We start from the raw sequence: 144,179 nt of genomic DNA, 5'->3' as shown, positions 1-144,179 counted from the left end.
TTGTTTTCTGCATCACTTGTTATTTGTTCTATGCACAGGTCTGTACTCAAAAGGATCCAATTTTAATTGGATTAAACTATTCAGTCATTAATATATTCAAGAATAACTGTTAGATAGTTGGCAAATAGTATAGGTTACAGGAATTGAAACAAATTCCATCTATTTTCAAATGTATTTATTTATTAATAAATGTATATATAAACACATCAGACAAAACTAAATGGATACACAGATATATAAAAAGGCTTTAAAATTTTGTTTGATAAAATATGAGCATCTCATTAAAAAAGAAGATTCTTGCACCATTTTCAAAAAACAGTAAACTTTTGAAGGTCACTGAGTTTCATATAACAGAGCATACTGTGTAGAGTAGGTTGACTTTTAATTCTGTTAACACAATTCAGACATACATAAGAAATCACAAATACTGCTGGAATTATATCAGAAAAGATCAACATCTAATCTCTCATTTAAAAGCAGTAAAAATTATTATTTAGGACTTGCTACATTTTAAAAGCTACTTTATATAAAACTGTTATATAACAGCTCTTTGGAGCTGAACAAGAATAACTTTTTTTTTGCTATCTCAACAAAATATAACAAAAAACAGAAAAGGTTGCTTTTTAAAAAGCCCTCTGCTACTCTCAGATGACAAAAAATGGATTACAGAAGTTGTCCCCATAGCAGAAACGGAAGTACTGGAGGCATTGAAGTTTTCTTTCATGTAAAGTTACAGATGAAAGTAGTTTTCCCCCATTGTGTCTTACAAAATTGTTAAAGCTCAATTGAATCCCATTCTTAAAAAAAAATTAGACACTGTGAAATGATGAACTGGTTTTTTTTTTTAAGGTTTCCTCAGACACTGCGTTGTAAAATGCTTTTAAACAGAAAGATCTTTCAGAGGGCATCAGATAGAGTCAGAATATAAACGGTCTGAATTTCTTCATAGATTACAAACTGCAAATACTAACAAAATTGCTCTCCACAGCAGGACTGCTGTTACAAAGGGTACTTTCAAACCCTGAAGTTATGAGAGAAAATATCTTGTATGTAGGATAGGTCCAATTGACTATGTAGGATGGTCCAATTTTGTTCAGCAGGACTCTGTGTCCACACTAATACAGTGTTTTATTTTTGTGGGTAGTACCATAAACACGTTTCTAGTGATGAAGGCCCAAGTGTGTGCACTGGAAAGATGGTGTAGGGTGGATCTGTTTAGTTAAAGTGCTAAAGGCTTTTTCTTGCGTGTTATGAACAAAATTCAAGCAATTCATGTCGCTGCAGTAACTTGGTGGCCTCAGAAATATTCCTTTGGTCTATGAAACACATCCACCCTCGGTATCCTTCTTCCACTCCCTCCCTAATCAGCAGTTTTATTTGAGAAGACTGGCTGCATAGTCAGGGTTGTGTGGCACAGACCTTTCTTTGGTATTAGATAGTTTTAAAGGAACTAACAGATGTCTAATGGGGTTTTGCATTAAGCACTGTAAGCTTCTGTTTAGGTGGTCAAAACCATCTTCCCTCTGTCAGTATGGGAAACAGGTTCACAAATTTTTGTCTTCTGAGCTGCAGCTGCATCCTTGCCCTAAAATAGGCTATATTAGGTGCCTACACACATCCCTACAAACTGGCAAGATAAACAACAGGGGTCAAACGAGACCTTAAAGCTGTCAGAGCTGTACATGTAGCAGCCAAGAACATTACTACTGCATTTAGAAATATGTAGACACTCAGGTTAGTTTAAAAATGCAAATTGAGTGCTGGTTTCTTCTAAGTCCAGCAAAAGGTTCAAGTTTCATTGGTCTTCATCAAAGAAGTTAAGAAATTATGCTTTATTCATTTTTTCAGGGGGGATTTGTTACATTGAGGAAAAAGAACATTCAAAGTAATATTTTTTGCCAGATTGAGGAGACGTATTTCTCTCCTTTTAGATGATGCCACATTCAACACTGATGAGATGTAAGGTCCAATGTTCTTGTCTCAAAACGAGCTGAGAGAGAAGGAACTGTGTCACACAGTGGTGATGTGAGATGAGAAGACATAGCAGATGTTGTACATCTATTACTCTCACACTCATACATTCCCTGTTCCACTATCCTAAAGTGTCTTTTTTTTTGTTTTTTTTTCACTTTCTCTCTTCAAAATGCTGCATAAGCTTTCAAAGACAATAGAATTAGAGTGATTCTGTCAGGGAATGTAAGGTAATATGTCTTCAAGATAAACATTTGAACAAATATCATAGATGAATGCATATGTCTCATTCAGAACATGGGGAAGGAATAATTTCAAGTGTTTTTTGGAATGTTACATTGCCTGTAAAATCCTCATTTCTTTTAACAGTAATGTTCTCCCTAGGTATTTTATACAAAAGCTATACCCACTACAATGATCCAAACTGCAGGCCAATTTTGCAGTAATCTGTATAGATTGAACACATCAGATACAGTTTTGGAAAGTAAGTTTTTCAGACTTCCTGTGGAATTTTACTGAAGACTTTAAATTGCACTGATTACCCATGGAACTTTGATTTCAGGTTGTTCAGTTATTTACAAGAGAAATCTATTTCTCCTTCATACTTGTCTTGTGTGTCTTCTTGACCTAAATTAAAATACTCTCCATTAAACAGGATAAACACAAATGTCTGGACTTTGATTAAGTAAACATCTGAAATGAAAAGGGTATGACATATGTTGTTCTGATGTCTTGCTGTGATTTGGCTGTGTATTCTCAACCACCTCTAGGAAACTGTAGTGTAATCTCACTGATATAGAGTCTAAAATGAAGGACAAGAGTCAAGGAATTGTGAGTATTCTTGGCAGTTCTTGGTTTTGCTTGTAAACATTACTGAAAATGTTTCAAAATATTCGAGTTGTGATGTTTCTTTTTCTTTTTTTCACATTGTCTTCAGTTGAAATACCTGGTATTCCTGGACAGAGAATTCCTAAGATTTGTGAGGTGAAATGAACCTTAATTAAAAATTTTTTTAGAGAATAAGCTCGGTAGCCTGTGTCTCTCCTATAGTAATAGGGTTGACCTATGGATGTATTCTGATTTTTCTGTGTTGTGCAAACCATCTCTACAAACATTATTTTCTCTTGTTCTGTGGGTTGCTCATAATTTTTGGTACACTTTTGGGTGCAGCTTTTGGACAAAAGATGATGTCACAGGTGCAGGACAGAGCGAAATACTCTGAAGCAGTCTTTTCTTCTACTGTGCTTATATGTTTGTTTAGAACTGATCATATCAGTTCTTTATTCTGGAATTCTTATTCAGGATGCTTTGGTTAAGGTCCTTCTATTCAGTTAAAAAAAAAAAAGAAATTGTGAAGGTCTTAAACTGTAAACAAAAATAAGTTGCAGTCCAGTGTTTTGACAATGGAAGATACACTTGTGTTTTTAGTGCTGGCAAAATGTGGTTTCAAATATATTTAGTAAAAACAAAAACAAACACCCCAACAGCTAATATAGAAAAATGAAAACAAAGTGAGGTATGTATCTGACTTAGGAGTTTCAGCAATGACAGATCATCACATGGTGTTCATTTGAATTGAAAAATGTGCCTGTTGTGCCTCTAGAATATGATGAGACAGCAGTGGGAACAGTAATATCTTTGTGACTGTTGGCTAATTATATGGAAGTTCTACAAAAAAGGTTATACATAGCCTAAAGTACTAAAGACTTAATGAAACTGTCATCACTGTAGTGATAAATATCTCCATTCCAGAATGTCTTCTTGGGCAGCACTATAAGCATATCAGAATAAATAATTGACCATAATTCTGTAATACTACGGTATTTTGTGAAAAAATATAGGCCTTTAAGCAGGCTATATGTAAAAATTAGGGTTTAGTAGTAAAAATTAGTAGTTTAGTAGCAAAAGTAGTTGGAACTAGTTTGAATAAGTAATAATGACATCGTGGAACTCTGCAGTTCAGAGCACTGGTGCTTTTGCTCAGTTACCCCATGGAAGAGGTCACAACTCCCTGGAAAGCCACCAAGTCCAATTCCACCATTGTGCAAAGGATGGCTTAAGCTGATCTTAAAAACGGGCACGTGCAGAAACACAGCTTGTGTTTGTGTGCCATTCAGCAGGTCTGCAAAACACATCCAGCAGGGGCAGGCAACAGGAAGGAGTAACATAAATCAGGAGCTTCCCTGCTTTAATGTATCCTTCTGCCGTTCCTAATGGCCTGACAGAATATCAAATCAGTGGAAGTTGCTACATACTCAATTTAAAGTGCCTGCCATGTGCCGAATCAGAGTAATTTAGTGTACACTCGTTACACCACTTTGGTTTTCCCTTAAATACGTTACATATTTAGCATGCAAAGAATAAGAACTAATTTCGGTAATGTATGTTGATTAGGCTCTTGTTAGGCATAAATAAGGGTTATCTTGTGCTATACAGTACATTATGTTGCCTATTTAATACACTCATAGCTCTCTCTGTCTTCTTCCATTTCCACCCACAGACATTTAGACAAAGAGCAGAAGATGAAGTAAGAATCTGTTAGCAAAGCCTGATACAAGAAGCAGCAATGTACTTCTCTATTGCTTGCATTTTTTTGATACTGTAGAAACAGAAGGAAACAAGGGTACAGAGTTCTAGAAACTAGAGTTAAAAACACCTCTTAACTGCAAGTACCTGGGTTTTTCACTAAAACATGAACAGTATATGTAAAGATGTATAGTCAGTAGCTTAAAAGTATGGAAGAAGGTAACTCATCCTGACTTATCAAAATTTTGTTCCTGGAAAGCAGGAAAGAACATATTGATTTAGAGTGTTATGCTTGTTGCTTTAGTAAAACTAGAAAGTAAGAGAAAAAAGAAAAGCAATATTAGCAGTTAGATGAGCAACAAAATAGTGAGTAGGACTTCTGATGCTGATACAGTTTGCAAAGTGAATGACATCATATGTAAAAAAGAATGGATGAGAGCAGTTAGGGGGAAGAAGGAGAAGAAATTTAATCATCTAAAAGAACACCCGGGAAGGTGTTCAAGGAAGATAAAAAGTTGGAGAATGAAATTTTCCACTCTGTAAAATTCACTAGATAAAATGAGAGGGTAGGAACAGAGGAGTAAAATTGGGAGTTCAGGAATTAATGTGTGCATAGGTACTCGTGCAAATAAAAAAGCTGCTCAAGTACAGAGGAAAGAGAAATTGGAAGGCATCTGGCAAAGGAGCAGTGGCTGGAAAAATACTTTTTTTCTGGGATCAGTGAAAATTGGATATTTCAAAGAAACAGGGTGAATGCAGTCATACTTTAAATTCAAGAAAATCAAATCCTTTAATCAAGACCTCTAATCTGAGGAACAATTATTAACTTACCACTGTTGTTACTGAAGAATTAAAATTTGGCTGGTTAACTCAATAAACATATCTATCTCTGCTCTTTAAGATTATCTTCATGTCTCAAAGACACTGTAAACATGTCTGGAAATGACACACTCCCACAGTTTCTATACAGCAGAGTATGATGAAACCAGCCACCAAAAAATATTACATTTTCCACTTGTGTTCATATCAGCTAACAGAATAATATCCATGTGATTTAGAATTAGGCATATCAAAAGTCTTTAAAGGACTTGAAAAACAAGTTATAAACTATGGTGCTTCCTAAAGTTCTCTGATAAACACGTGAATTCTGTGTGATGTGCAAAGGAGAGGAAAGAAATGTGGTGGTCTAGAATATTATGGTCTCCTGTTTTTCATTGTTTTTCATGCATATTTTGTGCACTGTTTACAAGGACTGCATCAGTTAAGAAACAGTAATTCTTGTATGAAGTATGAATACTCAAAGTCAGCAAAGAGATTGCTGAGGTGTGATAAATTTTTCTTCAGCAAACCGTAGTTGTCTAACTCAGTTCTGTCACTGGAGTGTTACCATTTTGAGCAGTGTCTGTGGCATCAGTAGTATTTATTTCCATGTTTGAGTTGTTATTATTTTTATTGTAGTAGCACTTGTGAGAAATTGTAAGTTGTCCTTTACACAGATCTCTCAATAGTGCTGACTGCTATGCAATTATTGATGTAGTAGTTTTTTGTGAGGCTTGGTTCAAGTGGTACTGATACTTTCAGTGCTGTTGTCTTCCACTGGAAGCAAATAAGCAACCAAATGGAAATAAGATGATCTCATACTGTTTTTTTTTAAGAGGAGTGATTTACTTTTTTTTCAAAAATACACCACAAAATGATGAATGATAATTTGAGTTTGTTCTGCTGATGGCTCTCACAGGTAGGAAAGGTTGGATTCCAGTAGACCCACACCATTATGATTTTATACTTCCTGCACCTAATTTCAAAGGTAAGAGATCCAAGTCTGTGGTCATGTCTGACATCTAGGGAAAATCGTTACATTAAAACTATTTACATCAACATTTCTAAAGTGCAAACAGTTTGTGTTGTGCTGGAGGTACCTGTCAACTCCAACACTGCTTATAAAGCTGACATCTCTAAACAACTCTGGAACCAGAAAAAAAATCCATCAAGTTTAGTAAACAGTAAACACCTTGTTCATGACTGAAAGAGAATTGAAAGGCTAAAAAATTAAAGAATATTGATAAAGAAAACAAACATTTAAGAGGTGTGAAATTGAACTTAAGTAAAGCACAGAACAAATTACCCAAGAAATTATCAGGGGCATCTTAAGGCAAGATAGTCAAAGCCTTACAGACACATACATTATATATTTAGTACTGTACATGCAGTGTCAGTGTAAAGCCAGAAATAGCCAGCTGCTTTGAATATATGCCTTGTGAGGACTCATCCAGAAAATCCCACAAAAGCTTTCTGCCTCTTGTTTTCAGTTAATACTGAGAAAAATACTCTTAGCAAGCCTCCAAACCACTCAGACCCTAGTTCAGTAAACAATTCACTGCAGTAGAATTGAACCAAAAATCATTCATTTGAAGTAGCAATGAACACCTCTCTCTGTCTCTTCTTTAAATGAGCACGAATATCACAAATGAACACAAATATCTAAAGTTCATGGTGGTGTAGGTAATTATGAAACCTCTAAGGATGTATTAATGAGGAACATCTGACATGAACTTTAACTACAGAACTATACACAATAACAGGGAAATAAGGAGTAGGGAATTCCTATACTCTAGATTACTTCATAAATATAGATATAAGTAATTATTTAAGTAGAGATAACATTAGAGGAGATTTTTCCAAGCAATCAAGGTGTGCTGAGAATACAGATTCCATTGATTTTTCTCTCTTTCTCAGGGGCATTTGAAATCTCTTCCATTATTATTACACAAAAATCACTTCTTCTCAAGTGCAAAATAGGTCTGAATGACCTTTTTATTGGCTAAAAAATACTTGGTAAGTCAAGTGCAGTAAACACTGGTTGTGTTTGCACACCAGGATTCTGGGCTGAGGACGTGCCACTGAGGAAAACACCGATCACACTGCAACTTTTGATGGAATCATGGAAGTTTGCAGCAGTGTGCATAGAGTTATGTTTTCTAGCTAGTTAGCCTGGAGACAGACTTTGGTTTATTTTTTGCCTCAGACAAAAATTTAATCGATAGCAATGACACTAATAGCAGAGAATGCATTTCCTTGAGAAAATAGAAGCTCTGAAAGCCATGTAAGTACATGAACATAACAGTGCAAACTTCGTGTGTTTCTGTGCTTTAATATGTGCAATTAAGTCCAAATGTAATTCTCATTTTTCTTTAGGTAAGAATTATTTTAATTGCAAAGCTGCATGGAGATCTGTGAGGGACAACTCAATATTTGATTTAAAAAAAAATTTTAAAAAGCCAGCATTGTTTTTTAACCAAACCACACTTTCTCAACATTAATTTGCACGAACCCTTATGGACTCATCAGTTCCCACCATTTTAACTGGTTTTCTACCTCTGTAGGTAAATTAAATATTAAAAATTTTATTTCTTTTAAAGTTGTTGTCCTAACAGAAAAACTGAGTTTTATCAGAAGTTATTAAGACTTGGCTTCCTAAATAAGAAAGCTTTTAGTAGGTAACAACTAGAGACATGAAGCTAGTTCTTGCTTGACCATTTCAGCATATGATGTTTTTTCTCAAATCAGAGAGATAGTACTCAGTGGCCTTTTATATCTGCTGACAATTTTTTGATATTTTGCTTATCTAGTGGAACAACATGCCCTGTACAGAAAAGTCAACTTAAGTTGAGAAGTTAAAGGAAAACTTTCTTGTTCATGCAAGGTGTTGCCCTTTTGAATCCAATTTCAGCACCTGCAAATGCTTTGCTGGTGATTTTCAATGTGTTTCCAGTAGGGAAATAAGTTCAGCTCTGGGTGAAACTAATGTGAGTTCAAAATGACAACTGTGGCTACAGTAAAATCATTGTCCTTTTTTTTTTTTTTCACCTTTACTGGAGCAGGATTCTCCTCCAAAGCTGAAGATTCCTTATAACAAAAAGTAGCATATAGTCAGAAGTTGTGCTATTAATTTTGTAGTAACCAAGACATCTATTTTATTTGCCATTTTAAGGCATGTAACTTCAATAAGTTACGTTTCAACTGGATTAATTTTTAACAGTTTGCTAAAACCAGGTATTTGAAAGGTTCTTGTATTACTGAGTTACTCATTCACTGTATCTGTTACTGATATTTGATGAGTTCTTTGTAGGATGTTTTAGAGCAACTTTTATTTTCATGTTTAATAGCACTTCAGAGTTCCTTTGACCTGAACCACATAGAAATGAAAACCTATTAGGTCTTAATTCTGTCTTTCAGTTACTTTACATTTTAGTTTCACAATTATCATTAACACTTGTTGTCCCTTGACAGGTAGTAGAACAGTCTTATCTGTTTTATGAAGTTTTCTTGAACAGTATTTTTATTAGAGTGAAGGTCATATTAGTTTGATCATTTAATTTCTATCCCTGGCAAAAAAAAATGTCGAAACATATATTTTCAGTTTGTTTTAATAATGCCTGTATATATTTCCTTTGAGTATTTAGGGTTTTTCATCAGAAAATTGCTTTTTGGTAGGAACAATATTAAAGTACTCTGAGGCATGGAAATTAGTCTGGAAACTAATTTGAAATTATTTTGTTGCATTCCACTCATTTCATTGTGGGTACACTCCTTTGTTTGTTTTATTAAACTAATGTGTCTGAAGTTGTCTGGAAGATATTTTTTACTTGCTTTTGACGTATGAAAACTTATTGGCAGATTAGAATACAAGTCCAGGGTGAGGATTTTTGTCTATTTAATAGTTTTGATAAGCTATCTTCTAGATCCTGCCATATACTGAAGTATACTTTCTGTGCTAAAAGTTCAATTGTACTGTATTGATTCCACCATCACAAAATATTCTTTTTCTTTTTTTCCTTTTTCTTTCTTTTTTTTTTTTTTTTTTTTGGTCCTACAATCTCTACAGTTAAGAGAAACCTTGAACATAATGCATAAAAATGTGCTCCAAGATGACACTTCACTATACTGCTGTTTACTTTATCTTGGTAAGGCAATTAGTGCCTGTGGAACAATTCACTTTGGCCTTCAACTTGTGCTACCTTGACATATGACGTTATCTAAAATAACTTCAAATTTCACGTGGTGAAGACAAAGTGAAAACCTTGCATGCTTGTCAGTGGAAGTATAGCTTTAAATTTCATTTCAGAAAAGCTGAACAGTTATGTCAGTTGTGAAATGAAAACTTGATTTACTACCAAGCAGCAATAACCATTTAGGAGTGTACAGCTTGTGTTAATGTTGATAAGCCAATTTAAGTGTATAAGGGAGAAATTTTCTTTGCAAGCCTTAAAGAATGATAACTGAATTATGCTCAGGAACGTGAATAAGAGTTTATTTAGAAACTCATAATTTTATTTTTCTTCCCAGAAGAAAAAAAGAGCCTTATTGTGGTAGAGAAAAGACTGGAAATGCAAGGTTGTCTGCTCAAACAACAAGTGTTAGATAAACAAATTGTTCTATGACTAACCAATGCATCAGATAATCCCTGCTCTTTTAGGCCTGTCAGTACTAGGAAGTAAATCCTAACAAAACTGTCATCTTCATATGAAAATAAGAGGCAAAGTTAGCCTGAAGAGGGTGGAAGAAGTATGATGGTTAAAATGAACAGGATAGGATTGTAAGAAATGATAGGTTGTAAAGGAAGAGTCACCTCTAAGATAAACCTCCCTTCTGGCTGCAAATCCTTAACCTGTGCTTCCAAACAGGAGGACCTGGTGTCCTTGCTAACCTACACATTGTGTTGAAAAAAAGTGGTCATAACTGTTGCAGACTTTTTTTTTAATCTATATATTTGGAGGCCTGAAGTGGCAGTCCGAAAAATAAAACTGAACACAATTCCAGAATGGGGAAAACTGGAATGCTATATTGAATGCGAGAACACAATTTTAAAGGCATTGAGGCTGGATGCGTTAATGAAGGGGACAGCCTATGTTAATTAGGGAGTTACACAAGTTTTTACTGCAATTTCCAAATAGTTAATTTTTCTTCAAGCAGGATTACATGGGGGATAGAGGGATTACAGGGGTTTAGACATGGTTTTAACAATCATCTCAAAAAGTCCTTTCTTAATTCTGCTTGGAGCCAGGTTTATATCTCAGGATTGCACACCAACAGGTCTCAGGACAAGGGTCCAAATTTCTTCAGATCATGAGACGTTTGTCAGCTCTTGCTTTCCAAGGTTTATGATTCAAATTTACCAAGCTTTCTTTTGCTGAGAGCTGAGTTTGGGCTCCTACAGCCTGATTCACAGGATGTGTTCAGTTATCAAGGCAAATGATATTGAAAGTGGCTGACAGACCTCAAGTGATCAATTCGCTCAGCTGATGTTCTAAATGTCTTGAACCAGGCAACTACAGCAGGCACAGGTGACCTAGCTAGAAGAGGAAGTCAGTGTACAGTGCAGGGTCATGGCTAAGTTATTTATTCATCCCAGGGAAGGTGATCTGTGTCAGATTTAAATATATATATGTGTGTGTGTGTGTGTGTATTCCAAACAGAACTTTTTGTGAAAATCAGACAGGTGAATATTTGTGATGCCAAGAACAGCAAAGTTCAACAACAAATCAGATAAACCCACAGCCTTTAAGTGACAAAAGGATGCCCATTGGCAACAATTTTCTATTGACAGTTGCTGTTTTTTCTAAACTTACAGTTACCAACTGGTCATTTTTTTTCTGACTAGTCAGGAATTCTGTTCTCACTATGATTTTGTGGGTTTGTCACATCTGTTCCTGAAGCCACTGCTCATGCAGTGTGTGTGTAGTAGGTGTGAATGTGCATGTGCATCCAAGCTGTGGATACCCAGCTGGTCTAATCCAGGATTTTGCTGCTCTGTCTGAACATCCCTGTCAGATGTTACAGATGTGCTTGGCAACTCTGGTGTGTTTGGGGCGTGTGCATTAATTTGGCATCCGGTGGCTCAGACAGGACTAGACCTTGTCAGAGTTACTGGATATAAGCCACAAGAAGTTTCCTTAATGATAGATCTGTCCAAGAGAGGGACTTAACAGTGAAATCAATATTACCATTAATATTAATGTAATAAATGCACCTGCAACTGTGCAGAGCATATAATAAATGGGTTTAGGTATAAGTGGAATTTAGTGCTTTAATTCAGGGAATGTGCTGTTAGGAGAAATATCTGTAGTTGTCCTAATGCCTCATATGAACATGTACAATGTTTTTCTCCTTCTGAGCACTTGAACTCTTTGTTATATGAGCCACTGAAGTTTTGAATACTTTCCCAGCTGAGGAATTGGAAATGTATTTTTAAGAGCAGACAAAGCTTAATGTACTGATAATTCTAGTAGCAATGTTGAGAAAAGGTCTTCTGACAGGGGAAGAGGGAGAAAAAGCATTTTAGGAGAAGAGGCCTTAGGAAACATATGTATAACCTCTTTATGGCAGCGACCCCGATGAGATCAATGTGTTGTGCTGTATTTATATTACTTCCAGTACAACACTGATATTCTGGTAAAAGATTGTAGGGAAAAGCAGAGCAAATAGCTTTTTAGTGATTATTCTATATCCTGAGTATGCAGGGTCATATGTTGTATCCAAATGCAATTTATCTGCATTAGGAACATATAATTTTTTACCTCCCTGAAATCAAGTAGTACCAGTAGCAGGATTACATTTATTAAGCTGCAGTTAATGAGATTTGGAAGTGCTTAATGTAAAAATGTGGCATCATATGTATTTCACTTAATTTGAAAAATAAGTGAGAAAAAGGGTTGAGACTTTTTACTGATGAAAACCAAGACCATCCCCTTTACCACCAGAAAGAGGACAACAACCTAGAGAGAAGAGCAATGTAGTCACCTATTGTGAAAAAACACCCCTGTAAATTGCCCTGACAAAACCTAAACCACAGAAAACTTGAGACTTCTTGAAACCCAGAGCAAATACTGAAGAGCACCCAAACCTCTTGGGTTTACAGGAGTGTCAAAGAGATGCATGTCTGTGCCCTTCCCTTCAAGCTCTGCAGGGTGAGTAGCATTTTGATTCTTCAGTCCTCATCAGTTATAACTGTGCTTACATAGTAGAAATATTTGGGCTTTTCTAGCTGGGAGAAAAGGAGGCTGAGGGGTGACCCTGTTGCTCTCTACACCTGTCTGAGGAGGGGGGAGTGGAGAGAGAGGTGCAGAGCTCTTCTCCCTGGAATCCAGTGACAGGAAACATGGAAATAGTTCAAAGCTATGCCAGGAGAGGTTCAGATTGGGCGTTAGGAAACATTTCTTAACTGAGAGGGTGGTCGAACTCTGGAAATTCCTGGAGAGATGGCTGATGTCACATCCCTGTCAGTATTGAAGAGGCATTTGCATAGTGCCTTCAGTAACAGTGCTTTAGCTTTGGCCACCCTGAAGTGGTCAGGCAGTTGGACCAGAAGATCATTACAGGTCTCTTCCAACTAAAAATATTCTGTTCTGTCCTATTCCAAACGCATTGCCAAGTAGTACATGTTAATAGGATGTGATCTTTAGAAACAGTTTGTCAGTTATTCTGGGGACCCAGCAGCCACACCAACCATTTTTATTTTTATATATTTGCTTGCTTATTTTAGTTTCTTATGAGCCCTGTTAAGGTTTCATGGACTGAAGTAAGTATGTGCTTCCACAGTGCACCTTCCAGCTTTTTTCTTTTAATCGGGAAAGTTTCCAAATCATGTGCTTTGAAATAATTTCACAGAGAAAACCAAAGTACAGAAAATGGAAATGATCATGCCATTTTCTTCAAGAACACCCTTGAACCAAGCTAGAGAAACTATTGGTACACCCCATAGGATTTGACTTCTTTTTACAACTAATACAGTGGTTTTATTTTTACTGTTTTTCTGCCCCCCCTTAATAGATTTGAGACCTCTGATTAAAATTAATAAAGAAATTAATTCCCTATTAGCCCCCAAAATTGTGACAAAACACTTGTTTGTTTCTTTGAGACAGGGAAATAGAACATATGGGTTTAATATATGCTAATTTTCTATTCCACTCTTCTTGTTATCCATAATGAGGTCAAGGTGAAGCAAAAATTATTGCGCTTTTCAGTAGGTATGCAGTTTTCCCTAGTTTTATCTTTTCTTGAATTTTTCTCCTCTTTTGCTCTTTTCTTTCTGGTGCCCTTATAGGAAACCAGTATAATTTTACTAACATGATTTTCCGAAGAGATGTGCAATTTTGTATGCACGCAAACCCCTAGATCTTCTTTTTTAATCCCCTTATTTTGTTGCAAGTCTACCTTATTTAGCTGAAGTCGATAATGTTTCTAAGGGAGGTGTGCACGCTGGAATATTACCTTTACATGCTAATTAATTGAATATGATAATGAGGGCATGATGACAAAGTCAAAGCAGAAGCTGAAAACAAGTAATCAGTCTAGTTCTTAACAAGTAAACTAACTTAATAGAGGCTGTGGGGAGTGTCTCTGCAAATTTAGTTTGCAGAGTGAGTTGAGTTTTAGAGTGCAAGTCCCATGTGCCAAATCCTAGGAGACAACGCTATCTTTAGGCCTACTTTTCTGTAATAAAACTGGTACACTTGGCTATAGAAAGAATACTTCTTATGGAGGGGTATCCAGGATCTCACAATTCTGGGATGGACTCTGTTGTGTAGGCCTTGATTCTGTGAGCTATAAACCGAGATCTCACCTCGTGAAGAGTTAGAGAGCATGCGCCACCTAACCTGAACTACTGAGAAGAAGGTCTGCTAGACCTCATATTTCTGTTTTACCTTATACTTACAAGCAAAAAGAACTGGTTGGGATGTGAAGGTTGAGGATATCCTTTGTTGCAGTGACCATGACATGGTGGTGTTCAGGTACTTTGCAGGAGGGAAAAGGTCAAAAGACGGTATCGCAATCCTTGGCATCTGGAAAACAGACTGGTCTGTTAAATATTGGTTAGCTGCTTTATTAGTGACCTGGATGACAGGGACAAAATGCACCATCCTGTATGAACAGGGGCTTGGACCTGTCCAGTGAGATGAGAAGGCTTGAGGGGTTTTATCCGTGTGTATAAATACCTGATAGAAAGGACTAAAGAAGACAGCCTGAAGAGTCAGGTTGCTCAGTGGATGGACAAAAGGCTATGGGCACAAACTGAAATACAGTAAATTCTGTTTCAATGCAGAAAAAACTTTTTTAGGGTGAGGATGATAGAATACTGGAACAGGTTTTTTAAGTACCTTGTAGAGTCTCCATCCTGGGAGACAATCAAAACCTGATTGAACAACCAAGCAATTCCTCTGGCAGATCCTTCTCTGAGTAGGGTATTGTTCTAGGTGATCTCCAGGTATGCCTTCCCACATTGACTGTTCTGTGGATATTCTTGACCGTGCTGTGGTATGGAGCTGAACATTCAAAAGTATCCCAGCACTGCCAGTGATATCTGCTTCAATCACTTCTGTTTTCTGCCTCCCAAATATAGCAATTTAGATTACTGTTGAACTTCAAACAAAGGGCAGTCTAGTTATCTGTCATATAACCTAGCCCAGGGAAGGAAGCAGTCTTGAAATGCTCATGAGATATATGCAAGATTTGCAGGAGCAGTAGCTGGAAAATTCCTCGTACAGTCATTTTATTCAAGTATATCCCTTTGTATTTTGTACCACTGAGGCACTGCTACTCTCCTGAACTCTTCTATATCTTGGGAACTTTGGAACTGGAAATTCTTCCCTGACAGGGAAGCTCTACAAACAGAAGAGCACAAATACAAATTATATTTCACCTTCTTACTTCCACACTCCCTTTACATCTTACACTGTGCTAGCCCTGTTCTCCTGGCTGCTTACCAGCATGTTTAGGATGGTAAACTGCATGTCCTGCTTTCTGATTCAGTTTTCTCCTCCACTCACTCTTGTGCACTACTTTTCTTCTGTTTTTTCTTCCAACATGTGGTCCAGAATTATTTCCTTAACACTGCTATCTCATCATCATTGAAACACTTTGGGATGAAAGTTGCCACCATCACATATTTGCAAAGCACATTCTTGTGCCTTTAGATTGCATGTACTGCCTGGAACAGGCACACAGAACCGCCAATGCCTTTACTCTCATTTCTTTTTGCACTTCAATTTTTCAGTAGAAATATGAACTGTATATTTTAGACAGTCTCAGTTGTACAATTTCATAAAGAAAAGGCTTGGTGTTGAAGCTTTAAATGTAACAAAGCCCTTAATCAGGCTACATATCTGTCATTTCATTCCCTTTTCCTATAGGCTACGTAAAAAAAGAAGTTCTTATTTTAGTCTATACCTCACACTGTTCTTTGGTAAATGTGAGCTCTGTAGAACCTTCTTTATGCATATATTTATAAATACTCTTTATACCTCAAGCTGCCCACTGTGAGGGAAATGTCAGTCTCACCCCTACAGAATTTGGATGGGATGAAAGAAGTAATACTGTTAGGATGTCAGCTTTTCCTTGGCAAATCACCTCAATGGGATTTATTGGTTACCAATGACCCTTAAAATTTGAGATTTTTGAAATGAGAAAGTTACCACATAGCAAAGGGTGACATGACACAGGTAGCTTGATGTTGTCTGTCAAAATCTACTACCAGCAGAAAGAGCTGAGAGAACTGGAGAGGATGAAAGGGGAAAAAAAAACACTTGCTTGATTTTATTCCCCTCATAATTCTATGTCAGTAAGCAATTAAGAAAATGAAAGGCCTTGTATGCTGACTTACTTTTAAAATTTAAGCATTTTTTAAACTCTCATGTGAACACTTCTAATTTCATTGAAGATAGCCAAGTTATGGTCATGTAAATTGAGAATACTCTTGCCTTGCATTATAGAAATTATTTTGGTAAATAAGGCATGAGACTGCGTGCAGTCAGAAATAGAGCATGTAAAAATTTTTCCAGTTAGGAATTTATTTTCAGCAAAGAATATTTGGCAGGAGTTATCTCTTAAACCATTTCTAGTGAAGAATTCTTGATGTTATTCCTGGCTTTTACACAGTTTCTCAAAAATATCTGCAAGCTGTTCCATCTCTTTTTTCTTCCTTCCCCCCCCCTTTTTTTTTTTTCGTTTTGGTGATCAGTGGAGACAAATTGACAATATACACCTATAAGTCATGGATACTGAGTTATATTCCTTAATACTTCATCTGAAAACCAAACTATCCAGCATGCATTAGACCTAAGCTTAAGGTATGACATGTTTGGACTCCTAGAATGGAGATCCGAGAGTTTTTGTAGAGTGGACAGAAACAGAAAGGAGAAAGTATGTGTCTATGACTGCATGGATGGATTAGATTAACACCTTGAGAAATGAATGTGAAAAGCAGGCAATGAGGGAGAAAGAATGACAACATTTGAGGAGCAAGGAGCTGAAGAATGGAATGGATAATGAGCAAGCAGAAAGCAGATAAAATGAGCATTGCTCTATGGAAACCACTTTTTATGTGTGGAGTTTACTTCCCTGAGAAGCTTGTGTAGAATACTTTAGATCCCCATAACTGTAAGTATCATTACAATTAATTTTGTTATTAAAATAATATAGTACCCACTTGTAGCACTTCTCAGAGCTGAGCAGTATCAGTGAAGTGGACTGTCTTTAGAATTATGGTATTAAGCATTTGCAAACACCTATCTGGTGAGCAAGATTAAAGAAATAAATATATAAACACCCCCCCAAGCTTAGGAAGAATTTAATTAAAACTTCTTCAGAAGTTTCTTTACAGCTGAAAAGGACTCTAGAGTATTCTCCTGGGGCTGGATTCATTCCCTTTCCTCGTGTTTGAGGAGCCAACCACCACAAATCAAAAAGTCTACAACCACCCCCACAAAATCAATGCTATTCCTAACATTGCTGGGCAGATGAAGAATGTTTCACTGGGAGCAGAATCTCACGTTAAATAGAACAGTTTTTTTCCAACTCTTTCTTCCTCACCGGCCTCTGTGTACAACACCCCATACAGTAATAAAAAAAGGCTTTAAAGGGAGTTGTGTGTGCAGGCCAAAACAAAAATGATGGTCTGGATGAGGTTCAGATACTAACACACCTCTGTGGCTTCCAAAACAGGATTTCAGTAAGACTATTATAATTCCTAAATATGCTGTGGAGTAGCAGCATTGTATGAATTGCTTTAAAAAGGTCAATAGGACTTGGTAAAGGTAAGATTGTAAACTGTTCTTTCCCCTTCAACAGTCTGGGAATGACTTTTCTGCTTTGCAAATGTGAAGTGTGTTCAGAATAAATAGATGCGGAAGTAAACAGGAACATCTAACTTCAAGAAAAAAGAAAATAAGCAGCTCAGTCCAAGCTATTTGATCCCTGATGGTTTGCAATGGGTACCACAGCCTTGTGTCTTTCAGCAAAGGGCCTGTTTAATCTGCCTAAAAATATATGTGATGTCTGTAACAGCCTGCACAAGACACTAAAGTCCAGTGTTTTATGGCAGTTGTGTATTGTCTGAGGTCAAAAGAAGCTATACTTTTTTGAATAAAATAAAATATTTTTAATATTTCTCCAATCTCTGTAACCTATTGGGAGGCAGGGCTGCTGTACACCTTCTTACCCATAAAGTATGTATATTTATAGATATATATATATATATATAACATATTTTTGTGTTACAGCTTCCTGGATTCCGATTGTCTGAAAAAGGTCATTGGTAGTGTTGAGACTTGATGCCCATATCTTTTAAGTCACACTGCAGAAATCTGTGTATTAATTAATAATGGGCTTTCATCAGTGTGCAGGGATTTGTTGATAACCACATATCAATTACACATCTTCCTTTTTTTCCCTCTGAGTGGCAGCTGCCTCCGGGACAGGTCTGTATCTGAATTCTCCATCTAACACCATTACCTCTGCTTCTGAGCCCTGATCTCATTTGATCACTATACCCAAGTCCAAAGATTAAATATGATTTAATTCTGGAAAGAATGGTAGTTCTTTGAAGGAGGGAAGTGTGACTAAACCTTTGCTATCTCATCTTCTCTCGTTATGCGCGCACCGCTGGTATCTGAGATATCTTCTCAGGAGGCCGCAGGGAAGACAGACATGGCCCAGATACTCAGGACAAAGGGATAGACAGGGTTAAGTGCATCACAGGGGCAGTCACAACCTGAAATGGTGTATTTTACAAGTGTAGGTGGATAGGAGTTTCTGAGGTCAACAGCAAAAAGTAAAATTGACTGTTGTGCAAACAGCTCACACTGGTCTGTTCTCTACTTCCCCATTAAGTCGAGCTGTAAGTGGGGCACAGTCACGAGACTCTAAAAAGCTGACTGTCACTTGAAACTCTTTGAACTCTGAATTTCGCGATGCTTGAGACTCTGTAAGTGTATGGCAGAAACTCTGGCACCGTGTTTTATCGTGTTTTGTATTTTGCAGGCACTATTGCATTTTTCTGCGCTCTCATAAACAGTTCTCTTAAAATAAGAGGATTTTTATATTTCATAGAAAGAAAGAATGTATTTATAAATAAAAAGGAAGCAAATAATTTGTAAGACATTTGTCAAAAGATAGAGGTATGTGTTTCATTTAGCCTTTTTTTTTTTTTTTTGAGTAATCTAAGCTTCTACAATTGTTATGTGTTTAAAAAAAAATTAGCTGTAGGGTAAAACTGAACAATCTTGCAACCATAGTTTGGTTGTCAACTGAAGTCTTATTGTCAAATGTTGCTGTCCAAAGAACTTATTTCAAAACAGCAAAATAAAATAGATTACTTTGGGTTGGCCCTTGTAGTACTATTGAGCTTTATAGCCAATGGAGCTCTATAGCCAAATGTAAAAACAAAGGGGAAAAAAAGAAGCAAAGCATTTGGAAGCTGCATAAGTCTGTCTGTTTTGGCATGTAATGCTGTCCCTGGGTTGTGTTACCTTCTTTCTTTATTTTTCAAGGTGTGTTCTTGCTTTTCTGGACAAAATTTTAGATTCTCTGTTTCATTTCACAACTGAATTCCATCTTTCCTCACTGAGTTAATTTTGACTGTTCTCATGATCACTTTTGCTTTTTCTAGACTTTGTCAGCTTCCTCTTACCTTTCAACGTCCTATAGTTTGTTCATGAGTTGTGTGGTTTAATAATCAAAAAAGTAAAAGCATCTCTGCTAGTATATGGGAAAGGAGGAGGAAGGCACTGCAATTAGAGTAATATCTTTTTCTAGTTGATAAAAGTAAGGGGATAAGAGTGAGGAAGAAAGAATTCTTCTCTGGGAAGGCACTTCCACTTGCTCACCCACATAATCAGTAAGGAATTACACATGTCAGCAGTAGCTCCAGGGGGATCTTCCTGAAATTTTAAACTTTATAGCATATACAGAAGATACTGATCTGGTTTTATACATGCAGTAGAATAGATGCTGTGTGTGCAGTTGTTGGGAAGCAACAGAAATGCTGTAAAAACCAACATGTGGCAGAAGTAGCCTGGGAGGAGAGATGACAACTTTATGTTCAGCAGCTTTTCTCTCGCTTCTCAGTCCCACGTGCCAGGCACAGCTGACATCCAGGGTAGAAAATTCCATTTGAACAGGTGCCAAGGAATGTGTACCCCTCTCCCATTGCCCCATTGTGTCTCCCACTGTTACAGGTGTGTTGCCCATCATGTGGCTTTGCTGGAGGGAATGATTCCATAGCAGAGTGGCTCAGCAGTTGGACAACACCATCGCTGTCTGGTGTATCCATCCCTGCTGCAACATATGTTGTAGAGCTTGAGGGGGGAAAAACACACACATACACACAAAAAAACCCCAAAACACAGCAACCCCACACGCACATAAAAAGAAAAGCTGATGCCAGGTAATTCAAATAAATTATCAAAGTCATATTTTTCAGACTATAGGAGGTATATTTGTTGGCACTCCAGCAGTTTATTCATAGAAAACTTGGGATTTTCAGCATTAGCACTTAGCATTAGTGAAGGTAATTAAAGGTATAATATTTACTTGTTTGAGTGATCTAGCTCCTTCATTTAAATGTGGTATTTCTGCAGCTGTGTCACATGGGTGGATGCAGAATGTGAAAACGTGACTAAAACTACACTTCTATGAAGTAACACAAGCTAAAATAAGACCAAATCCTGATCAAAGCTGTCTTTTCAGTGTAGCTCTGAATGCAGACACTGTCATTGAAAATGATCCTGCTCCCACCAATATAAAGCAGCACCTTTTTACAGGGAAGTCACTTCACAAAGGATAATGGTGCTTAAAATTGCAAATCTGGTGGCTGTTTAGATGCCCAAGGATATCCCACATCTCCACCTGCTGCTGCTGCAGAAGAGCAGGAAATCAGGCTCTGTGTTGGAATGTCTTGTATACTCTTGGGCATTTAAAATGGCACTTGATGCTTGTGTTTAAGTACATGAATCACTCCCTTGGTATAAGGCTCAGTGTTGTTTCTAGTTCCAAATCAATAATACAGAAGTTTATTTACAATGTATTGCCCTCGGCTCCCTTTTCAGCTGGGTAATCTTTTATATTTTATCATTATCTTTACAAATTGTACATAATAATTGTAAAAAGAAGGAGAAGGAGGTGTAGTTCCCTGTTTATGTTTTTACTTTTGTGGGGAAAAAAGGTAAATTCAGTGATACATCTGATGGGAAGAACAGGCAGTTGGACAATGTTATACATTGAACAGACCTGACTCTCTGTTAAATTTCCAAGGCAGATGTTCAATGAATCTCTTTCGTTGTGTTTATGCATCTGATGCTGAACATCTACATATAAATGAATCTCCAACATAATTAAAATGAAATTTATTGTTGGTAGCAGCATGGCATAGTAGATTTTGGTAGATGATCAAAATTAAGAGGGCTAAGTTAAATAGCAAACTGCAAAGTTAAATGAATTTTTAAAACCTCTTTCCCAGTGACTCGTGCCCTTTCTAACACTTTTTTTTTAATTTATTTTGTAATGAACCTATTGTTCATCACCCTGCATTTTTCCTTTTGCTTCTTCCACATGTGTGCCCTTTCTCTGGTACTCCTATCCTGAAACAATTCAGTTTCTGTGATGATTTGTCTCTGCACAGGTGCTCTAATAATGATGGGAGGATCATGAACTCTATTTCCTATGGCTGGTGTTACCTGTGTTTCTTATAAATACATTGTGTAACCTGTATCTTTTAGATAGCCCTCTATAATATATCTTATTGAGATTTTTATAGTGGAATCATTAATTACCAGAGAAAATCAGTGAGATTGTTGGAAGGAAAATGTTACTTCTTTTGCCTACAAAGAGCACAATAGGTTTTACAGCCCGGTGACCACTTTGAACATGTGAGGTCTACAACAAAATTTTTTCCCCTCATCTCTCTCTCTCTCTCTCTCAACTGGATGTAGCCTTTCTTTAAACACATCCTGCAGAACGTTTATCACAGGCTTTGAAAATCCCCATAAATTTCTATTTTGAACAGAGTGTTTAGATTTCTTCTAGTCTTCTGCTGGTTAAGTACGTTAAGACTCTACCGGCTGAATTCTGGATGCAGGATTAGTAAGCAATGGCAGCTGAGTTCCTCTTAGGTCCTGCATCCAGAATATTTAGTGTGCCAAAATGCCTTAAACATATTCATTAATATTTAAAGAAAAGAAAATTTCAAATCTTCACAGGGCAGGGTTTCCCTCCTTCTCTTCAAAAAAAGAAAAGAAGATGGTGATGGTGGGAACCTCTCGTGGTCCAGCAAATGAACGTGCAACTAAACACTAATTTTATTGGAGATTTTTTGAATCACAGATGCAAGAAGGGTACTTTAATGGCATACATGGACTAGCACTATGGAAAAATGAGATCTTACTAAGCATACTACAACCTTGTCACCACCATCATATTCAATTTTCTTGAACATTCTTTAATATCTTTAAATGTATGTTATACTTACATGTTTGTTTAATTTTTGACAGTCATAGAGAAAGTATGTTAATAACTTGTCTTCTATGGAATAAGTAACATATTTTTGGCAATCCTGAATATTCCTTGTTGTAATTTCTTACTATTTTAATCTTTACACTTCATGTTTCTTTGGCTTACTTGCACATATCTTGGACAAAGGCAGTGAGTTCAATGTGAGCCTTCAGTTTGGCTTCACAGTTTTTACTTTTGGAAAAAATTTCTTTCACTTGTCTTGACAAATATTTGCTAATAGTGCAACAGTGACCATACAGCTTACAATTTGTTTCTGTCATCTGGCAAGGGAACTGTTTGAGGAAAAGCAATTAAAATATCACTGCCCTCGAAGTGCTTATAAATGTCAACAGTGGCACTGTGGAATATTTCTATCTCTATTAAGTACCAACTTTAAATTATTACTAGTATGGCCAGAATATCACTAGATGTTTACTTGACACATAAAAAGATGGGCTGCACCTTTGTTATACTGCACAAGACCCAATTAGAATTATTTAGATGTCTACAAGTCATTTATAAGACTTCTGCAGACTGAAAGAGAAAAGAAAATGTCTATGGATTGAGTAACTGATTTTCAGGAAGTGTTACTGGGATATGTAGTGAGTGCAGTTTTATGATCCCCTTGTCTGCCCCCCTCTCCTGATTTACTCTATTTTATAGTCTTGTAATTCATACTTCAGTAAAAAGGACAGGTTTTAATTAAAACTCTTTTTTTTAAACACCAAGAAAAAAAGTGTTTTAAGATATTTGTGCAGAAGGCATTCATGAGAGACAAGGGAAAGGGAGGAGTAGAAATTGGCTTAAAATTTCTAGGGTAGGTTTTCTTTTTACAGAATTTAATTAGTGATTGTTAGTAATGCTAGTATTTATTACTGATATAGGGGCCTTTGCTTTGGGATATGTATTTTATAAATACCAAAAGCAGAAAAATATTTTATAGTATGGAGAAGACAAAAAGAGAGTAGGAGAGAAAACTGAGGTAGATAGAGGCAAGATAACCCAACAGAAAATCAGGATTTAAAATGTAAAGCCAGAATTAGAGTCAGATCACAGAATCACAGAACGGGTAAGGAAGAGACCACAGAGGGTCATCTGGTCCAACCTCCCTGCTCAAGAAGGGCCATCCTAGAGCACATTGCACAGGACTGTGCCCAGACAGTTCTTCAGTATCTCCAATGAGAGAGACTCCACAGCCTCTCTAGGCGGTGGGTTCCAGTGCGTGGTCACTTGCACAGTAAAGTTTTTTCTCATGCTCAGGTGGAACTTCCTGGGCATCAATTTGTGTCCACTGCCTTGTGTCCTATTGCTTGGCACCACTGAGAAGAGCCTGGTCCATCCTCTTGGCGCCCTCCCTTCAGATACTGATGAGGTCCCCTCTCAGTCACCTCTTCTCGAGGCTGAACTGGCCCAGGTCCCTCAGCCTTTCCTCATAGGAGAGATGCTCCAGTCCCTTGATCATCTGTTGCTCTCTGCTAGTCCTGCTCCAGGAGCTCCATGTCTCTCTTGTTCTGAGGAGCTCAAAACTGGGCACAGAACTCCAGATGTGGCCTCACTAGAGCTGAGTAATGGGGCAGGATCACCTCCTTTGACCTGCTGGCAATGATCTTCCCAGTGCACCCCAGGATACCACTGGCCTTGTCCCCCAGGACACACTGCTGGCTCATGAACAACTTGCTGTGCACCAGGACCCCCAGGTCTTTCTCCCCAGAGCTGCTCTCCAGCAGGTCAGTCCCCAGACTGTGCTGGTTCCTGGGGTTGTTCTTCCCCAGCTGCAGGACCCTGCACTCGTCTTTGCTAAATTTCAGAGGGTTCTTCTCTGCCCATCTCTCCAACCTGTTGAGGTCCTTCTGAGGGGCTGCTCAGCACCCTGGGGTATCAGCCACCCTTCCCAGCTTTGTGTTTTCCAGCTCCTGGTACCTTCTATCATAGCTGCTGAAATCCCTATTTTAAGTCCTGATGAGTTATCAGTATTCAGAAGGAAAAGAATTTTTTTAGTGGGAAGGAAGCCCATTAATTACAAATGAGGAGCTGAGATCAGCTATTTTCTTACAAAATTGCTGAATTACCAAATTTGTTTTAAACTTGATCATGTAACTAGATACGTGAAAAAAAAAAAGTTGTGAGCAAAGTATAAATAACTAAATTGAGAGTATCTCTGTTGGAAAAATAAAATAAATCAACAGTCTGAAAATTGTTTATGTACAATATATGGATCTAGCACTTTGTGCATAAATAGACAGCAGTGATACAGAAAATGCACCTAATGAAACAATAGGAACTAACTGTTAAAAAAAAGAGAAATTAATATCAGACTTTCAGGACTTCCACTCCCCAAGAGACACATGTTGGCAACTTAAGGAAATTCTCATTCACCACTTCCTATGCTTAATCTCTGTGGAAATAGAGAGACAATAATCCTGCAATAACTAGAAGAAGGATAAAAAGTATCTTAAGTAATACAGTAAGTTAGCAGTTATGAAAAAGAAAACAGGCAAAATATGGTCTATATCAATACAGAAAAACCTAATTAAAATACCCTTAAAACTGTTTACTGGAGAACTTACTAATACTTGCCCTTTCCTTGCTGTTAGGCCAGAGTGTTTCCCCTCTGGTTTGGTGCAGTGTGGGAGTGGGTCTCAGTTCCTGGAAAGCAGGTTATTGATGGCTGACAGAGGTGTTTTGTCTGTAAAGCTTTGCACCTGAAGTTTCAAAGCGTGGAAGATGTGGCTTATTGTCGTCTTGAAAAATCAGTAATATTGAGGCAAAAGTAATAAGAGCTTTTCACTGCTGCATTTGATGAAATAGGTTTTGGCATAGAACGTTACTTTAGCTTTTATTACTTGTGTGATTTTTATCACACAAATTTATTTGCAGTATGGTTAATCTTTAGCAGATTCAGTGCTGCCTGGGAAGCGTTGGAACTGTTATGTAAAAAGAAGAAAATTATGTTGCTGTTGTTACTTCCCTTAACAGTGACGTATCCATAGAATAGCATTTAACTATTCTAGTGAAAGATATACACTTCAGGGAATATGTTAAGATCAAGATGAGAGTGATTGCTCCTGTTGTCACTCTGGTGCCCTGGACATGCAGTCAGACCTGATTGTGCATGAATTAAAATCTCTGGGTGTCATTTCTTTGCCTCCTCCAGCAGACCAAATTACTACAGATCTTACAGACCAAAGGCACTGTTGTACTCCTTTGCAGATCACATGCAGGGATTTCTTCCATGTTGTTGCTCTGTAAATGATCCCAGAGGAGAAAGAGAGAGATGGTTCCATCCATAACTTTTCCACCTGTCTGCTGACAGTTTTGGGAAGGGGAGGCTGTGCTGAAAATGCTTAGTCTTTCTGCATTTGGTAGTGCACTTCTGAAAACAGGGACTCAAAATTTTTAAGCGTGTGCCACAGTAAAAAGTACCTATGACTGTTGTTTTAAAAAACTTGACCTTATTTCTGCACTCTCTGCTTATATAGGTAGAATTTATTTGGATTAAACAGTGTTGTCTCCTGCCTTTGGCCACAAAGAAATCAGCTAGTTTCTTCTCTTACTTCAAGCATAACAGGTTTGGCAAATTTACCTTTAGCAAAAGAACTGCCTTGAAAATGTGAAGGGGATTGTTATGTCTGCTCTGTGCTCCAGGAAGGTTTTTCTATGACTGTGCAAGAGGGAGGGGCAGGTTATGTTCATAGAATGATTGAGGATGATGGGTTTGAAGGGACCTAAAAGGTCAAATAGTTCCAAACCCCTGCCATGGGCAGGGGACATTCCACTAGAACATGTTACTCAAAGCCCCATCCAGCCTGGCCTTGAACACTTCCAGGGATGGGGCATCCACAGCATCTCTGGGCAACCTGTGCCATTGCCTCACCATGCTCACAGGGAAGAATTTCTTGCTATAGCTGCCCTCTTTCAGTTTGAAACCATTCCCTTTTGTCCTATCACTAGGACAAAAAGTCCCTTGCAAAAAGTCCCTCTCTATTTCTGGTACTGGAAGGTTACCCTGGTGCTTTCTCCAGGCTGAACAACCCCAAATCTCTCAGCCTGTCTCCGTAGGAGAGGTGCTCTAGCCCTCTGATCATCTCTGTGGTCCTCCTCTGGACTCACTCCAGCAGGTCCACACCCTTTCTTGTGCTGAGGGCCCCAGAGCTTAACACAGTCCTCTAAAACCTTAATTTGCATCTGTTTTGTAATGTATTTTGGCACTAAATATTTTGACTGCTGGCAAGAGTTGAAACTAACTGTTGAAAGTTCATTACCTAAGTGTGTACTTAGAAGAAAGTGTTTTATTTCTCTACTTGAAAAATATCAATGATTTTGCTAAGTAACAATTGCTAGCCTAACTTTTGCAGATAGCTGTGTAAGATTTCCTCTTGATAAAGCCCATTTTTACGTGACCATTAAGTGCAACGACGGTAATGGAGGATTTGCCAGGAGCAGTTGATTTCACTAAGGCCAGACTTCCACATATTTGCCTCAGCTGCATAATTTTAACCATTAAGCTAACAATACCAGCTTTACTAAGCCTGTCCTCAAATAATCAGCAAGTTTGCTTGAATAATTTTGTTTGCTTTTTTCTTTTTTTTTTTTTTTTTTGAACAACTGAAAACTTAATGCTGAAACCTAATCTACTGGATGTCCTGAGGCTGTGCACAGCAGTCTTTGTCTAGAATTGGAATCATAGTCTCAAAATGCAGGCTGATTTTCTTATTTTAATGTTATGTTTTGCACTATACTTTAAGCTCCGGGAAGAAGGATTGATTGTAACTTGTTCTCAATACCAGTATTGTGAGACTGAACTGCGTGAAGGGGGGGGGGGGAAAAACCCCAACAAACAAACAAAAACATTTTCATACCTTAGATTGTTATTTTTAAATAAGAAATAATCAAAATATCTGAATTCTAATTAAACCATAAACAGGTTTTCTTTTTTTGGAAGTAATAGATAATATAAAAGAAGGAGAAAGATTAGCTACCTGGCCTACTGATGTTTTTTTTCTTCCTTTAGGGCTGAGGGATACTGGTTTGAATGTCCATAAGAGCTGAAGTATAACTTACATAGTTTGTGTGTCAGCTTTGTTCTGCATTTTTCATAAAGATTAATACTTTTGTACTCTGGACTTGGAACGAGGGAGAAGGAAAGAGGAATGATTGAAGATGATTATGAACAGAAAACTATCATTTAGAGAGCCATTTTTCTAAGGCTTAGCCCTCGAGTGCCTCGCTGAAAAGCACAACTTATATAAAATTTGTCTGAATGACTTGGCGATTCCTGTGACCTGTTCTAACAGCACCAAGTAAACATTCATATATCTGGAGTATTGCTTTTTTGTTGTTTTGTTTTAAATCTGCTGCTTGTTAGATTAAATGTTGTACTGCTACTAAGAAAAAGATTTCCTAGCTGAGAAAAGTATGTAAGAACTAGACAGTCAGATATGGGACTTCTTCCTGTATTTTTTTATCCAAGTTTTTTTTCTTTTTTTCTGTCAGAAAAGAGTTTCTAAGCCATATAGGGTTCTGTGTATTTAACAAATCTCAGTGGCTTTTTCTTCCAAGACCTTCCTCATCCCTTGAACCTATAAAAACTTGAGTAGCCACAATATCAACCGAGGGAGGAAAAAAAAGTTTTGCAGCTCTGGAAAACTTTAAACAAGGTAAAAACCCCCAAACCAACCAAACAAAACCAAAAGCAAAACAAAACCCCAAACAAACAGAAAAACCCCAAAACCACTCAGAACATCCTAACCCAGAATTTACTTACTGATCTTTGAATTTTAATGTGGCTTCTACTAGCTTCTTTTGACTTTTATCTTTTCTTCCTTTGACTCTTCCCACTGGATACACAGTGAACAGTTAATCCTTAGCCAGCCTGTGCTGTTCTTAAAAGTGTTTTGCAGCAGCCTGATTTGATACCTCCAACATTTGTTTCTGCATGGTGAACTGACCTTATTATTCAAAAATCAGTTTGTGCTTGAAGTCACCTAGTACTTTTGCTTAAGTGATTGGTGGATTTTATCCAGAAATGCAAACCTCAGAAATTTTGGAGCTCCTGAAATCAGTGGGTAAATATTCACTCATTAGAGCCAGGATTCCTTGGAGAGTTATGTCTGATCAGAATGAAATCAGAGATCAGAATGAAAGTGAAAGGGATCTTCCCTCAACACTACCAGAGCTCTTTTAGCAGTTAGAAGGTACCAAATTCTACCTCTGCCTTCCTTTTTCGTGGCCATATTAACATAATGTAGGTGAATTAGCTAAACTGCTTGATCTAATGGAGTGCTATACAATACATCCAGGAACTCAGTATACTCTGTTTGCCTAATGAGGTGTCAATACGTCTCAAATGGTCCCACAAATGATTTAAAGAAATTGTCAGATTTAGTCAAAGAAACCTCCAATGATTTACACTGTTGTCTAAAGTTCTCAGTCATTGAACTATAGGAGTGCTTCAAGTCTCTCATCATTTTTTTCAGCTGTTTATCCTGATGCATATACTAATGTCTAATTTGCTAATTAGAAGAAGATTACTGTGCTTTGACAGGCAAGGCCAAAAATGGATTCTATCCATGAAAGAAGTCACAAAGGTAACAAAAACAATTTGCAAAGGAGGAAATAAAGCATAAATAAGGCCATCAGTTGCAAGACAGGAAATTTACAGTTAGGCATAATTCATTATAGAAGATTAAAATGAATGCAGAATCATGGCAAATGCATACAAATATAGAGGAAAATCCTAATAAGTTTCAAAAAAAACTTCATAGAAACTCCTTTCCACAGCAGTTTTAATAGGTTCCCATGTTAAACAATCTGCTTCAAAATGTTGTCCTCATTATATAATCTGCCTTAAGAGGAAATACTAGGAATTCCTTACTCGTTACTTCAGAGTGATGTTAAAATGAAGGACAACACATCATGAAAGACTACCAGAAGAACTGTTAATAAAGCAGGGATATAAAAAAAGAGAGGCAAGTGATGGAACATCTTAAAAGCCTCACAGGTTTTGTAAGGATCTGACAAAGCAGAGAAACTACTCATTAAATGGAGAACATGTGATTATGTTAATTTTACAAGAGCCCACAGACTCTGACAGACACCGTTTTATAATTGCAGAAGCAACCAAAGCTTTGCATGTCTAATTTTCTTTGTCACATGTTATATGATCAAAAATAAACTTCATGGTGTTAACAGTCCAGATAGTGATTATGGCTAAATTGCAGAGGAATGATGTGAAAATCAGAAAGTAAAATTTGGCATAGTAACACTGGTATTTATTCTGTGAGATTAGCTTCAAAATAAGTTCAAACATCATCATGTAATAAAACCTAAATTGCAATGAATTACAATATAGATAGTATATCACATTAATTTTAATACGTTGAAATTTTAGACAGAAATAATTGGACCTTCAATAGAGAAGTAAATGAAGTTGCTGAACCAAAAGGAAATTAACACTGATTGCAAGTGGAATAAACTGTGCAGATTTGGACCGTCCTGATTTATTGAGGTGGGAACTGCTCCAAAAACCATTAACATAAAGATTTAATTAATGTGTCATGATTTTTACCAGATAGTGCAAAGAGTTAAAAAACATTAAAAAAATAGCATTTTGTTTTGGTAGTGAAAATCAATATGAAAATTGCAAGAGAAGCGATCTCACATTACCAGACTGGACATTAATAGACTTAACTATTGATAACGATCAAGAAACAACAAAAGTTGCTAATATGCATCACAATTGTGGTTATTTCAAGCGTGAAAACCTGTTGTCTTTCAAATGATGGGATCTTTGTCTCTCAGAGAAGGTAACATTTCCAGGAAATATTTTTCTTACCTTTTTCTTTCTGTGCTTTTCAGTGTACAGTGCATCATACTCTTGAATACCTGTCCTTTGAACAGTAACCAAAAGACTCTAGCACTGCTACTTCCATGTTTCATCTTCTTTCTGTACTCTGCACAGTTTATAACATGACTCAGAGAGCATTTAAGAAATTTAATAGATCTCTGCATAATGTGATACTGTCTTAAAAGCAACCCACTGCTTTTATAAAAATGATCACAGACAGATGATGTGTTGGGATCATGTGTTACATTACCACATCAGTACAGATTAATGGACAAGGATGGGAAAAGTGACTTCTTGGATAAGAGCTCTTATATTTAAGTTAATTCCTGGTTTAAAAAAAACATTCCATTTCAGACTCTGTAAAAGTTGAATGCTTCCTATGCTGCTCCAAATCCTTGTAACTCTCACACTGTTTCTGAGGACCCTGTAAAGCAACAAGATAAATAGGGAGAGAGAGATTGATTTTTATCTATTAATATTCTGTAGGCACAAACATAAAAAAACCTTACCCTCTCTCCTTTTCCATTAACTTCCGAATACCAGAGAGTTTGTAAACTACACTCTTGCTTGCTTGGAGTGGAGAACTTTGAGTTACAACCCTCCCGCCCACCAGTGAATTTTCGTTGTTCCCTTTATCACACGTGGACGCTGCAGAAGACAAACCAACCCTTTATGTTCTAGAACTTAACCTTTACTACAGTAAGTTATGTGTTTTAATTCACTCAGTATCCAAAGGAAGTGTGCAAGAAATGAAGCTGAAGGCTTTTGAGTCTCAGTTTGTAAGTGAGATGTGAAGGGCCGCCTCCTTACTCGTGGTGCCTGTGTCCTGAGCACACTTGCAGTAGAGCAGTGCAGCCTCTTTTCTTTCACCACTAGGAAAGGGAAAGAGAGTAGCACTTTCCTGTGGGGCTGCCTGGCTAAGACATCAGAAATCAGAGTAGTCTGTCACGTTGTCCACTGGATTCCCCAGATACCTAAGGAAGACGTACTTGGAAACAAAAAGAAATCTCCTCTTGAAGTGCGGCTGCTCTTGATGGGAACTGTGAACTTCTAGGAGTTATCACTTTGCAAGGTTCATTGTCAGCCTATTGCTGTTCAACAGGCAATTTGGGACAGCAAAACAGAAAGCTAAGGCTTCATAAGAGTAGGCAAGTCACTGTATTGTGCACAGATCCTCTTTTCTGTGTATAACATTATCAGAACTGTAGGAAAAAGCTGCTAACTATACCAATGTCATTGCAAGTGCTGAAGTCTTTCAAGTATATTTTATCAGATGCTCTCTTGGGGTACAAAGAGCACATGCTAGGATTACTGAAGATATTTCTTTTCATCAAAACAGTAAACAGAAAAACCTCCCAAACAAATAAATCAACCAAGTGAATAAAACATACCCCTAACTTGCCAGCCAGAAAAAAGCATTTTAGTATCCTTTTTCCTCCATTCAGTTTTTCTGTATGTCTATGTTTATCACAAATGCAGTGCTTAAACTACATAAACCTGGATATCTCCTGTTTTCCCTCTCTCTATTATCGTAGCTAAAAGTAATTTATATGGAAACAAGTTGTTCAAATATAAACCATGACACTGAAACTCAAAAAAAAAAATCTTCTGAGATGCAGGATTTTTTTATTTCCAAGTTTCATCATCTCTTTACTTTCTGCATTGTAAGGCTGTGGTTGTACTCTTTTAACATGAAATTCATGGTGAAATGGAAGCGTAGTGGATTATGACATAATAACTTGAAACTGGTATAATTTCTTAAATTAATAATTTGTCTTTAATAATTGGATTCTAAAACTGTTCTATTGAGTCTTAAGAAAAAAAAGTACTTTCTATTATTAGGGTCCAATACAAAGGTTCAAGATATTAGCAACTCACTACTGAGGCTCTTTAAGAATGATATTAACATGTACACCTTATAAATATATCTTGCCTTGTCAGAGTGTGTGAAGGGTTCTGAGGTGACCAGAAAAATGGTTGAATAGCTTGACCTGACCTTTGCACAAGTGGAGTTCTGAGTCCCAGGATGTGTCTGGTGTTATAGAATTGCAACTGTATGAGGTCTCCCCTTACTGACTGCTTTTACAGTGGACCTGAATGGGTTATGTGGGACACTTCAGGTCAAATTCATGGCTTTACCCCAGGGTACAGCTGAGGTGGAGACACCAATATCTGAAGGTAATTGCTCAGCTACAGCAGCCAAATGCCACCGACATACAAAATTGTTGATTTATGTCACACAAAGGCAGCATGGAAAGAAAGCACCTGGGTCAAGTCCGCTCTTTCAGGTTTTTTTCCTTTACTTTCTTCCTGGGCTCAGCCACAAGAAATGATACAGAGCCAGCCTGAAGAGTGGAACTGAATGTTTGTGGGAAGACTGTCAATTTTAAAGCAGACTCAGGTGTAGATATAATGGCCATATCAGAAAAGACTTTCGCTCATCTCACAGCTGAACCGACTGTGGCTACTCCAAATAATCCTAGAGGCAGTATAAACACAAAGTGGAAAAGATGTCTTTAATACTTTGGCTTAGGAGACCTCAGACTGAAATTTTTCTTCACCAGAACGCTTACTACTTTCTTGATTAAAAGAATGAAGGAAAATTTTGGAGAGGGTACATTGGGCTCATCTGTTATGTACGCAATGCCCCTGTTCATAACGTTGAAACTATAAACTTCACAATATTTCCTTTCTCACACTTTTCAAATAGTTTCCAGTGTAAAACAGTGTTGGATCAGATTCGTTTAGTGTCTCGTATGATCAGACCCTGACATGTCAGGAAACTTAAAAGGTGTAACAGAGTTGGTTTGTGTTAGAAGCGAGGTATCATCTGCTGTCAGATTGGGAAGAAGAATGTGAAAACCCAGACACGCAAGAATCTCAAAAAATTCTAACTGAAAATGTGGAAAAAACCAATTTATACCTTTCTAACTGTGGAATAAAAGATAGTCACTTGAAGCAGAGCTAAGGATACCCCAGCTACCTAACAAAGAAATCAGCACCCTTGTCATCCTCTGATAAGGCTGAGATATGGCCAGTGAGATATTGGGTTCTTCAGTCTGTCCCAGGGAATGAATTAAAGAGGTAATGTGACTTCATATTAGGCTGTTCTGCTCATCACTGTCAGGAAAAGTTTTGAAAAGTAAGGGTAGATGAAATTCTCAGTGTTTGCCTCTTGTGACTAATTCATTCTTTCGCCAAAACTGGTATTTTAAAGTTGACCTAAATGTCTTCCATTTTTGTAAAATTTAACTACCTACATGTTAAAATACTAGAAGCTGTGAAGCCACAGTAGGTGCTTTGTATTTATCTTATGGATAAATTAAATTGTTTGCTATGTGGAGAACGTTAAGTTACATGTGTTAACGTAACTGTGAAGTATTTTCCTACCATTCCCAAAGGACAGAGTAAGGATTGATTAATGGCTGTAACATTACACATCATGAATGTCTGTTCCAAGCCCTCAGAGAGTGTTGATTATTTCTTCCCTTTCATATATAGAATATTAAACATTCTACTTTTTCCTAGTATTCCTTCAAGTATTAACAATGCTACTTTTAATTAAAACAACACATTTTGGATAAAACTGAGGGTGTAGAGATCAGATATGAGTTCCCTTCTCTAGTTATCTTCCAGGGAGTATTAAGACTTTTTGAGGGAAGAATTAAGTAGAAAGTAGGCTTTAGTTCTATTATAAATGTGAATCACATCATTAGGAGATAATACTATATTATTTTTCTGAATTGAAAATGAACACGATCACCTTAGCAGGCTCCTTTTGATGCAGTATTTAAAATGATAAGTGAAGTATGTGTTAGGAATAAAATAGAACCACAGGTGGTGTTTTGGTTTCCCTGTCCTGCACTTCAAATACCAAGAGTAAATTAGCAGATAAAAAAATCTACCTGAACTTTGGAAAAGACTGTATGAATTGCTAAAATATTTAGTTTCCTCATTTGACTCTGAATTGGAAACTTCAACTCATGAATCAAGTATCCCAAAACATCAAGGTTTTAAGTTAAATGTTAACAATGGTTTGAAATGTGTCATCGTGGCTTTGCTTCTAATTAGTGGTGAAACCAAGACAGGCTATGAAGTCTATATAAAATTCCAGCATAAATTAATAAGTTTAATGAACCCTTTCCACTGGTTTATTGAGGATTTTGTTTTCATTCTCAGGTTCAGGGTGCACTTTATTGTTAACATTTACATGGGCACGTGTGGGTGGGCTCCCCTGAGCTTGCCAAGGCAGGTGGAACTCGTGCAGCTGCAGCCCCGGAGCTGTGGGGAAGGTCTCAGCACCAGCGGGGTTCTGCTTGTTCACAAAGCAACTCTGTGAGCTTCTCCAGGAAAGACTGAAACTAATTTTAAAAGTCAGGCAGATGACAAGCAGGGGAGCATCCTGTCCTCCCCACTGTGCCACTGTGGCACTGATGGGCAGGGGAGAACAGATGACTTAGCAGAGTCGGGAAAGAAAATACATGGCAAAGCAGATTACTGGTGTGAGCGTAGTGTAGGTCCAGGGAAGTGATTCTTCCCCTGTACTCAGTGCTGGTGAGGCCACCCCTGGAGTGCTGTGTCCAGTTCTGGGCCCCTCAGCTCAGGAAGGACATTGAGGGGCTGGAGCAGGTCCAGAGAAGAGCAACAAGGCTGGTGAAGGGACTGGAGCACAAGTCCTATGAGGAGAGGCTGAGGGAGCTGGGGCTGTTCAGCCTGGAGAAGAGGAGGCTCAGGGGAGACCTCCTCACTCTCTACAACTCCCTGACAGGAGGGGGGAGCCAGGTGGGGTTTGGTCTCTTCTCCCAGGCAACTATCATCAAGACAAAAGGACTTGGTCTTAAGCTGGACCAGGGAACGTTGGATATTAGGAAGAAATTTTTTACAGAGAGGGTGCTCAGCCATTGGAATGGGCTGCCCAGGGAAGTGGTGGATTCTCCATCCCTGGAGGTTTTTGAGATGAGACTGGATGTGGCATCAGTGCCATGGTCTGGTAACCACAGCGGTGTTAGATCAAGGGTTGGACTTGATGATCTCAGAGGTCCCTTTCAACCCAGCTGGTTCTGTGATTCTATGATCAACAGCAAAAGCATCTGTGCTCTATGTTCTGTGGCCTTCCCCTTTGACTGGAAAGTGTCTGCCCCTCTCTTGTTAAGGCTGGAAGACTGGGATTCTTGCCTTCTGCAGGAATTAGTGTCAGCTGGGCTCCAAGCAGTGGCTGGCGTTACCGTCCGTGCGAACTGTCAGTGCGTTCACTGGATGTCCAACTGATCACCTCCTTGAAAACACATGGTGATCAAAAGCCTGTATAACCAAAGCCCTGATTCAGAATTTCCTATCTGGTAAGTAAAGAGCTGACATTATGTCAGTGGCTCGACTAGACCAGGTCTCATTAAAGTGATTATTGTCGTGTAATGATTAGGGTCAATTATATTTGCAGGCACTGTGAGATGTCTGGGTGCTGCTTGGAGATAGGAAAAAAGCTGTATGAAGTTAAGCCTTGCCTAATGAAAAAGCAGAGTTTTGAAATAGTGTATAGAGGAGTAAAAAGGGCATTTATGCAAAAGGCAATGAATTGAATGTGTGTAGAGCTGAAAAAGATATGAAGGCAGATGAAAATAAGTATGTGAATTTCTTCTGAAAAAAACATTAAAGGATGGTAGCATCTATATCAGTAATAACAACATGATTTATGTTTTAAGAATTCCATTCATATTTATTGTCATCTAGTTGTATGTCTTTTTCTAGTATGAGATATTGCATTTTTTTTCCTCAATTGTTCCCTGTAATAAAGCATTTGCCATGGTATTACAAGATAATAATAGCTGTCTCTGACAATGCATCTCTCTCACTCTACATGTTTTCTGGGTGTTTTATTTGCCCTTTAATATCTTTGACAGGTGGGTCGAGATCAGAATAGAAAATCTGCATAATTCAAATGAGAAGGTCATGTAGAGAGGGATTGCCTTGTTTGAACCACACACAGGTTTGAGAGATGTTTTTCTAACTTTTGAAAACATTTTGATCTCTTAATGGTGCATCCTGATTCACTTCAAGTGAATCCTGAATCCCTTCAAGTCTGAAAAACAGTCCCATCAAGTTACTGGAAGGACTAGAGGATTTTAACAACACACAGTCACTTCTTTTTCACCTGTCTTGTAAGAAAAACTTTAAAACATACAATAGAATAATGGCATGTTACTCTTTGCATTATGCATTTGTGTATAGGTGGCAAATTAACAGGGAAGGAAGAAAGCCAAAACTTTGATCCTAAAGAAATAGGAAGAATGTTGAAACTAAATGTTCCTGACTATTAAAATACGTGTTATTATCAGGGGAAAAAGTAAAAATAAATTTCATTAATTTTGTGAAGGAGGAGGAAATGATGACAGGCTGAGGAGTCGTCCCAGCCAAACAGACCAATTGCAGCAGCAGTATCTGGCAGACAGACCATCTACACTGAATGTTGAACTCCAGTTTATTCCTCAGCTTCCTTATAGCTCACACTATTTATCTCCTACATTTGGGTTAAGCCAGCTGTTTCCAGGTTCTGGTTGTCCACCATAGCTTCTGCTGGGTGGAAAAAAACAAACATATATTGTGGAAGGATTAAAAGAGCAGGTGCTACCGTTTCCTTAAACCCAGTAGATATTTCTGTCAGCTGTATGAATGCTTCTTTTTTGGGTTCCAAGTCAAGCAGGGATTTCCACAATTATTCAAGTAACTTGAGATAATTCTAAAGTATTTCAAATCAGTGTTTTGAAAGCACTGGTGGGTGTACTGTTCCATTATTTTAATAGGTAGATTCATTTCATACTCTGTTACTTGCAGAGAGTTGAGTTGTGCCAGTGATGGTGAGATATCAATGACTTCTGACTTCAGGCAAAAAAGTGTGTTGAGATGCTTGGTTTAGTTAAAAGTCTATTTTTCACTGTATTTAGGGCTATGCATGCTTTTTGCTTCCTTTATAGTTTTTTGGAATATGTGTATCAGTAATTAAATAGCAGAAGTTGACAAAAAAGTAAGTGCAAATGATGGATTTTGATGTAACCCATAGAGTATAATCTTGAATCTATTGAAACAAATGACAGAAGTCTGATAATCTCCAACACAAACAGTTTTATAAAAATATTTCATTATATTAACTAGACATTAAACTAACATTGACTTAAACCTTCCCTCGCTGAGTTGAATTGGAATTAATGGGAATGGGAATAGAAACAATCTACTTTTGAGAAAAAAGATTCCTTCAGGTGCAATTACTGATGTGGTCTGGTGCATTTTATGGGTTATGTTTACATAACATGTTACTACCAGTAGAAAGAGAGGTGGTGGAATGACCACCAAAGTTATTAGGGCGTTGCTTGTTTTATTCCTCTAAGTAGTTTGGTTGATTTCAGAATAACCAAAGTTAATGGAGCTGCCAGTGTAAGTACAGAGAGCATGATTTAGTCCTTGACACATACATATTTATGTATTGTTGTGTTGGGGAGCACTAGTTCAAGCCATGATTATTCTATTAAGCCCTTGCATTCATTCAAATTTTTCACATGCTGCTTCTATTTACAAAATGTTATCCAGGCCTCGCAAGATCTAATGAATTTTTAATTGTGAGCCAGTGATACAAGTTTCTGGAAACACTTTAAAGTTATCCATCATCAAATGCATTTTACAAAACAATTTCCTTTTGCTTACTTGGATCTCACCTCCCTCTTGCCATCCTATCACTTGACTTCATTGAAATATAAGACGTAAGTTGCTCAGCTTTTGAATGCTCTCTGTATTATCAAAATTCTGAGAGTGAATGCTCATCTACACACAGTCAAATCTCAAGTTATTTGCTGTCTCATTTGTCCAGAAAAACTTTAGTACATGTGAAATTTACTATTTTGACTTTCTTTTTGTATCATTGACTTGGAAAATGCACATAGATTCTGTGTGAATAAAAAATGGACTCATTTCTTTGCATTGCCTAATTTCTAATGATAATCCAATCATCGATGCTGTCTTCACCATTCTAGTAAAAATAATTGGATTTTTTTTTGTTTGTTTATCTGAAATATCTTTGTATGAAAAAATATTTTTGGTGAATACAGCGGTGTGAGAGAAACCACACTTGCAGTTTTCTCTATTAATGTCCTTCTTTTGCTGTCACTCAGAGTATATTTGTATTTCATTTTATACCTCAGGTGCTGGGCAGCTTATGTGAACATCAGAAAACCTTCTTGTACCTTGAAAGAACAGTTGAGCTGGCCAAATTTGGACTGCAAGACCAATATGTACGTTCATGGTTAGGATTATAAAGGTAATTTATGAGAAATGAGACGCTACTTCTGAAATTTTGCAAAATGTAACTGCAGTCTCTTGGGTAGATTTTTCAACAGTAAACCTGGAATTTTCAAAAGCCTTCAAATTCTTGAGAGAGAGCAATAAATTACCAGTGTGTCTCAATAATCAACACTAAGTTTCCTAGAGAAATCAAGAAACGATTAATCCCTGTCTCTGGTGAAGAATTGTACATTTAAAATTGACAAAAACAGTAGTACTGATGACAAACTATGTTTCACAACCCTGAATTTAGTAGATTGCTAGTTCAGAAATAAAATTTTTGTGGTTTGTTTTTTTTTGTTTTGTATTCAACGTGAAATCATATTTATTTTTCTGTAATTCTAAACTTGTATTAGAAATTTGCATTAAAAGCTATAATTTTTCCAGGAGAAATGGGGATGATGCTGCTCTTTGTCCCCAGAATGCTCTGGTAGGAGTTTTTGTCTTCAGTTCATATGTAGCTACTTGTAAGTGGCAATCTTACAGAGAAAAACAAGGAGTAAATTAAAGAAAAGAAAAAGGAGTGATTTTTATTTTTTTTTTAATACTGGGATACATAATATAGTGAAAAGTGATAGTGTTAACATGTAAGATGGCTTTACCAGTGGAAAATTATAGGCTTTCTGTAAATTTAGTTGGTTTTGAAATTTTTCTATAAAACCCCTGCTGCAATGCCTGTTACATTCCCCAGACCTTTTTCAAATAGGCAAGTGTGAGAACACAACTTAACTATGTTAATCAGCTTTTCCAAATGAAAATATTAGCCTGTGAGTTCTTGGCATTGGCAGAAAACAAAGCATAGTAATTTTGTTCTTTCAAGATTATCAGAAACTTTCATAACTAAAGAAGGGATAGAATTAGAAACTATTTTTTTTAGAAAAACTGCTTAGAGGGGTAAATTGGTATATACCAACTATTCATTAATGAAACCTGTAATTCATAGATTCTCAAAACAAAATAAGGGTAAAGGACTGAAGTCACTTATTTCATCTACATTTTTATGTAAGTCATGATGTTAATCTCTCTGATTCATTGGAATGATGGTAAAAAATCCTCTTTGCAGCTCAAAGTGCATGACCTAATGCTCATAATATTGAGTAACATTTCAGAGACTGAGGTGCCTATAAAGCACTTCAGTAGCTTTGCTTTCCTTAATTTTTATAAACATGTGATATAAACACTCCATTGGTATTTTGGGGGCTAAGTTCTAGAGGAACCTGATAGGATATAGGAACTTCTGGGCAAAGGCTTTTTTTGGTAGCCCACAGGCTCCTTTCAGGTATGACTGATGCCTGAGTGCAGCAAGCAGATGCAATCAGTCCTATGGCATAATAGTGGGGATATAAAATTTAAAAATCCTGCTTTGGGATACACTTGAGAAAGCAATAACAAAATTTGGCAGAGGACCACAATGCCTGAAGGGACCTTTCCTCTGGGTACCCAGGCAGAAGGATGACTGTACTCCAAGGCTTTGTCTTTGTCTCTTTGGTCAGTCTTTCAAGGGAGAAACCTTGCAGATGTTCTCAGTTGGGTGATACCATTGACAGAAAAGGAAGGGATAATATGGAATCAGACATAAAAAATTGTTTGTTTATTAAATACCAGGGAATGACTTCAGATATGAATTATGACTGCCGACTTAGACATTCTCTTTCTTTACTTTATCTAACTGAAAGATCTTCCTAATATCAATCTAAACCCAGGATACAGTTGGGTTTGTTTTTCAAGCTCTAGAGGTTCACTGAGTTTTGTCTCCTCTTTGCTGACAGTAGCTGCATCCTCTGCACTCTAAAAATCTTGCCATATATCATGGGACAGATTCAGCAAGGTTAAATGTCTGTCTTTCTTCTGTGTTCATGACACCACAGAGAAGATTTTCATGTACTGCTCAGAACAGTTGAAATGGAAGACCTCTCCAACTTTACAGTGCTGGCTGAACCTGTTTTATTTTTGAACTGCCCTCTAAACTTGAGCACTGAATTACAGAAGATGAGAGGCAGGGATTTCAAAATGGAAATTTCCAGCCCTTTCCTGCATTGCCATGCAGTACAAGGTTTGTACTGTTGCTTTTGTTTAAGTCAGTGACCACATCTGTTGAGTAACTTTTTCTGGTGTTAACTCTTAACTTTAGTAGAATTAAACTGCTGCTAGAAGTAATGCTGTGGAGTAGAGTGTGGAAGTGCACAGAGTATGGCAAGAAAAAAATAAATGTGGTGGTTTTCTTCCTCTTGTTCTTCTTTCGCTCACCTGTCCTTCCATTTTCTGTGCCAGCCCCCAGAAATTTTAAGAGCTATATTTGTTGAGGATGATTTCAACTGAGGGGTGTCTGAGCCTCTGAAAACATCACACTTGAATAAGAAGATACCAATTTTGTGACAACAAAGAATCCACAAAAGCCAACCAACCAACGAAAACCCAAATGACAAAGAATTAACCCTCAAAACCCAACTAAGCAATGAAAACCCTAAAGATTTTTGTGAGCAAATGGGATTGTCCATTGGTTTCATGCCCTTTGTTTCTCACTGGAGATTACTTTTCATAGCGTGTGCCAAAAGATATTTTGGTGGAAATCCATTGAAGCAAATAGGTTTTTGACACAGGAAATATCCATTGTGCACCGAGAAATTTCACTGTAGAAATGGCCGGTGGGCTCCTGTTTCATTTAGGTAATTCAACAAGATGCATAAAGGCAGCAACAGGATTAATTTATAAAATCTATTAACTATCATTTTCCTCTTGTGCAGGTAGATTGGATTGGACAGTGCCCTTGCAAGTGTACAGTAGGGAGTAGTACAGTGTTGCATTGAGAAGACCCTCTATTACATTATGTAACTTTTAAAGCCAATTTTAATAGATATAAAGGTGCAGCTGGGGATCAGTTAAGGTTGAAATCCACTGTGTATAACCAGTGACAAAAATCCTTCACCATCAGGGAAATGTTCTGGTATGGAGGGACTCTCTAAAGGACTAAATTGTGCCAATAAATATCAATGTCAGTGATTCTGTCAATTAATAGGATTACTTCATTAATTTAGCAACTTGCATAAATGTCCTTCTGTGGAAAGTTCTTGAAAAATGGCAACAACAAGAGTGAAATGTAACGAACAAGAAGTGTAGCACAAATGACCTGTGATAGGATCCAGTGTAAAACTCAAAGGAGCAGAACCATTTTATTGCAGAAAAGTCATTGTTGCAAATTCTAATACCAAGAGAAATTAAGCTGTAGTGGACACGTGGAGATTTAGCAGGTGGAAACCATAATATGCCGAGGGATATTTTTCTTGGTTTTGGAACTCACACACTCCTAGTGACTGATATTAACGTTGCTTTTCTGTATGCAGAAAAAAATTGTCTTCAGAAGGATTTCTCTGGAAATTTATGTAGACTTTGTGTCTTTTCTGATAGTACTTGCATGCTACATTTCTAAAACAAATAGTCTGTGTGACAGAACCTGAATTTTTCAATGTAGTAATAATATGTAGCAATGTCACAATGAAAGTAATGGTTTGATGTGTCCATGTTATTAAACTTCAATTTAGTCCTTCAAAGTTATAAAATACTAAAATTCTCCAGATATTTAAAGCTTCAAAGCTTAAAAAATACCTTATTGATGAAGAGTGTTGGCGTATTAGAGCTTTTAATCCAGTTTAATGGAATACGGAGTAATTAATTTTCTTGCATTTTAAATTACTCATATAATTTGTTATTTTTAATATTTTGTGGATTTGGCAATTAATTTTTATAATACAGCAATATTAATACATTTCCTAACCTAGACCAAGTGAACATTTTTGCTTAATAGTCTGTACGATTTAGCAAAATTCTGTATTGCCTCAGAACCTTTCGCTTTTGGTAATCTGAAATATTTGTGTAATTTACTCTAGCTTGGATTTATATAATTTAGTGAACACCCACTTTCCTTGACAGGTTTACAGCTTTTTTCGATTGCATTCCTGCCATGCAGGTCCTCTTGAGCTTCAATTTGTGTCGTGTAGAGAGAACTATGGAGGTGCTGTTTGGGGATAAATTCCTAGATCCACCTTTTCCTTTGCTGTTCCTCCAGGTGTACAGAGCCAGTCCTGTGAAATGCTGTGTGTTTCTGAATTTCAGTGGGAATTGATGGTGCACCGTGGAGTGCTGACAGACTCAGAAGTACCTCCTAAGACTATGGATGGGGAAGAAAACATGAGACTAACCCAGAGCTCCTGTGACTTCTGTGTGTGAGTCAAGTGTTTTAAAAATAAAACCAGAAAAAGACACAACTTTACAGGTAGCACTAGGCTTTTCCCTGTGGCCTAAGTTGTGAGAGTTCCTTTTGTTCAACTGTATTGTTTCTAATTACCTTAGTATGTTTGTACAGATAAACCATGCTTTTCCTTTTTTTATGGCAGTAATTATATTTTCCTAGTATTCCCTTAAAATATTTAAAGTGGGCTACACCTTATCAATAAAAAGAAATAAAATAATGGTGAATACTTAATTTTATATTAATTTTTATTCATATTAAATTAAAACAAAGTAAACATCTGGTAAAAAAAGAAAGCCAACAAACCAGCAATAACTTAAAAAACTAAAGATTTACTTTAGTGACCAGGCACAAGGACCTTCATGAACCTGCTTAGCTTTCTGAGAGAGGTTTGCCTTGTAGTTTTCCTGTAGGGGTTTCATTTAAAAGGTGTGTGTTGTGTGCCAGAAGTGGAGAATAGCTATTATTTCTTACAGTTAATTTTAAACCCCTGAGAGGATATTTGTTGTTGTTTTATTTTCCAGATGCCTGAAAAACTTTCTGTGGTCAGACAGGGTACAGTCATGGGACTGAAAATGAGTTTTGATTATGTACTCAAAATATTGTCGTGTTACAGGGAAGGTGATTGTTTAGTATTTGTTATAGAATAAGAAAGGATCAACCTCATCAGTCAACTGAGGAACAGGATAATTCAAAGAAAGAACTGACATCACTTGAGGCCAAAATGCTGAAATATTCTTCAATAGAACTATAAGCACATGGGAGAGTTTTGGAGAATGAATAAAGGTCAGTTGGTCCATCAAGACATATTCTTTTTAGTAGATTGTTTCCCCAAGGATAATATCTAATTGTTTCTTGAATGACACTGGTGCTTTTTGCCTCGACAACTTGCCTGCAGGCTATTCTAAGTATTTATTATTCTCTCCATGAAAAGGTGCTTTCTAATATATGCACTGAATTTATTTTTTAATTTCCTGTTAAGTTCTCTTGTCCTATAATCTACGTTGAGATGGAAATGATAATTTGAGTTGACATTATCTGTGGCTGTTAAGACTTTCTTTGCTTCAAAAAAGACAGTTCTACCCTGTCCTTACAATTAGATGCTCAGATTTATAATCTAAGTAACCACAACTGCATATCAAATGGTGGCGGGTTCTCCCTTAGAAAATTTCACATCAAAATCAGTGTTACTTTCCTGAATGTGTTTTGCTGATGTTGTTGATGCTCTGTCCCCCATTGACCAAAAACCTGTCCAATACAGAATGTCTGGTGACACTTGATGTCTCTTTTAACATCAGTCGAAGGGAAGACAAATGCAAGATGTACTTTAAACTTACTTTGACAGGCAGAAAAATGAGAGGCAATAGCTAGGGACGTATCAGTAGAAGTTCACTAACTCCTCCTTTGTACTTCTTTTAAATAATTCAGTCTTACTTTAGTTCTGGAGGATTTAAAAGATAAATCAGATAGTCTACGCTGCCTAACTTTTAACAACATCAAACCTGGATTACTGGCCTTAAAGGAGGGGTTCCTAATATTCCTGAGACTTCACGGTTTTTGCCCAACACTGGCCAGACAACACAAGTAGCTGATTGGAAAATTCAGTCACAGCCCTGTTCATGTGGGTTTTTTTACCATGTCAAGCTCTAGAAAACCATCTAAGACAGTGTTTAGTTGTGTGTAACATAAATTACTGTGGCAGCACCAGCATAGCCTCCATGCCACGTTTCTTGTTTGTCAGGAGACAGAGAAATCAAAGGTTCTTCCTCCCTCACCGTTCCCCATCCAATGACCCTGCCCTAGTTCCATCCATATCTATCCTTTAGCAGCAGAATCCACACCTGGCTTCAGATTTATAAATCAATTCTTACTTTACAGCTTGTGTAAAGGGGGCAAACAGGTGTCAAAATAGCAACAAAACATACGTTTATTTAGAGGCTTATAAAATACCAGTCTTTAAGGAGGACTTTGATATTTCCAGAAATTATTCTTCAGAACAGAATCAACATTATATCCCCTACTTTTCTGCTAGAAAAACAGCACTCGAATTGAGGTCTTTAATATGAAAAAAACCCAAAAATGAACAAGCAAGAAAAAGTCATGACCAATTTCCAGTCCTGAAGGGGAATTTCTTCCCTGCCTATGAATGTTTGCACTAACTAGTTTTCCAATGTGCTTTCAAGATAAGAATCTCAGGCTGTCCTGAAGTGATTTTAGACATAAGCAGGCTCTACTGAGAATCTCTTATCCCTCATTAAACAATAAGAGCAGTCACGATAATTATTTCAAATCACTGTTACATGGGAAGAACAGAGATCCATGAACTAGGCAGAATTTTTGTTATCTTCGGTACTTAAATCATCCATTTAACCTAAAATGCTCTGCAGTATATCCTTGTAATATTCTGGTCACAAAATACTTGCCTTAAGAGTTTGAGTTTTACGTACCAGTGCCTGTTTCTGGTCATGGCAATCTTCATTTTCAGTAATGAATGTGAACATGGGTTATAGTTTGCGAGTGCATACACCATCTCATATGAACAATTTATTTATATTGCCTAATGTACAATTACCATTTAACAATATCAACTCTGATTTATGTGGACTGAACTGTAGACAACCAGATTTCCCTGTGCAGGTTCTGGTCCTAGGTGGCCAGTTCCCCCCCCTTTTTTTTTTTTTTTATTGGAAAATAATGTGAAATAAAAAGATTTGTGGGGGGGGGTTTCCAGTTCTCTCCTACCAGCTAGTAAAAATCAGTAAAATTAAATTTGCAAAAATTTCTTTACCATTGCAAGGAAGGAAAAAAAAAAAAGAAAATTATATGAATTATGAAAAATATAGAATGGATAAAACTGTGTAGTGAATTCCAGCAGGGATTAAATACTCAATGTGACTTTTAAATTTATTTTCTTTTATTAGCCTTCAGGTTAGCAAAGACTGTTTTATAAAAAAACCTCTTATGTAGATGATTTTGTTTAAGCTCTAAATTAGTACCATAGCATGAGACTGTTGGTTTTAGCTCATAACTATATTTTCAAAGGATCTGTATATTCACCTAGGAAAGGGTAGCTGAATTTGAGTAAATCAATTTTTCACTTAAATCTTATCTAGAGGCCATGTTTTAACTGAATATGCATTCTGTTTAGCCATATTAACAAGGTTTGCTTTCACAGGTGTAAAACAGGGTCAGTTATGTTAATAAAACCAGAAATTATTCCCATATGAAGACCAAAAAACTGCCAGAAGCAAAGAAATAGATAAGATTTAGCCAGAAACTGAATATTGCAACTTTGTTGCATCCTGAATTGATGTGTTGACCTTACCTGTTCTTCTTGGAAGTCTAAATATTTAGGGTTTCTTAATTCACTAAATACAATTTGTTTTCTTAGATTTAACTTTTTCTTTGAGCTAAACCTAAAAAGGAGATGCTACTTCAAAATTAGATTGTTTTAAATTTGTTGAAGAGTGTTGTGACTTTAGTGTTTTTTAATGGCTGTTGTGTTTTTTAAAATTCATTTAAGCTCAATGCATCACAAGGATTTGTTACAAGTTATCCAAGTTAACATTGATGTTTAATTTTGTATCCTTTTACCTTCAGTTAAATTGGAATTACAAGTACAGCTTTCAGTTTGCCTCAAATAATTTTCTCTGCTGGATGGAGCAGATTATTACAAGGTAATTTAAAATATATATAGAAAGTGGGGAAAAGTTGTTTACAGCAAATGTATTTGTTAACCCTATGATAATTACCTACAGTGTTTTGAAGATATAAACATAAATATGGCATATGAATTTATGCATGAATTTCATCTAAGACCTGTCCTAATAACCAGCAATACATTTTTCCACAGCAAATTGTTATCTGGGAGTAAACTGCATGTCAGCTTCATACTTCTTGCTGCAGTCACCAGCATATCTCCAGCCTCTCTTTCTTCCTGCTTTTTCCTCTTTCTTTTCTTTTTTTTTTTTTTTTTTTTGAGCAAACCCACCTAACAGCTGTGGAAACAAACAGGGCATACTTGGCAAAAGTAGGGACCAGCTGCCAAACTCTGCAATGCTTGTTCCAGCAGCATCACACAGGTCTGTTGCTAACTCCTTGGTGTCACCTCTGCTGGCTCCTTTTCCCATTTTCCTGCTGGCAGCCAGCAGAGGTGCATCTGGAGATGCTGTCAAGGTCGTGCAGCTGTGGGGCCGTCTTGGCTCCTGTGTCCACGTTTGCCTCCTATATTTAAATGTTAGTTTTGCATGCAATAACGTTAATTACTCGAACAGAACTAAAGCTTTCGGCGTTCACGGAGATGGGGGAGAGAATAACTCTGTTTTGTGTTAAAGCAAGTAGGTGTTTTCTGTGATTAATTACTGTCTTGAATTTGGGGGAGACTTGGTTCCTCTTTAACGGGATGCAAAAATATCAGTTGACACCTGGCTGGCACTGCTGATGTGCTCTGAGAATCTGAGGCATTATAATGTGTCTGGATGTGATAATGGGATCACCTCAGAGTGTAGGGAAAGGAGAAGATGGGTGGGGTAAGAGCTCTCCCGTGGCCTTGTTTACCATTGGTTTTGCTTGAAATTGCAAGTCACCCTAGAGAGATATGGAGAGCAAATAGTTGCAAACACCATTAATAGCCTGTAAAATAAATCTAGCATCCCAGAGAGAGCGAGAGGAGAAAAGAGGAGGCTGAAGGGAGAATACATTATCCTCCTCTCTCTGGCAACCAGCGATAGGACACGAAGAAACAAAATGAAGCTGCCTCAGGGGAAGTTCAGATTGGACATTAGGTAAAGGTTCTTCACTGGGAGGGTGGTTGGCCATTGGAACAGGCTCCCCAGGGAAGCAGTCAGGGCTCCAGAGTTCAAGAAGCGTCTGCACAGTGCACTTAGTCAAATGGTTTAGTTTTAGGTAGTCCTGTGAGGAGGGGGGAGTGGGACTCTATGATCCTTATGGCTCCCTTTCAACTTGGGATATTTGTTGATTCTTTCTCAGCTGAAGTGGGTTGGGGAACACATCCTTGGCAAAGGCTGGCCTCTAAGATCATGTTGCTGTATGCTATATGTCATTTATAATCACATATAAATGGAAATTTAGAGCTTTATGGCTTCAGTATGCTGCTATAATTTCCTACTGTTGTGTGACTAATACTTGGATGCTGATAATCCTCCTCTGCCCAGCATTTATGGTCTGACTGGAAGTTTCTTCTTGTTCCAGAAGTTTCTTTTTGTTTTTCTTTGGGTTCAAAGTGCTTGGAGAATTGCTCTTTTATTTGCAAATTATCTTTTTACAGTTAATCCATGCTGTCCTGTAGCTGTTTAACTTCCTGCCCACACCATCAACCATCAGCAGCAGTCAAGAATTCACCAAGACTTCAGGCTCTCAAAATGTCGTATCAACCACTGACACATAAGCAAATATAAAATGATGTGCCTCTCCTGAGTTGGGGTGGCAGTGGTAGGTTCTGTCTACCACCAAGTAAGTCCTGGTGAAGCCCAAAAACATACCTTCCCTTCTGGTTTAGGAGAAAACTGGAACAAATAATGGGGAGAGGCCGAACACAGTGGGGCTGTGCTTCATGAGGAGAAGAGTTTGTGGTGCGAGGCTTTAAGGTGCTCAGTGGAGGGATCCAGGAGGAAAAAAAAGCATGTAGGACTTGTTTTGAGGAGGCTGAATGTGCTGTGGGAAAATGGGCATCTGATGACATGGGGGCTGCCTTTGCACAAGGAAGCTTTGAATCCCCGTCCTTCACTTACCCTTCACACAGTAATCAATAACCAGAAATTGGGGTGATCACTGGCCTATACTTACCAGTAAGATTTATCTGAGTCAGAAGGTTTTGCATATTTATTTTCACCATGCCAATCTCCATTGCTGTAAAATTTCTTACATGATTTTACGTTGGGTTTTTTTAGTGAGAATGTGATTATTTTTTTTCCCCTGTGCAATTGTTTGAATTGTCAATTTTACTAAAAAGCAACACGACTTAAAATCAGAAATGGAAAAATACTATGGCTTCGTGGTTGATTTGATGCATATTAATGTTCTAACTTTCCCTTGTAAAACAACCAGAGTTATTATTGTTCTTTTCAGTAGATATTTGTAGTAATTTCAATGACTTATTATACCTAACATTTTTTTCTTATAGCTAGATAATATAATAAGAATTTACTTAGGCAGCACAATTTTGTAATGCACTGTTGAAGGTTTTAGGCCATTCTACACTTTTTTCCTATAAAGAGAAGGCACATGATTCTCATATAGTGTTTATGACATGTATCAGCAAACTTCTAAAAAGATGGTTCTTTAGCAAAGAACTGAGATGCTGTACAATTTAATATGTCCCCTTCTTATCATTTTAGTAGTTTTAAAGTAAGTGTTGACTTAGAGTGCATTTGGAACCACGTTAAATCTATCAACTGGTTCTCAGACTGGAGTGATGAATAGAGGGACCAGGTCAATTGGGAGATACAAACTTATTCAGGACTGGATGATGAAAGAACAAACAAACAAAACACCACCTCCCTGTCGTTTTAAACTACAAAACTGTGATCAATAATCAAACCCATATTCAAACTGGATTAATTTATAACTTTCCCTTAATATAATTTCCATTATAAAATCTTATCTTAAAGAGGCAGTTGTTGATAGGCCATATTTTAGCATGTTTTTGGTGATTTTTTTTTTTTTTAATCAACTTTAGTTATGCTCAGGCTTGGGGACTGATCAACAAGAGGACAGTTCTTGCACATATGCAGCTATAGATAGTGTCTGCCCTGGAAATTTTACAGTGGAAACAGTAATGTAGGGGAGAAGGATGAATTGCACATACTGCAGTTCATGTGGTGGAGTAATTTGGATAGCAGAAATTGAACAAGTAAGGAAATGGAAAATGTAAATGGTACGAGGAGAACAAGACGTGTCCAAAAATGGAAGGGATAGGGTTAAGTGAGTCCCAGATGGATTTGCTGTGTGGGCAGTGGAATTTAAAACAGGATTGAAGGCAGTCAGCAAAGGACCAAATCAAATGAACGGGGTTTTAGAAAACATTATTTTAAAACTAATCAGTGGACATGGTACTGAACAGAATGCTGTGAAAAAAACTCACATGGTGAAAATTCTCTGCAACTTACTCTATGAGAAATAATAACCTGTACTGTGGAAGCAAAATAGTAGTGAGAGAAATGCATCCCATTATGCTCTTCAAAATAATACTGTTTCACAGTACTTCTGTGTATGTTTTGCTCACCCATAGTAGGAATACTTGTGCTGTGATTATACAGTTTATATTATGATTTCAGATATGAACATTTTTTTAAAGGATTTTTTTTCAGGAAAAAAATATGAAATTACTAGAAAATGAGTAGTTCTCACTCAATTAACTACAGGATGGTGTGTACACATATATGATACAAATTAATTAAAATTATCTATGCTTCAACACTGGTTTCTGCCAAGGTAAAGTAATTTTGTCATCATTGAAAGGTGTGCAGCAATCATGAACCGGTACACAGCTATATAATTTGGAAAAAAAGTGTTGCAGTTCTGGAGTTTGCATTAGTCCTGAGGCATGCAGAATGTAGTTTTTCTTTGAAAATATCTTTTCATTCTTGGAGAGTTCATGGTTTGCATTCATCTTTTTATAGTTGTAGTCGTGACAGTGAACTCCAGGATTTGTACATCAGAATTTTTATTCATGATTTAAAAAGTCACACAATGAATGAATGATAAGCACATAATAACACATGAGGAACAGAACATGCAAGCACTTTAGGAATTCTCTTTCAAATATGAAATATTCTGAAATTGAAGCCCAGTGGTGTCCTCTGTGCACAAATGGATCACTTTTATCCAAACTTATTAATACTTGTATAGCCACTGAATTGTGTGTATCAGCAAATGTTTGGAGAACAGGGATGGAAATTAGGAGATATTGTAAACTTTTGTCCTCATCATGACAGAAAACCTGCACATGGTGAATAATCATGTAGCAATTTGCACATAGGAATGATTGCAATTACTGAATGGTTAAAACCTGTACATAAGGAATGCAAGCAGGAAGAGCAGGTGGGTTGGATGTGAAGCCAGTCATATTTAAGAACTGAAAGCAATTAAGAAAATATCTCAGAAACTGTCAATAACAACATAGAAATTAAAAAATGAGAGGGCTGACAACTTCCATGGGTATGAATGAAAAGAAGCAAAAGTGTGCAATGTAATCGTATTAAGCATTTTTTTTTAGTAGGTCACTGAGATTAAGTTTCTGGTTTTGAAATCAAGATTCATACACAGGTAGAATGGACATCAGTAGGACAAAACCTTCAATTTTCTGTGAATGCTGTATGTTTGATATCTTCTCTACAAAACTTGTCAACAGATTAAGATAGAAAAGTATTGCTTAAATCACTGTGATTATTTCCTGTAAGTGGAGCATCATTGTGCCAATGTGAAGGTTATCTGTGTAAAGGAGAGTGGTAGAGGTATTTTTTCCATTTACATCACTTATCATTTTGGCAATAACTTTTTTTACAGAAACCCTACTTGTGCTCTCAGAGTATTATCTGCAGTCAACATATAAAATTAATAACATTAATGATTTCCTATGTATTTTATCTCTTGGTTGGATTCTCTTCTGCCTGTAAATGTGAGAATTCCAACTAGGGTTTATTTTTTTTGTGTGGGCAAAGGCATTCTTAATGTTTCACTTGGATATTGGTTCATTATCCCAAGAGTATATTCTGCATTATTTTGCTTATCAAGAGGCACAATTTAAGTCTCTCTTTCTTCACTGCTTTAGTGAAAACAGAAGATCTAGGAGGTCTGTCCTGATGTCTCAAACTTGATTGAAGTTAGCCAGGAAGCTTAGAGTGATACACAGACTCTTGTATATCCCAGAGGTGAGACAAACAAATACAAACATCTTCATTAAACATACCTTGTTTTCTCAGGAAATCAAACTTAGAAACGTTCATCTGATGATTTAAGCTACTGTTCATCTCTAGAGACTTTCAAAATGTCACTTTGCTCAATGTGAGGTATATCATGCTCCACAGTTTTTTGAGTTTTATAAAGGGAGGGCAATGAACCACTGAAGAAATTGGTGTGACTTCTGATTACCATCACTGGTGAGCTGCTGGTGGTGAATATCTGGCATTGGGGGAAGGACAACTAAACAATACAATCAATTCAAAGAGAGACTTCCAGAAAATCCTGTGAGCTCTGTTATCCACAAACCACCTCCATGATCACAGTAGTCTATAGTGAACAGCTGTTCTTAAACCACGTTTTTTATCATTTGGAGCAATTCTTTTTTCTCTTACGGGTATGATCTGGTACAGGTAATGCACTAAATGCCATTTCTCTTTCAGAATCCTTCAGGGAAAGTCTATTCTGCCACAGGTGAGAGTGATGTGGTAGAAAATGGCAAGGGAAATTTTAGTCATTGTAATAGTGTTCACTGTTAGAACGTTAAATTGGTGCATCCTGAATATATTCAATGAGACAATTTTTTTATCTTCTGTTTTCCATATTTGTTTTGTATTCACCACAGTGAGTCAAGTTGGTGGAAAAATACAGGGTCTGCTATGCATGACCTTGCAGACGTAATTCCATGTCTATCTTCTGCCTTAAATTCATTGAAACTGTTCATATTAATTACCAACCGGAATTTCAGGTGACTGCAACAACTGCTGCTCCCAGAAAACCACCCAAAACAGAAGCTCTGACGTCATGAACTGGCATTTTGATAACTGTGGGGCAGTGTGAAGGTGCTTCATGGAAATGCAGGGATTCTGAGAGTCTCCATAGAGTAAGAGTTATAGAGATTGTTAGGACAGCATCATCTTGTACTCACACAGAGTGGGAGTAAAGAACAGGGAGAGAAGACTGCCTTTGGAAGCCGAGACTGTGTGACTTATAACACTTTTATATTAGTTTTAAAGGTAATCTGTGCTGATGCCTCAAACTAATGTCTAAAAGTAAGTCTATGGGGTAAGCAGTAATGAACCAATTAGTACTGTACTGAGATAAGCAGGTAGCGGTTGAAACATTTAGGAAAGGTTGGTCAACTTGAAACAAATAGAAAAGAGTGATTTACCAAGTCCCATTTAAAATTCTACAACAGTAGACGTTGCTTTTGGATACATGTAAATTATTGGCCAAAATTCTGATGGGAAAAGTAGAAAATTCAGTCATTTTCAAATGAATGTCATATAAGACATTTCTGTACACAGTATTGTCTGGCTCACTGGTTTCTATTATTTGTCAGACAGTGTAAGTCTATACATTTGTGGACACTCTGTGTTACAGGTGGAGAAGCTGTACTTCTCCAAAGATATTGTAAAGCTGAAAAAATGCAAAAGGGGATAAGTGACTCTCTAAAAATTTACTGTTCTGAGCATGCAAAATCAGACATTGATACAGACTTTTACAGAAATGGATCTTTAGTTTCATATTTCTAAACCACCTACTGAAGACTGCTAGTGCACTGAAAACTTTTTCAGTTAGGAATTTGGGCTGAGATTCTTGCTGTTATTATATATTCACATGTAGAAAATGCTGCTAGAACTAGTGAGATGCTTTTAGTTTTGTTTTGTTGGTTTTTTTAATGAGGTGCCTGATGGTTTGCAAAGCCATTAGAGTTATTTTTTTTTTTTAGCACATTATTTCTACAGTGTCTAGAAGCAAGTGACTCTACACAATTTTTGCCTATGCAGGATAAAAGGCAAATGAAAATTAGGGAAGTAAGATATGAGCTGAACTGAAGGGATCAAGTTTGCTTAAAAATAAACCAAACAGCAACTATCTTAATATCTTCTCGATTTTTTTCAAGGGTCTTTGCTCTTTTTCCATTTCAACAGATATGGAAGTGCCAAAAGCTTGGAAATACAGTTTATTTTTTTGAAAAGAACACACTGGTTTCAGCTCTTGCATCTCTCAGTGTCCTCTTTCAAAATGTTTCAGGGTGTCTGCTTTTCAGCCTTTCAAATTGCAAAACCCTGTGGACTGGAGGTGGCATTGCTGGAGCGAGTGAGGATGTGGATAACAGTCCCTGCCTCTTTTGCATTCCCTTTTGGAGGCATAATTCAATAACCAGAGCCTACCCTTTCTCCTTATGATGAGAATCCACAGAACACTCCGAGGGGCTTGAATATGTAATGCTTTTAGCAGAAAACAGGCTGTGACATGGTGATGTTTCACATGGGGAAAATTCAGAGTGAGGCAAACCCGTTTGGAAGCCACTGTGTTTTTATCCATGCCTGGTCACTGTGTCCCTGTAGGACTGAGGCATCCTCCTCTCAGACCAGCAGTAATCTTTAGCAGCACAGAGCTATGGCATCCTTCTCCAGGCCCTCCAGGGAAGTTTTTTTCTTCCCTCAGTGCTGATGTCTGGCTCATGTGTGTCATCCCAGCTCCTCTCTGTAGACCCCTCCTCTCCATCTCTGCCACTAACTCCCCACTCCACAACCTCCAGAAGTTTTTCCCAGTTCTGCACGATCAGTTGGTTCCAGGTAAGGGGAGAAAATGCTTCTTCCTCCGAGGGATTTCACCTTCTTGCAACTGTTTTCCTCCTTGCTTTCAACCTCTCGTTTTTATCCAAACAACAAAGTAGTGTCCTGTGCTGGAGAATGGCAGTGGTGCCTGGCCTTGCTGGAAAGGTCTGCTTCTTCCTGGGAAGCCATGTAACACTCACCATTCAGGCACTAGCCAGCTCTCAACTAAAAGGTTTTCCTTTAAATGCTGAGCTGCAAAATAAGGAAAATAGGGAGGCCTTGTAGTGCTAGAAAAAAATGGAAATACCGAAAGGCGGTTGCTATAAGAAATCACAGTTATGCCTTAATAACATTCAAGGTTAGTTTATATGTATATGAGGAAAAAAATATTGAGTTCTGGGCAACTGGTTGGTACAAAATCAGTTGTTCTTTCCTTTCTTGGATTTTACTAAAAACGCTTTTTCCTTGCAAAAGACACAGTCAAGGTATCAGCAGCTGATTGCTGCTAACTGTTGCCATCTCAAAAGGGAAAGAAATCCACGTGATTTTGTATCTTGTCTGCAGTTTTTTAGACCATGCAAATGAATTCAAACAATTTCCTTTTAAAGACACAGCACTGCAGTGTCTAAGGAATTGTAAACTGGGGTTGGAAATTAACTACACAGGTCAAGAAACTGTGATCTAAACTTCACTCCTTGTCTAGCAAGTTAGTGGCAGCCTAAATCAGCTTAGAATTAAGATTGGAACTGTAGCACCATGAAAAGCCTTGCCTGTGGTGGTTGCTTGATTTTTTTTGTTTTGTTTATTTTTACATCTATATTAAGTATTGCTTGAAGGTAATATCAGAGAAGGAGGGAGAAATTGGAAATATTTATAATAGAAATGTCAAGTTTGCATAGGTTCCATTTTCAAAAACAACTTACAAGTAATATGCATGCAACTTCATGCATTTTAATCAGAGATATTGAGAAGACAGTTGGAATTTTTCCATCTTGGTTGATCATCTCTAATTCATCTCTGTTCTCCCAGTTTCTTGTTACGGTTTCTCATTACAGATGACAATTTTTGAGATGAAGAATTCATTTTATTATTATGGATTACTTAGTCTTGTCTGCTTTACATAATGATATACAAATGGTTTACAAGTTCACAAATGTCACTAAATCACAGTAAGTAAAAAATGTTGTATAAGAAACTGTAAAAAATGTTACAAATTTTAAATAGTTGTTTTTACAGAGAGAGAGAATGAGAGGAGAAAAGTTGTGCCATGACTTTCTACTGCAATGATGAAGAATTGACATTGAGCATACAAATTATTATTATTATACTGTATTATGAATGCTTTCTTTTTAAGATTCTGGTCTAGAACTCCAAGCCTTACATGTTTAGAGAAAATGGAGTTAAACAAATGTCAAGGAATCAGCAAACATAACTACATCTAGATCACAAACATTTCCAGATCAAAATACGGACTATATCTTCAGAATCCTTAGAAATGAAAAGTTGCCATTTATTAAGGGTTCTTTGCAATCCTTTAAAAGGCTGTAGTCCTTCAAAGGACTTGTATCCTTGGATACTTTCCACTTCCTTTTCATTTGCTATATGCTGTTCTTCTGAACACCTCAAAGTGCCTTATAAATAATGAATTAAGCTTTACAAAAAGTTCTATCTTGTATAGACAGTATTGCAACCCATTTGCCAGGAAGCAAAGTAAAACATAAAGAGAGTGAACACTGTAGCTACTGTTGAAAGAGGCAGAAAGAGAAAAAGGAAAAATTAGGAATAGAGCCGTGACCACAAGACAACAGCTGAAATTTTTTATTTATCTTTTAGCAATCAAATAACAGCATAAACTCCCCCTCCCCCCAATTCTTAACATTAATATTTGCTAAGTACACGTTCACAACCAATTATATATTTTGATCTGTAAATGTATCTGAAAAATTAAATTAATATTTAAACATTCATTTAAATGTCTAGATACTGTGCTTGTCTGTTATGTTCATGTTGATTATGAGTTACTAAAACCTGTATGTCAATGCTCATCAGGACTGTGTCTGGGAGTGAACAACTTTTTTTTAATTATTTCTTAATTCCTAATCTTTTCTGAAGAGCGATCTGAAAAATGCAGCATGTGATCCAGGTGGACACAGTAAGTCTGATTATTTTTTAAGACTAAATCTCACAACTTTTCTTTCAAGTGTTTTATGGACTGGAAAGTAACTTATTTTTGCATGTTAAACAATTTTAGAATAACTTGACCATTTCTTTCCATTTTTTTCCTTAATAGTGTGGGACATCACTGAGTGCTATTTAATTATGAAAATATTTGAAATGTTTCTGGATAGTTCAGCGATTTAATTATGTATACAATAATTATTCATAGATGATGACAAATTTCTCTTGTTCCTATTTTTGATGAAATAATGCTCCTTAGTGAGTTTTTTGCATTTACTGTGGAGGCCCTTATCTAAAAGAGTTAGATTTTTTAAATTGAAGTTATTTCAGGAATCCTTGAAAAAGGACTCGGGAAAACAAACCAGTACGAGGAACTCTGCTTATTCAATGAGTAATACATTACGTCCTGCATTTTCCTGGAGCTGGAGGTTGTGATAATTCAGGCACCATCTCGGTTCCTTTGTTCTGAGACTTTCGTTGCATAAGTGGTGCTTAGCAGCACTCTTAAAGAGTTTTGTTTGCATTTCAATCAAACCCAATGTTCTTTATCCTGGATGTTAACTACTCCTTCTAATGTAAAAGTGGGAACAAGAAAACACTTGTCTTCCTTGCTGCGCTCGGGTTTCTGGTCAAAGAGACAAGGTGTGAGGGTAGATGTAAACACGGATCCACTCCAGGGATTACCCAACGTTCAGCGTTTCTAATCCCTGCTTTTGTTCCTTTGTATGCACGCTTATAACATATGCTTTTCCATATCTTGGAATTCAGCTTTGTGTTTGTCAGTTTAGACACTTAGAGAAGAATTAAATCCTCAGAGGGCTCGGCTAGGAGTGAGTTGTGCGTGCCATTACAACAGGAGCCAACCAACCCTTCCCCACACTTTGGTGTGTCATATTTATGAAAGGCAAATAAATAAATAAATCAACCTCCAGTTAGTGCACAAGCAGTGTAGGGTCCGATTTGGCACAGTGAGTGAGTCTATGCCATTAAGTTCAAAAGGTGCAGGCCTAGGGCCTAAAAAGTTAATCCCTCTGTTTGTAGACTCCTCATTTATGGGTGTGCAAGCCACCCATAAATAGTTTATAATGGTACCCCAAAAAGGCTTTAAAACTCCAAAGTCCCGTTTTCATCCTGAGTACTTCAGTAGCATTAAAAGTTACCATTTTGAACAGACAAAATTAGGTCTATTTCTGTCAGAAAGACATTGGTCTTCCTTTTCTATCTCCATTTCTATCCTAACAGGTCAAAAGATATCAGTCTTGGACTTGTCACAGGTGCAGGATTGTGTATTGCCATTTCTGGGCTTCGGGCCAGTGTAAATTTCAAAGTAGAGGGAAAAGTGAGTGTTTTTCTTGCGGTCTGGACATTAAGGTTGTTCTTTTGTTTGTTTTCTAACTGTATTAATTCTTGGTTGTCTGAGTTATTTACATGCCAGTTATTGGTGAAGATAATTCTAGGAGACTTAAGGTGAAGCAGGAAAGTGCATGTAATAAAATTCAGTTTATCCTTTGGCAGTGATTTATAAATGAATACCAGGAACACATGGCATAGTTCATAAATTAATATCTGTATGCACTGAACTGACTAAAAATAAAATTCAGGTTTTTTGGTCTGTTTCATTTGTTTCCTGCATTGTCTGACCTATGTTAATAGTCTTTAAAATACTTGGGTTTATTTCCTCTTTGCATTACCTAAAGGAAGAGAGAGGATGCTATTTTCTCTTCTGCTATTGCTTGTATTATTCAAATGCCCTCTGCCTTCCATTTCTATTTAGCTTTTTTACTAAATGATGATTTTTTCGGGGCCAAATTTGACTGCATCAAATAATTTATATGAATAAATCAAAAATTCAAAGAAATAATGTTTCTTACCACACTTAGGTGTGTGTAGGTGTGTGTATGTGTGCTTTTGTTATGGGGGACATCCAGGGCATTTTAATTTTATCACTCTCTTCAGTTCTGGATAGTTATTGAAACATAACAAGGTGAAATTCTATTTAATTTCTGTCTAGATTATTTTTTATGAAAATATCTGACTTTCAACCTTGGCATCTAATGGTTAGAAAACAAAAATCACAGGTAGCATGCATATTTGCAGAGGGGTTGTGCTAACTAGAACAGTGCATATCAGAAAGCCAGAATTCCACATCAGCATAGTCCAGTTTGCTCTTGTTTTAGGGGAATCTCATATTGACTAGACAATTAACATTGTTTGGAATGCTCATCATTATCACGGATTGAATACGTTTCCCTGTGAAAAAGTTTATTGTTTACTCTGAATATTCTGTCTCCAGAGTCTATTTGTGTTTGGGTAACCACACTCTGTAACAGATTTTCTGTCGGTTTTTGTGTAAGAGATTAATGAGTTATTGGGTCAAGAGCAATACAACAAAGGCTGTTGTCTTCTTTATACTTTTGGTCATGACCATAACAAACTAAAGTTAATCTAGAACTAAATTTTCACAAATGTGCCTAGACAACTTTTGTCATGTTTTGTTAAACAGATCACTGCTTTCAGTACCTTACATTGCATCTTTTTTCCCCTCTAAGATATAAAATAATGGTCCCAGGAGGCAGATTCCCTTTGTTATACTTGCGTGTATATTTAAATCATTTTTATGACTCCGCTTCTAAAACGTGTTTTAGAATTGTTTGGATGTGGTTTTTTTTCCCCTTGAGAGAAGCATTGTATTTTATGATCACATATACTGTTATCATCAGTTTTAAACTGGTGCAGGAACAAGGTATTTGTTCCGATTCCATATGGAGTCAAGGGATATTACGCAGAAATATACCTTTATTTAAGAAGTTTTTAACTAGTTTTGACCTAGAACAAAATGCATGCTAAGCTAGTTCTGATTTTTGATATTGTAATGATCTGAAAACCAAAATTAAGTTTTCTGCTTCCCATAAGTCAAAACATTCATAAGTGTCTCTTAACTTCAATTGTCAATTTTGTCTTCCTGAAAAAAAAAAATAGTTGTGGGGAAGCTATTGTGTGAAACGATTAGAAAGAATTGGTTACTACCATCCCTGTTTCCTTCTCAAAACCTCTGGATTGTTTGTCACATACACATTTCTGCTATGCTTTTGGTAGTATTTTAAAATGAGAAAAATATTCCTTTCTCTTATTTAACAAACATAGCAAAAACTCGATAGGTGGCATCATGGCAGGGAAGAGTGGAGTGATGATCCTCCCCTGTAGCTGCCTTTAATGTGAATTATTCTCATTTCACACATCAGTATAAGGAAATTAATAGTCCCTTTTCTCTGCTGAGACCAGCATCTCTGTTGGAGTGTAAATGGCTTGGGCTGGTGCAGAATGTTCACAGACAAATATCACCCTCCCCTCCTCTTCCCTTTCAAAACAGAAGTAATTCACATCAAAATAACACAGCAGTAGAAGGACAATTTGCCTTAGGCCCATACAAAGAAAAAAATGAAACCTTACTTAAAATATACAGTTGCATTTTGCTGTGTCCCTCTCTTTCTACTGTTCAGCCACGTAGCCTGAATTTATCTTGCTTAATACTATCATAGTTTACATTTAATTTGGTGTACATGTTGCCAGACTGCAAAGGGGATACTTCTCTCATTCCCCTGTGAGCTCAAAATTTAGCCAAGCCTATGATTTAGATATCTTCTGGTTACATTGGAGAATTCCAGTTTCTCCCTTGAGGTCATTCAAGGGAAAAATTCAGTCAGTGCAGAAGGTGATCAGCATTCAACTTGCATTTCTACCTATAAGCAGACTATTCTGGTAATACCCTGAGGCTTTATCCACTCCTTAATAATCTGTCCCCTCCTCTCAGAATATTTTAGTTTAGAGGCCAGGCTGGTATTCTCCTGTACACCTTAGATGCTGGGGTGTGCTCAAGCTTTGTGCTGCTTCGAGGGCAGCTGAAATATCCTAACTCTCCATCCAAGATACCTCCTAGTGTGAGGGAAACCTCTGAGTGACATGAAAACCAGTGAAGTTTTTCTCAGCTTATTTAAGACAGGTGAAAAAGTGCATGGTAAGAGCACCGTGGCTTACTGGTGGCTCCTAATTAGCACTCTTGCACTGAGGCTTCAGTACATCAACTAGACAGGGTTGGTGAGTGGCCAGAAGATCACTGTAGCTTATTTTTCCCCTCATTTACTTCCCAGAACTGTGCATTCACTTCTGAGTCCCCCCCCCTTTTTTCTTGCTTGGATTGATTAATGAGAGACCTGTTTGAAGTCCTGCATGTCACCTGATGTCACCGGTGGTTAGAGCCTGTCATCAGGCATTTTAGCCTCACTGCAGATCAAGATCTCCTATCTGGGAAAGAGCACCACTCAAACAGCAGGATCAGTGCTTGATTTGTCTCTTTTCCATTTGAAAGCCTTAAAGACAGACCTAAGACAGAAGAAATCAGACAGGAATAGTGCTATTTATGTGTAGTTTTGAGTGGATATAATTCCACATTCTGGTTTTTATGTGTGTTTTTGCACACGTGCATCCACAGGTGTGCACAGTTGGTATTTCTATCCCCTCAGGCAAGAAAAACCTACCAGGTCATAAAAATACTCAGTCATTATCCTCAGTTTTAGTGGGAGAACCTGATGATCCATTGCACCTTTGAGCCTGTACCTTTGTAGGGCTGGTGAGGGCTAGGCAAGGAAAAGGTGAGCTGCCCACAGCAGCTTCCTCAGCATTTTTGGGGGATGACTTCCTGACTGGTCAGGTATTCCCTCCTCTCAGCAGCTGTCATTCAGTGCTGTGTTTGACTTCCTTGTTGTGAGGAGTGTGTTGTCTTACCGCTTGTAGTGCTTTGGCTAAAACCATAATCTTGCACGGGATCCATCTCCCAGGGACTGGTCGTTCCACACAGAGTCATTCTTTACAGGCTGGGCACAGAGTAGTTGGAGAGCAGCCAGGACCTGGGAGTTGGGATTGACAGGAAGCTGAACAGGAGCCAGAGTGTGCCCAGGTGGCCAAGAGGGCCAATGGATCCTGGCCTGGCTCAGGAACAGGGTGGCCAACAGGTCCAGGGAAGTGATTCTGCCCCTGGACTCAGCGCTGGTGAGGCCACCCCTGGAGTGCTGTGTCCAGTTCTGGGCCCTCAGCTCAGGAAGGACATGGAGGGGCTGGAGCAGGTCCAGAGAAGAGTAACAAGGCTGGTGAAGGGACTGGAGCACAAGTGCTGTGAGGAGAGGCTGAGGGAGCTGGGGGGGCTCAACCTGGAGAAGAGGAGGCTCAGGGGAGACCTCCTCACTCTCTGCAACTCCCTGACAGGAGGGGGGAGCCAGGGGGGGTTGGTCTCTTCTCCCAGGAACCAGCAGTAGGACAAGAGAGAAGGATCTTAAGCTCTGCCAGGGGGGTTTAGGTTGGATATTAGGAAGAAATTCTTTACAGAGAGAGTGATCAGCCATTGGAATGGGCTGCCCAGGGAGGTGATGGATTCTCCATCCCTGGAGGTTTTTAAGATGAGACTGGATGTGGCATCAGTGCCATGGACTGGTAATCACAGCACTGTTGGATCAAGGGTTGGACTTAAAGATCTCAGCGTTCTTTTCCAACCTGGCTGATTCTATGATTCTATGATTTTACCTCATTTAATAAACTATGTTTCACCCTTAATTTTTTTTTCCTTTTTCTTTTTTTCAGTCAATATGCAGTTGTTGAGGGAACACCTAATCTAGAGCCTCCAGTAGTTACTGCTTATCAAGTACAAGCCTTCTGGCTGTGTGAAGGATTCACCTCTGAGTCCTTGTCTCAGAAGGAAACTCTACTTCTTTTATTCCTTAAATTACCATAATTGTGTGTCTTGCAGTTGCAGTATTTTCATGCTAATGTTGTAATTTTCTACTTTCTTTTTTGTTTGGTTTGCTGAATAGGTTTCCAGGCCCTTTGAATTGTTTCCTGTTAAACAATCTGAGAGTGGTTTTGTTGTTTGGTTTTGTTTTGTTTTTTTTCCATTTGGTTGGTAGGGGTTTTTTTCCTCCAGGTGCTAATATTAGATGACAGCTGAACCAGCTTTGGTGATAAATCTTTGTTCCAGTGTCACACTCGATGGGTTGTTAGCTGAAGCCTGGTGTTTAAATGACCATTAAGTGATAAAAATCTGAAGGAAAGACTTTCCACTTCATAAGATTTGAGATAAACCCGTTTTTTTCCTTAACATCCATGATTAAAGCAAGTATACCTTTCAGTTTTATTAACTTTTTTGAGTTAATTTCTTTAGAGGACTATACTGGAAATGTACAAGATTTAGCCTCTTGCATGAATGCTTGCCTAGTAAAAACCAAGTAATGATGTTGAATTAATCTGTGTTAAAAAGAAAGGTAAGAAAAATACGGTGCTGTTTTCAGACTTGGCCCTGGTACAGCAGAAATATTTTCTTTTACTATCCAACTGCTTAGAGGGATTATTTAACTCAAATTCACCAGTGCTAAAATCTCTCATAATAATTCATTACATAATAAGATTACCTTAAAAGAGAGCTAGATGGCACAGTTGGTCAATACAGTATGATACATTTTTGGAGGTTTAGGCTTAAATCTGACCCCAGGACACAAAAAACATCGTGTTTGCTGGTCTAAATATAAGTCCGAGTAGATGTTTGTTTATATTGCATACAATCTGGCATTACTTCATGCAGCTGGCAGACTGCTCAGTAAAGACCTGAGACTCAACTAGCAGTTTTGGACGGAGGAGCATTGGCACAGCTGTTTGGAGAACCTGATTTAGCATGTCTGAACTGTTCTTGGCTTTAGCCAATGGGGCTTTTCATTTCCCTGACTGCTAAAATTTATCAAATTCACATAATAATTTAGTAGGAAAATGAAGAACAACAGTACCACTGGAACTCAGCTGCTGTGTCTAGTCGCTATTCCTAATTATAATTGGGTTAGAAAAACAGGCTTACATAAAATTCTGTAATAAACCCCCGTGTTGCAGTATTCAAGTAGCTTAGCTATCTCTCAAAATTAAGGAATATGAAAGAGTAAACTTCCAATAACAAGAATCCATTCTGAGGTTTTAGGACATAATCTATAATTACAGTAATCAGTTGGGAAAATCTGTGTAACTTTGTGCAAGATATAGTCTAATTAGATTTTACTTATCCATTAGCTGTTTCTGAATGAAGTTATGTGTATATTAAAATAAGGTACATTATCTAGAATAAGACTGTCGCATAAGTAAAGAAAGTAGTTTTCATGATGATTATAGAATAATGTCACCTTTTCTTCTACTGAAATACAAAATGTCTTCATTTCCCCCTATTGCCATACAAATCAAAATTTCTGTGTGATAGCAGAATTCATCCAACAGACTTTCAATACTTTATTCTGACATCGTGCTACATCTATAGGCTGATGTGGGAGCACTGTTTTTTAGCACATGCAGATTTGATGTCAAACTGTCTAAAAAAATTTATATGTTTGTCTTATGTAAGCTAAAATTTCTTACCGTTCATTTCTAAAACAAAAATTGCATTATCGTTTCCTATAGGAAGAAATTCTAGTTTGTATGTCCTTCCCAAAAGATTAATGACTTATTCACAGTATATACTTCAACTTTCTCTGTAGCTTCAGTTGGCTTTGCTTCCATATGCTGGCTTCCATGGAAATGTAACATTAAGTACTTTTAACATTTCTACCATGGACATCTTTCTAAACTCTTTGTGTGAGCTCAGGCAGGAGGTCTGTGTTTGCATAAAGTTTTTTGGGTGAGATTCCCTGGCTTGTGATATGTGTGTGAGATGATAGAGCTCTCTATCCTAAAAAGAAAAAAAATATAGAAATGTTGAAATATGGTACATAATGATGCCACAAGTATGGCATATGTATTGGAAAAATCGAAGATGGCAGCTTTATAAAAATTTGAAAATTCAAGTAATAAGGTCTAGAGCATCACTGACATTCACATGTTTCACCACAACTTCACCTACATAGCAAATGTTGTGCGTTTCACAGATCAAATACTGTGAGATATAAAAGGTGGCAGAGAGTCTCTGTTGTTGAGGAAGCCTCGAATATACATGATCAAAAATTCAGAAGGTCATACATTGCACCTGATCATACTTTTGTTTTATAACCTAATGAAGAGTATCTTGTAGTGGTCTTAATTACTATGAATACAGACCTCTCTACATGTGCCTGTGTTTCATCCAAACTTATGGACCATGGAAATCTTGAAGTTCTCTAATATCAGTTAAAGTTATAAGGCAGCATGATGTCTGAGAAGGACAAAAAAAAGTCATTTTGAATTTGTCAACATTAAGACAGGAAACACTATGAAGTTGAGCAGATTGAATTGTTCCTTATTACAGGGCAGCTCACAGTGAATTAATGTTCTAGTGATTTCTGAACTTGATTTGAATGGAATCAGACCCATTCTTGCCATCAGGTTTTTAGAACTAGAAAAAAGAAAGTCTTTTTAGAACTAGGCCAAATACTTCAGGACAAAAGGTGTTAACCTGACAATGTTGTCCTTTTTGCAACCTTATAAGGGGAAAAAATCCCATAGTTGAACAGAGCATTCATTGTTATAACTACAAAAGAATGTACTTTACAAATGCCTGTGCAAAATTAAAATTCCATTGTCTCCTGAAGATTTACTTGTTAATTTTTCAGAAGATAAAGTACTCTTTGAAAACAAACTTATGTCTAAATTACATAAAACACAAAAATGAAGATGCTACTTAAATTACATAAAAGAGGTGTAGTACTACTGGTTTTAGTTCAAGTAATAGAAAAAACCCCAACCTTATTCCTGAATAATAATTCCTATAATGTTTCAGACATCTTTCTTGTTAGGTTTTACATCTTTCTCTTGGTTTTACCATTTAGGAGAAATACAAGTGGATTTAATCACTCATTCAGAGCTATTCTTCATCAAAACCAGGCTGGAAACAGTCACCTGTATAATTTTGTGCTAACATTGTCTGTGTTGTGTGTTGGCATTATCTTTACAGACACATCTGATTTCAGTTTTTACTGACCCTCTGAGGAAACTTTAGAAGGTGGTTAAAAGATATTTTTCTTTATCTCTTTCCAGTACTGCCTGTATGTGACTTCCTGGCCTGATGGATGTTTCTGACCACTGCTGAACTGGAAACATGAAAGAAAAATCTTTGTGCTGGACATCTTGGAAAATGCTACATATCTGGTACTAAACTCCAAATCATAAAAGCACAAAAGGGAAATCTCAAAATACAGTTTGGAAAACAACTTGCTTGTTACTTTAGGTTGTACCAGAGAGCAGTGAAACGTAACCAGATCTGTATTTTTTGCTTTACCTGGATGCCTTATGTTATAGGCAGTGGCACAGCCCTGGGTAGCCACGGAAATCCTGTGATTTTCTGTAGCATGGAAATTCTCCCAGGGTGTCTGGAGAAGTACAAACACATGCAAAAAAGGCCATCCTCAAAACTTCAAGCATTTGAATTCAGATGAGAGCTACAGAAATGGAAAAAAAATGCAACTCCCCACCTCTCATACTTGTACTAATGTATGAAAATCTATGAACATTTGGGCTTTGACTTACAGTAACCACACTTTTATGTACTGCTGTCTTTGAGATTTTGCTGGAATACATGCTTATTTCTTATTCCCCAAGTGTTTTTGTTTCATGTGTGCCAGTGCAGCACCTACCACTGCATATGCAACAAAAAAACATGGGAAAAGTGACTTCTGCTTTGGTTTTATCTTTTCTTTTTCGTTCACTAAAAAGTAATATTTAATGTTTTAGGTGTCATATGGTATCATCTAGGAGATCCAACCATGAATCAGGGTATGACAGGTTATGACCATGTTCATGTAGACTTTGTAGAGCATAGACAGCATAAAATAGCAATGATTAAAAATGCTTCAAATACCAGGCAGCTTGCAGGAACAACAGTTGTGCAGATTTTTAGAAAATGTAGTCCGTAATTACTGTAAATTTACTTTTGCTGACTCTGAATTTGGAACCCCTGTTATGGTTTAGCAAAATAGCCCCATAGTTATTAACTGATCAAGGGCTTACGTTGAAAGCGATTCTTCTGGGAACATGAGGAAATAAGGATGTGGCATTGATCAGAGATGGCATGTCAGTGAGGCATCTTCCTGTGGCAGAGAGCATGTACTGCATCACAAAATGCTAATAAACAGACTAGGGCAATCCCCCATCCCATTAAGCCTGAAGGAGTGTCAGGGTTTGCCATATGGCTCTCCATGTGCACCACTGTTGTCAAGTTCATCCTTCTCTCTCAGTTTTTTTGTCCTTTTTTCTTGCCTTTCTTTTTTTTTTTTTTCCCCTACCATCACTAGTCCTTTCATCCTTCCTCCCTTTGGAACAGAAATCTTCATTTTAGCTAGGGATGTTTTTCTCCCTTCTGCTTCTGCCTGCCCACAGATGCTAATAACAGCTCCTTCTTAGACTGATGACTAGTCTCTATAGCAATCAGGCAGCAGAAGCACTCAGCACTGAAAAACAGGCAAATTTTGGTAGCAGCCTCCCCATTTTTTCCTGTTCCTTTTTCTGCAACTGTTGCTACCTGCCTTCACCTCTGCAGAAATCTGATCACCTCTGCTGATATTCATCCGAATGGAATGGACCAAGAAGAGGGAAACAGCAGCATATGGTTCAGTTTCCTAAAGTACTAAGCTGAATTAAAAATTAGTTTATTTTACCACATTTTATGAAACTAATGAAGCATCTGAAATGTACATAAATATTCTACTGCTGTTCAGTGTAGCTAAAATGTCTGGTGAAAGTGATATAAATAGGAAGGTTGACTGCTGTCATGTTAAACAGAGAATACTGGAATAGTGAATAAGGTGCTGCCCTATGTATTTTGGGTGAAAATGTAACAAATATTCCAATTAATAATGGAACAAATTCTCAGCTTGAGATAAAACAGAAATAATCAATTTTCCATGTATGAATATCTATGTAATATTACAGATAAAGAGTGAATAAGCAGAGTTTGTTTTTTACTGCTAAGACAAGGTTTGGGTACTGTAGGCTGAGCAGGAAAATCAAATAAGACGTTCTGTCAGAAAGATAAAAAATAAATAGCATTGGTTCTCTAGGCTGATTCTAAGCTATCAAAAATATGTCCAGTATTACATGAATGGCATTTAGTTATATAGCACAGATGAATATTTATTAATATTCTTCAGAGACTGAAAGGATGGCTTTTGTTTTACCAGACACTTGACGACATGATATTCAAAACATTTCCTTTGTTTGGCGTCAAAAAGTATTATGATCATTTTGCCAAACAGCACACAAACAAAGCTATCGGGGGATGTACTGCACTGACAGGCTTTGAGTTAGAAGATTAGCTTTGAATGAACAAAACTTCAAGTAATTTGCAAGGTCTTTCAGTCAAATGTAGGACAGATGTTTTATAAATAGTGTAATGCATAACATTATAAGTGGTTTTAAAGATTTTCTATAAGGTCACAGAAGACCTATTTTGGGGGCAATTGGCAAGTGACAACAAGTAAAGTATAAATTAAATCCCAAAGCTGTTTTTCAAGACAAAAACAAGTGTGATTTAGATTTGGTAATGAATGGACAGTCCTCAATGAGGGAGTTGAATTAAAAAAGCAGCAGCAAGTGTGCATTTTCATAAGCAAGAGAGAGTGTTTAATTGTTCCTTCACAGTATCTTTGTTGAACTGGTCAAGGGATGCCCAAATTCATCCTTAATGAATCAATACTTACACTGGCCCACTGACCCACTTGTGGGAACATGGGAAACCCTCTGTATAAAGGTACCAGAATAATTTATGTCATCTTTTATAAGAATAACTTCTCCATATAAAGATTATTCTGTTTGCCTCCTGTACAGAAAGCTCATGTTCGACTCAGTTCTTCAGGTTCAGCAGAGGTAACGAGAGAGGCAGATTTCTGTCAGGCTTCTAGGTATGAGAGATTACCAAACAATGCAGGTGATGCTGTATTGACTGCACCAGCCTGGGAAAGTGAGGTGACTTTCCAGAACAGAGATGACCTCAGAGTACACTGACTGTGCAGTTGATAGTGCAGAGATAGCTCCCTTCTGACTGCTTTATCCCACCGTGTGTTCTAAGCACTGCCTGCAGGTCAGCAAAAGAGTCTGAGCATGGAATAAACACACTATCTGTATTCAGCTGGAAAGCACACAGCTGTAGCCTCTGTTGAGTCGTGGCTTAGTGAGGCCAGTATGGAAAATTAACTGGCTTTGCAAGCAAATGCAGAGGAGTGGTGTTATATATGCGATGTTAAAAGCAACACTGACAAAACAACGGAATAAAAGGCTCTTGAAAAATGCCAGCAGGGCATGAACAGGAGGGAATATACAGTAGGAAGAGAAAAAAAAAATGTTTCTTTAACTCAGATGAATTGTGCAGCAGAGTCTCAGCATTCATTTAATGTGAAAGTAACTTTCTGTTTGATAAAAATGCAAAGAATAACTTTAAAGCGTGAGCCGGATGGTGAGTGATGTACTTTGTCAGGCTTCAGTAAAGCCTGAAAACTGCAACCTTTGTATATTTTAATAACCCATTAATTCCCACACTGCATTTGTTTAGCTACCAAACGATGACAACTAAAAATGTACGTCACTGGTTCTAAGTCAGCGACATCCAGAAGGGAAAAAGGCGGCTGATTACAATACAAAGGGAGTAACTTCTTTTTTGTCACAGAGGAGATGACAGAAAATTTGACAAATTGGAAGGAAAGAGCACTGATTTCCTTCTTTGTTTCAGAAGAAACAAGGTCCAAGATTCCCAGTAGGATGAAGGTTGTCATTTTGTTCCTACAAACACAAGCACAACAAGGTAACATCCAAGCATTAAGTCTGAATATTAAGTCAAGTCCGTATGAACATACTAATAATACTACTTTTAGCATACATACATGTAAGTTCTGCTGCTTAAGGCTACAGTTTGGCATTCAAAGTCAGCAGATACGGAAGGACATCCTTACTATTTGTTTCATTCCATGCCTCGTGATTAATATTCAGTAATATTTCTTAGGGAAACTGCTTACCTCTTGTCGCCTTTTATAATATCCGTTGTTTACAAGCTATTAGAAGAGCTATTAAGAACTACTCTTGTGTGTCCATGAGCCAAAGCTACAGTTGTCTGTGTGTATAGATTGTTTGTCTAGCTGTGCACTTGCAGAGCCAGTACAAAATATGAGTGAGATAGGCAGGTGGTTGAATGATTAATCTCTTTATTTATTGCAAAATCATACTGCTTCATACTTTGATCTGCTTGGTTTAATAATCTGTCTCTGGATATAACTATCTTTAGAAGCTTCAGAGACCAGAAAGTGTATAATATGCCACACTTATTTCCCAGCATAATCTTTATTGATCTTCAATTATTATTACATTTAATAATGTTCCTTTTAGGCTGTGGTTTCCAAGCTTGTTTATTGTGGTCCTTTCTTCTCTTATATTTCAACTTCAAACTAGAAACATGAAGCAGTGAATAAGCAGCAGAATTTGGAATCTAATGTATTAGGCTCTCAATTTGAATTTGTAAGACTTCTAGAATGATTGGTTGTCATTACTTGTTGCTGTTCCATATAGAGCGCTGCTGAATGTGCAAAATTTTCCTGTTTTAATCATATCCTTCAGCAATAAATTGTATCTGGGAAAAAAACCAAACAAACAAACTAAAAGACATAAACCCCTCAGATAATTAAACTGGTGTTCATTTTATCAGAAGGAATTCCTGAACTGGAAATAAGGGAGAACAGAAACTCCCTGTCTTCTCACTTTGTTTCAGTCAGCATTAATGCTTGTTTTTATTATGCATTCATGTCTTTTTCTTTTCTTCAATTGAACACGGTGCATCACTGTATGTTATGTGGAGAAGTTTTTGTGCCTTTTCATGTTCCCCTCATTCCTCTTTGACTTTCTGTGCTGTGTTTTCTTCACACCTCCTTGTTAGTACTCATGAAGCTTTTGACTGTTGAGTTGGGCAACTTAATACTTCTGTGTCAGGGACTAACACATGGATTTACACTGGGGTAGGGCAACTAATATTTTCTTTGTTCAGAATTTCCCTGAAGGATTAATTGATTTGAATCAGTCTGAAGATTGACTGAATAATTTTCCAGATTTTTTAATAAATTTACAAATTTCTTCTGGGCATTTTTGTACAAGTGTAAAATTATATTGATTAAGGGGGTTAGATGACTCCCACAAAATCCACTAAATACTTGGACTGATTGTTGTCATCCACCATCTAATTCCATGGTTGCATACTTGTTCCTTCTGGTTTTTGCTCTAGTATATTTTAAATAATTTTTTACAAAATGGAATTTCTTCAAGGGAAGGCTTGTTCTCTCAAACATTTGGGACAGCCTTTGGACTAGTAAAAGATCATCTTTTACACCAAGGCCAAAGAAGTCAAGACTAGGACTCATGTCAGCATGGTAGCTACAGGACTTACGTGAGGGGCAGAAAAGGGAATGGAAAGGAGATGTCAGTTAGAGAAGGCTGTCACCTGAATATTGCTTCATTGATTGCTGTAAAATTTGAATTTTTCTTGAAGCAAAATTAAATCACCTATTCTAGCCCTTCCCAGTGTTTGTTTTCTGTTGAAAACATTTGGATTTGTCATAACTGCCAACTTATTTTTCAGCAAAGTCATTAACCAAAGTATGTTTTATCAGTCTATTCCAGATTAATGCAAAGTACCTAATTTTTATATGTGTGTGTATTCCTGTATCAGTATACTTAAAAAAAGCCAAGAACTTCTCAGTTGCACAAGTTGCATATTTTATCATTATTTCATTACAAGAGTAATCAAATGCCATGTAGATATATAGGGGAGACAACTGCATATCCTTTTGCTATGTCACCCTCATATGGAAAATAAGGTGTGCCATAAAAAATGTTCAGATAGATATGTGTGCAATATTTTCTTTATAACAAGAAAACAAATGAATGGTTTTGAGCACAGTTGAAAGAACAGGCTTGGTGTTGTGTTGCTTTATGATCTGTGCTCAGAGTGTGTGTAATACACTCTTGACCTTACAAGGAAAGGCTTTCTTCTTTCAAATGTAGTTTCTTTTTTTTATAAGTGTAGATATCCGTGGGTCGAGGGGGAGAGCAATAGGGTGTTGTAATGAATTGACCAGCATACAGTGCCACTGTCCCTGCAATCGAATCAGAGTGGTTCAACACATGCCTTGTACTAAAATAGCTGAGGACTGTGCTTTGCTTTAGGTCACAGGAAGCTGGATTTCCACAGGCAGAAGTTTCAGTTCTGTCTGTTCTTTCTCCAAGTGTATGTCGTGACACCAGTGAATATTAAAGCAGGGAAATAAACCAGTTTTTGTTGGACTGCTTGTTCTGTTTGTAAAGCAGACTCCCATCAAAAGCAGTTTCTCTATGGATGCAAAAAGATCAAAATACAAGGTTATGTTGGTAGAGTTTGGCTGTGTTTTCTTCACTTGTTTTTCTAGAAAAGCAGAACAGTTTTGCATACAGGAATATAAAGACAGTGGGGATGATGATAATGACTGTTAATGAAATAACTGACAGCCTTCAGAGAGAAATAAGGGACTGTCATTGGTTTGGTATGTACTGCTGCTGCCTTGGCACCTGTGGCTCATGGGCAAGTGAGTATTATCATTCAGATACTGCTTCAGTGTTCTGCTTGTCTGTGTGTGGAGTAGGCTAAATGGTAATTTGGGAAAAAACCTCAAAGTAGTTGTTTCTTAGATTAACTTACAAGTTAAAAGTTTGAGGGAGCTTTTGAATAAGAACTGGAGGAAGCAGTTATTCTGGTTAGAAAAATACATCTCTTGGGGTCACTAACTTCCTTATTCTGCAGGACTGGAAGATTTTTGTTTCTGGTGTTGAATTACTTTAAGTGATGGAAGCTAGGCAAATATTAGAGAAGTTAGTCAGATAAGCATTTGCTATTTGCCAAGCATGATTTATATAAGGAGGTTTGAGAGTTTTTTAAGTGTGTGATGCCTTGTTCCCCGTAAATACCCATGAAGTTGCAAATGAGAATATTGATTGTGATATTGATCTGCTCAGTGATGGTGATGAGACATCACTATATTAATTATAAGGTCCTAAACTTACTGAATAACTGTTTGTTCCTCTTTCTCCTTTTACTTCTCTCATAGTTATATGATACAGATACATACAAGTGTATCTGATTTTGTGGTCTTCTTGTCCAGGTGTAATTATAGCACTAAGGACAAATCAGAAATTGTGAATCCTCATCCAGCAGCCAGTTCAGTTAGGAGTTTTTTCTGGTTTTCTTTACCCCTATCTCCCGTGAATTTTAAATGCACTTTTCTTCATAGTCAGTGAAAAGCAAGGAAACAGAGAGCAAGAAGAAATAGAAGTCATGCTTCCCTGTTTCTCTGTAATTTTTGCAAATATTGTTATTATTATTATTATTATTGCATATATTGCATTAAAATAACTAGTCCTTATGTGTTTGTAATGCCAACTCTGATAAAGAGGCCACTGTTTCAAAAGGTGTGTGATGTGACACTCGAGTCATGGTTTTATGTTGAACACAGTGGTGATGGGTTAAGGGTTGGACTCTATGACCTTAGAGGACTTTTCTGGCCTTAACAATTCTAATATTCTGTGATTTAGCTGATAAAGCTAACACCAAGAGAAGTGTTACATCAATATTACTTAGACCAACCCAGAAAACAACTTTCTCTTAATGTAATGGCTACTGGTATAGCATCAGATACACTGGAGCCATTGTCAGTATAGAAACATCACTCTAACAGACAGCAACAGTATCCAAAATGGGTTTTGTGTCCCTACCCTAAGGCTTTCTTTACCCACGAGCATAACCATAAATTTAGACCTCTACATCCCATCCAGGAGGATGTATAAGATGTATTGTTACAGCTACCTTTGCAAAGCTTAACTGAATTCACATTAACAGCTGTGCTAGCATAGTTATTTTAGACAATAACTCTATTCTAGGCACAGTTTTAAGTGGCAAGAAATTACACAGGGTTGTGTGGGTCAGTACAGTCATTGGAATGTAGCAGTATTTTCCCACTTGTATGAGCTGAATTCCTTGTCTTCCTTTCTGTGTTTCTGGGAGCCTTTGCCCCACGGAATGTGTTTATGCCAGGTCATGTCCCTCTGCATGTCATGGGGTAGTTTAATAGCCTGGCATTCAGAAGAAAGGGGGGGAAAAAAGCTTCTATCTCACGAAAATGGAGTAAGTGGCTGAATTAAAAATGGGAGCTGTCAGAGGGGAAGAAAGATATCTTCTGAAACATTTTAAAATCTCATCTAGAGACACACTGTGTTCTGAATGTCACTTTCGTTTTGGCTGTTTCAATGACTCCCATACTTGAAAAAAATTCAGAATTCATGTCACGCCAGAGGACTGTTTCCCACTGTTTACTTTTAAGTTCACTTGTCCCAGTGTGTCCAGCTGAATCATTCAAATTTGTGTTGAATTTGGACACTACTGGACAAGTGACAGGAAGTTTATGAGCCTGAGGGAGGCTGGTACTAGCGATACATAGGCGGTTTGTGCAGCTCACTGTACCTTTGTGTCACATTATTTATTGATTTTATTTTAGAAGTTGTTCCATAGAAATAACCTTAGAAAGTACACAACAGATTTTTTTTTTTTTTTTAGGGCTTAAATAGACATCAGTATGATACAAATAAAATGACATGACAGCGGCGTGTCATCACACTGCAAAGTTATCAGTGTCAACAAACCTTTCTAAAGAAACTTAAGTTTTTCAGCCTTTCAAAACCAAACAGTGGATGAATTACTGCTTTTACTCCTGCTTAGGAGGAAGAGTACCATCATACGGTGAAAAGCAGCTGAATAGATGGAAAGCTAAAAATTAGCTTAGTTTGCTACTGTTAGACCAAGTGCTGTGAATTTTATAATTTTTTCCACTTTTTTTAAGTTGTAAGTACTCAGTGAAAAATATAGAGACACTGAGCACAGATGTTAGCTTCTAGAGGCACTGAGTTCTTTGATGGATGATTGCTGGCAACTCTTGTTGCAGCTGCTTAGAAGGTACCATTTCCAATATTTGGTCCTCGTTGTGGAATTTACCTTCTGTGGAGTAAAGCTGATGGAAATGGGCTCTTGCCTCTACTTCTGCTGCTTTTTCTTTACTGTTTTCTTTGCTTTCTTTACTGTGGCTCAGTAAAGCCACAGCTTTGAACTGGGGCTTTGGACTGGAATGGCTGAAGCACAGAATGATCCTTTTCAACAACTCTGATGTGTGACGTAGTTTCAAGCAAAAGGGTGAAAATTAAGAAGCTGGAGAACTACTAGTTTTTGAATCCTTATGGTTGTGGCCTTCAGGGTTAAGAGTGAAGGCTTCTGAGCGTCACAAACTATAACATTAATAAATTCCTTGATTGGAGTTGACAGCTTCGGTGGGTCTTCTCCACACATGATGTGGGGCAGACATAGATTTAGGTTGATAGGAAAAACAGCCACTGACAGAAGGCCAGTATCTAAAAGAAAGCTCCTTGAGCTGCATTCTTGATATTCAGGGCTCGAAATCCATATAGTGGAGTTGTGCCATCTTAGATTTGGAGCGGTGATGGATTAATAAAGAGATTAAATTTCCCCTCAGAGCAGTTGAGAGAGAAGTAATCTAAACCAGGACTTTCACAAATCTTCTACACCTTCTCCAATACTTGTTTGGAAATCATTACCATACCAATAGGTCTAAGTGTTGATATGACACTGATATGCCTTACTATAAATTATTTTTCTTTTATTTTTCTTTTGTGGCTATCCAGTGTTCTCTTACTGTGAATTGCAAAATGTCTTGGTTTGGGCCTGGTGGGGAATGGGATTTACTTGTTTTTCTTTGGTTTTTTAGTTTGTTTGTTTGTTTGTTTTTAATTTTCTTGTATTGGAGAAAAAAAAAAGGAATATCAAATAAATATTTCCTGCTTATCAGCTAAAAAAGCACAGAACTGTCCATGGTATTGCTGTCCAAACTGTAATCAGGCATTGATAGTTGTATTAATAGTCTTAGAACTGAGGAAAATTCTCATTTGAATCTGTTCTTAGTAAGCTGCATACATTATGCATTCAAATATACGTATATACATGAACATATAATTGAGATGGATGTACAGGTGGTATACTTCGAGAAAAAGGCAGAAAACAGAGATTAAGGCTAAATGTGTGTTTAAAAGTAGGGTTTTAAAAATGCTTGCCTTTCTTACATTCAAATTCAGATGTTTTGAGAAGTTAAATAGGATTCAGTTGTTTGAGGATTACTTTGTATATGACTTGGATTTAAATCAGAGGGCATTTCACATCAGCTACTCTGTTCAAAGCAGCTGCTGTTAAAGGATTTATACATGATATTTCTTCCAGGGTATTAGTATAGCAAGTCTTCTCCTAGCTGAATTTGAAGTGGAGTGTAGAATTTATATTTTTCTTGCCTAGTGTGTATTTTTTTTAGGCAATCTTGATCTACCGTTTAAGGATATTAACCGGTTCAAAATTATTGGCATTGTTTAGAGGATTTTAAATAGAGTTAAACTATGTGAAACCGTGCTTTCCATTTAACTGTACAAGTGTAAAAATAAACTCTCCAGAGTGAAAGAAGTACTTAGAATCATGCATTCAGTGATTCACATCCCAAAGAAACATACTGCTGATACTTCAGTGAGGGTAATGTGAGTGTCTTGGATTACCATTATGTAGCATTTTCCCCACAGGATGAAAAGAACATAAGACTATTTATGAGGGGGGGGGGGGGGGGGGAAAAGATAAGATTTTGGTAAGCTTTTTAAGCAAAGTCAAAAGAAACTGAAATATGCCTACAGTATTTCACCCACAAACAGATGGCCAAACATAACAAATCAATAGTATGTAAATAACAGTGTTAAGAAGATCTGTTGCAATGCACGAAAAATGACTGGTTTCTTGGCTGCTACCTTCACACAGGCTAAACCTTCACAGAGAAAAGCAGGATATATGTTGTTTTTTTTTTTTTTTTTTCACAGAGACAGATGTAGTGGCTCAAAGTTGCTATCTTCATTTTAAAGTCCATTTTTTTTTTTTAAAAGTGTAACATAGAATCAACAGGTGCCCTTTAGAACTTGTAAAGGTGGTGCTGAGAAAACAAGCAGCACTGGGAGGTCTGAAGACAGAGGCAGCAAGAGGAAATGCTGTTCTGTCTTCACGAGGCCAGTGAGTCCCCTGCACCCACACAGGTCTGGAACAGAGAACTTGTGCTGGAAACTCTTGGGTTGTTACAAGAGGCAGACTGTGAAACAGTGAACTGCTGGTTCTGTGGCACACAGTCATCAGAGCACTGGGACAAAAGTGTGTCTTCCTGTTTAAGTTTACAAGAAAAGCAAGGTCCAGATTGCATCTTACTGTGCCACTCCTGGAAGTACAATTTATTCCTACTGTCAAGACCCTACAGTCTTTTTTCAGGTGTCTTGCAAATGAGAGTCTCTAGTATTTTAGGGCCTATTTTACTTCTGAAGTATGCTAAGGGTGTTTTCTCATTCAAATTACAATAATGGGGGATTTAATTTTAATTTTAACAAAGGATCGTGCAAGTGACTTTAACTTGTGACCTCAGGCAATTGATTTAAAATCTCCCTCTGACAATGGCTTCTCTTCTGTGGAATGTGAACGATGATGTTTTATTTCCCTGCTCTGGTAAGGCATTTTGAGTTCCTTGGATTAGGAACTTCTGCCTGGCCTGGGTTCTGCGAAACACTGTGCAAAGTAGAAGTCGAACATTAAAAAATATGAAATGGGCAGAAATCCCAGTTTTAAATTGAGATCCTTCTGCTTATTTTTTCAGAAGAATCAGAAAAATATACCGTAGTTTTCTAATGATAACAAGATATAATCAAGTGAGTATTGATCATTTATAGTCTAATTAGTCAGCAATTGAAAGCACTTAAACAAGTTATTCTTTGAGAAAAATATCAATTTCATAAGATTACTTTTTTGTGCAGTTGATCCAGAAAAGTTTTTGAATATTCTCTGGAATCAGACTTACAAAAATAGCATATGTTTCTGATGTAAAGACTGTTTTGATGTTTCCCCTGTTGTTCTTTGTTACTAATATAATGAGGTTTTCTGGAGCTCTTGATTACTATTCCTGCTTTTATTGGGATAAGGGAAAGAATTCTCTGGTTTGAGATTTTCATAAAGTACTACTTGCAGTATGTCCTTTCCCAAAGCAGAGTAAAATAACCCAATATCCTTGCATCTCACCATTTTTTAAAGATATTTTCCTGATAGTATGCATCTTCAAATCATTAGAAATAGTGAGTGATAACGTGCTTTTGGGAATTTGATGTTGACCATTGCCATGTCTTTTTAAAGGGCAGTTTTCTAGATTTCTTTGCACTTATGCCATTATGTCAATGACGGAGATAATTTCAGGAATATTGTGATCAACCCAGACCCCAGCACTTCTGAATTTGAACATTTAGGAAACATCTGAAAATTATCTGTTAAGATGTTTAAACATTCTTTATCTTACTCTATAATTATATGATGGTAGCTAGGAAAGACAGCAAAGATTTAAAAAAAAAAATCAAACCAAGACAAAAAAAAAAAAATTTCATGCATTTCCACACCTGTTATCATACAGGCATTTATTGTACAGTGTCATATAGAATCATAGAAATGATTCTGTAGAATCATAGAAAATGAATCCTAGAAATCAGAATCATAGAAATGCTGAGTTGGAAGGACCCATGAGGATCATCAAGTCCAGCTCCTGGCCCTGTGCAGGACACCCCAAGAGTCACACCATGTGCCTGAGATCATGGTGCAAATGCCTCTTGAGCTCTGTCAGCCTTGGTGCTGTGACCACTGCCCTGGGGAGCCTGTCCAATGCCCACCTACCCTCTGGGTAAAAAAGCTTTTCCTAATATCCAAACTAAACCTCCCCTGACACGACTTCAGGCCATTCCCTCAGGTCATCCCAGTGAAAAGATCAGCCCCTGCCCCTCCTCTTCCCCTCACGAGGAAGTTGTAACTCCAGTGAGGTGTCCCCTCAGTCTCCTCTTCTCCAGCCTGAACAGACCAAGTGACCTCAGCCACTCCTCATATGCTCCTTCTTTAGATGTTGTCTAAGGGAAAGTGAAGGTTGTTTAGGTGCTGTAAATTTATTAAGCAGGAACAGTATTTAAAGACACCAAGAAAGACAACAGGTACTTCTGGACAGACCACAGAAAGAAGGATTATCCCTAAGCATGCAAAAGTGGTTGTTTTCCAAAGGGGATGGTGGTTCCTGAAATTGTAACAAAATGTTCTTCGTGTTTCCCCCCTCCTCCTCCTCTCCCCTGTTGTCTCACAGGAGTTAATGCCTCCTGAAATTGCTGTTCTGTTAGCATTCCTTCTCTTGATCATATCTAGTGTGGAAGTACCATGAAAGCACGTGGGTCATTGAAAGGTCTAACTGAGTTTCAAATGTAAACAGGAGTACAGTGAATGGTAATATTGTTTTGAAATAGACACTGAAGTATTCTTTCAAATTTGTCAACATTAGTATTTCAGAGTAGAACACGGGGCCATAACAAATCCATTTATAATTTGTCTCCGTTTTGGTACCATGTATCTCAATTTGATTTCTAAATTTGATTCATTTTCTTTCTGTAGTTCCCTCAGCTCTTTTCTCACTTTGGCTGAGACTTTCCCTTGTCTCCATTCTCTTTTCATACTTTGCCAGCTTTCCTTGTAGAGACCTGAAAATGTGTTACAGCTCATTAATATGACTAATCTCAAAGTACTTGTACAACAGACATTGCTAGCTCTAGCAAGATAGACCCATTTCCCCCTGTATGTTCTGAAATTATAGTAGTAAACTCTGAATTCTGTTGCTGTCAAATGTTCTCCTATTGCCTCTCCCTCTGACTTTCTTGCATGAAAGTTACATTAACTCCAACATGACCACAGTCTGGCAGCAGAGATTGTTCTGTCTGTCAGAGTGTGATCACCTGGGTTACCTGAAAAAGAGCAAAGCTGGTGGTAGGAAAATTGGATTAATACCAGTACATCACTTTTGTAATGAAAATAATTGATAATATTTACATTTAAAGTACAAAGTGTGGCGAATACAATGACTAGAAACAGAGAAACATTAGTATAATAATAATTTATGACATGTACAATTTAATAAGGAACATTTTCTGGTGACAAGCTGGTTATTAGGAGCAGGCAGTCAGAACTGAATATGCTCAGGGTGCAAATGATAGCTTTTATTCCTGTGGGTTTAGTTTCAAATTCTCCTGGTTTTCTGCAACTGGGAAAATGAGAAAGCATCCAGTTGCAACCACAGAAAATTTCCCCCTCCTGGTTTTTTAACCACTTGATCGGTTTCCTGTTGCAGGATCAATTTACAGCTTGCTCAGTTTTGAATTAGATGAGCAATTATTTAGTTTTTTTCTTAACAGATTTGGGCTGCTGGATTGCCTTCTTGCAGCGCTGACTTTTTGTCAGTAAATATCTTTTTCCTTCCCCTCCTCTTTTTTTTTTTAGCTTTTTGAAGGTCTAAAAGCTATCCCTGTTGCACGGGATGCACTATTAATAATTTCCCCATTGTTGTACTCCTCCTTCCCTTTTTGGTGTCCCAGTGCATGATTTTTCATTAGTATATTCCATCATATGGAAATACTCAAATTAACCAACAGCCAACCTCAGGAAAACATGGCTTAAAATCAAACTCTACATGTTAATGAAAAGGAATTTACGGTGTTCTCTTACCAATGAACACTATTACGGAGTGAAAAAATGCCATAGGACAATCTCGGTGCTGAACTTGCCAGAAATGGTTGCCAGAATAGTCTATAAGATGATTAATTTTTCCAGTGAGTTACTCTTTGGACTCTTTACTTAGGAGCTGGTTTCGTGTTTTCCTCGAAAGGCTCAGTTTTCAGCTGGTAGCAGTTTTTATCCAGCTGAATTACAAAAACAGGCAAAATGTGAGTGGTGCATCCCAAGCATAAAATGATACATCTTTTGCTCAGAGGGTTTATGATCCATATCACTGACTCAATGGAGTTATGCCAGGTTATACCATCTGAAGATTTGGCCCTCAGTAACACGCAATATTCTGTTTTCAAGGACCATTACTCAAATAGAAGAACCTAATCACACTAAAGGCCAAATGTCTGCTGCGTCAAACTTTGGTACAGGATTTTCTCTTCTCTAATTGTCGTGATAGAAAAGTACAGGTGGGTGAGTAGCATAAAATTTAGGTGTTATATCTTTTTCTCTCTTCTAGAAGGTATGTAAGGTCCTGTGGAAGATAAGATGTGACTTTCAAAATGGAGAGTGATTTTATTTAGTTGAATTCACCCTGTTAAAAATTCTAATTTCAATGATGGCTGTTGGGAGTTTGTTTTTGAATGCCAGAACTTAAACACCGACGTGAAAGCAGCCAGAAACCTCTGGCTCCTCATGACTCCCTGTTGCCTGCACTGTGATAACTGCAGAGGGCAGATTGTGCAGCAGAATTACTGCTAAGATTGCATAATTCCTCCTACTAATGTTACCAGAAAACTTTACCTAAGTGAGGCAACGGAGAAGTACTTACAGTAAAGATAAAACAGAGGCTTTATGATCTACAGTTGGTCTTGCTAAGTCGAAATAAAGCAGAAAGATATCTTCAGTTCCCATTTATATGTCATTAGCCCACATTCAACAGCAATAAAAGTGATAAACAAGTGCATTTTTGATGACTTAGCATTCACACAGATGCTGTTAAGCAAATATTTTGTGGATGTAAAAAATTTTCTGGGGATTTAAAACGAAAGAAATGTGTTAGAAGTAATAGTGATGAAGGTTAGCTGAAAGTATAGTGCGAGTAAATTCCACTCCATTGTATCAATGGGTAAAAATAGATCGGAATATAAAGGATTATTACATATAAAGAGATTATTTTTACCAATACACATTCAAAAGGTTAGAGATGACCTAAAATCCCAGTTTTAAGGATGACCTAAACCCCTGTTTTTTCTGAAACAGAGGGTTAATGATGGCTGTTGTTTTTATTCACAGGGAGAGCTCTGGTGGCCAGTTGTGCTCAAAGCCTTTCCTTTTCCATCTACCCTGACAATACTAATGCCTTGCTCAAGAAGTTCCTTCTTGCAGGTGTTCAGCCTGTGAGCCCAAGTCATTCACTGCCTCGTGCCAGGCCATACTGCTGCAACTCTGAAAGTTAATTAGAGCTAATCCATGGAGTTATAATCTGCCTTGCTTTGAGCACTTACAGAAAGGCAACCAAATAATGTTGAACCCAGGAGAAGGGACCTGTCCTTCAGAGTGCATGTGAGAGAGTGCATTTTTCCCATGAATTATTGTTTTGGGAGAGAGGTGCTTTTTAAGATCATTAGAGTAATATTAAATTGATCAGGTGATGGCGAACAGTTTTTCTTTATGGATTTAAGATGAAATAATAGATGGTATCTTGGATTAATTTTATTTTCATGTAGTCTTTGTTTTACTCAATAAAGCGTGTAGTGGACGTTTTTTAGCTGTGTTACCTAAATGAGTGGTTAAGAGTGTTCTGAATGCTGAAATCTCACTTTAAATCCTTCTGACACTCTGATAAGTTGGAAATCTTAAGACTTTAAGAAGTGAGAAAAAATAAAATGTGCATTTTTAGGGGAATTTAACCGGAGTGGCAATATACTGGGATGGAGTGAATTGTCCATCTGTATCTCCTATCATGCTTACTCTTTTGCTGAGCTGTCACCTGGTTAAAGCACAAAATGAGAATACAGTTCCCTGATACCACAGTGACAGTTTAAGTAGTATCTTTCCCTGACCATATCTTCTACTGCCAAGTCCCTGAAAATTGCTTATGAGGGTGTGAAGTGCATCAAATCAGATCAGAGGACTGATTTAGATTAGAAATAAAGCCTCCTTGTCCTCACCTTTATTCTTTCATGCCATTTCATTCCGTGGCCTGGGCTGACAGCCGTGCTGGGGGGGGCTCAGCACTGCAGGGAAGGAGCAGGAAGGAGGCAGCAGTGACAAGGGGCAGGAGACGGGGGGAGAAGAAGGAGGGAAGGGCAGAAGAGGGATGAAAGTTTGTGCAGAGTTTAACAGATGTGTGGGTGCAGTTAGAAAGACCAATGAGGAATTGAGACCAGCCACACGAAGTACCTTGTCAGAGCATCTGAAACCTGTTGTATGAAACTATTTTAGAATAACCCTCTTAGGGAACGTAAAACTTGTTTGGAGTAGATGCAGTAGGACTAATTCAGTAGCCCTACTGAATCAGGACTAAGTTTTCCAATCTTGTTTAGTTTCCCAGCTAATTAGGAGTTATGAAGTACTTTCTGTTGTTGCAAGAGCCCCTCAAGCATACCCAAAGTCCATCTCCAGGGAGCTAAAGCTTCCGCTGTTTTTCAAGTGACTCTTTTCCTACAACTCTCTTTGATTTGATAAAGTTGACCCAAGTGTTCACAATTTTTCATCACAACTAATACCTTTTTACAGTACCTTGTGTTACTGTGTAGTTTACTTCTAATAAATATATATGATGTTCTCAATTTTTGAATCATCCATTGACTACCTCAGAAATACTCAGAGCTATCTGATACTTCAGCTAGGATATTTCAAGATCAGTGCAGGCAGTGTGTTATTTATAATTTTTTTGAATGCTACTTCTTGTAAGTTCTCACAGATGGCTGTTGGAAATCAGAATGAATATGGATTTTTTCTTTCCCTAGTATTTAATCACTGTATTTCCAAATTATTTGTATGAAATTATTTATCTGTAAATTGGGATACATATACATGTACATGTGTTCATATATATATATATATATGCACACACATATCTGCAGGTTATATATACATATTTATATATACCATTATTATTATACTATTATCTGTGAGTGCAAAAGGCTTTTGGAATACATGTTTCAGATTAGTGTCTGAACTGCAAAAATATGCAAAAGTTTGAAAATAACTGTGCCATATTTGTTAACTTGTATCCATTGCATTTTGTTGCTAGTATTCAATTAAACACTTAACTTGCCTACTCATTGATCCCATGTATTTATGCAGAGCTGTGCTCATTTTTAAATTTGATTTCCTCAGGGAGAATACCAATATTTTTAATTTTGTTTTGTGAGCCATATGTTCAAGAGCCGCTACTAGTTTGCTGTCTCAACTTTCTTTGCCTTTTTCTGCTGTTACAATATTCCAGACATTCACCAGTCTAAAATAGAGCCCTGTAAACACACCACTAAAAAAAAGTTTCTCGTGCAATGTGATTTTATTATGAGCTCAACATTTATTTAGTTTTATCCTAATATCCCCTATTCCTCAGTGCTTCTCTCAAAAGGCATCTCTCTTTATTTTGTGAGTCAGCTTTTATAAATGTATTGCTATTCATGCCTGTTATCTTAGTTCCACCATTGTGGGTTTGCTATGGAGCTACTTTATCGTGGATTTTTGTTTGTACTTTTAAGGTGTTCTGGCCACCAGAACACAGGAGAAGTGTCTTCTTTGAATGCTGGCAGTTTTTTTTCTCTTTATGTGATATTAAACTCGTCTCTCTCGTGGTCATCCACTCACTTTCAGGACTGATCCCAGTTCCCCTGTTTGGTCCTGGCAAGGAAGTAGAGCCTCCAGAGTAGAAGCAAGTGAGACCCCAGGAGCAAATGGACAGGAGAGACCAGTAGCTAAAATGATGCAGTGGGACTAGATGACAGTTTAAGCTGCTGGCAGTGGGGGAAGGCGACAGTGTCAGCTTCAGGGAAAACAGTGAAGAGGCAAAAGTGGCCTCATTTCATCAAAGAGATAAAAAGTCTCTCAAAAATCTGTGTGAGAAGACAAGAGACAGAATCTGGTTTTGCTTTGAGTGTATTTGTCCTGAGAACTTTGTATGTTAAACTTCAGTAAATTAAGTGTGGGAAGTAACTAAAATTATTTAACTGTATCTTTAAATTTTGCCATCTGCAGATTGTAATTGATGCTTAAGTATCAGAGTGAGATGTCCCATGAACAATTTGAATAATAAATTCAAAGTTGGACTTGAAGCATAGTTTCAGCTTTAGTGATGTGGATCCTTTGCAGGATGAAGTTGCAATGTATTTGGATACTAGCCTGTAAAACTGTATTCCCTCTTCTTTGCTGTCTAAACTCTGCTTTGTAACCACCATATTTCTTTCATGAGATATTGATGTTTGTAGTCTTAAACACTTGTGAAGATTACATTTCCTTTCTGTTGAAGGGTGTTCCTGGGCTATAAAGTTGAGATATAAGATGAATGGTCTTCATTTCTTATTGCACTGGATTACTGTGCCCTTAAAAATCCAAACATCTAGTTACCATCTTGTAGGAAATTTTTATCAGGTTCTAGCTGTGGTTATATACTTTTTGTTCCAAACAATACTCTACTCTGCCTTATCATTAGTTTTGGCATCTTGCTCCCTGTCATATCTCTGTCCCTCTCTTCCTCCACCCCCTATGACTTGATATTTTAAGTCCTGACAATGTTTTATGTGTTGTTCCTCTCAAGGTTCATTTCAAACTTCCATGATCCGTTGCTTATCTGTAAATGTCGATACTGATTTGATGTATCTTGGCAAGCATTTGTTGCAGCATGAGGTACAGGAAAGTAATATCAAAGTTCTCTGTCTTGGCATTGCAGAGTCCCTGTGGGGCAGGTGCATCAAATTTTTCACATTATTTTCGACTGGAGCAAAAGTAACTTTCTGATTGTTCTCATTTTTGTCATTTGTCCCCTACTCAGTGTCATGCCAGCTTCCCTCTAGACGAACCTTTTTGGAATCATTAGTCAGATGGAAGATCAAATACCTTTTTGTAATTATTTGAGATGGTAAGATACCACCTAACCATCCAAGTCATTCAGCAGAACACTTGAAGCTAATTTAAAGTGCCCTGAAAATCACTACTCACTGCTGCACCAACAAAACACCACCTACATTTTAGCTGCTGCTATTGTGAGCTCCTGGGATCATTTTATGTTAAATTTAACTTTGAGATTGCTGACTTCTTTATACTCTATCTACTGCAGAGTCTTTTCCTATTTGATCATGATTGTTTCTCTTTCTAAAATAAGGTTGTAGCGAGGTGTGGGTCAGTCTCTTTTCCCAAGTAACAGGTGACAGGATAACAGAAAACAGCCTCAAGTTGTGCCAGGGGAGATACAGATTGGATATTCGGTAAAATTTCTTCATCACAAAGGTTGTCAAGTGTTGGACAGACTTCCCAGGGAAGTGGTTGATTCACCATCCCTGGAGGTGTTTAAATGATGTGCACATAGGGTTGTGGTTTAGTGATGAACGTGGCAGTGATGGACTGATGGCTTGACCTGATGACCTTAAAGATCTTTTCCAGCCTAAATGGTTCTATGATTCTATAAACAGTTTTCTCTGCAGTCCAGGAGAATGGCAGGCTTTGTGGCTGCTGGTCAGTGGGTGGCAAATTCTATGCCTGAATAATACTGAAGCAGATTGGAAATATGCCCCTTTCTCTAAGACAAAGATTTAATTCCCAAACTTAGTCTAAAAAAAAAAAAAGTATAATCTATGAAGGTTTAGCTATCTATTCCTGTGAATGCTAAAGGAGAAAAACCAAAACAGGGCAGTTTTCTGTTAGTATTGGGGAAAAAACTGCTTACTGATCTCTAAAGCAACAAAGTAAAAAAAAAAACCAAACAAGTAGAAAACCTAACAAGGCTAATTAAACAAACAAAAAAATCCTTCTCTACTTCTTTTTATTTTTACCCAGTACTTGTACATTATGTGGGATCTCTGATTCTTCTCTCTTGGGGGTCATGCAAAGATAGAAGACATTCTGAACACCCACATTTTCTGTCACCCTTAAGGACGAAGGGATACAAGCAAATAAGTAAATTATTAAGTATCCATAACAAAGAATTTCTGTTGATGTGATTTTTTCCCCCCCTTGAGTTGATCCTCTGTTTCCTGGGATGCATGATTTACTGCTTTACTTTTCTTTGCATCAGGTCAGTGTTTTGATTTTTTTTATTTCCTAGGTTTATAGTTATTTTAAGCACTTCTCTACTTCTGTGACTTGGCAGACGATGAACCTTAACTTTTTTAAGTTCTGCCTTTTAAGTGGCAGAACTTTCCTAAGTTGTGCTCTGTTATCAAGTTCTCTAAGCACTTATCAGCTCTGTACTAAGCACTTTAGAGGCTTTGTAAACACAGAAATAATAATTATATTAAATCTGAAATTGCAGATGGGGCCATGAACAGGAAATCCGTGCCCAATTGCATTCTCATCCTTGTTTAAAGAAAATCAGTTTTGGGGAATTGGTTCTTAGCATAATATTGTAGCATGAAAGTAAGTTATTTCATAAAATATTTCCAGGTAATTGTTATGCCCACTTAAACTGAAAACATGAGAACATTGGTATCTTAAGCAAACAGGGCTTTGGGATGGAAGCCTTCTGAAACTGCTGAAGAAATCTGGAAGCTGAGTAGCAATGTTATTCTAAAACAACACAAAAGTGAGAGTGAGACTAACTGATGCAGAAAACTGTTTCTTTTAAAACAAACAGTCAAATAATTATAACATTGAAGCGAATGAGGGAAATATCATTAAAATAATTAAAGGTATTTATCAATATATTAGAGGTGACATTAAAAGATAATAAATACAGTCCAAATATGGAGAATACACCCCAGAGACTGATCAGCGCTGTCCCCACTCAAATGAAATAGTGCTCTGCAACACTTGTACCTCCTGCTTTTCTGCAGGTGAGGGACGTGGGCTGATACTCTCTTGGGCTTGTTTTGACTTTTTCCATGTGTGCTTATTGATTCATTTTTTTTTAATGGCCTCACATTCATATATACAGACTGCATGGCTGTAGGATTGGTTATGCATGGGAGAAAGTTTTAGAACGTGGTTTTAGTTTTTCAAAGATGCAGAGGAGGTCACAGAGTCATTCGAAGGCAACAGGCCATGTAGGCTCTCAGCTCCTCAGCAAATCAAAATCTTAATAATCCCCAGCTCCTTTGTGAATTTAACTGTATTTAAAAATGGAGTTAGAGTGCTAATGCCAGTAAAAAAAAATGCAACCTGTATAAACACAAAGTTTCAAATATAAGAATGCACAGTTCCTAAATTTTAATGTGCATTTCTATAGTGTTTTTCTTTTAAAATTGGGATATATGGCTCTTTATTTTTATTCTTTTTTTCAAGCTTTTTTGGTTTTCATCATTCAAGTAATAACTGCTGTTAACTACATTATGATACTCAATAGTTTACAAAATAAAATTCTAGACATGAAAGAGAGAAATCTCCTCTGTAAACAATGGAAGAGTGCTGAAGTTTTCCATTTATATTCCTAAACCCAGGTATTCAAGAAGATATAGTATGTATGATTTGTGCTCAAACAGTATTATTGCTTTAAAATCCTACCTTTAATTTATTAATAAGTTATTACATACTGCTTCAGACACTCACCTGCTCAGCTACTCTGTTCCTAAAATATCAGGTTTAACTTGCTGAGTCTGTAGGACATATGATGTAATGACTTGAAATGTCTCTCTTGTGTGCAAAGGTAATGCCAAATAATTGACTTTATGCTCGTGAACCTAATTTTCTTGAGAGAAAATTATTCATATTAATTCAATAGAAACTAATGGGTCTGTTAAAATTAGTTGCTTTCAAAACATTGTGTTTATTGCCATAAATATCCCTGCTTTCTCCAGAAGCAGAGGAAAGCTCAAGGTCTTAGTTTTCTCCACAAAAAAAAAAGAAGTCTTGGCTGCAAAATTGTTCACGTTGTACACACAATACCCTGGACACATTTTGTAGAACTATATAAAATCATTCTCATTATTTCAATTTATGGTGTAACTGGGTGCCAAAGCCTTTGAGCTTTGGCTCAATGTGAGCACAATACAGCTTATGAAAGGGCAGTATAAATGAAAAATACCTGACCATTACACAAAGGATACTGACGCTGTTGTGCTCTATCCAGAGGTTTACTGTGCAATAGTATGGAAAGTCTATTATACTAGTTTTATAGTTACAGATGCTGTTTTGGGACATTCATCACCTGGTCTTGAACAAACATGGGGAAATAACCAGTTGCCCGTTATATACTAGATTCTCAAGACAACAGCCCTTCTTCTATTTAGGGGAATATATTTTCAAAGCAATATTGATTTTTCTTTCGTTCTTTTCTCCTCTCCTCTCTCCTTAGAAACCTGGTTTAAGAATTACCTTTCTTCCTTAAACTTGTTTGTCTCTACATGAATGTGCTTAGTATTTCTCTCTTTCCCCCTTTTTTTTTTTCTTTTTTAACAAACTTGTATTCATTGAAATTATGTGTAGGTCGTATGCTGGACTATGTTCACAACAAGACAGTATTTTTTGCAGGTCAACCCCCTGCAGGACATGTGCCATCTTTGGCTTCTGGCCTCAGGCAGCTGGAGGAATCTGTAAAAAGTGATTTTTTTCAAATGTTACTCAAAAACTGTTAATCAGGCAAAAGCCTTCTGAATCAAAAATTCTCTCCAATGACTCCTTGGTTTGATTTGTTGTCACTGATGTACCTCAGACAGATCGTAGGAAAAAAAAAACAAATTGGAATGGCTGAAAAAATGAAAAACTGCAAAGCCAATTAGCAAAGCTTTGTTCAACTTTAAGACGTGGAGTAAGAACCCCGGGTTCTTGTCTGTGGTTTGATGAAAGCTCAGGTGGATGGGTTCCCCATTCACAATGAGGCAACAAACCTAAAAATTCAAGAGGAGCTTGCAACCTGCCCTCAGCTGCTTTCTGTGCAAAGAGACCTTTGACCAAAGTATTGAAGCTCAGTCCCCTTGAAAATGTTTTGGTATAACTGTGGCCTTTGCTGGGTAAATGCAAAAGTGTTTTGAACAGTATTGCTGGAAATGTGACCTGTGGTGAGGGCAACCACAGATTTTTGAGCAACCTGTTTGATTAATTTGACGCTTGCTATTTATGTATTTGAAACTTCCTCCTTCATCCCACCCTTTTTCAAACCTTTCCTGCTTTAAATGCAGAAGAGATCATGCCTGCATATTCCCAACGTGAAGGAATCCTTTGTTTAACTCAAAGTGTATTCACATAAATTTCTCTTCTCCACAAGAACAATCTGTGTAGGTGAAGGCAAGTGTATGTCAAAATAGGATGGACAAAATGTTACACCCAGATCTTTGTTTCTTTCGGGTTTTGTTGTTCTTTTTGTGGCTCTCATTAATCCTGTCTTTATTTGTGAGTTGAAATTTTACCTTCCAAAGGAGTTTATGAAATAGATGCATAAGAACTTAATAGGGTTAATTAGCATGTTCCAGTGATAGCTTGAATTTTCAAAAAAACCCTTATCCTATATGAATTTTCTTTTAGTTGTAGACATGGCTTTTCTTATTTTTAGATGCTAGTTTCATTCTAACGTGTCTTGAAAAAATGCTCTGACCCCTAGAACAAAAGCATAAGCAAAAAGAACTGTTGTAGGAACTTCATATGGGTATTCATAGGACAACCTATAATTTATGACTTATGTTTGATCACAGCCTTTTTAATTAGTAACATATTGCATCTGCTTAACATTGCTACTGTTTTGTTGCAAAAGATTTCCTGTATCAATTAATCTAGTAATATCCCTAAGCAAGCTGAAATTGTTGAAGAAGATGGAAATTGGCTGATGAATGTATTGGTCACTTCAGAGGCATGTTCAAATCTATCTTCTTGCTGTCCTAATGAATATGGAAACCTGCCCAGCGTGTGATTGGATTTTAATGGCTTCAAGGTCAGGGACTTTGTAAGGTGTGGATCTGCTTGCAAGGTCACTAGTGGCAAACAGTGCATGGATCTGAAAATAAACAAGGAGCTGTCAGGGATATTAACTTTTTGTAGAAAAACCCTTGGGATGAAAAGGTTAATAGGTGATTGCATTGTAACTTGTTTTGAAACTCAAAATGAGCTCTAAAGCGATGTGCATTATCCTTCATTATACCTTGCATAGGAAAGAGTAGTAATTTAAAATGCAGGCAATGTTTGATTAAAATAGTACCCTGGCTTATCAAAAGCTTGCATTTGCCACCATATAAACTGGTCTACATAATCAACATATGCTCCAAATGCAGACCTTTTGGAGAAACAGGTAAAATTACCTGGTCTAAATTGCTCTTGGATGTGTAAGTATATTTGCCTCCCATAGGTAGCCCAGACTAGTAATTTCCCATAGAAATTCGGGTCACATGTACAGCAGTTGTACCCTATATTAATTTGCTATTCTGTAGAGATTGTTCAAGCTGTAGAAAAAAAATAATAGGGAACGAACCTGAAAGCATTAAGAAAGTTTATAAATGACTTGTCATAAGGTACTTGACTTGTGATGGAACAGCACAGAAATTACTCCTGCATGAGAAAAATGCAAAGAAAATCTTCCAAGGGGGAGAAATTCAGAGAGCTGATGACACTTTTCTGCAAGGATAAAAACTTAATTTACTAAGAACAAAAAATCAGAGCTGTTGAACAATTTACCCTGATGGTTTGGGACATTAGGTAGTTTCAGGGATGGCTACCATGGTTGTAGTTTCTTTCAAGCTGTTTATACCAATGGGAGGCTTCATCTGATAAGCATGTTCAAATAACAGTTCCACATAACAGTGTAGAAAGGAGTTATATATAAGCTGTTTTCTATCACTGGAAAGTGTGCAGCCTTAATGATTAAAGAGCTAGGAAAAAATACCACAAGTACCCCACAGCTTTGGGGCAAAAATCAGTTTTACTGAAGTCCAAAGGGATTCGGTAACTTTCTTTTTTTTTTTTTCCCAGAAATTATATGTGTGTATACATGCATAAATATACATATATGGATACAAATATGGATACAACCCTTCATGTGTCTTCTATTCCACATCTGGGGATTTGGTGCCTATGTGGTAACTGGTAACAGTGCTTTAGCTGGTGTGATTCATGATTTCATGATTAAACTCATCAGAATTTAGCTGCATGTTCAGTTGGCATCTAAGTTCTGCATTTAAAACAGGGACTTAGATTTTTTTTTCTGTAAATGAAAAATATGTTGCATCCTTCCCATAACACTACTTAATTTTTGCATACTGTATGGCATAGCATAACCAACAGTCATAAAAAAAAACCATAGCAGAAGAGTTTTGCCAAGATGGAAGATTTACTTGGTTCTGATTTCACCCTAGATGAAATCACTGTAATCTTTTATGGTATGTCACTGCTTCACTGATTTCACTTTCTTGAATGTATAAGCTCATGTTTCTGTTTCCTCCTGATTTTGGAGTATAAAGAGACAAGGAGAAAAGTGGTTTGTTTTCACTTGCTCACTCCCTGAGTATCAAGGGTCTCTTTTTCTTTCTGCATCCCACCTGGCTACAGGAAAGAGATGTTATCAGTGGGTTGGGGATTTTTTTTAATCTTGTTTTGGGCTGATCACGGTTTGAAAGCAAAAATCGTTTCAGTTTCAGTTTTCTTTTTTTAAGATAAATCGAAAATGGTGGCACTATTTGTTTAAAATGTCTAGTTTACAGGATTTTGAAAAAGAGTAAACTTGAGAGTAATAGTCTGCTACAGGTTTATAGTAGAAACTATGGAACCTCTTAATAGGATGAATTTTATTTATGAATGTTCCTTTGTTTGATGGCTAATTCAAATGTTTAGAGTAAATGAATGTTTATTCTCCATATTGACAAATGATTTTGGTTGTATAATCTCTAATGCTTTTGTAGGAATATGAACGGAACATACACTTTTGCATCCTCTTAATGCAGAGCTGCTGAAGGCATATTTGTGTGATTCTGAGAAGCATTTCTTAAAGCAAAGCCTTATACACTGTACTCTGATACTCCAATATACTACTGTCTGTTAGTTGTTATTCTGTAATAACAACTGTTATTCTGTTATTTTCAAACCGTATGTCACATATTAATATCATTATATATATGTTAATATTATTGTATATATATGTTAATAATAATGTATGTATGAATTCATTAGCATCCTGTTCTTTCTATTTTGCTGCTGTTTCTAATTTTTGAGGTTCTAAATGCAGGCAAGTTTGACAACCTCTTCCATACCAGCAGTTTCTGCTTTTGGCCTCCACATTTCCTCTTACATAAACACATTGACAGTAAATTTGGTGTCCAAGTCCCCTTCTGTTCTTCTTGCACTCTTATTAAGTTTTCTCATATTCTAGATATGTTTCATTGTAGCTTTAAATTTCACTGATTTATAGACTGATCAGTCAAAACTGTCTCTTTCTACTGGTTGTCTATGCACTTTGACTCTGATAAAGTAAAATATCTGACATTCCAGATATTTAGTCAGTTTTGGTAAAGCAAAATGTTGAGATTTGAAAAAATTCTGTTATCCTTTTGGATAATTGTCTGTTTCAACTTGTCTGATATTGAATTCTACAGTCATTCTTATTTAAATTCAGTGTTTTAGGGACACACATCAATGCTCAGTGAATGCTGTAATTGTAGTGCTGAGTTATATTTTGGATTCTATACCACCAAATCTGCAGTATGTAAAATGGCAATCCTAGACACAAATGACTTTTCTCATTAAAAATATCTGCTAATTTTCTGCAAATTGCACTTAATTGCTCATTCAACAGTAGTAATGCATGCAGCTTTGTGTGTGAGGAAAAAATCTCCTCTTCAGTGGGTTTCTGCTCTCTGCAAAAACTTTGGTCACACACTGTAGAACTGGAGTCAGTGCCAATGAATCAAAGAAACCACTGGCCTCTTCTATTCTATTTTTAGTGTCCTCCCCATTGCTAGTGGAGCCTTTGCTGCGAAAACACACTACTGGATTTTTGTGAAAATATGACGAGTAATTATTTTTTAAAGCGTAGCCAATAAGGAGAATAATCTAAGGGCATCTGATCCAAAGCCTGTTACGGTGGATAATTAGCAAGCTACCATGAGACAGTTCTGCTTGCATGAGTATTAAACATTTATGCCAATGGCATGTGATTGAGCTCTCTCCCCCCCAGTGTGAGAATAAGAGGCCACCAGCTTCCTCCATCAAGTGATGCCCAATAATGCTGTACCCCTGAGGAAACAGAGCGGGTGGGAAGGATGAAGAGAAGCTTGGTTGTACAAAGGACTGCTGCTTCTTTTTTAATTTCCCCTTGATAGCTGAGCATCCTTAAAAGCAATGATTGGTGAAGACGTGAGAAAGACAGGGTCGGGGGAAGAGGAGAGGTTATTCACCGGAATTAAATTAGAATGCAGATGCAAGGAAGAGTGACACATTAGGCACTGTGGAAAGCAGAATGCACTGCTGCTAAACTGTGTGACAGGAGAGGCTATAAAACCTAAAATCAGCTGTGAGCAGAATAGAGGAATGGGATCAGTTCTGACTGAGTAAACGGCTGAAACATTCAGAGCCCTCCCAAAAATCCTTTAATCTCTCTGCAACTATCAAGCCCTTCTCACCTCACCCTTCTGAGCTGGCCCTACCTGGTGTTACACTGCACAGCTTCAGTCAATTTCTGCTATCTTGCAGAAAAAGGAACTTTATTTTTCATTATGTCTGTAAAGAGAGGGTTGTACTTAGCAGAGTCACTGGCTTTATAATTGTCTAAAAATCAAAAGAATCAAAGAACTGCTTTGCATAAACAAGCAATTTATATATAGCTATATAAATTAGCAAATTATTGAAGGTGCCTACCTAAAAGCTTCTCTTCATGTTGGATTTTCCACTGTTGTATGTTTGACCTCCTTGTTTAAGTTTGAATGCTCTGGAGGAAAAATACTCTGTTATCTATTTGTATGGACCCCTGTGTTGTAAAGCTTTCAAACTTTTTTGTTGGTGTTTGAGTACATTTGGAACACAAACTCAAAATATAAATCATAGGACATCCAATCCTGCAAGCAGAATACCTTGGGTGAAAAGACAGGTCTTTTCTGGTAGTGCTTCTAGGGGGGGTAGAGGACCTTTCCCTGCTGCACTGCTCATTTGTTGGTTGAATTAGCACTGCCATATGGGAGGTCTGGGCTTCACTTACAGCCAATGCAACAATCATCTACTTGGCTTGTAAAATTCCCAGTGGCAGGTGGATGTTGCTGAAGGTTTTTATGGAACATTGCTTTTCTGCTTTATAACCAGCAAAGGTTTGTATTGTCCTTTACTTCCCCACCATCCCCACAAGGTTTTCACTGGAAACAAATCACAGTCTCAGGGGGTGTGTGCGTTCTGTTTGAGTTCTGAACAGGTTTGGCAGCTGAGGTTTGCATGATTTCATCTGTGATATGGCAAAAAAAAAAAAGGAGAACAAGGCATATCAGAGCTTTCAGGAGATGTAAGAGCAAGCTTTCTCTCACTGAACTGGCTGTCCCACCAGTTGCACCATGCAGATAAGAGGGCTTAGTAACTCACTGGGCAAATCTGTGCTTTTGGAGAAGTGTTTAACTTTTCTTTCATTTCCCACTGAACAAGAGCAGTTTAAATTGCTGACTGACAAAGGACATTAATACGACTTCTGAGTTCACCAGTTCTTTTTAATGGCTGGTGCCACTGTCTAAGTGAAGACAGAACAAAGATTCATGAGAACAACTCCCTTTACCATTCTTGCTTCACTGTTTAATAGAAATTCTCAGATGCTTACTGTCAAGGGTTAAAAACATGGGAATTCTGGGCTGGGCTTGTCCACCTAATGTTTGCATGTGAGTTCTGGTATTTTGACTCCCTTTGTTGCCAATGGAGAGAACTAGGAACTTTTCAAACCAGAGTTGTGTCTCCCTTGATTCTTTACCTTTGGATGAGATATTTGACCTCTAAGTGCTTGTTTCCTCTCATGTAATCCTCTCTAGCTCAGACGTACTTAAGTGGAAAGAAACCCATCCTGAATCCTAGTTGCTGGAAACGCTGACAACTTAGAATTTTGTTCTAATATAGGAGCTTCTCTGATATGAAAAATATATATCTTGTCATCGAGCTAACACCCCAAATTAGATTTCCTAAATGTTATATTTATATATGACTCAGTTTCCCATCTGTGAAATATTCACAGAGAGCTTCCTCACTTCAAAGACATACTGTAGATTTTTAGAAAATAGTAAGAGAAGCCCTTTAAGGTGATAAAATATTCTATATAGAGATATAAAATGCTGTTGAAACCATGCTTCAACAAAATGGGGTATATAAGGAATTAGGCCACACCGTGCCTAACAGAGAAATTTAAAAAAAAAAAAAAAAAGAAAAAGGAAAAAAAAAGAAAAATAAAAAAAATAATTAAAGAAACAGAAAAAAATAAACCTAACAAAAATACTATTCCCTGAATATCATTCATTCCCTGTATATATATGACAAAAGTTGTGTAGATGTCAGAATATGCTATCACATTGCCAAACTTGACTATGGTCAAGGGGTTACAAATAAAATTACATAAGCAATCTATGTTTGGTGGTTTTGTTATATTTTAGCCCTTGAATTTGCTGTCTTAGTGCTCTTTTTAATGAAGCATTGTGTTTAGGTTGTAGTTTGTTTGAATAATTGGTAAATACTTGTGAACACAATTTCAAAATTTAATTACTCATTAGAATTATGCATAAGTAGGTCTTTTAATTTTTTTTTAAATGAGAATATGAACAATCTTTTTCTGAATTTGAAGCAATACTGGTGCTTACAGTGATATTAATTTTCTTGGGCAAACAAGAGTATTCATCAGCCAAAAAGGAATGCTCATTGTTTGCTATTCAATTAATTAATATTTGCTATACATTTGACTCATTTTTTTCTTATTAACAATATTCTGTCCCCCTAGCATACAAAAATAGCTGCAGTGGTAACAGAGTTACATTTATAAACTTTAAATGATAAATTGCTTTGGCTTTCGCCCTGTCTAGGTATTGCATTTCCTAATCCCCTTAAGTTAGGGAAATTTTGTCATCCCTCTTTTACACACCGGGGTTTGAGAGCTACACAGAACAAGCTGAGGGTGGTCACAGTAAAAGAGGTGAGAAGACAGCAGCCAGCTGTGCTAAACAGCTGGAGTAGCATGAACCAAGTATTACTCACTCTTAAAAGGGTTATCTGTAATTTTCTGCCCGAGGTAGAATTGATTCAGTTTGGAAAGTAGGAATGAGTAATATATTTTTTCTTTCCTCGTAGGGCTACAGGATACAGGATAGCCAAGGATATCTTGGGCTGTCAGTCCCACATCTGGCATGTCATATTTTAATCATAAGTTTGCCAAAACTTGAAAATTATCATTTTTCCCCCTGTTTCTAATAGCAAGTAGTTTTAGAGTCTTGCTTCCCTGATGGTCTGAAGCCTTCTTTCAATATCCAGCCCGAATCTATTCTCGGCAGGTTCACACGTATTTGTTTCAATGCCGGTGTTGCCAGGGTGAAACAACTCATTTTCTTCCTTGGTATTTATGGACAGCAGCTGTAGGCCTTCTGGCTCTTCATTTTATTTTGCTAAATACTTTAAGCTCTTTTACTCTCCTTTTGTGAAGGAAGTTTTCCACTTCTGAGCCTGTGCGAGGCTAGCACAGAAAGGACTTACTTCACAACTTGAGGCAAGACCAGCATGTCAATAATACACATTTCTGCTTGCAGAAACTTCTTTAGCTATTACATCAGGCTGGAGATTGCCACGAGGTGAAAGCATTTGGGGTCAAAGGGAATATGGCTACTTAAGTGTCTGAAATGCAGCGTCTTCATCTCTGAATCTGGGAAAGATTAGGGTGAGCAGCTTCTCTGGAGCAGAGCTGACAGTCATCTCACTGAGTCAATACAAGTTCACCAGTTTAGGGGAGTTGAAGATCAATCTGATACTTTCATTTTTCTAAGTTTATCTGTGTTTACCCTTGCACCTCTTGTGTGCCATAGAAATGACCCGAGTGACGGAAATCATTGTAACAGAAAAATAGAAGAAAAGCTACGGGTAAAATATATTTTGAACTGTTCTAAATAGATTTAGGAATACTGTGTTGTTGAATGCAATCACAGTTTATTTGAAACCCTAAAATATGAGATCTTCATTGAAAGAAACACAAAGAAATTCTTCTCCCACTTCCTATATTTTATTATCAGGGAACAAATATGACGGTCTTTTAATATGTAGGATTATTATGCATTGTGACTGTAACTTCACACAGTACCTCTGCTACTTATAGGTGAACTGCTCTCATTATCTCATTTTCCAGGATAAATTGGTTTTAGGTGGGGTTTTTTGGCTTTTTTTTCCCTGTTAGACTTTTATTAAATTACAGTCCTCTAATTCTTGTTAATTGAAATCTTATTTGAAGCTTTTTTTTTCCGTAACACACAGCGACTCCAGGCCTTCTGGATGGTGCAATAATATAAAATATTTGCTTAAAACAAGTTTTCAAAGTGGCTTTTGTCTAATCTTTGATTATTGTGTGTGTCTGGTGTTATGGTTATAGAAACCTGAAGATGAATTTCTGAGCACTTAGTTTTCTCCAGTCTCCCTGCTGGGACTTTTGCTTGTCCAAGCAACTTCTGCACAGGAAAAGGTGACATAAGAGGGCAAACCAGACTGTGGGTTCTTTGTCTTACACCCACAAGCTTATAAACTCAAATTTGGAGACTATGTTTTAAATCGTAGCCTTTTAAGTTTCTTTACCTTTCTTGAGAAGATTAATGTTTGAGATTGTAATGCGTAATATTTGAATTATTCATTTTAATTAAAATTGATTATGAGAACTAATTAAAAGACATGCAACTGGTTACTGGCAGCGTAGTTGGACTACTTTACAAAAATACCATTTGGTGTTCAACATTAGGCTCATGTTGATTTTAGAAATTATATTCTATAAATAATAAGGGGCTATAATTAATTCTGCATAAGAATTTGGAAATCTAATCTTTCATTAAAAAATATTAAGCAGTGTTTTCTGGTTTTGGAAAAGCATGGGTTCTCTTTCCCTATAAAACTTTATGCAGCAGTCAAAAATGCCATCTAAAAAAGGCTCATAAATATCCCTAAGTCATTTCTTTTTCCACATATTTTAAAGTGGGATTCATCTGCCTTCCCATCTCCTCACCCTTACTGGGATATTTTGGGAAGATACCTAGAATCTTAATAAATAAATCAGCTTTTAGAAAAATACACATTGAAAGCAATCCTCTGGATCACCAAATCCAGGAAATCAGTTCTTGCTCCTGTGGCAAATCTGATTACAAAAATCAAGGTTCCCCTCAGCAATGGGTACGTTGTTGACTTCACTATTATCACTCAGGAAATCTCTTCAAATTCTCGCTATTCTTATAATTGGAAACCCTCAGATTTCCAGTCTAAATGTATTAATTGCCAGTTCATGCTCATTTTCTTTGAAAAGCTCTTTATTTGACCTCAGATTGTGACTTGATGACTAATTTTGAGAGCTATGGTGGGAATCCATTATCACCTGCTCAGAAATATGCTCTCAATGCATTGCCTAATTTCCACTACATGAAATATAGTGTCACTATTTCTATTCTGGTTGAGGTTGTTGAAAGGAAAAGGACCAAAAAAATAATAAAGAAAGAGTTTTTAGACATTTTAACCTAAGACTTGAGTAGTGATTTCAACGGGATGGATGGGTACCAGGGACTGTGAAAGCTGAATTTAATAGCTGAAGGTGAACTAAGATGTCTTTGCTTCTATTTGTGGTGAAGATATTGCACTGAAGGGAACCAGATTGTGCAGAGAAGGATAAATGAGACATTCTGTAGAAAACTTGCCATCCTTAGTCTTAATTTAGTTGCAAATTTTCCATTGAACCTATTAGTCCAAGAAAATTTGGAGTTTTGACTACGTAATGTTAGTTTGTTTGTGGGTTTGGGGTTTTTTTTTTGCTTGTTTCCTGAAGTTGTATGCTTCCTGGAAGTCCTACATAGTTGTCTTTCATTTGAAATTAAATTCTACTGGTGTCAGAGGGAAGTTGAATTATATTCTACATCCATATTGAGAATCAATTTCCCCAAATAAGATCCTTTCCAAACACAGGAAGGCTTTAAGGCTGTGTTTTAAGGCACATATTTGTGTTACTCACCCAGGCTGAAAATGCTTGAAGAACACTGTCAAGGAAGGGTCCTGTCTCTTGCTACTAGGGGAGTATTAGTGGGATCTTGGGATCTTTACGTAAAGATGAATTTAAAGCCTTTGACATGGATCATGATGTTCACCTCCATTATATTTTCAAAGACCAGGTCTGTTCCCAGTGGAATAGCTTACACAGACTGTAGAATTTTCTTGTCACCCATGTGTCTCATGTGCATTTTATCCCCCTATATTGAATGAACTTGGCTGGAAACATTTCCTAAGCAGTGAAGAACTCTGACCCACATTTTCATGGAGCCAAAAATGCCTTCTGAGACAGCATGGTAAGGTGCTGCCCTCCAAAAGGTGAGGGACTTACTAAAGACTTGCCTCAGAACACTTTATGCCAGGGTCCAGGGGGAGCTGGGTTAGCAGTGTCAAATGCTGAGGATATTTGGAGAGGAAATAAAACCACAGGTTAGTATCAGCTGCATTCTCCCTAGTCAGGAAAAGGAAGGGCAGAAAGGGAGAAAAAGGTTTTTAGATTTAGGCAATTCTGAGTAAAAGAGCTAAGAGATGAATTAAATGGGGATCATATTTTTTTATTAAAAGAGGAAAGATACTATAAGTAACTGTAGTGATGCCAAAGAATGTTGTGTTGAATTGTGAAGACCAAAAAGCCCCAAACAGACAGACTCCAAAACACTACTTTCTGTATTGTTGGGTAAAGTTAAAATGATCCACAAGTTGCAAAATCAGTACATTTCTCTTACTCTGAAGAGGTTGGGGGTGGGAGATGTTTTGCCTTTATGCTTCTGCCGTGTGGTAAGAAGAATAGTGGATGATTTTATGTTTCCTTCAGCAATAGTAAATGGATTTGAAGCAGCAACGTTCTCTCTGAAAGGACTGTAACACATAAAGAAGCCCAGAAGTCTTTGTATTAAAAAAGAAGGGTAAATTTTCATGTACCCTGAAGTCTTTAACCTCTTTGTGACTTCAGTTCCTTACACACAGAGATTCTCTCTACTAGTTGCATTGCCACTGATTAAATGAGCAGTTGAAATCTCCAATAAGGCACGCTTTTATAAGGGATGTTTTCATTGACTTGGAGACAGTTATAGCATGAGATATTAATTTCTAACGTACCTACAGCAATTATCCATGTTCTGCTGATGGTTATTTATTGTTTAATTAAAATGCATGCGGGGGATAAAAGCCCATTAGGATAAAGCATTGTGTCAAAACCAAAAAGTTGCAATAAAGTTGGAGCATGGAAATGCCTACTGCTGGCTTCTGGATATTTATTACCAAGCTCTGGGAGCAAGCTTCAGAGAAACAGAAAAGTACCTTACTCTACAGTAACCACCTGCTTCTATAAAATTAGAAAAGAATTTGAATTATGTATCCAGCAGGCCTAACCAGAACAAAGAATGTTCATGGACCAGTATGCTGTGACATTAGGTATCACACCCTTGTTAAGGAGCAACCTCGATTCAATATGAGTGGGGAAGAGCTGATTAAAAGGGAAAGGTTCTGTCAGTTAGAAATGGCAGTAAGTTTTTCAGGAAATGTATCAGCTCATACATATGCCTAATAAATTAACCCATCTTTATAGAGAAAACTGCAAATTCATTTTATTCAAAGGTACACTGCTTGTTTTGAATCTTAAATTCGTTAATCTCTGTGAATTTTTACACTTGTCTGATACGGTTTGCGATTCTTGTTCTGATGTATCAGCTGAGGATAATAATCTATTTGAATTTATGAGGAACAGTATCACTGTGAGATGTGGGAATTTGCATGTGTAACTTGAGAAACATGTAAGTTCCTGGGCACTGGGATGTGTGAGTGAAAACATTCCTGTTTTTAAATAAATGATTGTAATCATTTAATTAAAGGTGAATCAAATTCAAGTATCTAATTCATCTCAAGATTTCTATATTTATTTTTTTTTTCTCATCTTTCCAGCATAACCAATCCATTCTCATTGCATGTCTTTGGAAGGTCCAAAAATTTCTCAGAAGCAAAATCCTTTTACTTACCAATTCCTTAACCTGGCTGTGATTCCAAACAGTGATTTTTACATCACCCCTGCCTTATCCCTTTTCCAGGAAAAGGTAGGTATGGGAAGAATTTCTTTTTTTTTTTTCCCATAATCCCTGGATGAAGGTTCCTGGATAAGTTATAACAGCTCAATCACTTCTCTAAATTGTGCTTAACTGTGGTGGAACCAAGGGGAATGCTCCACAGCCAAGAGTTATTGGAGAGCAGCATGCTCTGATTAGGCCCTGTTTGCCCCCTGGCAAAGCTTGTATGTTGGACTTATGTATGTGTATGTCCTTTCTGTCAGCTGGTGCTAGCTTTTCCATGCCAGGAATATTTCTGTTAGGTATCCAGGTCTTCCTGCTGTTGGAGTGGCACAGAGGGAGTAGACTGTGACAGGGTAATTTTCTAGATAGCTATTAGAAAAATTTGCCAGGCTGTACTCTGGATGCTGCTTTATTCTGAAAAATGTATTTTACTGTACTGCAATAGTTGTTTTTATTTATTTTTTTTTTTATATACTGGTTTTCTGCACATGCACACATCTTTCATGACACATCTAGAACACTGGTCAAATTCGTGTCATCTGAGCAGAGTTGCCTAATTCAGGGGTGTGGGTTTACCTGTTGCATCAGGTTGGTGGGGACTGAGCAAGGAAAGGCTGTCCTCTACAGCAGTGTGGGTGCTTGGGGTCTTCTGGAAATTTTATGCAAAAAAACCCCAATTAGTGAAAGGGGCATGTTCTCTGCCAGTGCAGTTGACTTTTACTGCCCTTCTATGACAAATTAGAGCTGTGAACTTGTGAACTTCACTGAAATTTTAAAAGGTGTGTCAAGGTATCATAAGCTGTTATTATACTGACACTGAATTGGGTATGGTGGTGCAGGTGCTTTGTAGTCTTTAAAATGGATGTCTCATTGCACAGCTGTCCCTCAGTCTTGAGAGACTGAGCTCACTGAGCTCTTCTGATCCTCAGTACTTGTCTCCTCTTCCACAATGAGTGGGGAGAGGACAGTCACACTCAACCACTTGTACTAAATTACCTTCTGAAATTTTCTTCACTGACTATACAGGGAGTGAGGGACTCAAATGTGTGTGTTACAGCCCTAAAAACAGGTGGACTTATTTTCTTTCCTAAGATAATGAAAGCGTGTCTTGATTTGAAACATCTGAAGTCTGAATGGCAATCTGAGGCCTCTTACATCCATCTCTTGCTGTTCCATGGGACCCTGATGGTGGCCTGACTTATGTACCTGGTTGTGCATGTGACTAAAATTGGTACTGAGACGAATCATGTGCCACTCTGTCTCTTGAGGTATCATATTTTTTGATAACCTCACTTTGTTCCTTTGGATCAAATTCATTTACTGTGGGATTTTGTCAGATTTAATTGAAAATCCTAAGGGATTCAAAGTAACTGCTCTTTGCTACTGGTGCTTTGTTTATAATGCAGCATCCTAAAGCTGCTATCACAAATAAAATTACACAGTGGCAAATCACTTAAGTAAACCTGCTTTTTCTTTTTTTTTTTTTTCCTAATTCAGAAAGCTGGATTGTCATGTTCTTTTTACAAAATTATAGAAGTAGCTGTTTAAAAAAGGACCTACAGTACAATGAAGGCATCTGTTCCATTTCCATTTTACTTCCCCACACTAGATAACGTTGAAAACAAAGATGCTATTTTTCTCCCTTGTTTGTCATCAGACAGGATAAAACGCCTATTACTTTTAATTTCATCATTGTTTCTCTGTAATCAAAAGAAAAACAATGTTTAAATTAAGATCTTCAGCACTCCCATCCTGATTCACAGAGCTGTACAAAGCTGGTATTTTGCTGACTAGTTATTTTAACAGGAGCTGTCATTAGATTTCCCCACGCACAAAGACTGCCTAGGAAACAAGGTCTCCTGGTATGTAACTACTGGTGAAGGTAGTGATTGTCTTGCAGGGTTGTTTTTTTTCTCTTTCAGTGACAATTTTGTACAAGTACCCAGGCAACTGTGAATTACTGAATATTTGTGCGTGCTGATATTACTTCAGAATCACAGAAACCATAGAATGGTTTGGGTTGGAAGGGACCTTTAAAGATCATCTAATCTCACCTCCTGCCATAGATGGGGACATCTGTCACTGAATCAAGTTGCTTAAACCTTCATCCAACAAATGATGGATCATCTGCAGCTTCTCTGGGCAACCTGTTGCAGTGTCTTACCACCCTCATCATAAAAAAAAAAAATCATCTTTATGTCCTATCTATACCTACCTTCTCTCAGTTTAAAATTGTTCTCCTAAATTGAAATCTGTCACTACAGATGTTGGTAGAAAACTTCCCTCTGTCTTTCTGATAAACTTCCTTTGTATATTGAAAGGCTGCAATAAGGTCTCTCTGCAAACTTCTCCAGGTTGAACAACCCCAACTCTCTCAACCAGTTTTCACTTCGCCTAGGGGGGTGTTCCAGTTTAATACCTTTAATTTGTTATTTATTTTATTATTAATCATCACCCCCCTCATCATGAGATAACAAATACCACCTACCCAACTGCCTTCCACTATGACTCCATTGCTCATATACCCTAACATTTGGCTTCCTTTGGTTGAATCTCCCAGCAATAGAAATCACTCAGAAGATCACATGTCTACAAGAACTTCGAAGCATAAGATGTTACTGAGTGCTTTTTGTCTGCATTTCACCTTTTATCTTAAAAATGGACCAAAAGCACATTTCTCCAGCAGTTCTCTACTTCATCAGTTGAAGGTCTGTGCAGTCCTGACCTTCAGGCTGACTGAAAAGTGATTGGAGTTCAACAGGAAAACTCAGCTTACATTTTGTTTCACAGAGTTGTCTCATGAAGGAAACAAACATATTAGGAAAAAAATCCATATCCATGTCAGCATTGTGTGATTTAGCATACAACTAAATGTAAGATGTGCACAACTTGCTTTGAAATTCCTAACTGCCTCATAAGTTGCTTTGAAGAAAAACAGAATTTTTTTTTTTTTTTTTTTTAATATAAAGCCATGCCATTTATACCTAAGGCCCACCTATGCTTTCTTCCTGACTTTTATTTAATGCTGGATGCTTAGGAACAAAGAGAAGTTATACATAAATATAAGAAACAATACAAGAATAAGGTGATCACTCTTGGCTGTGCACATTTCCTCTGACTATTTTAACTCTGTCTCATTTCCATCTGCTGTCTCCTTGAAGAGCTAAAATTCATTTATATTTACAGTAATTATTAAGAGACCATTAAGCACTTCTTATAATATTTTAAGGCTTATGCCTATTTAATTTTTTTTTTATTTTATTTTAACAGATTCTTTTGAAGATGGGCTGACTGAACTGGTATCTGACACTCAAAATGGTGAGTGCACACTGTGTTTATAAAACACAGTTACATCTACTGGTTCTGTGTGTTCCTAGTAATTCCTAACATCCCACCTGACCACAGCTGAATGTCAGAGTGGTGTTGTTAGAGAAGAATCCACAGTGACTCTTGGGTACCTCTCAAAAATGTTGGTAAGAAATAAAACTCTCTAAGGATCTCTCTTTCTCTCTTTCTCTGCAACAGCTATTCCTAATTGTAGCTTTTGCTAATTTGCTTGGTACAGTGATTCGACCAACTGGTCTTTAAGGATCAGATCCATAGATCACTGGAGGCTGAAGAACTATTCTGAGAAAATACTGGTATGTGCTTGTCCATATGTCCACATGCTACTGTACTTTTCCTTTGCACTCTCTCATATTCTACCCGGGGCTTCCATTGTTGGACACCTGGGAGTAGGGTGGGGCCCTACATAGGTTGGTTCAAGGTTCAGCACTTCAGACTCATGTGCTTGAAATGCCACACAAGCAGATATTATATAGGGAAACCTACCTATTACTGCAGAGAATCCTTTTATGAATTATTATAAGGGTTTCTAATATTCAATTTCTGATGCATTGGTACTGTTGTGTATGAACAGAAATCTTCACTCTACTTCATTTTGGATACAGTTTTATTATTCTCTGCTCATGTAGAGGGACTTTCATTCACCTCACTGACTCAATTACATAGTGATATTTTCTTTTCTGCTTAACTAAATCATTATTCAAGGTGGATGGCTTCTAAATGTATTCCAATTTACGTGCTGGGAAAGAAATTATTTACATCCAGACTAACAAGAAACTTGGGCATTGTTTGACTAAGCACAGCAACACAAGGGCCCAGACTATAAATTTAGCAAGCCAGAGCAGGCAGCTCATATGCATATACAGTGAATAAGGTGAGTTGGATGCCCGGGGCTGAATCACAGTAGCCATCACACCAATGCTTACACTTGTCAAGAAGCAGTGCTGAAGAAAGGAGAGTGTTTGAGAGCCTACTTGTCTCCTGGCCTAGAAGAGCCAGATTAGTCTATACACTGACCTCAGAGCTTTTTTTGTATGTTTTATGTATCTAGGCAGAGCAGTTTATATCTGTGACCAGGCTACCTCATAGTGCTGTGCTATAGGAAATGAATTTTGAAAAAGAATGTCAGCATTTCCTTATGTCACCAAAAAGATAACTTTACACGACAAGGAAGAAATGTTAAGAATATGTGTACCTGTAACCTGACAACACTTTGGGTAGACAGATCTGACATAATATTCAGCAGATTCCTGTCAAATTTGGGTACTGAGAGATTATTTCTGGATTCTGTACTCCTGTATGGCACATAGGACTGGAGTGGTGGAATTCTTCTGTAACTGCATAACGTAAGCATCCTTTGTGAACAGTAAAGGCAAATACTGGTCATAGGTTAAAACCTTAGAAATCAAGGTGACCACCTTCAAAAGAAGCTGCTTCTGCAACAAATGAACCTGCACTTTGTGCTCTATCTAATTAATTGGAAACTTGCAATGTTCTTTCAGGCCTGATGTTGGAGAGGGATGGCCATTAGGCATACAGATCAGCGTGTGGTGATCAGGGTTACAAGGCAGGTCGCCCACTTGCACTGCAATGGAAGATGAATTTTCTTTCAACCCTCTTCTCAAGCACTGGAAATTCCCAAGTGGACCCAGGCCAGGGCCAATTTATCTCATTAATCAGAGATCCCATGACTTTTTGTACCTCGTTATAGATACCACAGTGTCCTTAGTGGAGTGTGCTGGTTTTGGCTGGGGTAGAGTTAATTTGCTTCCCAGTAGCTGGTGTGGGGCTGTGTTTTGGATTGTGCTGGAAAGGGTGTTGGTAACACAGAGATGTTTTTGTTATTGCTGAGCAGGGCTTGCAAAGAGCCGAGACCTTTTGTGCTTCTTTTAGCAACTCACCAGTGAGTGGGTTGGGGGTGCACAAGAAGGTGGGAGGAGACACAGCTGGGACTGTTGGCCCCCTCCAACCACAGGGATATTCCGGACCATATGGCATCATCCTCACTGTATGAAGCTGGGGGACGAAGGAGGGAAGAGGGGGAAGTTTGGGTGTGACATTTGTCTTCCCAAGTCATCATTACACCTGATGGAGCCTTGCTTTCCTGGGGCTGTCAGAACACCTGCCTGCCCATGGGAAGGTGGTGACAGAATTCCTTGCTTTCCTTTGCTTGTGTGTGCAGCTTTTGCTTTCCCTATTAAACTGTCTTTGTGTCGACACATGAGTTTTTCTCACTTTTGCCTTTCTGATTCTCTACCCTGAGGAGAATCACCTCCCACCAGGGGCAGGATGAGGGAGAGTGAGCAAGTGGCTGTGGGGGGCTTGGTCACAGCTGGGCTTAAATCACAGCAGTATTATTTTGTACTTTCTTATTAGCATCCTTTGCCCTTCCTTATCCCCACTTGGCAAAATCTCCACTTGACTTTTATCAGTAAGATGTCAGCAGACTCAGATCCATTAGATTTATGGAAAGAGAAACCATTCTGAACCCCATCAACATTTTGAGATACAAGTTATTCACTGCTTTCCCCATACAAGGTAATCTCTCTTAATATTTTTTATAGTTTCTTAACCTTGCTGTAATATTTCTGATGCACAGGGGAAGGAGAACATGCAACTCACTGCTGTATGTGTCCCAAAATTCCCATAGACATGCAAAGCTGTGAAATACAGCTCCAAAGTACTGCATTTTCTCAAGTAGGAAGGTCAGATAAATTTTAATCTTTATTTTGCATCACTTGAAAATGTTAACATTTTTCTAAATATAGCACCTGCAGAAGCAGTTTAGTATTTAAAAAAATATTTCTTGGAAACTATAGGTTTAAATTTGGAGTAACCCTTGCCAATATATATACACATGTTAAAATTTGGCTGGTTTTTAATTATTTAGTTCATTGGCAAGATCATCTTCACTGACTTTGTAAGTTCATAAAGCAATGTATTTATAATTTACTTCTGCCTTATGTCTTTCCTCACTAAGTTTAGTAAGATGTGGCTTCCCTTCCCTACAAAGAGCATCAGTTGGGAACTGACGAATTCACCTTCCTGTTGTGTTCCTTTGAAACATTGCAGAGTGTAAATTCTTCTGTCCTTTTGTTCATCTTCTCTCTCCCACTGTTACTGTTCCCTTCTTGTTCTTGCTTTCAGTCTCTTTCTTTGGTTCCTCTGCTTCCCTGTTCTGTGAGGTTGCAAAAGTGATGATTTTATGTTTGGAGATATTTTTTTTTCAGCTTAAAAGGCAGCATGAATATCCTTGTCTACCTGAAAATTTCTAGGAAAAAAAAAGGAAAAGCAAATATAACCAGAAAAAATTTAGTGGAGTCTTACTGGGAGAATTTAACCCAGGATTCTTCATGACTTAAGAACAAAGGATAATGAAGAAACTATTGGCATCAATAATTGTTACATTTCATTTTTACTCTATAATAGAGGGCTATAATTCGTTCCTTAGCCTAATTTTTTAAACAAAATTAACATAAACAATAATAAGCTATGAAAATAACTGATATGCAGAGGTACCTTTATATTATTCTTTGCAATCCCGGGTAAGCAGGCAAAATTGTTTGAAATTAATATCTAAACTATATGATTTTATGATCCAGAAGTACTACTGATAACTAAGGCTGAAATCTAAACTAAGAGGCCAGGAAATCTTAAAATATTACTTTGTCTTTTCACCTCTTTGTGTCTCTCTTCATCATCCCCCCTCTTCACCCTGCATGAAGCAACATACATGTGCAATGATTTGTGGATGGTTGTAAGTGATGTTGCCACTGTTGGATTTGTCACTGGTAATTTACTTGTGCACTGCTGGAGAACAAGACCTTTCTCCTTCTCTCACACTTTTTATCTGAGTGTGTGTGTATCTGTTCTACATCATATAATTTACCTAGTCTGGAAAAGCGAAGAAGTGAAGGTAGCAAGCATTGTAGAGAAATCATCCTTCCAACGAGTGGATCCACAAAAGCTAACAGCATCTCAGTATCCCATTCATATGTTCCACTGATTTGGGGCTTTGAAAGACATTTAGCTTGCTGAGTTGGATATAGATTTGCCTTATATTTTGACACTTGCAAACTTTAATCAAATGGGATAATCTTATAGTTGTGCTTTCTCTAAAATTCTGACCCTTTAGCTTGGGTCATCAGCCTTTTAAGGTCGTTAGTATTATATAATCTTGTTACTAGAACTGGAGATTTTCTGGTTTTTATAAATATAATTTCAATGCTACCATTCCCAGATATCATCATGCTTTTCTTGGACAACAGATACTCAGTAGATGGTGGAAAAGACTAAGCACGTATTGGCTCCAGTAGTGTAAGTGAGGAAGAGACAAAATTCAAGTGTAGCTGTCATCAGGTATTAAAACTCTGGAGATGGAGAGCAAAGCATTGAGTGGTAAGGGTTTAGCCTTATTCCAGATATTGGCTTTTTCTACTATAGATGTCTTGGCCTTTATGTCCTCTGAGAGAAATTCTCAGCAGGATCTTCTCTTTAAGAGTAGCTTCCTTTTAAATGGGGTCTTACTTCCATGTTGTCTTGTTAATACTGTCCGGAGATTCTTCTTTCTTCTTCAGCTGTATGGATAAATATTTAATATGTGGATGAATCTGGAATAATAACTTCTACCAAAAGCATAAGATGTCAATATCAACCAGGTTTCAGTTTTTTAACAGCATCATCCCAACAACAGACTGTGGTCTTTTCCCAATATATTCTTTGATGGCGAACAGCACATAAGGGAAAACAATTTCTGGATGCTCTCTAATTAGAGTGACTGATGTTTTCACTGAGGTTTGCAGACAGTGCTGACACTTCAGTGTGCTTTTCTGAGGCAATAGCTCAGTGACAATTGACGGGGAAACAACATCTGCAATACTGAGAAGTAATATATTTCTCTACTTCTGATATTTCTGTGAACCTTACAGCTCGATCCCAAGGTCACAAAGCCCAAGTTGCCACAAATACAGAACTGACTGCCAGAGTTTAGGGCTCTGCATAAAACTCAAGCCACTGTCCCGTTTCAGCAAGGCTTTCCAAATTTAGTTGGCATGGCTGCTGCTGTTGATAGCAGCCTTCAGGTCTGTGTCAGACCTGTGACACAGACTGAAGAGTATGCTTCAATTCCTTCCTCTCCCTTCCCCAAGAACAGTCCCTTGCTCCTGAAAGCCAGAACTGCTGCACACTCCATCTCTGCAGGCTACAGACACCTCAGTTGGAACCTGTTGCCTTCCCAATGCTGCTACAGCAGCTACACAAATAACGTCTTCTGTGATTTGCCTTTTAGCTTTTCCTCTGTTCTACTGCACAGTCACAAGTTTGGATCATAAAGCTTTTATTTTCCCCGCTTTCAGTCCACACATTCCTGTAAATCTGGGCTGCAACACTGTGCCTTCCAACACAAGCTTCACTTCCATGTAGACATACTTTTTATTTCATGACACTTGGGGCTTGTTCCTGCAGAACAAGCAGGTCCCTGGGCAGAAGCTTGGGAACTGGGCTGGGCTGTTCAGGGACTAACTGGATTATGGGCAAATTGTGAAACCTGCAGGTGGAGGCTCCCATAGTGGCAGAACAGGAACCACCATCTGGATAGTTCTACCCTGACTTTGTGACTGATTTGTGGTTTGGAATAAACTGTGTCTCAACAAACTCCTGTAGCTACAGCTCCTGTTCTTGTACTCCTCACCAACCAATACTGGAGTGACCAGTAGTGTCTGTACTGCTTACGGCTAAAATTAAGCAGAATTTGGGGATAAATAATTGCTAAAAAAAAAAAAAAAAGGTTAAAGAAAATAATCTACCCTGAATCTGTTGAAATGTTCAAGCTTAAAAAAAGTGATTTATTTTTTTTCCCTAGGAAGTGGAGCATTTTGTCTCGTCATTCTCAGATAAAATGTTTTGATGTTTAGTTTTGAAACAACAAAGACATGTATCTTCTGATTCATGTTTTTAATTGGCACAAATGATTTATTTCTGAAAGAACACTGAGATCTTGACTGTTTGATTTTCTCTAAGGATAAGTCTTCATTCATTGCTAAGTCTGTTAGGAATCTCCTTGAGTTGCACGATGTCTACTGTGATACAACGCTGAAGCCTCTGTTACTCTGATCTACCATATGCTTATTTACTCTGCAAAAAATCTGTTACTAACTTAATGCTCAGAAGCATCCTTTGTCTCTATGCTAATTCACTTCTTGGCTACTTAACTGGCACAGTGAGAGTCAGTTGCAATGGATTTTATATAGAGTGGAAACCAGACTGAGGCCCACATTTGCTTTTGGACAAGCCATTCTAAGGGAGGTAGAGGTCTAATAGTGAATAAGGTTTCAGGGAGTTGAGTGTTTTTCTCACTTGTAAGTATTTTAATACAAAAAAAATGAAATTTTGGCCCCCAAAAACTCACTGAACGCAAAAGTATGAATAAGTAGATTAGAAATACTTTTAATATCCCACTGTCCATAGTTACTGTTTTCATTCTCTTGTCAGACACACGCATCATGCTCTATCTCATGGTGATCCCACATAGTTTTTAAGGACCCTTTCTATTAGGTATTTGTCCTATCAATTCTGTCAGAGGCAAATTAATCTCTTTATAATGAATAGAGTTTCTCTTTTGGTTTTAAGAAACCATGGTACCATTCCTTCACATACATATGTCATAAAACGTGATAATTATAAGCCATATTGAGGATAGATTTAAAATAACTTCAATATAGGAGCCTCATATTTTTCAAGATGTGTGAAAGCTGAACTTATTCACCGCAGACTAAATGATTGGACCACTTAGTTTCATTTTAAATTTTAGATCTAAGAACTACTTTTAAAATAAAGCAGACTGAGTTTGGGATGCGATGTCAGAAGTAAGAATCACACCAAAAGCTTGTGTGAATAAAGGTGACATTAAAGTGTCTTTCTATGACTCAGATGGTTGCTTGGGCACTGACTCTGCTCCTGTAATTACCAAGAGAAGTCTCAGTGCTGATGAAGGAGAATGAATGATACAGTTGAAGGTGAAGTAAAACAGTACAAGAAAGATTTAGTCCTAAATTAGTGTAGCTACTAGGAAGTAGGAAAGGCACAAATACCCAGTTAATCTATTTAAAACTCTTTCAGCTCCAGAGACTTTTAAACCACAGTCTTAAAAATGGGTGCTCTACAAGCAACAATGAGGAATCAGCTCCCAGAGTTACTTCAATAGAAATTTTGCCAGTTCATATAAAATTAAAGCTAGTGGAGAAGATTCATTGCTGTCCATTCAATTCCCTTCCCCAGGCATGTGGCTGGGCCTAGTTCATGGCACACAGTGGTTCTGCAATGCAGCTCTGACCTGCCTTTTGATGCAGTTGGGGTGTTGAGACTGAACATCAGGGTCTTCTACTATAGCAAGAACTATGTCAATCTCCTCAAGTTTTAAAATTTCCAATGCCATTGTGTTTAAATTCAGAAATTTTGGATGCTTCTGGGAGAAACTGTCATTAACAAAATGTAGACTACATTAAGCATGGCAGGGAGCAGTTTGATCTCTTTATGCAGACTCGATTATATTCTTGTTAGGCACTTATTCATGCTGAAGCTTTTTCTGCAGAAATGCCTACTATGGTAACAGCATGTTTAAACTGATGTGCCTCTGAATCTTACAACAGGAAAAAGCAACTCAGTCGTGAGTAGGCTTTGAAGTTTTATAAGGACTCCTGTGTGTTTATGACTACCTGTCTAGATATATTTATACAGAAGTAGCACTAAACTTTATTCTTATGTGCATCCTATTGTTAATTTAAAACCCAAGACATTTGGAAGTTACCTAGTCACTAATGCAATCCTGTATTCAGGGGGGAAAAAATGGGCACGAATGATGCAGCAAAATCCCAGAGGACACATGACAAATCCATAAAAGTATTTTCTGATGGAATTTGTATCTTTCCCTGTGTGCAGAGACACTTTATATGACTGAGATTAGTCCTTTGTTTGCGTTTTTTAGTTTAGGAACAAGAAAAAGTGAGACCACGTTGTGAAAATGTGAGCTGCTTTGTGAGCTGTAGGTTAATTGACTCTTGAGTGTTCTGTGCTATTGTCTTCAACCTGAAAGACAGAGGTGCTCTGGCAATGCAGTTGTTTCCAACAGAATTTTGCCAGTTCATATAAAATTAAAGCTAGTGGAGAAGGTTCATTGCTGTCCATTCAATTCCCTTCCCCAGGCATGTGGCTGGGCCTAGTTCATGGCACACAGTGGTTCTGCAATGCAACTCTGACCTGCCTTTTGATGCAGTTGGGGTGTTGAGACTGAACATCAGGGTCTTCTACTTTATTGACCAGGAAAGACAACAAGTTTGAATAGGAGAAAACCTCTCTCTCCTTCCCACATTAGAAGGTTATAAACAAAAAAAAATTATAAACAAAAAAAATTTATTATATATCTCATCCCTCTTTGTTTCCATCAATGCCTCTCTCCTGCTCATATACACTTTCTTGACCATTTTCAATGTCTTCCCTGCTCTCAACTTTGAATTCAAACAAATCATCTTTGATTTCAACATGGAAAAATGAAATATGGAGTTTTTTAAAACTTTGAACTGCAACTCCTGGTTTTACCTGGTACCATTCTGTCTAAATCCACTGTTGTGCCTAGACTACATTATTTTCTGCAGTACTTATAGCATGATTACTATTCTAGAGCCACTTTGAATATACAGACTTCAAATGGTCTTCAAAGGGCTTGTTTGCTAATATATCAAGCAGCTGTGAATGCCCTACTCCCACTGTGACCAAAGAACCATATTAACTTCTCTGATAATACTCTTTGCTAGTGGTAGGTGCCCTTTGATTGTGTCTAGGACAAGCATTTCTCCTTTTTGTTGATAGCACACCTGGTCACCCACTGCAAACAATGCTCAGCCAATCCTCCATTAAGTCTTTAGGCATCCATCCTGGTTTTGACACCCAGCAATTATTCCAGTAGGCAGCTGTTCCTTCGGCATTGTTTTATGCTTGGGAATCACATATGGTGGCAATTTCACACCATCTGCTGACACTGCCAACACGACCCCGATGTGCATTTTTTCACTGCCCAAAGTTTTTTTATGATGACAAATTCCGTGCCTATTTTTTTTTTTTTTCAGTGGTGAAGCTGGGTGGTGTGTCGAAACAAACTGGAGTCTCGTTGGCATTGCCCAGTTGGCTCAGCAAGTAATTGTGATCTCTGCATAACCCAGTCACATACTGCAGGAATGCATTGATTTTTCGAGTTGGAAAGTAGGTGTAGGTATAACGAAGTTCCTCACTGTGGGCAGAATCCATTGTGCCCCATCATTTGTACACATCAACTACTACTTGCCTTGAATTCTCTCTATGCAGTGTTTTGTGCTTGTGCTATTTCTTGATCTTTCTGTTTAATGATTTCCTATATAAGTGGATTTCTGTCTTTTCTTGGGATATACAACAGTTCTACAACTTATTCTTCTACTTCGTGAAATTTCTATTTTGGTTGCATTTATACATGTTATAAGTTAAATATTTATATATATTTTATATGTCCTCCCACCACCACATATCTTTTTATTTTTTTTTAACTTTTTTTTCACAAGAGGTACCACCAAGCTTCAAATATGCATTGTATATCTTTTGATCCCTTCCCTGTTGCACTCATTTTCCTCATCTCCGTATGATCTGCTATTTCACACATAAGATTCAGGGAGATTTATAAAACTGTGAAAGATCACTGTGGCTTTCTGAGTTACAGTACATCACACAACTTCACAAGTCAGTGAGAAAAACAGCTAACATGCTAACACCATGTTTTATTTAAACTGAGAGTTGCTTTGGGCATATTCTTGCTCCTTCTTCATTAGGAGACCTTCCACAGCACACACTCACGTTACCTTCACTAATCCTAAAGGAATATGAACTAATTTTTTAAGTTGAACTACTTTGGGGAAAAAAAAATGTCCTATGGGTTTTTTTGTTGTTGTTTTGTGGGTTTTAGTGTTTTTTGTTTTGGTTTGGGGTTTTTTTAGGTTTTTTTGTTTGTTTGTTTGTTTTTTCCAAATTTGTTAACTTGAATTTAACATTTTATTTTAGGTATTTTTTTCTAGGTTCACTTTATAATAAAATGCATTTTTCCATTCTCTCCTGCAGTAGGTGGCTAAAAATGTGGAAGAAGTTTCCCTCTACAGCTGCCTTACTATCCCCACTCAGGAGTGTGAATGACTCTGCTCCTAAAACCAACATTTTAGACCACTGAAGTTAGATTAGAACAGGGACAAACAGCTGGGGGGACCTTATAGCTCTCTCCAGCTACCTGAATGGAGGTTGTAGCCAGATGGAGACAGTCACTTCTCCCAGGTAACCAGCAATAGGATGAGAGGAAACGGCCTCAAGTTGTGCTTAGGAGAGGTTTAGGTTGGATATTGGAAAAAATCACCGAAAGGATTGTGAAGCATTTGAACAGCCTTTCCAGGAAAGTGGATTTAAAAGAGGTGTAGATGTGAAATGGAGGGACGTGGTTTAGTGGTGGACGTGGCAGTGCTGGGTTAACAGTTGAACCTGATGGTCTTAAATGTCTTTTCCAACACAGAGGATCCCATGATTAGAGTGAGGTAGGGGTCAGTCTGTTCTTCCAGGTAACAAGTGATAGGACAAGAAGAAATGGCCTGAAGTTGCACCACGGGAGGTTTAGATTGGATATTAGGAAAAATTTCCTCGTTGAAAGGCTGCTCAGGCATCAGAACGAGCTGCTCGTGGAAGGTGTGGAATCATCATCCCTGGAAGTGTTCAAAAAGTGTGTGGATGTAAGACTTGGTTCAGTGGTGAACGTGGTGGGGCTGGGTTAGTGGTTGGACTCAGTGATCTTAGAGGTCTTTCCACCATTAACGATTTTATTATTTTATGGTTTTCTTTCTCCATTTCTAAAAGGAATAGAGTTGTGGGAAAGAGATCTGGAAATACAGGGAAGAAGTGAGACAATAATGGAATCACGATTGAAGGGAAGGTTTAGGGGAGTAATTAAGTATTGAAATGTTAGGATCTCTCTGCTCTTTTCCTTCACTCAGACCTTGGGTTCTTTTCTTTTTTTTCCTGAGCAAATATATGCAAATGCAAGCTGGGGTTTTGTGTCTGTAAATATATGCCAGAGTGTTTATTGTTTTGCTGCCAGTTGGTTTGCCCACTGAGGCCTCCCAGCCCCTGTATTTATATACTTTTCACACTGTAAGGGGATCATAGCTCCTTGGGAGACACAGTGCTAACATTTCTGCCGTGCAGAAAACAGAGAAACAGTGGTAGGCCAGAGCTGATATATTGTTTAAAATTCCTAACTTCATTATGTGGGAGTCTACTAAATCTTTATTTTGCTATCTGAATTCAGCAAGAGGAAAAATGATGCTGAATCATTTTCTTTCTCCCCGGGAACAGTCTCATGCTTGCTGCCTGTGCTTTGTAAAGGCTGCATACACAGTTAAGCACCTTTAGCATTTACAGATGCCTTTACATTTACAAATGCCTTTATCTTCAGAAGCATATTTGACACACTAGGCTGGCTTACGGTTTGAAAAGCCAGTGAATCATCCTGTGAATAGCTGAATACAGAACGTTTGAAACAATCAATGACAACTTGCCAGGGCTTGGGCAGAATGCTCCCTATTGTAAAAAAGAGCTGTAGAGCAGCCTGTGAAACTCGAGTGGTCATCTGATAGGAAATGAATGCAACCAATCTCCAAGGAGCTCAGCAGACATTAGCAACACCAGTTGCCTGTAGTCATAGTGCAGGTTATCTCCCTGCATTTGACTGAGCTTCTCAGGTTCTGCTTAGGAATGAAAGGATTGCTACTTTTGCTAGTCTTCATCTCTTAAGTATTTTCATATTTAGCAAAATGTGGTGGTTTTTTGTTTTGTTTTGTTTTTTTTTTTTTAAATATTAGACCTATTTATACAAATGCACTTTTTCCCCGAATTTGTGAAATCATGATAAAAGCTACAAACACAGGTAATTCCTGATTCATGTGACATTATGCGGGATTGAAGGTGAAATCCTATTATATGAATATGTGTAGAGTTATCTTTTTGTTATTAAACTGTTAAAAGCCAACAGCTACTAAAAGAAAACAAAATTAGAAGCTAGTGACTTGACTTCCTCTTTCTTCTTTATTCTCTACATCCTCTTAAAAAAAGGTGACTTATCCCTGGGTGTGAGATGTAAAGAGATTGGGGAGATGTGGGTGCAAATATTTTAGCACTGCTACAAAACCCTACTTATTCAATTGACAGTGAATTGAACTGTTACATTGCTTCACATCTCAAAATCCTAAGTTTCTGGCATTCTTGATGTATCTGTAAGATCTGGTTGGGAAAAAGTATCTTCCTAAATCTATTGGATATAGATTCTGACTTGCCACCCTGCTGAAATCCAGTGTAAACTATTGCTTTGACAGCCACATGTTGTAGATGAATACTGTAAAGAATGAACCCTAAGTAAGCTTTCAGATAAACTGTATTATCATCACTCACCACTGAAGTGGAAGTGCTACTTCAGTAAAACAAAAAAAAAAATCAGCAGTTATCCAAGTTTCCTCAAGAAATATTACAGTTATCGGAAAAAAAAAGTGAGTAGGGTGAACTCTCTTACACTTTTGAACTTACAAGCAGAGTAATAGAATTTTGCACCCAAGAGCAATGGTATTTGTTATTGTATAGTATTTGTTATTACCACATCTCTTCCTCTTTAGTATCATGGTACATATCATTGTATACCCAGACTGTTGGTGTATTTATTAAGGATTATCATGCTACAGTGTAACAGAGCAGAGTGCTCAGAGATTCAAAACACAATGGCTACGAATGAAATTAGATGCCACTACTAAGGGACTCTTCTATATTTCATTTCTCTGTGGCTTATATGAGTATAATCTGTGAATACATACGAGATTATGACAAAGGATATATCCTGGGCAAATGGTGATTATATATCTCTGTTATCAGGGTGTCTAAGAATGTGTAGTTATGTATTCTAGTTTTTGCCCTACCACATAGCTTGATTTATAGATATCTGGGGGATTTTTTTTCTGTGGGAGTTGGTCTAAGTCATGGTAACAGAGGAGGAAGAATTAAATGTATATAATTTTTTTCTGTTCTGGTGAATTTCCACCAGAGATCTTGCAAATCTTTCATGGAGCCTGTCTAAATCAGCAGTAAATGATGTGCTTTTCTACCAGGTGGATGTTGAATTGATTCAGAGGTGATCAGCTGCTGCATCATCTTTATTTTCACACATCAAAGGTAGGCATATTGCAAGCAATTAATCATGCACTTGTTTATTGTTTTGGAGTAAATGCATTTTACACACCTTTTTGTTGCTGATTTTAATTTAATTACAAATCATCCCGGTGTGTATCTGTCATTACCTGAGTGAACACAAAAATGAAAGGATGAGAGAAAAAAAAAGAAGTGTTTGCATCCATGGCTCTGGTAACTTTTGAAACAGGGGGCATAAGGCAGGTTGCTTAGCACTGGTATTTTTAAAACAAACTAACTATTAAAAGTGTTTACATACATATTTGGCTACTAATATCAAAGCATTTGTGTTTTACATGAAAATATTTAGTCAGTCCTTGGAACCCAAGTCACTTTGATCTGAGGGCCCAGTTTGGTGGGGTGGGGTTTATCCAGGATGGGCCAGTGTGGTGCTTAGTTGTCATTGGGAACAACAAGTAAAAAATAAGGGGTATTATACAATAATTCTTAAAAAAACGTTTTTTATTTCTTTTGTGTTCTCTGCCTACCAGTGTAGACAATAGTCCTTGCTAGTATAACTATTTCCTTTCACAATCATGCCCCCAGGCTGCCTGTTAATGGCTGTGGCAATAGAGATCCCCAACAGAGAGTGTTTCTGTGCCTCTAAGGTTGTTATTTGGTATATGGACATGGTTTTCACCACTATGTGTTTAAACATGAATGTTAAAAAATATATGGGTGCTATTCTGTGGGAACTTTTCAGTTGCCCACTGCCTTTTTGTTGAGAACAAGGATTGATGCATTTGGATTTTAAACTTTTTAGTTTGTGGCAGATAAGAATTCTTTACAAAAACCCAGAGGCAGCAATAAGATTTTCATCAGTTAAGGCTAAAACAAGGTTTCTATTTTAAGTCTAAACCCTCATCTTTATGGAACAACCAAACACGAACCTCTTATGTCATCTTGTCTTCATGAAAAGTGAAAATTTACAGAAAAGGGAAATTTCAAAACCTTTATATCAATGGTTGTGAAAAGTGTCAGCATTGCTGTGTCTGTAATTGTAATTAAAAAATAATTTTTGGGAACAGAATTAATGATTTTCTGACAAACAAAGAACGTAATTCCTCTATTTCTCTTTTTCTTCACTTCCTGTCCCTTCCCAAAATGGTCCTGTTGGTCATGCACTGTAGTGAGTGTTATTTATATTTCCTGATAGATTTAAGTCTGCGGTATTATTTTGTTATAATTATAATAATGCAGCTCTTTAAAAAGGAATGGGTAGGTGATTCTGAGCAATTTCTGGTTTTGCATAAGAGTGCAAAGAGAGGAGGATGTAGAGGTGTGGCATCAGCATTCATATTTGTATCTCCCAGTACAGAGTTTCATTCACTTAATGAAGAAGTTCATTTAGCTTTTTATTATTTTTAATTAATTAATTTCCTAAATCCTGTCCTCCATCCTTTGTGTATTGTACCCATTCTTTGAATCCCCTTGTGTAAGTCTCACTTCTGTTTAGTTTCAGATGGGTTATGTACAATCTCCGAGTTAAACTGGGATGAAATGATATAACTGAATGTGGAAGCTGCCCCTTGGAGTCTTATGCTAATTTTCCCCTTATAAACCACATAATGTTCAGATAAATGTTCAGAAAGCTCTTTTAATCAGTAGACACTTTTTTGGGGCAAGGGAAAAATTTAAAAAAAAACACCCAAAAAACCAGAGAAAGCTCTTTTCACTACATTTGTAGTTTAATTTCTGTGGAGCTTTTGTAGTTTCAGACACCTAAGACTTAAAGCCCAAGTTCCTTAAAAAAAATAAAATAGGCAATAGCTTGGTTAATACTTTTGCTCTTTGATTAAAATCATGGAGAGTTCCAGCTTTTAAAAGTTCTTAGACAAAAGGACAAATTCTACTCTTGGCCTCATTCTGTAACATCAATGAATCCTTGCAGTTAAATTCTCTTGGAGAGAAAAATGTATATTCTTTACCTCAAAAGACTTGTGTTTAGACTGTTGATCATAACAGAGAAATCTTGCATTAAATTTAGGCAGCATATGAGGAAGAGGCTACAAATCCAAAGTACCAACAATGTGAGAAGGGTTCAAGCTGTAATGCCTTATGTACCATAAGTGGGATCTTGGAATTGAAATGTTGGATAGCTGGGGACTAATTCAGTGAATTAAGTATTTGTATAACACTGTACACATAACTCTGGTTCTAGTACTCAATGAGTCCTTCTGTGTTCATAACACTAGAATATATTATTGTAACACAGCCTGAAAAAAACATAGAGAAAATACTGATTTTGTTGGTGGCAAAATTCTGCACTTTGGATAAAAATTTTAATGGCCATGCATCATGGGTTGAAATAAATGTGAATTGGTGGCCAGCATATGCAAAATGAGAAATCCACTGAAACTTCCATATCATAATTTCAGTTTTGATACAACAATGAAATATTTAACGATTTCACAACAAATATTTGAAAGCAGTGAAGCTGTTTTATGAGCAAGGATGTGCCATCCCTGACACCCCCTGGGCTTGATAAAACTCTGTCAGATGTGAGCTGTTCTCCTGGAGCAAGGATTTGATCAAAGCAGACCCTGAGCCTCCCAATTTGGGTTTCAGACGTCAAAATATTTACCCCTGTTTACTCAGTGGTCTTGTTAGCACAAGAAGGCACCAGGAGGAGGGGTGAGACTGGTGCATTGCATGGACTAAGAGAACAGCATGGCAGAGAAGGGAAAGGAGCACTCAGTGCTAGTTTGGTAGTAGTTCTATGTAATATTAAATGCATACCAAGGCACCAGTTTTTATGGAAAAGCCCTCTATCTTGCCCAGAAGTGCTGGCAAGTGCATTATCACTGTTATCAGCTAGACCTGACATTACCTAAATCTTGCTTAATTCACATCCCTGCAAATTTAGAAGTCAGCCAGAAACTATGAAACCGTATCACTGGGCATCATCACATTATCATCTCATAACAGTCAGATACAAGATGATGTAAAGCGTGGAAAATGATTTGTGTTTTCTCTGGCTTAGAGGCTGCTAAAGGCCTTCCAAAAATCCCAACACTCAGTCCTCATGTATAGCATGATCTGACCATACAGGATTATTTTTTCTCGGCTGCAGCTTTATGACAGGGAATATATTTCAGAATTAGGTGGATTTAAGAATGGCTGCAGAGTCTGAGTTAACTTTGGGTGGAAACTGCAGGCTTCAGCCACTGGGATTTATTTTAAGAGATGAACACCAAAATTATAAATTGTGAAGTATTATTGAAGAGTGACTGTGTAGAGGAAACAGATTTGTTCTACAGCCCAGTTGATGGGGTAAAATATAGAGGGGTAATATAAATATTGAGCAAGCAAATTGCTAGAAAATGAGGGAAAATTGTTGGTCCAGATCTTTTACCTAGAATAAGAAATAAATTTACTTTATTCTTTCAAGATTGATGCAGGACATATCTGCATAAAAATTTTACATGATAGCTGGGAACCCAAGAGCTGTCATAAAACCTTTAAAGATGTTATCTGATTCCTGAAACCTGCAGTGATGTGAATTTTAATCCTATCCCCTCCATAACAGCTCCAAAAATGTGTAACACATGAGGGCTAAAAGAATTCCAGCCTTATCTTCATTATCCTTCTTCCACCTATAAATACTTTTCCCACCAGCAAGGAATACCTCTAAAATAGCAAGCTGAGTGTTGTATTGGTGCATGGTGTGGGAGGGGATTTTGGGAACACGAGAGAATGTCTTTGCACATTCCTGCCACAGGAATAACAATATCTGGTTAGCTTCACTAGAACCTAAGTATAAATCAGAGCTTACTTTGCCAAGTCTCAACAAAATCAGTGAGGTCACAGATTGCTTGTTTTAGTGTAAGTATGCAGCTGAATGCATAGAAGAAACAAAGTTCATTCCACAATGCTAATCTTTGTTTCTAACTGGAAATAACCATCTGCTTAGCTGAAATGGATCATTTATTGATCTACAAATATCTTAAACTCTATTAAGGAATTTGTAAAATTTTTCTGTTTCTCCAAATACCAGATCTAGATCACGAGAATGTCATTAAGTATATGTTCAGTCATTTTAACTGCATTGATTCCTCATCTTTGGATTTTTAACTCATTACTCTGCAGTGGATTTTGCTCCTAGTCACTGAATAATATATGTACTGAGGATTGGACATATAAATGTACTGTACATGTTTTGTATTTAAACCATTATCATGAAACATCAGTTAATGTTGCAAGTAAACTAAAATTCAATTTGTTTTAAAGACTGTATTTTATAAATTAAAAAAAAAATAGGTAGAATTATACAGATTTTGGTGTTTCTTTTTCTGGAATGGGAACTTGAAGCTTCTTTAGCCTCTGTGCAATATAAACATTTGTCAAAATTTGCTTTAACTAGTCAGATAGGTTAGTGATCTTTACAGAGGTCTTTTACAGAAGAGCTTAGTCAGCACATCTGGGTATTTTGGCAATGCCACCCCAGCTCAGAGAGTAACATAATAGGTGACAAAAGAGCAGCAAGGTGGTATGGGGGGAATGAAGACAGTGGCACTGGACCTGCTGTCTGCACAGGTTCTCAGAGTGGGCACGAAGGGACTAGAATTTTTAGGCTGCACCTGCAATAAATATCTAAATGTAGTCTTGTCTCGTGTAGTACATAAGTACATTTTAGGTAGTAGAAGTGCACAACACAAACATGCTGGATGTAGAGTGAGTTAACCTGAGCTCTGATGTATCTGTAATTGATCTAAGTCATCATCATTGAGAAATTAAAAACAGCTCATAAAAAGTGTAACAGATATTTTTCTTTGTTTTCTCTTTCTTTCTCCCCCACTTGCAGTCGCTTTTAGCTCCAGACTCTACTCCCCGTGCTCTTCCACAGGACCTTGACCTTTCTCCGGTCCCAGATGGATAAAAAAGTATACTTTGTGATTTCTTTCAGGCTACTACTGAGCTAATTTATTGAAATGAATAGGTATGCTGTTTGGTTGACCAGCTGACGAATGAGAACTCAAACAGTTGCTCGTTCTGTGGGGATACAAATTTGATGTCTTTTTTTCTAGTCAGTAGCTGATTTTCTCAGGCTTAATGTTTCTGATGAAACCAGAGTCATATGGTTGGAATCAGGTGATTTATTGGAAAGGTTTTAAGAGGGAAGGTAGGCAGCATGCCTGAGTAAGCTTTGTTTCTTAGGATATCCAAGTGAAATTTGAAAGAAGGATGCTTATTCTGGGATAGATTTTAGACTTCTGCTGCTCCCCAGCAGAAGGAAGACAAAAGGAAGATACAAAATCAAGGAAGATATAACAACAACAAGCCTTACTTGAGCAATCTATCTATGTAACACTAAGTCTGATTACTGGATACATTTGCAAGCTGTGTAGTAATCTGAAAATTATACTCCCAGAACCAATTTATCCTCATCCTTTCAGGCTTTCCCAGCCCCCCCCCCCACCATAACCTTTATAGCATCTGGTTTCCTAAAATCCATCTACCCATCCAGAATTTAATTTTCTCCTTTACCCTTCCAAATTCTTTATTTTTTCTCACAGTGATGGCATAGCACCATCCTTTACCTGTCAGTCAAACCCACAACAGCACTACAACTTTCAGTACTAATCTCATTTACTTTCACTGCCTCTTCAATAATGTCACCTGCATTCCTCAAATACATCCTTTGGCTCCCAGTTTCACAGCAATTCCAATTCAGATCACTTTTTCTTATTTTTAAGGTCCTCCACAGCTATGATACCCCTGCTTATCTGACTTAGGCTCTTTCTATTTCCTCATCCACGACTTCCTCTCTGCCAGTGAAACAGCATTTGCTCTTCTATTCCTGGACATATCAGGAAAAACATTGCAGGTTTCCTTTCTCTGCTTTGGATTTATAACAAAAATATCAGTAGTATTGTGCTTTTTTTTGCTTCATGGGAGTGGAAGCTCCCAGCATTGACCTAATTTTATCTCATTAAGGATCGTGGGAGTTTCGTTTACCATTACCTTTTGCAGGAGCAGTGATGACAACTCTGAGAAATTTTAGTCATCCAAGCTTTGAAAATTTGAATGCTTACAAATTTCCTCTAAGTTATTGCTTGGTACTGTTGAAACCGGTTTATTAACATAAAATGCAAAATCAATGAGAAGGAAATCCCTTAATTTACTCTTAATCGTTTGGGAAAAAGAACTAAATAATCAGAAAAGGCAAAAGTATCTATTTTGAAGTTTTAAGGAAATGCTCTAACTTTTTAAATTTTAAGTCAACAATTTTTTTTTTATATTTTTTGCTTTGAAAGGGTTAAGTCATGTTAAGTTTTCTTATTCTTACAGTTGAAGTCCTATATTAATAATTTTCATTATGTACCTCTTTATTCAGACATATAGTCTTCTTTGTGTCCATCACAGAATGATACTCCCAGATGCTTTCAAATGTAAGTGACCATTGCTTTTGGAGGGGGGTTTGTTTTGTTTTAGGTTTGAGGGTGTTGCAGCCAGCAAGTCAGCAGAAACCATCAGAATGTATTCGTTAAACTAGTTTGTAACACAAACTAAAGATCAAGAAGTTCTCAAATAAAATTTTATTCTTTGTGTCATTCAAGAGACTGAAAAATGCAGAATTTTCATTTAGTTGTTTTATTTACTAATTTTCCAGGTGGAAAGGCTATGTACAACTTTTGCTAATATATTTAAAGGGCCTTATTCTTTGTTTCAAACATGTACCCTTAAAACCATGTGTAAAATCTGTATGATGTTCCAGGGGAATGAGAATGCTCAGCATTAAAAGTCTATTTTCCCATTTTCTTTTTAGTCTAGTCAGTATTTCATTCACACACACTGTTAATATTCTTGTTGCCTAAATCATATATTAATGTTTTTGGTCTCCGTAGCTGAAAGGCATAATTCCAGTAATGAGGGGAAATAAGCAGAATGCTTGATGAAGTAGCTAAGCTACCAAACAACAAGCAGAATGTTTCATCAACTGTGTTTTAACAACTGGTGTATGAAGCTGCCACAGTTTTGTCATTTCCTCCCCAAGAAATGTATCTCTTTTTATTAAAATGTGGTGTGGTATCAAAAGGGTCAAATCAACCAAAATATTGTGAAAGCATAAAATGCAGCAGGAATAGAAAGCAAGCTGGGAGGAAATTGTAGAAAAAGTGATATTTTCAGAATTATTTCATACAGTGATCCTGTTGGGTTTTTTTTTTTTCTTCTGTGAGACCTCCAGCACACCTACTAAATCACATGAGAACAGCCAGAATCAGCAGTTACCCAAAGGTAAGTGGTACGATCTTATAGCTTAATCAGTTATTTTGTTCTTTACCCTTCCAGTATTTCATATTGAAAAGGAAGTCTGACATCTCTAAGACAGTACTAGACTTTTAAATATCTCTTTTTTTCATCCATTTTTTTTTTATTCTGGGAGATTTACAGTGTAGAAACTGTACAATTGAAAAAAAGAGAAGAAATCAGAGATATTGGAGTTAACTTCTAAATTATTGACACCTGAGTTCCCAAGGTTGTGTACTTTCTTCATTATTTGTAATATATATTTTCTAGCAGTAGAAATATAATCGTATAATACTTAAAAAAATTACTTTTTATTTGTTTCAGTTATTTTTAGCATCGTTCCATGACAATTTTTTTAAAGGGGAAAAAAACCCCAACAAAACAAGTAAAGATTCTTAGGATTGTTTTTTTAACCTGATATATTGAAGAGTATCTTAAGTACCTGCTATTAAAAATTTTGTTTTACATTTTTCCTTATGGCTAGAGCATTATTAAACCCTTTCTAAGAAGTACTAACACTTAAATGTGACCTGCCTCAACAAAAGCATTCATATATATGGAAACATGTTAAAACTTTTTGTTCCTAGTACTGTGTGACGCAGATGTTTCAGAGTGGATCACCTGAATATTTCTGTTTGCTGCGAATTGAATTGACTCTCACAGTTTTGGTGCACATGAACTAAGCCTGTTTTGGAGGAAACAAAGTTAGGGACTGAGCTCCCAGGTGCTCCACACCCCCAGCAGGAACACAGCAATTCTGAACCACGAGCTGGTTCCTCAGGGACCTTCAAACCTGAGATGTGGTGGAGTGTTTGCTCCAGGAAACCAGGCAAACCATGTGTCTTCTAGAAGGAAAGATTTTCTAGGTTAAAAAATATCCCAGACCACCTATGGGCCAGCAGAGGACGGGCAGATCTGCCTTCTTCATCCTGTGGCTGTGCAGGTGTTGGGTAAAATGATGCTTGTGTGTTCAAAGGTAAAACAGTGACATAATGCACTAAAGCCAGCCCTAGAGGGATTGAAGAGTAGATGAAAATATCCATGAATTTTTTGAAGTGCAACACTGACATGTGAGGAGAGACAGGATCTGTTTGGAAAGTGTCCTGATTCTATTAATTGCTTGCTCATTATTCCATGAGCAAGCTTACACGCTGTTTCCTGGTTTCAGATAAGGCACAGCTGGAGATCTGTCTGATGCTATCAGCTCTTTTGAAGTGATTGGGCCATACCTGGATGATTAGAAAGAAAAGTCTACAGAAAGAGATTCTTGTTAAATACATTATGCTCATTGTGCAAAGTGACATGAAATGCTGTTTCAGCCATTTCTGATGTATTTAGTCAGATATATCAGTACCATATCTGGTGCTGTCTTTCTTCAGAGTACATTAAGTGTAAAAAAAACCCCACGGTCATGGAAACTACAGTCGAAAATTGCACTCAGTCTGGCAGTAGTGAATTCTCTCAGAGTTACTTGAGGAACATGAGAGAGACCAAATGAGGTCAGACTGTTTCTGACAAAGTCTCCTGTCTGACAAAGGCCAGCAGTGGATGTTCAGAACATGGCAAAAATGCAATGACATTTCGTGGACTGCTGTCCCAACATCCCATGGCCCGTGGTCAGAGGCTGTCCTAGACAATAGAAAGACTTTGCATTTTATCCTCTTCAAAGGACTAGACTTTTCCTTTAAATGTGCACCAATTTTTAAATACTGTAGCTCTTTATGAGGAGAGAACAAGGTCATTACTTGATCTGCATGTTCCACTCGTGGCTGTTTGCATTTGTGCCATGTACCCCTCCCCCTGTTGTGTTGTTTTTGGGCTGAAGGGTCCTAGTCTGCTTTGACATTTTTTGTACAGAAAACATTTATTACCTTGTTAATCACTGCCATTCTCTAAAACTTCACATTTTCAGTGCACCCTTTTTGATGTGGGAACACTGTATACTTAGAATATCCGACAGGAAGGTGCAGCATAGTTTTTTACATTGTCATAATGATAATATCTGATTTATTTTCTGTTTCTTTCCTGATTATTCCCAAATATGGTTTGGGTTCCTTTTTTGTTCCTTTTAGATTTCTGTTGATCATTATATTGATGATCCTAATTGGCCAGAACCTTTAGGTGTATTTGTACAGTTGAAATTGTTTTTTTTCCTTACATGGTTAATTTTTTATTTATCTATGATGAATTTCATTGCCCAATCACTGAGTCTTCTGGAGTTTCTCTGTTCTTTGAAAACAACCATAATTTTTGCTACCGTGAATAAGTTAGTATCATCAACACACCATGTCCTTCATTGTTCATCCAGCTTTTTGTATCAGAGTTGCTCATGACTCCTCATTTGACATTTATGACTCTGTGAAAACTGGTCACGATTCTGTTTTCCAACCATGTGAGGACCTTTGCCATCATCCTATGCCTAGGTTTCTTAAGTGTTCAGTTTGTGATCCTACGAGACACCTTTTGACATTCCAAGTGACTGATATACAAATCTGATTTATCACTAGAGATGTTCCTTCCTTCAGAAGACCCCCATAACTTGGAAGGAAATATTTCTATTTAGAAGAACTGTATTGAACCATCACTATGTATTTTATTCTAATGCTCACTAATTCAATTCTTTATTTTGAGTAACAGATCCCTAATTTCCCTTTGATCTATATGACAAGTATCTGTTACTGGAAAACCATTATTTTGTCAACTTAATAAATTCTTCTACCAGTATTTCAGCTTGAGATGGATCACTGATATTTTCCTTGCAAAGGAAGATTTTTCAGAGTAGGCACCTAAGTTGTTTTGCAAGCTGGTGTTTGGCCTGCTAAAACCTGATAAAGATTGTGATCCCTTCTATCTTCCTCATTTGCACATACATATCTTCACTGTTTGAAAGCTGACTTCTGGATTTCAGTACCTTCTCCTGCTTTGACATTTATACAGACTTTCTCAACTCTATGAATTTTCTTAGAAGTAGTATGCATATGACTTGTGCCTCTGATATTGTGGTTTTTAACAGTTTTGAGCCTACTGCAATAATTTACTCTTTTGACTGCCTTTTACACATTTTGATGACTTCCTTATTCTTTGTTATTCTGCATTTCACAATTTGCAGTACCAAACAGTAGTAGACTTTGCAAATATTTTTATTCCTATGTGGGTGTCCAACCTATTTTTGTCTACTTGATTTATGCAAAGCAGCTCTTTAACCATAAACTGTGAGCCACACCTTTACTCCTAGTCACGACCTGGTTAGAAGTTTCTTCTTTTATTTCCTAGTTAGGGCCTCCAAGAAGCAATCATTTAACATGACTAAAAATTTGATTTTGATCTTATGCTCTGATGTAATATTTGCCAAATTTAAAGTACCACTGAACTTCCTTGTCTATTGCAGTTACTGCTCTGCAACTTCCCTGAGCATGTCAAATGACCTTCTAAATATTCAATATTCTTTTTCACCATGTTCATTGGACAACAGTATGTTTTAAATTCAAGGTTATCTTCTAGGATATGTAGACTTGAAAAATTGAAAGGCCCAGTTCTGTGCAAAAGATGTGTGTATTTTCCAGTATCTTCAGTGTGTTGGGAATTAAGAGACCCTCTTTAAATTTGTATGACATAATCATATGGTGTTTGTCTACAGTTGACCATCTAAAAGATAAATTTTGAAGACATGATGATTACTGGGCTTAATACTGTCTTTGAGCTTTGAAAAGACTTCTTGCATACAAATAATTAACTTTATTGGAAAAGAAATGATGTTATCTCTGCAAATGCTGAGTGTTGGATGTGTGAATCTAGTTTTCATGTTCAGGCTTGATTTTGATGAGTTTCTAAATTAAACCTCACAATGATTCCATTTTAAATGATTCCTTAATAAAGGTTGTTAGCTTGAAAATGAGTTAGCTAAAAAACAAAATCCCAAAAAAATCACTTCTATTGGAACTGGGATTGGTCTAAGCAATCATTAGAGTTTCACATACTGTTTTCTTCTGCTTCTGCACAAACTCAGCTCTAAAGCTGGGCTGTGTCAGGCTAGGAAAAAGTTTTCCATAAGAATCAAGCTACATAATGATGCAGTTATTTTTAAACTATTATTTTTGGTTATTACTTTATTTTTACTGTAATTTAACTTTTGCTCTTGAGCATAAGCTTTCTTAGCCATTATCTAAGAAATTTGCAGGCTTGACAAGTTCCATAGGTATGGAGAATATTGATTATAGGTAGTACATTCAATGTGGCCTCTCTGAATGAGATTTCTCTCAAAGTCATGTTCATACTGTTAACTGGCTAATGTTCAATATTACCTTTCTCACACACTCCTTGTAGGCTGTGGGCACACGACACCCTCTGTAGCATTTAAATGTGGCTGAAAACTCAAGATCCTGCTGGAAACACGGTACAATATCTTCAGTTTCAACATGAAATTTGTTTCGTTTCCAGCTGTCCTTGCTGGCTCAAGCTCAGTTCTTTGGGTGGGACTGGGATAATTATCCTCTGTGCCAGCGACAAGACAGTTCATTCAAAATGATGCCTGGAGCTGCAAACAATGTTTGCAGGAAAACAGCAGACTAGGCTTTTTAGCATGATGCTAATCCTTCCCATAACAATTACCGAGAGCTGACCTTCACCTTTTCCCTTTAACAAGTTTGGGTTTATGGTGCATGGCTGAGTTTTCTAAAATGAGGTTTGAATATCCCTCTTTTGAAAAAATAGATGTGTTACAGAAAATGTCGCAGAGCGGCCGATTCAGTTTTATTTACTGGAAGTAATAAATGCCTCATTTTGTGGTACAAATAAGCATTGTTAAAAGCAATTCCATTTGATCTGCTGTTTGTGAAAGAAGACAAAATGGTAGTTTTGAAAACTGAAGACATCTGTTTGACTACAATAAAGCTACGATAAAGATAGCTGTAGAGCAAAAATTCGTGCTTCATCATACCAGTACTGCTCTGTCCATTTTGTGAATGGGCAGTGAAAGAAAGCAAGAAGTAAAGGATAGATTTTTTTATTAGCATAATTTATCAAGCAATTATCCAGCATTGCAACTATCAGGTGCTTACACCTTTCTTATTTTAATTCCTTTTGAAGATCAATAAATGTTTCTCTTCTTTGTAAACTGTTGTTCTAGAGGCAAATTTTGGTCGTTTGTCTTCTAACTACCAGGAAAAAGGACTTATGGATTGTTAAAGGATCTTTTACTCTAACCCTAGTGCAGCATGTTACCCTGCTGTGGCAATGTTTCTTAGTCATTACTCTCCCACCAGCATCAGCATTTCCTAATTTATTGTGGGCAACCTGCTCTTCTTGTCAGGTTGAGTCTGACATTTTAATGTGGTGTGGCACTGGGTAAGTAGGGTTTTTGTGAGCCTTGGGATGAAAAATGCCAAGCTGTTGTTATCTGTTGAAACATTTTCCATGCTGGGCATCATGTGTAGACTTTGCCACCTTCTGCTAGTATGAGAGATAAAATACGGTTTTTTATACATAGATGTATCGTGAAGTTTTAAGATATCCAAGTTCCAAATGGGACTGGGTGTCAGGGTCTTTTTTGGCTGGATAGGAGAAATATAAAAGTTCTTAAAAATTAAAATTTTGTATGCAGGGTTTTCTTCTCTCTCTTTGGGCTGAGAACAAAGGAAGATCCATCATTTTTGACAGAGGACGCCTTGCAGCCAATCGGAAAGAAGGGAAAGCACCTTTTGAGAGAAAAAAAAAAACCTTTTTAGGCAAAAATGAATATATTAAACTTATCTGAAAAGGGTGGGATTTTGTGAAACTATAAAATGTATGGAATTTAAACCCAAAGGGTCTTTTTTCCCCGGAAACTGGTGAGAGAAAGACCCAGCGCGCTGAATAAATCCTTTGTTTCAGGAGTTTATGCTGTCTTTCTAAACTTAAAAGAGGAATTTTTCTCACAGCTAGCACCCTCTAAGCTCTTGTAGGGGAAGCAGAAAATAATCTTCTCCAGTGATCTCACAAGTCTCAGCCTTTCAAAAGGTGATCTGTCCACTGCCCACCACAGAACGAAGCAACTAGTGCAGGATGGAAGCTGGTCATGGATGTCTGTACATGGGACAAGTATGAGTGAAGAAAAATAGTTGGATGTGGGCAGACAGCTTTGAGGAGAGGGAAGTTTTGCTGACTGATCGCTCCCATTAGGTGCTCAGGGGGTGCCAAAACCTCTTCCATCACTGACCTCCATGGAGACATTTGCTCTGGCCAGCTGAGGAGGGTTTAGGCACCAACTCCCTGGAGCTGTCAGCAGAGCCCCAAACACTGCTTGTGGCCACTGTCAGCACCCAGCACCTGGTGGTGACAGCTCCCAGCTGCTGCTGGGATAAGGCAACTGGTTTAGGGGGAGGAGGGCTGCTCTGTGCCTCACTTGCCCTCGGCACCACACAATGGCCCTGACTTCTTTTAATAAAGAAGAAATCTGCAAAATTGTGACGCTGATTATAACTTCTATGATTTATGCCTGCGTGCACCAGAACTCAAGTTGGGACTTTTGCATTATAGCAGTCTCCATGTGGTTGTTAGCTTCAATCAGTAATATGTTTCACTAGATTTAAACCAGTTAATTAGGTATGTGTAGTACTGTAGCCCACTGCCATTTCTGAGCTATCCAATTTCTCCTCAGGTTAATTTTTTTATACAGCTGACATCACTGTGTGATAATAATTACTAAATGCCAAAATTAGCTTAGTGCAGTCATCGAGATGTTGCAAGTGGCTATATTTCCTACATGAGAATAGCAGAAACCAATACATAATTAGCCCTTTGTATAGCACAGCAGCAAGGAAGGAAATGATAGGGAGAAGTAGAAATATAAAAGAGGGTTTGGTGATGAATGTCTTTGGAAAAAAAAAAAAAAAGAAATGAAGGACAAAAAGGAAAAACAAGAAAAAATCCGTGAGAAAAGAGGCATGTCTGCACAGTGGAATAAGCTCCTTTACCCAGTGTCTGACTGAAGGATGTGAGGAAGCTTTGGTTCAGAATCTCTGTAGGCACAGTTCATACTGTCTGAAACACTGATCCTACTAGCTCATGTTCAGGATCGCCCTAATATGATCCTCTGAAGCAGAACAGGTTTGAGCAGAGGAGCTTTTGTCAGTACTTACTTGTTCTCTCTGATCTGTCTAAAAGCAAGAAGTTCAGAAACATTAGAGTTGTTTAACCGGTATGTGAAAACTGTAACATAATAAAATTAAAAGAGTAAAAGTTATCCTACTGAAATATCAGGTTTAGGCACAGTGATTTGGCTGAGTACCTGCAGATGCTCCCTGAAGATGTAATTCAATTTTCATTTGTTGCATATTCAGTGTATTTCTCATTTTGTTCATGTAATGATTGATTTTGTGCTAAAAACTGGCAATCATGCTAAACTGAACACAATTATTTTCTTTTTTGTGCAGTATTAAAATCTGTCACAAAATAGAAAGAGATCCAGTTCCAGTGTTGTGGTAGGTGTTAACAAAGGAACTACACGCTCCAAACATGAGGGCATGTTATCCATATCTTTATAGAAGAAGAATTAATTGATTTATCTGAAATAGGGATATGTTTACATTCTCTTCAAGAATAACAAACACCCAAAACCAAACCAAACCCAAAAAACTCCAATCAAAAACACAAGAAGATGTGAAAGACTTTGCTTTATATTTTAATTTGTTGGGAAAGTACCTCTGGCTTAAAAAATAAATAAAAAAAAAAGAAATAAAGGCAAGGCAGCAACTTTCTTGATTCATTAGACAAGTAATGTTACTACGAATTAAATAAAGAGATGGAAACGGTGGTTTCCCTGATGTTGGTGTCCAAAGAGAGAGTATTCCAAGTGATGTAGAATGTTAAAAGAAGCAAAGATTTTCTTTGCAAGTTTAAGACAAAGTTAAACATGTACAGGGAATATATATCATAAGGAATTTATTTCCAAGCAGCTCCATAGAGTAAGAAAGGCAAGGACACAGCCCATTCATTTGTCACAGCCCCTCAAATGGGAGGCTGCTGTGTCCTCTGGGAAGGTGAGAGGAGGAGGAGGCACTGTGGGTTCAGGCAGCTGAAGTCCAGGCTTTGGTTGTAGCAGAGCTGGTGCCAGGCTCCTGGGCTTTAAAACATATCCAACTGACTCAAAAACATCTGGACTTTGGGCTGGGGTCAGGATGAGTAGAGACTTCTGGATGGAAGAGGCTGAACTTCATGTACACAGTAAGTAAAGCAACATGACTATATTCACTGTGGAATATAGGAATTGTGTTGTCTCCTTGTTATGGTTATGAGTGGGTTTCATCATATGTCTGGTAAATGGAATTTAACCATCTCCTTTCAGGTCAAAATATTTGTCATTTCCTGTGAGACTTGTTCAGTGTTCTTGGGGTGACCTTGAAAAAAAGGACTTCTATGATGAAACTTGAAAAATCAGTTTCTTTTGCTAATGTAAGGCACCTTAGGGTGACTAGGTTTAGCTTATTTGCTTGTTTGTGTTTATGTAAAGAAAACTGGCATTGGGTTTTGATCTACTTTGACTCTCAGTTCTGATTGAGCATTAGCACACCTGAATAGAAAAGTGTAGCACCAGACCAGTCACATTTATTGATATAATAGCTGTAAAACATTACAAACTTCTGCATGTCAATGTATTAATATAAAATTAAAATTATATACGTGTGGCAAAAGTACAACTAAAATATATTTCTCACCAAATGCTAGAGCAGACCTGAGTATATCTAGAAAGCAGGATGCTCTGTAGCATAGTCAAAAGATATTCCTTCCACCTCTCCGTTCCGGATTTCTTTGAGCTTCAACATCTCTTTGTACTCATTTATAATGTATTTTCTGTCACTTAGATTTAGTATCTGGATACTGAGCTACCCATCGTTTCACTTACCCTTAGTCTTGCTATGTACTGCAAATATTGAAATGTCTTGTTAATATTAATAAAGTAGTTGCTTGTTTAGACTGTTAAAACTACAGATTAGGTGTCAGTGGGATGCCCAGGAAAAAACATGCATTAAAGATGTCTGTTTAAAGGAAAACCAAGGGTAGGATAATAAATCCTCATCTGCGTGTAGCCATCATTACCTCTTCAGTAGAAAGTCTGGGCTTCTCATTTGTCACACTTTTTAACAAGGGGAAGAGAGGGTTGGAGTAGAATGAATCATTGCAAATTTCTATCAGCACTCCCCGTTACAACGCTCACAGCTAATGCTGCATTTAGCTCCTGCTGCGTGCTCCATAATTCTGCCAGGGAAGGAAAGGATCCTGCTGAAACATGAAATTCCCGTGTTGCGGGGATATTTCACAGTTTTACTTTGTTGTAAAGTGTAATTTTCCAAAATGTGTTGTCTAATGGTTTCAAAAACCTGAAAGTATTTTAAAGATATCTTTTTTTGGAGGAATTGGAGTTGGAACAGGGTCGTGTTTATCACTTGTGCTTTATTTTTTCAAACCGTAAGAATTTCGAACTTTTCTCACGGCAAAAAAAAAGATGTTTTGAACTAGAAAACCATTCAACAGTAGAAGGAAATTCCATCTCTAAGGATTTTTAAAAATAGAGTGCAATCATTTATCAGTGCAACTTTATCAGTCATTGAGATATGTTAGTAGTAATAGAATATTTTCTAGCCTTTAATTATGATTTGATACAGGACATTCTTAAATGCTAATGCTATTCATGAATGTATGTAAACTTTACAGAGACAATATAAATTAAAATAAGTTTATCTGAGGTGAATACTTCAGAATATTAGTGGAATCTCTTGAAAAGAAATAATTCAAAGGATGTACTATTAAAATTAAGAGTAATGTTAATTTTATCATTTAGTTCATCAGTAAAACTTTTTTGGAAAATGTAATTTATTAAAGACAGTATTTTCAAATTAAGTGCTGTTACAGAAGAGTCTGTGTATTTGGATACATGCAGAAATCTGTAAGGTGGTCATACAACTATTGTGTGGGACCTCACATTGACATTGCTGCTAGTGAGGACAAAAGAGAAAGAGCTGCTGAAACACTCCCTGAGATGGCCTTGTGGTTCATAAAATCTGAATATTTAAAAAAATGCAGGTTCCTGAACTCCGTGATTTTTTTCCTTGACTCATTTTCTGGGAGGATCATACAGAGGATAAGGTGCTAGTTTTAATTAGCAGTGCATTGGAGGCAAACATATGGAATGGTTTAATACCAAACTCACAGCATGCTTTAAGAAACTCCTCTGAAAAATGCCACAGCTGTTGCAAAATATTCCTGCTATTTAAAAAGGCTTGTTCAGTTAAGAGCTCTGCTGGTACCTTGGAGAAAAAGGTAAAAAAGGATAAAAAAAATATTTCCAACTGCAAAATTGTTTGTACACAAAGAATACTGTAGAAAGGGAGATAGAAGTGACCTTTTGGTTTGCTTATGACCTACAGACCTTAAACATCATCATATAAATTATGTGAAAAGTGGTGTCCCACTCACACATGACTGGATTTTATGTGTTATGTCTGTTATCACTCTTTATCACCATTGATTGCTCTTTAATTTTGAGTCAATGCTAAGAGAGATGTGAATTTGAAACATCTCACGTGGCTTTGTAGCCAAGGTAAATATCAGTGCTCTGTGAAAAGATGTGGGAAGAGATCATCTGTGAGGAACCTTTTGCTGTGCAGTTTGTTTCATCTGGCTTCAACTTCACAGATCCCAGGCGAGATGGCAATTCCTACAGTGTTTTCCCAGAAAGGGTGGAAATCAAAGCTTTTGGGCTGTAGGTGATAGTTATCAGCCACTCTTATAATAATAATTCATCGAAATTGCAAAAGAAAGGCTTGTTTCAAATGAAATGTTTGGTTAGATATATTTGTGTCAGAAATCACACAGGAAAAAATCCTCTAATTTCCTGTGTCTTAGGTATATAAAAACTTTCTGTCACTATTTAGTTGAAGCTGAGTTATCTCATCTGTCCATCGTCTTCTACACTGCAGAACTCTGTGAAGCTGCTCTTCCTGTTTTCATGATGTTTGCCTTTTTTTGGGTTTTATTTTTTTTAAAATATGAGGGTTTATGAATGTTAAGGAGTAAACCAATGTTAAATCCTACAAACCCTAAGAATGATCTTGCCTCCATTCTCTCATTCTCTCACACTCAAACAAAGCCCTTCAATGATTTCCAGTGCAGTGAAGTAGTTTAAAAAAATGAATGCTAAATAAATTTAAATTTAAACACTGAAGTTAAAGAGCAATCAGAATACTTTTAGGCCTTAATTGAATTGTGAAAATCTTTATGACTTCTTTGACCTTCAAAATCAGCGTTGTATGCAAAGTTTTTGCTGGATATCCTTAGTGTATCAGAACAGAAAGTGCTACAGATATATGTAATCAGAAGATAGCCATATAATCTGAAAAACACTATGCCATGCTGATCTTGGGTGTTTGACTGTTCTAATGTGGATAATTGTGTCTGAAAACAAACATTCAAAGAAGCCAGGTTAAAGATCGAAAGATAATTAGCTTTACAGATATTTGTAAATAATTAAATTGGAGAATATTGCATTTATCACTCTATAAAAAGTTACATGGTACCACCAAGACACCATATGCTTCTTTAGTGTATTATCTACGATATGATTATTTTAATGATTGATTTGCATATATCTCTTTCCTCTTATTCAATAATCTTAAGTACTGACAAGACTTTTTTTTTTTTCATTTTGAAGAGATTTATTGTATAGTAAATGAAAATTTGTTGAAGTAAACTCCTGTGAGAAATACTTTCAGGGTAATTTTACACTCATTTCTCAGGTCCAGCATGAATTTGCCTAGAGGTTGAAGCATTTATCTGGCCCTGGATTCATGGTGTTGTTTTGAGGAATATTTGGGTTTTTTCTACATTAAAAAAGATACAAAAAACTGTGTCCTAATTTGATAGGGAGGGATTGCACAAAAACACAGCCAGCAGCTGAATCTGTCACAGCAGTGCAAGAGCCACATTTTTAGTGATTGATGTGATTCACAGCAGTGACTTCAAACTTAGTATCCCATGAAGTTCTCAAAACCATGATGTTACTGGTTGCTTTTTGTTTTGTGAATGTTTTCCCATGTGAAAAAAAAAAAAAAAAAAAAAGAAAGAAGCTTCAAGGGTCTCACTTTTGACCTAATAAATAATGAGAAGAAAAAATATGAAAAAAGTAAGTCAAAACTGAAACGGAAAACAAAAAACCACACATCTCATCATTTTACATAAAAACCCCAAAACAATCTAGCTCTTTCAATAATTTCAACTTCTTACTTTCCACAGATATTCATAAAAACTATTTCTAGACACTCTTTTACAATAATTGCCATTTTGCAATAATGACAGATTTTTTTAAGATAAGAATTTCTGACTGAGCATAATTACAATGTTTATTGCTTATTTTCTGATTATTTGTTTGTTTGTTTTCTGTTTTGTGTTCTGTTTCTTGGTTTGGTTTGGTTTGGTTGCTTTTTTTTTCAATTAGTTTGCTTGAAACCGTGGAACATGACTATTAGAAATGGCTCCAACTGTCTTCTTGTGTATAGAGGTTGCAATCACACAACACCTACAGCACCTACAGGATGGACAAGGGATCAGACCCAGCCAGCACGGGTTTAGGAAGGGCAGGTCCTGTCTGACCAACCTGATCTCCTTTAATGTCCAGGTGACCCGCCTGGTGGATGAGGGGAAGGCTGGGGATGTGTCTACCTGGACTTCAGCAAAGCCTTTGACACCGTCTCCCACAGCATTCTCCTGGAAAAGCTGCAGCCAGGCTTGGACAGGGGCACTCTGTGCTGGGTCAGGAACTGGCTGATGGCCGGGCCCAGAGAGTGGTGGGGAACGGGGCTGTGTCCAGTTGGGATCCGGTCACCAGTGGTGTCCCCAGGGATCAGTGCTGGGCCCAGTCCTGTTTAATGTCTTTACTGATGGTCTGGATGAGGGGATTGAGTCCAACATTAGCAAATTTATGGATGACACCAAGTTGGGGGGATGTGTTGATCTGCTGAAGGGCTTTTCAGAGCCGGACAAGCTGGACAGATGGTCTGATTCCAGTGGGCTGAGGTTCAACAAGGCCAAGTACCGAGTCCTGCACTTTGGCCACAACCACCCCCTGCAGTGCTACAGGCTGGGACAGAGTGGCTGGAGAGCAGCCAGGCAGGAAGGGAGCTGGGAGTGGGGATGGACAGGGAGCTGAACAGGAGCCAGAGTGTGCCCAGGTGGCCAAGAAGGCCAATGGATCCTGGCCTGGCTCAGGAACAGGGTGGCCAACAGGTCCAGGGAAGTGATTCTGCCCCTGGGCTCAGTGCTGGTGAGGCCACCCCTGGAGTGCTGTGTCCAGTTCTGGGCCCTCAGCTCAGGAAGGACATGGAGGGGCTGGAGCAGGTCCAGAGGAGAGCAACAAGGCTGGGGAAGGGACTGGAGCACAAGTGCTGTGAGGAGAGGCTGAGGGAGCTGGGGGGGCTCAGCCTGGAGAAGAGGAGGCTCAGGGGAGACCTCCTCACTCTCTGCAACTCCCTGACAGGAGGGGGGAGCCAGGTGGGGGTTGGTCTCTTCTCCCAGGAACCAGCCAGCAGTAGGACAAGAGAGAAGGATCTTAAGTTCTGCCAGAGGAGGTTTAGGTTAAATATTAGGAAGAAATTTTTTCCAGAGAGAGTGATCAGCCATTGGAATGGGCTGCCCAGGTGGTGGATTCTCCGTCCCTGAAGGTTTTTAAGATGAGACTGGATGTGGCATCAGTGCCGTGGGCTGGGAACCACGGTGGTAGTGGACCAAGGGTTGGACTTGATGATCTCAGAGGTCCCTTCCAACCCAGTTGATTCTATGATTCCTTTTTTAGCCATGAGTTTTTTTCAACTTTAAGAAATCGAACTAGTTTCATATTTTTCTGGTTTTGTTGTAGATGTACCACAGCCTGCATGATACCTATTTTATGTTGTACTTTACTGTTGGTACCGTGATAAATTCCAGTTTCTGTTTCATAATTGCTGTCTCTTCAGCACAACTAGTGATAATACCCTTTTCTAGTTCTCACTGATATTCCATACAAGGTTTATTTGGAAACTGTGCTTACAGTTTGTTAACCAAGCATAAACCAAGCTGGTGTTCCTGGATGGGCAGGCCTAATTCTCTTTGTGATGAATGTAATTGTCCTTGGCAGAAGGAGCCTCTGAGAAAATGGTCAACTTGACTATATATAATGAACACTGTCACTATATATAATTAACAACATATGAGGCTGAGGATTTAGGAATAACTTGGAAATGTGGTTTTAATCTCAATTAACTGATTATCTAAATATGTTCTTAATGTTAAACCACATATTACTAATGTATTAAGTAGGCCAAGATGTTAGTATGTGCTGCAATTATTGCACACATTAGAACTTACTACTTACCTTTGTATGGAGTATTTTACACTTTTGTTTTCTTTTAATCTCAACACTTTGGAGTCACAGTATGTTCTTTTGGATGATTGTTGGGATTTCTTTGGGATTTAGGTAACTAAATGTTACAAGTGGTTCTGTGAGGCACAGAAGAGAGTATAAGTGGAATGTGTAGTGACACTGGGCATCTCTAACAATGAGAAAATCTGAGTCTTCTGAATGACTGTTGTGATTTGAAACAGCCACACACTGTAACTGTTTTACCTTTAATGTCTTCATCAATGAGTGACCCAGAACTTCACTGAACCAAACCTAGACACCTGTCCTATACATTTAAAACAAGGGAACTTGCATAAATGTAGGCAACTTCTGCATAAATATCTGCTGAACTCTTTTGGCTTCGATTTTACAGCCTTAGTTGGAGATGATAAGCTTTACAGCTTTTCTGCAAGTCAGTATTCTAATACCCTGGGAATGGAAAAACAATCCAAGTGACAGAAATCTTGTTCCTTCTCAATGACTCTGGCATATTTATTGTTAGAGAAGCATATCATCCCCAAAGTCTCTACTGCCTATGTGGAGTCAACATAAGTTATACCAATTCTTCAGCTACTCTCCTCGACCTTCTCATAATCATTACTTCTATCTGATCTGCAGAAGGATGGCAGCTAATTAGTCATATCAATGTTACAGGTCACACAGACATGTACATTTTTGGTAGCAGGTTGGAGAGAGGTTCAAGACCTCAGAGATGTAAGATTGTTTTAGACAAGATGAATATTATTGCTAATCTTATGTCCTAAATATACATTATTTTATTTATTAAAAGATCTCATGATTATTTTTTTCCTAATTTTGTGATAAATGAGAAGTTCCTTCTTGTGTTAAATCCTTAAGTTAAATAAGAACATAAAAATACCAGCTTTCATTGAACAGAATACTTTTCAAAGATCAAAATTATACAGCATTCCACAAAAAACGATAAGAGTAACATATCATGAGCATAAATCTGAAAAATAAAAACACCACTGAAAGGTGTAAAGATTTTTAAAGTTTTTCTTGGGTTTTTTTGATTGTTGGGTTTGGGTTTTTTTAAGATGATGTCATGATTTTTAATTTTGACAACTTGCTGAAGTAGAATCTATTCATTTTCTTTATATATCGACCTGCCAAAACTGTTTCTACCAGTTGGAAACAACTGAAGCTGTTTTCCTCAGTTATTCTGCCAGTTTCCCACCTTCAGAAACTGGAAGCAGAAAGACAAGAGTTTGTGAGAGCTTATTATCTGCTTGCCTCTTCCTTGTTCACCTCCCAATAATGACATCTCTCAGCCTAAAAATCTCAAATCTTAGCATACTCTGCTTTTTATTACCTGTGTTACTTGTTTTTGTTTAAGGAAAAGGATGGTTTAGGGAGTTCTAACTATTCAAATGAGATTAAATATTGAGGGTGTTTTGCTTCTGGTTGTGATGGTTTGGCTGCACTTTTTACAAAAATCTCAGACTGACCTCATTGTTAGAAATGTAATGTGCTAACTCTGGTTCCTTTTACTCAGAATTGCTTAATCTGTAGGATAAATTATAGATGCTGTGTTTTCCCTGACGTGGTGGCTGTTTGTGTTTACTGTGTGGTGAAGTGTGGGCTTGTCAAACCTTCCCCCCCAGTATCTCTTACACTGGGGTGGTGAGGGCAGACTGACTCTCTCAGAGCTGGCTGTCAGCTCTGAGCTGCTCTGACAGCTCTGGCAAAAGTCCTTCCCTTTTACAGCAGCTGCCAGTGTCATCTGTCACCTTCCAACATGTTGTCAGCACGGCTACTTGATGTGTAGGTGGAATATTGGTCTATACCTACAAAGGCTGTGCCTTAGCTATATATAAATATATTTAAAAATAGATTTTGCTTATTCATACTTGAGGTTTTGGGTTGTTTTCCTATTAGTCCTCAAGGAAGTAAATCAATAGTGTGTGACACTTGGACACAGAAATACAACAGACAGGTTTCTCCTCTTGCTTCCTCTTTCTATTGTACAATACTTGGAGAGAAGCTGATAGCAGATGTCTCTCATCTAATCCTAAATCTTTCTTTCATTGATTTCCAAAAGTAAGGTAGAACAGCTTTGGTGGACTTAACAGTGCTAGGTTAATGGACTTGATGACCTTAGAGTTTTTTTCCCAACCTTAATGATTCTATGATTCTGTTATTCTATCTCAACACTTAAAATGTTGTATTTGGATTTTATATTATTTATAGTAAAAACTTGATTGTTTACAGGCCTTGCTACTTTTTATCATAGAATCACAGAATATACTGAGTTGGAGGGTGCTGAAGTGTCCCCTCAGCCTCCTCTTCTCCAGGCTGAACAAACCAAGTGACCTCAGCCTCTCCTTATACGACTTCCTCTCCAAAACCTTCAGCATCCTCGTTTTTTTTTAAACTTGGAATGAGTTGTTGAAGGAAAAGCTGAGGGAGTTTTTCCATTTCTTCAAACTTTTTGAACTTCTTTCTGCTTCTGTAAGAGCTAATAACAATAATTTTCTGTGAGAGAGATGGATTTCATATCTGGTAATACAAATGGGAGCACAGTATTCTCACAGTAAGACATATTCTCCCAAGAAAATCTGAACTAAAAGACATTTCAAAAAGCTAAGACAAGCCAGAATTTTTCTATTTAAGGATAAAATCTGTGCTCCCCAGGCATAACAGAGCTCACACTTAGAATACATCACCACAGGGACTAGAAATTGATTTCTTGATTTTTCCTAGTTGCCTTTCTAAGTTTGTAATATGTGGCCTAACAAGTAGTTTTAGGGAAGCATAGTAAATTTGTCATTAAATAGTCTAATCCCCAGCTGGCTATGAGTCAAGGAACATTTGAGTATTTTTTCATACCATCTCAGAGTTTATTTTCCCTGTTATTGTAGCTTTTGTGTAAGTTAGTGGAGATAGTCTTATGCTTAGCCCAATGATTGAGAGTCAGTGGTGGAGGATTTCATTCTTTGTATCCACTGGATAGCCATCTATATTTATTATGCCTCACAACCACTTAACAGAGGTGCTGAGCTCTGCTTGGATCACAGAAGCATAGAATCATTCAGGTTGGAAAAATTCTTTAAGATAATAGAGTTTAACACTTAACCCAGCACTGCCAAGCCCACCATTAAACCGTGTCCCTGAGTGCCACATCTACATGACTTTTAAACACCTTCAGGGATGGTGACTCCATCACTTCCCTGAGCAGCCTGTTCCAATGCTTGATAACCCTCTCACTGAAGAAATTTTTCCTGATATCCAAGCTAATAGACCTCTTTTCTTCACGAGGACATGTCAGTTCTTTTTCAGGTTCCCATGTGTCATGGGTAGCTGGTTGGTGGATCTCTTTGTACACACCAAGAACAGCTGTGCAGAGGCACTGCACTGAAAAAGTCTGAAAGCAGCAGGTAGCAAACCTGATGGAGTTGATTTTTCTGAAGGAAGTATTAGATATGACAAGTTTGGTGATAATAATTAGATGTACTACAGGGTTGCTGTGAGGTTTAATTCATTAGTAGGTCTTACTCTTTCATGTAGGCATAATTCTTGATTTTGTCTGGGAAATTTATGTTAGCTCAAGCCATAAGAGGATTGTGTAGGTACAAATCAAACAACTTAGCAGAAAGTACCAGACACAAAGCCTTATAAAATTCCTCTTGTAACATCAGTAGCAGTAAGAAAATACAGTACTTTCTCTGACTGGAAGACAAAGGCTGTCACAAATAGGTTGAACTGTGGATCTGTGGCATTGATTTGAAATAAAACATGACAACATAATCAGAAAACTTTTTCTCTGAGATGGTTAGACTTATAGGAGAACATTGCCTGCCTACTTTTTTGTAGGTAGATGTGGTTAGAAATGATTGTGAAATATAGTCTGTGAAAAGGCTTATTAGAATGTGTTAAAAAGATGCATGACAAAAACTTCCTCCTCTTGCTGAGCTTTGGGACATCTGCTCTTTTAGCTCATAAACATGTTTTCCTAGAAGCCAAAAATCAGTATGAAGCACAAATGCAGAATTTTCTTTGTAGCCGAAAATGTTTATTTGAACCTTATTTCTATCCTTATAAAAAACTATGCAAAGGTGGCTTTTTCTTGTATCTTGAGAAAGTATGATAGCCTTGCAAGTGCTGTTCTATTTAAGTTTATTGTTGGTCTAGCAACACAGGAAGGATCAGTTACTGAATAAATAGCGTGTTTGCAGTTTTTCCTGGGAAAACACCTTGGCTTCCGCTCTGGAGCTGTGTTTTTTAAAGGGAGTCCTGAACTCAGCCTGTCGCAGAAGACTCGTTCTCCTGAAAATAATTTGATTAAATTGTATTTGGCTCTCTGGGCTAAATGCCATCCCAAGGCCTTTCTTTTAATCCATCATATCTGCCTCTGTCACAGCGTCTCAGCACTGCTCCCTGCAGCACCCCATGGTGTGGCACCTGCTACGTTGACTGGCGTGTCTACCT

The 144,179-nt window shown here is 37.4% G+C and overlaps 1 long non-coding RNA gene across 2 annotated transcripts; it reads left to right on the top strand.

Annotated features, from left to right (window-relative positions):
• The first annotated feature begins 42,560 nt into the window (after nucleotides 1–42,560).
• Nucleotides 42,561–118,060, top strand: LOC127467780 (uncharacterized). Of its 2 annotated transcripts, none has more exons than XR_007903292.1 (6): nucleotides 42,561–42,711; nucleotides 65,429–65,539; nucleotides 101,325–101,473; nucleotides 104,717–104,764; nucleotides 113,911–114,043; nucleotides 117,997–118,060. It is a non-coding gene; the product is annotated as an uncharacterized LOC127467780 (long non-coding RNA). The 2 variants fall into 2 exon arrangements; XR_007903293.1 differs by lacking the exon at nucleotides 42,561–42,711 and adding an exon at nucleotides 46,088–46,414.
• Nucleotides 118,061–144,179: the final 26,119 nt, after the last annotated feature.

Source organism: Manacus candei, unplaced genomic scaffold, assembly GCF_025592945.1.
Source record: "Manacus candei isolate 608988 ecotype Guabito, Panama unplaced genomic scaffold, ASM2559294v1 h1tg000014l, whole genome shotgun sequence".
Classification (NCBI taxonomy): domain Eukaryota; kingdom Metazoa; phylum Chordata; class Aves; order Passeriformes; family Pipridae; genus Manacus; species Manacus candei.
This window is presented reverse-complemented; position numbering and strand designations above follow the sequence as displayed.